General features: G+C 41.6%; 1 protein-coding gene across 4 annotated transcripts; it reads right to left on the reverse strand.

Moving 5' to 3' along the window:
• Nucleotides 1–46,393: 46,393 nt before the first annotated feature.
• On the reverse strand, nt 46,394–103,873 carry FCRL5 (Fc receptor like 5). Of its 4 annotated transcripts, none has more exons than XM_088835913.1 (15): nt 103,733–103,873; nt 86,174–86,194; nt 83,896–84,150; nt 82,447–82,626; nt 81,807–82,085; nt 72,329–72,607; nt 65,433–65,711; nt 60,596–60,874; nt 52,548–52,826; nt 51,989–52,105; nt 51,299–51,326; nt 49,457–49,539; nt 49,185–49,253; nt 46,907–46,938; nt 46,394–46,829 (listed from the first exon to the last, which is right to left on the reverse strand). In XM_088835913.1, the coding sequence occupies exons 1-15, from the start codon at nt 103,761–103,763 to the stop codon at nt 46,740–46,742; spliced, it is 2,301 nt and encodes a 766-aa protein (XP_088692039.1). In that variant the 5' UTR covers nt 103,764–103,873; the 3' UTR covers nt 46,394–46,739. The 4 variants fall into 4 exon arrangements, with proteins under 4 accessions (XP_088692039.1, XP_088692037.1, XP_088692038.1 ...); XM_088835911.1 differs by having other exon boundaries at nt 82,375–82,626; XM_088835912.1 differs by lacking the exons at nt 86,174–86,194; nt 103,733–103,873 and adding an exon at nt 85,697–85,849 and having other exon boundaries at nt 82,375–82,626.
• Nucleotides 103,874–144,179: the final 40,306 nt, after the last annotated feature.

Here is a 144,179-nt window from a genome sequence, read left to right on the forward strand (position 1 = left end):
TAATGAATCCTTCAAACCTAAAACAAAAGTAAAACTTTTAGTAAAGCACCAGTGTTCACTGAAGCAGCTCATGGGACAATAACTGGGATGCAGAGTGAGCATACTTCATATCTGCCTGAGAGGAGCAGATCCAGAGGGGCTCAGAAAAAAACAAAACAAGGCAACTGAGACACAGGGCTGGGTGGAACACACACAGTGGTGGAGGGTGGACAACACACACAGGCAGAAAGTGGAAAGGAGCGCTTGAGCTGGGACAAATTATTATTATTGGCAAATTCAGACTTAAATTGAAGAAAGTAGGGAAAACCACTAAAGACCAATGCAGGTATGACCTAAATCAAATCCCTATTGATTATACAGTGGAAGAGAGAAATAGATTTCAGGGACTAGATCTGATAGAGTGCCTGATGAACTATAGATGGAGACAGGTACAGGAGACAGGGAGCAAGACCATCCCCAAGAAAAAGAAATGCAAAAAGCAAAATGGCTGTCTGAGGAAGCCTTACAAATAGCTGTGAAAAGAAGAGAAACCAAAAGGAAAGGAGAAAAGGAAAGATATACCCATTTGAATGCAGAGTTCCAAAAAAATAGCAAGAAGAGATAAGAAAGTCTTCCTCAGATATCAGTGCAAAGATACAGTGGAAAAAAAACAAAAGAATGGGAAAGACTAGAGATCTCTTCAAGAAAATCAGAGATACCAAGAGAACATTTCATGCAAAGATGGACTCGATAAAGGACAGAAATGGTATGGACTTAACAGAGGCAGAAGATATTAAAAAGAGGTGGCAGGAATGCACAGAAGAATTCTATAAGAAAGATCTTCACAACCCAGATAACCACAATGGTGTGATCACTCGCCTAGAGCCAGATATCCTGGAATATGAAGTCAAGTGGGCCTTAGGAAGCTTCACTGTGAACAAAGCTGGTGGAGGTGACAGAATTCCTGTTGAACTATTTCAAATCCTAAAAGATGATGCTGTGAAGTACTGCACTCAATATGCCAGCAAATTTGGAAAACTCAGCAGTGGCCACAGGACTGGAAAAGGTCAGTTTTCATTCCAATCCCAAAGAAAGGCAATGGCAAAGAATGCTCAAACTACCAAACAATTGCGCTCATCTCAGTTCAGTTAGTTCAGTTCAGTTGCTCAGTCGTGTCCGACTCTTTGCGACCCCATGAACCACAGCACACCAGGCCTCCCTGGCCATCACCAACTCCCTGAGTTCACTCAAACTCATGTCCATCCAGTCGGTGATGCCATCCAGCCATCTCATTCTCTGTCGTCCCCATCTCCTACCCCCAATCCCTCCTAGCATCAGAGTCTTTTCCAGTGAGTCAACTCGTCGCATGAGGTGGCCAAAGTATTGGAGTTTCAGCTTTAGCATCAGTCCTTCCAATGAACACCCAGGATTGATCTCCTTTAGAATGGACTGGTTGGATCTCCTTGCAGTCCAAGGGACTCTCAAGAGTCTTCTCCAGCACCACAGTTCAAAAGCATCGATTCTTCGGTGATCAGCTTTCTTCACAGTCCAACTCTCACATCCATACATGACCACGGGAAAAAATATAGCCTTGACTAGACAGACCTTTGCTGGCAAAGTAATGTCTCTGCTTTTTAATGTACTATCTAGGTTGGTCATAACTTTCCTTCCAAGGAGCAAGCATCTTTTAATTTCATGGCTCCAATCAGCATCTGCAGTGATTTTGGAGCCCAAAAAAGTAAAGTCTGACACTGTTTCCACTGTTTCCCCACCTATTTCCCATGAAGTGATGGGACCAGATGCCATGATCTTCGTTTTCTGAATGTTGAGCTTCAAGCCAACCTTTTCACTCTCCTCTTTCACTTTCATCAAGAGGCCTTTGAGTTCCTCTTCACTTTCTGCCATAAGTGTGGTGTCATCTGCATATCTGAGGTTATTGATATTTCTCCCGGCAATCTTGATTTCAGCTTGTGCTTCTTCTAGCCCAGTGTTCCTCATGATGTACTCTGTAAATAAGTTAAATAAGCAGGGTGACAATATACAGCCTTGACGTACTCCTTTTCCTATTTGGAACCAGTCTGTTGTTCCATGTCCAGTTCCTACTGTTGCTTCCTTACCTGCATACAGGTTTCTCTAGTAATGTCATGCTCAAAATTCTCCAAGCCAGGCTTCAACAATGAACCATGAACTTCCAGAAGTTCAAGCTGGTTTTAGAAAAGTCAGAGGAACCAGAGATAAAATTGCCATCTGCTGGATCATCAAAAAAGCAAGAGAGTTCCAGATAAACATCTATTTCTGCTTTATTGACTATGCCAATCCTTTGACTGTGTGAATCACAAGAAACTGGAAAATTCTGAAAGAGATGGGAATATCAGACCACCTGACCTGCTTCTTGATAAATCTGTATTCAGGTCAAGAAGCAACAGTTAGAACTGGACATGGAACAACAGACTGGTTCCAAATAGGAAAAGGAGTATGTCAAGGCTGTATATTGTCACCCTGCTTATTTAACTTATTTGCAGAGACCATCATGCAAAACGCTGGGCTGGATGAAGCACAAGCTGGAATTAAGATTGCTGAGAGATACATCAATAACCTTAGATATGCAGATGACACCACCCTATGGCAGAAAGTGAAGAACTAAAGAGCCTCTTGATGAAAGTGAAAGAGGAGAGTGAAAAAGTTGCTTAAAGCTCTACATTCAGAAAACAATGATCACGGCATCCGATCCCATCACTTCATGCCAAATAGATGGAGAAACGGTGGAAATAGTGATAGATTTTATTTTGGTGAGTTCCAAAATCATTGCAGATGGTGACTGCAGCCGTTAAATTAAAGGACGCTTACTCCTTGGAAGAAAAGTTATGACCAACCTAGGCAGCATATTAAAAAGCAGAGACGTTACTTTGCCAACAAAGGTCCATCTAGTCAAGTCAATTGTTTTTCCAGTAGTCATGTATGGATGTGAAAGTTGGACTCTAAAGAAAGCTGAGCACTGAAGAATTGATGCTTTTAAACTGTCCGAGAAGACTTGAGAGTCTTCTTGAGAGTCCCTTGGACTGCAAGGAGATCCAAATAGTCCATCCTAAAGGAAATCAGTCCTGAATGTTCATTGGAAGGACTGATGTTGAAGTTGAAACTCCAATCCTTTGGCAACCTGATGCGAAGAGCTGATTCATTTGAAAAGACCCTGATGCTGGGAATGATTGAAGGTGGGAGGAGAAGGGGACAACAGAGGATGAGATGGTTGAATGTCATCACTGACTCAATGGACCTGAGTTTGATGGACAGGGAGGCCTGGCGTGCTTCAGTCCATGGGGTCACCAAGAGTCGGACATGACTGAGAGACTGAACTGATAGATACTTGCTCCTTGAAAGAAAAAGTATGACAAACCTAGACTGTGTATTAAAAAGCAAAGACATCACTTTGCAAACAGAGGTCTGTATAGATGAAGCTATGGTTTTTCCAGTAGTCATGTATGGATGTGAGAGTTGGATCATACAGGAGGTTGATTGCTGAAGAACTGTGGTGGTGAAGAAGATTCTTGAGAGTTCCTTGGACAGCAAGGAGATCAAACCAGTCAATCCCAAGGAAATCAACTCTGAATATTGGTTGGAAGGACTGATGCTGAAGCTGATGCTCCAATACTTTGGCCACCTGATGAGAAGAGCCGACTCACTGGAAAAGACCTTCATGCTGGGAAAGATGGAGAGCAGGGGGAGAAGGGTGCAACAGAGGATGAGATGGTTGGATGGCATCACTGATTCAGCGGACATAAGTTTGAGCAAACTCAGGAAGATAGTGAAGGACAGGTAAGCCTGGTATGCTGCAGTCCGTGGGGTCACAAAGAGTCAGCCACAACAGCAACAACAAGTTTAGACATGGGGAGTGGGGTGGGAGGAGAAGCTAAAAGAGCTGTGAGCAAAAAAAGAACTGCATGGAAGGGGTGAAATGTTGGGCATGTTTGAGATTAGACTTGGATGTTGTGCTCAGAGTTAAACTTAACCTTCTAAGTTGGCATTTTCCAAAGTATGTTATAACTTGACTCAGACACTAATTTAGTAAAGCTCAGGAAGGCTTTTGCTTAAAAAAAAATAAGAAGGAACGTGGAATCCCAAGGTTATGTATGTTGTGACATACCAGATTAAAGAATTTAAACTGATGTTCCCACAGGAGTAGGGATTGTGAATATCTCAGAAGGGACCAGTCTGTACATTTCCCAGAGTTTTCTGAATTTGTGCCCCGTCTCCTTTCTTGGGAAGTATTTCTCAGAACTGCTGGTCTGGAACACACTGACGGAGCACACTGGGAATTGCTGATGTAGGTAAACTGGATGCCAGATTGTGGTACGTGTGTGCAGGAGATAAGCTATGTTCTATTCTTCCCATGAGCCCTCACCTTCCTCTCTGCTTCCCACCTTCGGTAGCTCATCAGAAAGGTGATCCTTTCAACGAAACCCCATTTTATTGTCAGTAGCACAACCACATGTCTGCATGAAACATGAGCTGTTTGAGGTGGACCTGTCTGCCCCCACCACTGACCTCTTTCCGTGGTACACTGGTTCCTTTTACATATATTGATGAGCCCCTGTGCTGTGCTATACACAATCACTCAGTGATGTCAGATTCTGTGACCCCATGGACTGTAGCCCACCAGGCTTCTCTGTCCATGGGATTTTTCAGGCAAGAACACAGAGTGGGTTGCCACTTCCTCCTCCAGGGGATCTTCCTGACTCAGGGGTCGAACTCGCATCTCCTGCATCTTCTGCATTACAGGCAGATTCTTTACAACTGAGCTACTGGGGAGGTTCTCATGAGCCCCTATGGTGTACCAGTGCTCCAGATGCTTAGGATACATCCACGAATGAGTCCAAAAAACCCTCTACCCTCATCATTCCAATAGAAGAAGAAGGACACAACAGTCATGATAAATAAGGAAATAGTGTATAGCGTGTTAGGGGATAAGGCTTAGGAGAGTGATTTCAGTTTTACATCAGGAGGTCAGAACAGGCTTCATCAAAGAGAAGACCTTTGAGAAAAGACTGGGAGAAGGTGACGGAGTGGACATCTTAAGGAACAGTTTTCCTGGCAGAGGTGACAACTCTTGTATGGCCCTTGGGGGGACTGTGCCTGGTGTGTTCCAGAAACAGGAGGCCAGTGTGGCTGAGGCAAGAGCGGTAAGAGAGTCTGAGATCAGAGCAGAAACAGGGAGCCAGATCAGGTCCATCTAGACCTGGAATCCCGAGATACCCATGCCAGAAGGGGCCTCGAAGATTTGCATGATGATCCACCGCTTGCTGGTCAGATGAGAAAATGAGGTGGACAGGGTTGACGGGCACTGGAATAGACCCTGCTTCCTGTGCAGTTTCTCAAACCCAGCTCTTGCTAGTGAGGACCGTGCCTTGGTCCTGTGCAAGTCTGTGCCCTCCACTCTGATCAAACGTCCAGGAAAGACCACTCAGGTGGCCACAGCGGAGGGTCAGACTGGGTGGCTGCCCTTGCAGCACTGCCCACCAGGGGGCGCCGGCCCCGCGCGCGGCCTCTCCCTTCATCCCTGGAAACTCCCGGATCCCGGCTCCTCAGGACCGCCCCCACCTGGCTCTGACCCAGCTCCGGCCCACGCGGTGGTTCCTTCCCACCCAGGCTCTCCCGCTTTGTCTCAGCTAACCTCCGGGTCACTCCTTCCCTCTCTACGCCTTCCCCTGCCCCTCTTACCCCTGCCTGAAGAAGAGCTCAGAAAAGGGGACCCCCGCCAGGGCTTTGCGCCGCGGAGGGCGGGAGGTGCGGAGGGGCGGCTGGGGCGGGGTGGGGTGGGCACGGTCACCCGTGTCGCCTCCCCTGCTCCCCCGGGGTCGGCTCTTGCTCTTTCCCTGTTGTGTTTGCTGCTGAGGGGTCCCCGGGGGCTCATTTGGAGCCAGGGAACGGGGCAACCTGGGAGTAAGGGCTGAAGAGACATTCAGAGAGCAGAGCGGGGCCTCTCCCCGCCGGAGCCCCTGAGAAAGGAGGCTGCCTCTCCCCCTAACCTCACTCGCAGGGTTTATCCCCTTCCATCAGCCACAGGCCCGGAAGGGGAGGCACCAGAGAAAGGCTTCCAGGCACCTCCTTTCCTGCCTCTGGTTCCTGGAAGTGTCAGGCCTAGGACAAGCAGGGGGTGGACTCTGCCCGCACACCACTCTGCTCCGGGCCACCCAGGAGCCCACAGGGCTGGGGCGGCGGTGCTGCTGCCCCTTATCAAGGCTCTGTGCCCAGGCCACACCCGCCTGCACACACAACCAGCCCGGAGAAGAGAGACGGCCAGAGAGGACCCTCGCCACTGCCCCACAGGCTGGGGGGACCGAATCCAGGTTGGGGTGATGCGGGTCTCCCCCCACTGCCATCCAGTGCCTCCGACCGGTCCCCACCCTGACCTGGGGTTGCTCTCTGGGCCTCTGAGGCCTGAACCCCGAACCTGAAGAGTAGAGATCAGTGGAAGTCCCCAGGTGCCTCCCCTGTCTGAACTTTGGTCTGGCTGAATAGCTGGCCTGAGGCCAGGAGCAAGGTTCCAGTCTCCAAGGTCAGACTTCTTGCTGGCCAGAGGCCTAGCTTCCCCTGCACCACAGGGGCTCCCAGCGGCCAGGCCAGGGCAGGGAGCTGCTGGGCCCTCCCACAGCAGAGGGAGTGCCAGGCAGGGGGAGAGCTGAGGGCACTCGCGGTGGGGGGTGCAGGGGGGCAGTGCTGGGGCTGGGGCCTGCCAAGGACGGAGGACGGGGCGAGAGAGGAGCTGGGGAGACCGAGGAGCAGGGCCAGAAACCCAAGAGGGAGGGAGAGGGACCTCCTTCACCCTTCACTTCTGGGTATCAGGCTCTATCACTGTCTTCCCGCTCAGGGGAGAGGGTGAGGGCTGGGGGCACAGTGGAGGTGGGCAGCCAGGAGACATGGAGAGGTGGGTGCCTGGTTTTCCTGTCAGGACTAGGAGGAGGGGATCTGATCGTGTTGTGTGAGGGGTGGGAAACAGCTGGCCAGACCCACTTTCTCCCATAGGCTGGAACTTGGTGGTCTCGCCTGCCCCCACCCTTACCCCCACCACAGACAGTCTGCTGGGGCGAGGAAAATAGGAGAGGGGGAAAGGACAGTGTGAGAGTGAGGGCGTCTACGTGGCAGAAGGCAAAGTCCCACCCCAACCTCCCATTCCCCACCCAGGCACCCTCCCACCCAGCCCCAAACCCCCCTCAGGAGAGAAGGCAGCGCACAGGGCTGGTGCTGGGCGTTTCAGTGGTTATTCTTGTCCTGTTTCCCTAGAGATCTTGCCCCCTCACAACAGCTGTGGTGGGTTCCTCCTCCAGCTCATCCCTGCATACCAGGATTCCTCATCCCCACCACAATGGCCAGAAACCCTTTTCTGGGCTCTGATAGGTGGCTGCATAAGTGTTCTAAACACTGTGGTCTCCTGGGTGTGCCTCAGGTCTCCCATTGGTAACAAGTCCAGGATAGAGACCTTGACATCAGGTCACAAGTCAGTCCATGTGGAGAGGGGGTGGGGGAGCCATCGGTGGATTTTTACAGCTCCAAATCCTAATTAAAGGGTCCCTGTCTCTCTATCACCACCTGCCCAAAACTAACCTTATATTTTTCCTTTCCCCACTTTCTTCTCAAATCCAAGCCATTAGCCTCTCCCAACTTCTGGCTCTTGGCCAACTGGTCTACCCTTCTCCTACTCACTGAGGCTGGAAACCTGGTGTTATCTTGACTACGTCCTCCAACAGCCCAGATACAGGCTCACATCCAGTCCTGCCTTTTCCAGGACTCCAACCCAGGTCACTTCACCCCATCTCAAGTCAGCAAGCATTCTTGATCGCCTGCCAGGGCCTGACTGATGTCAGGTGCTGGTCCACAAAGGATGAGTCAGGCAGCGGCCCTGCCCTCACGGGCGTCACCGTGAGTTAGTCGCACTGCACTCAGTTCTGTACTGGAAGCCCTGAGAGCTTTGGCATCGGAGAGCTGCGTTTCCACTGGGGACATGAGGAAGGCAGCCTGGACTGCTTCTGTGCTTCCTTCATGGAGAGGACGAAGTTCTGCTCACCAGTGACTGGCTGGGGGACTTTCACAAGTTACTTCACCTCTGAGCCTTTGTTTCCACAACAACAATATGGGGATGATAAACTCTTGCAGGATTTGGGCGGATTAGCTGTAATGATAGCTAACATTTACTAACCCTTATTAGGTCCCAAGCCCTCTCCTAAGAGTTCTATAGGGACTTTTCCCTTCTGTGTTGGCAGTTGCCTAACCTGGGGTCCAAATGTTTCAAACTCTTCAAAGCCTCAGACCAAGACTCTGGGGCTGGGTTGATAGATTCAGAAACTGTGAAAGAGTTGTTAACCAAAACTTTATAAATGGAAATCTGATTGAAATAAAAAGGTATTTATCAGGGACTTGTTAGGACTGCAGCCCAGGAGACACAGATTCAAGAAGTACTTGAAACTGTTGTGCCCTTAACAGGTAGCCCAGGAAGGAGGACTTGGAGGAGGAAAGAGCAAGGAATGGATGAGGGGGAGGAAGAAGTGGAAAGACAGGGAAAATAAGAAGAGGAAGCAGCAAGTGAAGCAGAAAAAGAAAATGGGTACCTGCACACACCCTTATGTTCACAGCAGCACTATCCACAAAAGCCAAAACACGGAAACAACCTAAATGTCCATCAGCAGATGAGTGGATAAAAAATCTGGTGTATATATATATACCACTTTGCCATAATAAAGGATGAAATAATGCCACTTACAGCAACATGGATGGACCTAGAGATTATTATACTAAGTGAGCTAAGTCAGAAAGATAAATACTATATGATATCTCTTACATATGGAATCTTAAATATGACACAAATAAACTTATCTACAAAACAGAAACAAACAAACATAGAGAACAAATTTGTGGTTGCCAAAGGGTAGGGGCTGAGGGGAGGGATGGATTGGGAGTTTGGGACCGGCAGGAGCAATCTATTATATAGAGAAAGAATAAACAACCAGATCCTATCACAGGGAACAATATTCAATATCCTGAAGTAAACCATAATGCAAAAGAAAAAAATTATTTAAAGAAATATACACAAAAAGTACTTGAATTGTGTTCCATGGGACAACTAATGGGGGAGGTTTATGAAGTCAAAACCTTCAAGGTTATAGTTAGTTTCAAGCATTCTCAAGAATTATAATCAATTTGGCAAGAAGTAAGGGTGCTGGTTAGGTAAGGATTGATTGAGGTCTGAAAAGTTTGCATAGATACAAGGGGAGATCTTAAGACCTCCCCTTGGTAAAGTTGCAGTTGGCAGATATTCTGAATGCCCTGTTGGTGTCCTTGGGTCTGGTACAGTTCGAAGAAAGTTCAGGTTCTTAGTAGTGCAGAAACGTGTCTGAGACCAGATCCTCAAATGCCACCTAACTCCATTTTTGTGTGAATTGACTACTTCATTGTAGTTTCAACTTGTCATCAGAGTGGGAAGTGTCCCTAAGGGCACTGCCACACAACTCCCTAGCCCCATTCCCCATTTATGGTTATGGAACACAACATTGAGAAACCACAGTCCTTCCAGCTAAAGGTACCAGAGATCAGGGTTCAGGGCTGTCAGCACCTGGAAATTTAAAGGGGAAAAATATCTGGAAGCATGACAGTCTAAAAGGCATGAGATCCAAGTTACAAAATAAATTGTCTAGATCCTTGGGTGGCAGCTAGACATATAAGAAGGAGACCATAGAAAAGTAAGTATATAGCAGAGAAAAATCTGTTACTGACAGATAAAGATACAAAAAATTCAGACCTGTGAATCTTCTTTAAAAAAAAAAACTGAATTCATACCCCATTGTTGTACAGCTTGTTGGTAAAAAGCTGAAGCCAGATGAGCTTGAAGAACAGAGTCCAAATCTGGCAGAACAAGTGACAAAAATGAGAGATTACTGACAAGTAAGGAAGCCATTGATGAACAACTTCTGAAAATGAATAAATAATTTGAAAGACACTTCACTGAAGGGCAAATTGCAAAGAAGCACATGAAAGGTGGAAAAAGTGCTTGCATCATTAATTATTAGAGAAATGCAAATTAAAATCACACATTACACAACCCCATGTCTAACACAAGAAGACCAAAAATGCCAATTGTTGTAGAGGATTTGGAGCAACTAGAAGTTTTACACATTGCCGGAGGTACTGACGATGGCACGTCCACTCTGGGAATTTGGCAATTTCTTATCATTTTATTTATTTATTTTTTTAATACAGAACATTTTATTACATGGAAAAATACAAATTTATAAAATCATCCCAAAGTACATTTTTTTCTTTTTGTGTGTGTCTTTCTCGATTTTATTATTAATATTTTACAATATTGCATGATGTTTTGTGGGTAATCTTGTGTAATGAGATGCAGGAGTTGGGGGAAAACCTCTTGGAAGTTTTCTCTCTCTTTGCTTCCTTCTCCTCCCGTTCCCTATGCAGAAATAAATAAATAGAACCTACTAGAAATGCTAAGTGATTTCTTTCTTTTTTTTTTTTTTGATTTACAGTGTTGTGTTTATTTCTTCTGTATAGCAAAGTGGTTCAGTTATATACATACATATATACAAGTATATATATATATTTCATATTCCTTCCTATTATGGTTTGTCACAGTATACTGAATATAATTCCCTGTACTATGCATTTTTTTTTTCAATTTTATTTATTTATTTTTTTCAAGTTGAACAGACTAAATTTCTTTAAACAAACTTACTTATACTCCAGAGTCCTTTAAAAACTTAATAGCATTTATACATTGAAGGTATTTAATTTTCTTGTAACTAGCACTTCAAATGCAACAAGCATTTGACCCAACAAGTAAAACTTTCTACAGTTCATAACTTTTATAAATAAAATAAATTAAATGTACAGTGAATAAGTTCTCTGAAATATTTCAATATTTCTGCAGGTTTAGTAACATCATAAAATACATTTCAACTAAAATTCACAAATCTAAAAACCTGTTAGGCATTTTTAGGCGTTTTAAGTTGGAAATGAAGACCAATGTTACATCGTAATATGCCAATTACAAATAGTACTTCAAATAGCAAATACTACAGTTTGTCCCAAACTTTAAAAACTATTCATGAACTCAACACTGAACTATTGATGGCTATGAGAATTGTTTCCTAGCCTTTTTGAAAATTTCAACCCATTTACGTTTAAGGTAATTATTGATAAGTACGATCCCGTAGCCATTTTCTTTATTGCTTTGGGTTCAAGTTTATACACTCTTTCTGTGTTTCCTGTCTATAGAAGATCCTTTAGCATTTGTTGGAGAGCTGGTTTGGTGATGCTGAATTCCCTCAGCTTTTGCTTGTCTGTAAAGCTTTTGATTTCTCCTTCATATTTGAATGAGATCCTTGCTGGGTATAGTAATCTGGGCTGTAGGGTATTTTCTTTCATCACTTTAAGTATGTCTTGCCACTCCCTTCTGGCCTGAAGAGTTTCTGTTGAAAGATCAGCTGTTATCCTTATGGGAATCCCCTTATGTGTTATTTGCTGCTTTTCCCTTGCTGCTTTTAATATTTGTTCTTTGTGTTTGATCTTTGTTAATTTGATTAATATGTGTCTTGGAGTATTTCGCCTTGGGTTTATCCTGTTGGGGACTCTCTGGGTTTCTTGGACTTGGGTGATTATTTCTTTCCCCATTTTAGGAAAGTTTTCAACTATTATCTCCTCAATTATTCTCTCATGGTCTTTCTTTTTGTCTTCTTCTTCTGGGACTCCTATGATTCGAATGTTGGAGCATTTAACATTGTCCCAGAGGTCTCTAATATTGTCCTCATTTCTTTTAATTCGTTTTTCTTTTTTCCTCTCTGTTTCATTTATTTCTACAATTCTATCTTCTAGTTCGCTTATCCTGTCTTCTGCCTCTGTTATTCTACTGTTTGTTCCCTCCAGAGTGTTTCTGATCTCATCTATTGCATTATTCATTGTATATTGACTCTTTTTTATTTCTTCTAAGTCCTTATTAAATCTTTCTTCCATCTTCTCAATCCTTTTCTCCAGGTTATTTATCTGTAACTCCATTTTGCTTTCAAGATTTTGAATCATTTTCACCATCAAAATTTGAAATTCTTTATCAGGTAAATTCCCTATATCTTCTTCTTTTGTTTGTGTTGGTGGGCAATTATCTTGTTCCTTTACTTGCTGGGTATTTCTCTGCCTCTTCATCTTGTTTATATTGCTTTGCTTGGGGTGGCCTTTCCCTCTTCTTGCAGTTTGTGGAGTTCTCTTTATTACGTAGTTTCTTCGCTGTGTGTGGGGTTGGACGGGTGACTTGTCCGGGTTCCCTGGTTAGGGAAGCATGTGTCGGAGTTCTGGTGGGTGGAGCTGGATTTCTTCTCTCTCCTTTAGAAGACAATGGGCTGCTTTTCTGGGAGCCTGATGTCCTCTGCCAGTATTCAGAAGTTGTTTTGTGGACTTTACTCCGCGTTCAATGTTCTTTTGATGAATTTGTGGGGGAGAAAGTGGTCTTGCCATCTTATCCCTCCGCCATCTTGTTCCTTCCTCCCCAGAACACTGGATTCTTATATTCCACTTGGTCGTGGAGTATCTCTTCCCAGCTGCTCCAGCAAGGCGCAGCCACTATACCTTACCTTGGACGAGGGGTATCTCCTCAAGGCCGCGCCTCCTGCTTTGAATGTAGATCAGCTCCTCTCGGCCCTCTGGTGCCCAAGCAGCCACCGCCTCCTGGACGTGGTACAGCTCCTCTCGGCCACCGCCCCAACCCTGGGCGCGGGGTAGCTCATCTCAGCCACGAATCTGCACGTGGTCGGTTGCGCCGGAGCCAGGCGTCTCCCCAATTTCTTATCATTTTAAATGTACACTTATCATATAACTCACTGTTCTACTCAAATATTGACTCAACAGTCCTAAAAAATTAAAAGCAAGGATGAGATTAGGTAACACAATATAGGTACTCAGAAAGCAAAATTTAATTCCCAGGGTTGACTTGGGTGACCTGAGAGTTGGTATCTCCTTAAATTTTGTACCTTAGGTGTCTTCCTTGCCTCATCCTAGTCCTAGTTTTGAGAAAACACTTCTACACAAAGACAGGCATCTTCTTAGTGTCTTTATTGTGTTAGTTGTGTTAGCTGCTCTGTCATGTCTGACTCTTTGTGACCCTATGGGTTGCAGCATGCTAGGCTACTCTGCCCATGGAATTTCCCAATCAAGAATATTGGAGTGAGTTGCCATTTCCTCTTCCAGGAAATCTTCCTGACCTAGGGATTGAATCTGGGTCTCCTCCATTGCAGTCAGGAGCTTTACCCTCTAAGCCACCAGGGAAGCCCTACTGTCTTTATTGCTAACAGTCAAAATCTGGAAGCAACCCACATGTCCAACAGTTGGTAGATTGATAATCACATTGTGGTACATTCATACAATGGAATACTACACAGCAACAAAAAGAAATGAACAACCAATACACACAAAAACATGGTGGACTCTTCAACGCTTTATGCTAAATGAAAGAAGTCCGACACAAAAGACTACACACTGTTAAGATTCCATTTACATAAACTCTAAGAAAGGACAAAATTAGAGTGTCATAAAGTAGATCAGCGTGGCCTGGATCAAATGGGATCTAGAGGAAGGGGATTGATCGCAAAGGGATACAGGAAGTTTTGAAGTGATTGAAACAGCTTTATTGATTGTGGTAGTGGCTACCTCTTTGTATGTTGCTATGCTAAGTTGCTTCAGTCGTGTCCGACCCTGTGCGACCCCACAGACGGCAGCCCACCAGGCTCCGACCCCATAGACGGCAGCCCACCAGGCTCCCCCGTTCCTGGGATTCTCAAGGCGAGAACACTGGAGTGGGTTGCCATTTCCTCCTCCAATGCATGAAAGTGAAAAGTGAAAGTGCAGCCGCTCAGTCGTGTCCGACTCTTAGCGACCCCATGGACTGCAGCCTACCAGACTCCTCTGCCTATCAGATTTTCCAGGCAGGAGTACTGGAGTGGGGTGCCATTGCCTTCTCCTACTTCTTTGTATACATTTGAGTAAATGTGTGAATGAATACATCCATTGAAGGCAAACTGAATGGGTTGAATTCCCAAAGCAGGCTTAGAAGCCCTGAGTCTCAAAGACAAATACAGACTTCACTGGGAACTGACCCAAATGCCAGACCAGTATTTGTTCAGAGTCCTCTTCTTTTCACCTTCTAAGGACAGAGTGAGAGGTAGCGTACACCTGAAGGTAGAACCTCGTGGTAAAGAAAGACACACACCCATCCTTAATTACAAATAATACATGCTTCAAAGGCAAAGTAAAGGATGCCAGTGACCAGATCTAGTAGGATGAAGCTGGGATTTGCAAGAAAATGGAGGCTTAGGGGTAAGAAGGAGAAGGTTCGTTTCTCAGGGCTGACCCAGTCTTTCAGTTCAGTTTAGTCGCTCAGTCATGTTCGACTCTTTGCGACCCCATGAACCGCAGCACGCCAGGCTTTCCTGTCCATCATCAACTCCCGGAGTCCACCCAAACTCATGTCCGTTGTGTCGGTGACGCCATCCAGCCATCTCATCCTCTGTCGTCCCCTTCTCCTCCTGTCCTCAATCTTTCCCAGCCTCAGGGTCTTTTCAAATGAGTCAGCTCTTCACATCAGGTGGCCAAAGTATTGGAGTTTCAGCTTCAACATCAGTCCCTCCAATGAACACCAGGACTGATCTCCTTTAGAATGGACTGGTTGAATCTCCTTGCAGTCCAAGGGACTCTCAAGAGTCTTCTCCAGCACCACAGTTCAAAAGCATCAATTCTTCAGTGATCAGCTTTCTTCAGAGTCCAACTCTCACATTCATACATGATCACTGGAAAGACCATAGCCTTGACTAGACAGACCTTTATTGGCAAAGTAACATCTCTGTTTTTTAAGGTGTTGTCTAGGTTTGTCATAACTTTCCTTCCAAGGAGTAAGCATCTTTTAATTTCATGGCTGCAATCACCATCCGCAGTGATTTTGGAGCCCAGAAAAATACAGTCTGACACTGTTTCCACTGTTTCCCCATTTATCTGCCATGAAGAGATGGGACCGGATGCCATGATCTTAGTGTTCTAAATGTTGAGCTTTAAGCCAACTTTTTCACTCTCCTCTTTCACTTTCATCAAGAGGCTTTTTAGTTCTTCACTTTCTGCCGTAAGGGTGGTGTCATCTGCATATCTGAGGTTCTTGATATTTCTCCCAGCAATCTTGATTCCAGCTTGTGCTTCTTCCAGCCCAGCATTTCTCATGATGTACTCTGCATATAGGTTAAATAAACAGGGTGACAATATACGGACTTGACATACTCCTTTTCCTATTTGGAACCAGTCTATTGTTCCATGTCCAGTTCTAACTGTTGCTTCCTGACCTGTACACAGGTTTCTTAAGAGGCAGGTCAGGTGGTCTGATATTCCCATCTCTTTCAGAATTTTCCACAATATTGAGATGCAATTTACATACAGTGAAAATCACCGATTTTAAACATACAAGATTTTCTTGTGTTTCGTAGAGAAAAGTATTAACTTTTCTCCAACTGTGTGTTAGATCCACTCAGGTTTTTACCTCTTGGGTTGGAGTGGGGACATTTGGGTCTGGTATTTGCCTCCATATATTATGAGCAAGGCCTTGCCCCCTTTCTGTTTGGATCTCCCCCTTAGAACCTAAATGTTAGGGCCAGGTGGTGCTGTCTGCATAGCTACTCAGTTGCTGAAACAGGTGGGGTTAGACATGGGAACCATTCTCAGAGCTTAGTCTCTGTGGCTTTTCTCTGAATTTGCTAGAAACACTTGCATTTCAGGCCAGTACCCTGGGCTTTTTTGTGCTAAGTCGCTTCAGCCGTGTCTGACTCTTTGTGACCCTATGGACTGCAGCCCTCCAGGCTCCTCTATCCATGGGATTCTCCAGGCAAGAATACTGGAGTGGGCTGCCATGCCCTCCCCTAGGGGATCTTCCTGACCCAGGGGTCGAACACGTGGATTGGAACATGTCTCTTATGTCTCTTGTATTGGCAGGCAGGTTCTTTACCACCAGTGCCACCTGGGTTTATGAGTTGGTTCTATTTCCTGATGAGAGGAGTACCCCTTTGAGTTTTGTATGTGTGTGTGTTTCCATTTCCACATGACCCAACCACTCTGGTAGCCATCGTTACTAATATTTTTCTCTCTAGGAGCCAAGCTTGGAGAAAACAGTATGCTGGCAAATGTTGCTCATTGAAAACTCCCTTTGAGAGAAATTCTTGGGTAAGAATGAATAGCTTTGCAGAAGTTGCAACGTTTCTTTCTTTCTTTCTTTTTTTTTTCTTTACGGGATACAGTAGGCTATCTTGTCTGTTGCAGGACTGCTATTTGGGTTCACTTGGAATTAAGCAGTTTCTCACACTTGAGAAGTTCATCTGTGTTGGTGCAGACAAATTCCCAATGCAAAAGTTCGGCAAGAATGTTGAAGCTACAATGGGAAGTTGGGGAACTTTTTTCAACAGATGCTTGGACACATCCTCACATGTCTGATTGTGTACAGTAGCACCACAGGAAAGAACTAATAGCTCAGGTGAGCTGATGGGGCTACTCTCCTTATCCTTTAATTTTCAGAGACTGGGAGTGAGTGGACCCTTCTCATAGATTCCTAGCTTTTCAGTTGATTTCCCAGCATTTGATGCAGTTCTGCCCAGTCCCCTTTCAGACCCTGCCTCTGAAGGCCCAGAACTAAGGCTGTTGAGCCGAGCTGAGCCAAGCTAGGAGAGGAACCCAGATACTTGGCCTCACAGATAAGACCAGCTGCAGAGGCTTGTAGCTCTGGAGTCAGTGGTGTTTGAAGCAAAAGCTGGTGGAGGCAGCTATGTTGGGGCCTTGGGGCTAGAAGAACCTCCAGAGCAGGGGTGAAGCAGCATCTGCACATTGTGGGGTGGTCAGGAAGGATGGAGGGGATCTGGCAGTTTTTGCTGCTGACCAGCTCTCATTGGCTGAGAAGCACAAGGAAAATGTTAATAGTAATTATAACTGTTTGTATTTATATATAACTCTTTTAGGAGGATATTTCAAAAATAATTAGCATTATAATGAATTAAAACTGCAAGAGATTGTGTAGACTGGGATATGCGTACATTCAGTTAATGAGATTGAATTCTTCAAATTATTGGCTCATCAAAGAATGGGTTGATAGTTTAAAATGAGTAAATTTTTATATAAGCATTTTAAAGTGATTTCAATGATGATCCATCCTGTTTGTTCCCTAAAGTGTTACTTTCCCTCAGATGGCAAAAGGTCTGCCTGAAGCAAGACCTGGGTTGGATCCCTGGGTGGCGAAGATCCCTGGAGAAGGAAATGACAATCCACTCCAGTATTCTTGCCTAGAGAATCCCATGGATGGAGGAGCCTGGCAGGCTACAGCCCATGGGGTCACAAAGAGTCGGATACGACTGAGCGACTTCACTTTATCGTATTTGTAGACTCAAGTCCATAACCAGTAGATCCCCTAAAAGTGTGAATACACATTAGTCCAATTAAATTGGAAATTACCAACTTAGTTCTGACAGAATAACACTATCCACCACATTAAATTTATATTGTATTCTATTGCTCCATTTCTATTTTATACTTAAAATTTTTATTTTCATGAAGTATGGCATATAGATTTTTTATTTGTATACCTGTGAGTCATGTAGTAATGAAATACGTTTGTGAAAATTGCAGTTCAAAGTGTGCATGGTGACTTTTAAGAGATCTGATTCTCAGCCTAAGCACAAGTAATGTCTGTCAAGTGTAATGTCAGTGACACTTAGTGGCCTGAAGCAGAACTGCACATTCACTGATGATTTAAACAGCCTCCTCTTGAATAAGTTTTAGTATTTATCTGGTCTTGAAATGAGGTGACCACTAGTCCCTGTGGCTCTGCAGCTATTTGGAGCAACTATATGTGCTAGGAACAGGACGTGGAAACAAATGATGACTTTTAGAGTGAGGAAGTCTTCAGGAAGGCATTTCTAACATTACAGTGGTCTGACAATGAACACAGTTTGACTTGAAATTCTATTTGTTTTTTTCTTTTTGTATGTGTGGTGGCTGTAACGTTCCTTGAACTTGTGCCCTCTGGGTAATAAACTACCCACCACCCGAAGTGTTTAACCATCAGATAATGACCAGTTATGGATTCTATTGGGTTGGCCAAAAAAGTTCATTCAGAGTTTACCATAAGATGGTAAAAAAAACTCAGATGAACTTTTTGGCCAGCCAAGTATTAAAGTGTCCTTTGCATTGGACGAGGAGATGACTAGACAGCCCCTTGGTCCCTTTGTTGCCTTGAGGATCTTTGAACTCAGAACTGAATCTGATTCCCTTGAGTCTATGGCAGACAGAGATGAGAAAGAAGGGACTGCTTCAGAGCAGGTGGGCAGGACCCCTGGATCCAGGTTGTGGGCTCAGGCCCACTCTGCTTCATCCCCTTCTGAAATGTGTCCATTCAAGTCTCCACCATCACCATCTCCACATCACTGGAGCGCTTATTAGGGTCAGTTGAACAAAAAGTTGCCACTGTCCTCTCCCCTGGGGTATCCTAGAAGTCCCTTTGCCTCCCAGAGGACAGTGGTTCTCAGCCCCTGGACTGTCCTGAGCCAGACCTGAGGAGGTACTGCTCTGTCTTATGGGATGGGAGTCTTGCCAAATGAATGAGGTGATAACCCAGTCAGCTCAGGGCAGGTTGGGCTCAGAATCCTTGTCCTGGTGGTTTGGAATGGTCTCGCCTTCACTCAGGCAAAGTACAGGAGCACCGTGCAGCTTGAGACAGGACATGCTCTATGGATGGAAGCCAAGGAGGCCTTTCTCTGACCCTGTCTTGAGTGGCCCCAAGAGAAAAAGGAGAAAAGTGCAACATTTTACTTATAGTGAACAGTGGCTGAAAAATAAGACCTGTTGTTTACATGAGAAATCTTAATGATGTAAGGTTACAGATCACAGATGTGTCATTGCGTTAGTTTTATACCTGGTATTTGTGTGATGATGACAGCCCAAAATAGGTACAAGATTAACCAAAACACTAGGGACACTCCGCAAATCAATTTAATGGGGGACATACTCCAAAAGACAAAATATTATGTGGGAGATACGTGTTGAAGACTGCCCCACAGACTACTCTGACCTCCTGTTTGCCTCCCACATGGGTGTGACTCTTCTCGGCTCCCTGAAATTGAAGGTGCCCTGCCTGGATGAAGTAGGTTTCCTACCCAGAAGTAACGGAGCAGAGGCTGAAGGACCTCTTTGCAAGGACCAGAGATTCTCAAATGTTTTTGCCCCGACTCACAGTAAGAAATACATATTACATCACTGACCCTACGACATGTGATGAACTTTCATGGTGTCTATTGTTTTCTATTCTACTTCACTTTACCATTTTATGGCCCACTAATTTGCTTTTAGAACATTGGGACTTTGAGATTTTGCTTTTTAAATTAGTGTATCCTTAGCTGTAGAAGATGGCTTGGAATAACGTAAGTGCTTAATAAACACTGGTTAAATGATGGGGAATTAATATGGACTTATGACTTGTGCCAGGACACTTGTGGTTTGTGATGCCTTCAACAGTTTGTGACTTGTTGGTGTGTGTTTTAAAGTTACCTGTTGCATTTGATTGTTTTGTGCCTCATTAATTTTATTTGGAAAGTGTAACATTTTGTCTTTTTAAAAGGAGTTGCCTGTATGGAATTGATTTGGAGTGGGTGTGTGTCCCCAGTTATTTTTGTTTAATTGTGTGTATGTGAGTGTGAAAAAAGTGTATGTGTGTGTTTGACTGCCGTAGTCACAGAAGTACACAGATATAAAACTAAAGCAGTGACACACCCATAATTTGTAACTGATGTAATCAAAGTTTCACATGTGAAAACTGAATCTTATTCTTTGAGATGTTATTTACCACGTATACATAAGGTTCCACTTAGAAGACTCTTCCTGCATCTCTGACTCACAGGGCCTGGTAAAGGACGTCTCCTCTGCATCAGGACATGTTGGTACCTTTGGGCATGTGATGCCCCTGACTCTGGAGGCCAGTGGGTAAAAGACTATGTGACACTGTGACCCAGTGTGGAAGAGGCACATGTGCTGTACACCAAGTTTCTCTATTCCAGAGACAACGGTATTGCTTAAACCAGTGGTTCTGAGTGGGTCTCTGTACCAGCAGCATGGCCATCACCTGGAACTTACTGGAAATGCAAACTCGTGGGCTCTATGTCAGAACATTGTAAATTCTTTGAGTGGGGCCAGGCAGTCCATGGTCCAGTAGGCCCTCAGGTGAGTCTGATGCAGCCTGGAGTTTGAGAACCACTGTGCTAGAGGAAGATGCCTGAGCCTGGGGAAGGGTCTTTCTTTTTTGAGTATTAATTCTTGGCGTGTTTTTTTTTTATTTAACTTTATTAAAGTATACTTGATTTGCAACATTGTGTTAATTTCTGCTGTAGAACAAAGTGATTCAGTTATACGTATATATTCTTTTTCATATTCTTTTCCACTATGGTTTATCACAGGATATTGAATATAGTTCTCTGTGCTGTACAGTAGGACCTCTTGTTTATTCATCCTACACACAGGAGGTTCTTAAAGCTCTTTTTGAAAAGAGGAGCTGTGCTCCAAATTGTGAACACACCAAGGGAAAAGTTATGCTTTTGTCCCTGTGAAAGGGTCAAAGGTGGCCATGGGCTTAGTGTGTCCAGTGGAGGCCCAGGGGTCAGGGCAGTAGCCTGACCGAGTAATCCCAGTAAGAACAACAGGCTAGGGCACAAGCGTGAGGCCCATCAACTAACATGCCTTAACAAAGGCTAGGAAGGAGAATGACAACAGTATAAGGCTGTTTAAAACAAATGTGATAAATCTAGATAGGTCATGGACAGAGAGGTGTTACAAGGATATGAGACGTTCATAACAAGTGCTGCTGTGACTGAGGTCCTATTTACACAGGAGAGAATTACAGGGATCCTGAGATAAGCACTTGTGTTCTAAAGAAATGTTGAAAACAAAAAAGAACAAAGGAACTTCCAAGGTCCTTACAGACCCGGAGAGTGCGGGCAGCACAAGAGAATTCTCATTAAGTGAAAGAGGCTCCTATCAGTAAGAGGAGCGTGGTGGCCTTGTTGCTGCAGGCTCTCCAGAATTGGGAAGAGATCAGCTGCACACAGTTTCTGCATAGCCCTTCTCAGCAATGCCCTGAGGACTTCCCTTGGAATTGGGTTCCTGGCCATTGAGCCCTGTGCTGTAGGCCCTGGGTCTGTGCTGTTGGAGGGAAATGCTACGCACCCTGGAAGATCTACCTAACCTAAGCTCTGAGATCCACGTGTTATGCACGATGACCCGACCATCCCCTCCGTGATTGGTTTCTTACCTACAAACAACCAACTGTAGATTGTGTCTGACTTGACTGAGCATGACAAGAATTATCTCAGGATCAAGTGCCCTTTAGCCCTGGGAGACTTGGAGCTGAGCAGGACCCCTCCTCCAGACTCTCTGTTTTACCTCTCTCTGAAGTACCTAGATAACAGTACCTGGTGCAAATTTCCTGAGTTGTTTTACAGATGCTAAACTCCCACCAAAATGGAAGATATTAACTGCTTGATGACCATGAGCTTGTAGTGTCCAGACATACTGGAGCTTACGGATTGATACCGTTAACCCCTCGACACCATCCTGTTATCTCACCATCAATCAGTCAGACAATTGTGCATAAGCTGATCTCACATCCTGCAACTCCTCTCCCTCACCTTGTCTTTAAAAATGCCTCCCTGAAACCCACTGGGAAGTTCAGGCTTTTTGAGCATTAGCTGCTTGAACTACTTGTCTGGCTCAATAAACTCTTTGTCAGCCTACCATAAAGGCTGCACTTTCCTTCAGCACAACCCTGTGTCACTAGATTGGCTTTACTATTCCTGGGTTGGGTTCCATAACACATCGGGATTTTTCAGGGAGTCTGAACTTTGGGCTCACTTGGGAGCCCCTGGAAGCATGGGAGCATTGAGTGCAATCCTAGGGTTCCCATGTGGGGGCAGGATAGTCCCTATGGAGACATGAAGGGGGGTGTCTGATGTCCCACAAGGATTGGAGGTGGTTGTTTAGTCTGGGGATAAAGCACAGTTTTGTGGGTCCCATGTATTCTGGACCAACTGGTGACCATGCAGGCTCTACAGAAGCCCAGTTAGGTCACATCCTAACTGGGTGAGCTCAGGAAGGGTACTGAACTTCACTGAGTCTCTGTTTCCCTTTTCTCTAAAATGAGAACATGAATATATTAGTTGCACCTACCCCGTAGTGCTGGGCTTCCCTGGTGGCTCAGTTGGTAAAGAACCTGCCTGCAATGCAAGAGACCTGGCTTCAGTCCCTGGGTCAGGAAGATCTCCTGCAGAAGGGAATGGCAACCCACTCCAGTGTTCTTTCCTGGAGAATCCCATGGAAAGGTGAACCTGGTGGGCTACAGTCCATGGGGGATGCAAAGAGTTGGACCCGACTGAAGTGACTTAGTATGCATGCACTGCTTTAAGGAAGCTCTGACCCTTTTGACTCTTTTCACCATCATGGCTGACAAAGTAAGTGAACTAATAAATTCACTCTTCTCACCCCTTGCCCTGGCTGAGAGAAACACACATGCATGTCCCCTCTAGAAGGTACTGGGCACTGGTACACTTTCTTTCATCAGGTTGAATGTTTCTCAGTTCCTTTACATAGAGCACAAGGGCAAATCTTCTGGTATGTTTGTGGATGCCAGTCCAAAGACCAGGGAGCAGTTCAGGTGAGAAATTAAGCCACCTTACCTCCCCATTCTGCCATTGCCCTACTCAGAAGTTTTCTTTCTGGATGCTTCTGGCTTTGCTCTGTCTTTTTACAAGTCTCCTTTTCTCTTAATACAGGCATGCTCCTTTGCTGAGTGTTCATGGAAACGTTGTTAATAGCTCCACACGGTATAGCCTGTGTCTGTTTGTGTGATAAATTCTTCCATATGTGCTGGGGCAAGCTGATGTTCTTACGAACATTGATCACTGGTATTTATGTCCTAGTCAAGCATCTTCCCGCAGTATTACCAAGGGCCCTTTTGCAATTGTATGTAGATGACCAGACTGGAGTGATGGTCTGGTTGTGAGAGAGGGAAAGTATAAATTTCTCCATTGAGAAGCCACCAGCCCTTTAGCGGTTCTGTTGGTGCTATCCTGAGTTCATCTGTCAGGCTGAGACTGCTTCCCATCATTTTTCTTGAGGGTTTTTTTTTTTTTTTAACTATTTGTTTGAAAGAATTCGTTTTATTACTTGAATTGTCAGTCTTATAAAAATAGCTTTTCACAAAGAATAAAGTGTAGGTGTTTCACATATATATATATATGAAAGCCTTTTGCATCCAAGTGGGGAGTTTTTAAGGCTTCAGACAGTAAGTCACTGATTATCAAAAAGTTGACATTGCCCTTGAGAAAATGGTTACTGTCTACACATGACAGTAGCAAGCTTGCCCCAAAGGAATGCGTGAGAATTTGTGTTGTGCACCCTTACATAGCTGTGTCAAGGGCAGGGAAATGTTTCTTCAGGTTCACATGATAATATTTTACTGTCACATTTTTATTTATTTAGTTTGGGTTTCTGGCTTTTCTTTTTTAAATAGTCCTCTTACCAGAATGGGCAGAGGCAGGTGGAGGTGAGAGGTGAGAGGCCCTGGGGAAGGGGGAACCCATGAGAAGGGTGCTGCCGGCATATGTCAGGGATTCAGAGACCTGAAGCCCAGTTTTTAAATGATCGTTTGGATATTTTATGTATTTTCTTGATGTGCTTTTTTCCTCCGGCTTCCTCTCTTTCACTGAGTATTTCCTGTTTTGGAACATCTCGCTCTGATGCTTGAATGCTTGCTTGTTATCACTGACTCTTCTAGAAAACATGACAGACAATGAAGCTGTCTCTGGAGACCTGATACCCGCCTCACCCGCTGGCCACACAGCTGCCCCATGCCTCGTTTTTGGTCACCTGAGCCCTGCAGATGTTATGATTCTGTGCCCCCGTGCACCCACCACACAGGATTGGTGGTTTTCAAGGGCCTTAAAGGAAGGATGGAAACTGAAAATTCCTTCCATTTTGAGGCCAGTGACCTAATGAATGTGGCTCCCAGTCCTGCTGTTGATTGAGAGCCTGAGCAGTGTCTCTGATCTTGGCAGCCTTCCTGTCGGAATCCCAGATCTGCCTACACCCCCATCCCTTCCCTTCCACAGGGCCCAGGGCCTAATGTTTTTCTTTCCCTTTAAAACTTTCACCAGCCATTTTAACTGGACTTTTCTCTCCCCTTGACTCTGACTCTGGACTCAGCTCCCTTGTGCCTGCTTATTCCTGGACCTCTTTGATTTGGGGGTTTTATTAACACTTCGTTGTTGTTGTTCAGTCATTCAGTCTTGTCTGACTCTTCGCAGCCCCATGGCCTGCAGCACGCCAGGCTTCCCTGTCCTTCACCGTCTCCTGGAGATTGCTCAAATTCATGTCCATTGAGTTGGTGACACCGTCCAACCTTCTTATCCTCTGTCATCCCCTTCTCCTCCTGCTTTCAATCTTTCCCAGCATCAGGGTCTTTTCTAATGAGTTGGCTCTTCCCATCAGGTGGCCAAAGTATTGGAGTTTCAGCTTCAGCATCAGTCCTTCCAATGAATACTCAGGGTTGATTTCCTTTAGAATGGACTGGTTGGATCTCCTTGCAGTCCAAGGGACTCTCAAGAATCTTCTCCAACACCACAGTTCAAAAGCATCAATTCTTTTGTGCTCAGCCTTCTTTATGTTCCAATACCTTGCTCAGGGAATATAAGCTAGGGATACAAAGGTAGGCAAGGTATAAAGTTCAGTAACCTCTGAGACTTAATTGTAGTGTAACCTGAGGCTTAATAGCTGCTGAGAGCTTTTGTGAAAACATGGGTTTCAGGCCCCGGGACAACTGCAAATGTAAGGAAGGAGAGAATGGTTGGAAGTCATGTCCCCAAGTCTCAGGTGTATCTTTTTCATCCTTCGTGAGAGTTGGGAATAGGGCAGAGTTTGTTTGAGAAGTGGAAGATGGTAATTACCAAATCACTACAAAGTGATCACCAAATTACAAAATCATTACATTGGGTTTAGGTTTTAATTTTTAAAAGTTCAAAAATTGCTTAAAATTTTGTTGTTGGAAGAGAATAATGAAATCATTCCTTTGACACTACGACTATCTTTTCAGCATTCAAAATAAATCCTTGAATACTGTGTATTTTGGAATCTTGACAAGTTTATTGAATTGTTTGTATCGACCTATGAAAATTTTCAAATCACTTTTTATTCTTACCCTAATTATTTTTTATAACTTAACATCTAAAAGCATTTCCACACACTCATCTAAATGTGAGTAAAGCTCCTCCTGGTGGCGAGTCTGAGTATTGACGTCCCACCATCTTTTGTTCAAAGATTCCAGCAGTATATGACCCAGCTGCCTGAAGTGCAGTCTGTGCCAACATTTTGATGCTAAAGCTCTTATTTGCACTAACTCTGTGTGTGTGTGTGTGTGTGTGTGTGTGTGTTACGGGGTGGGTAGGCAGAATGTGCTCAGAGGCTGTGGAGAAAGAAAGCCCATGGGTTGTATTTAGTCAGGAGCTGAGAGCGAAGAATCAGGAGACCTACTTGTTCCTCTGCATCCCAGTACCCCTATCAGCAAGGCCGAATTCCTTGCTTCCGAAAGGACCCTCATTACGCAGGGGAGTTGTGTGCTCCCCACTATCTAACCTGAGGCTGCCCATGTCTGAGGCACTGCTGGCTATGCACAGAATGCCAGCTCCTGCCGCTGGCAAAACCACTGGCCGCCAGCCGCTACCTCCCTCTGTCCTTCCCAGTCCAAGCCCTGAGATTGTTACTGGGGACTCTGCTCCCAGACCTGGCACCAGCCCCGAAAACAGTGACATCTAGTGGTCACTCGTTAGAACTGCGGTTTTACTTTGAATTTTCAATTTGCCGGTAACAACTACTTGGATACACCTCCATGATAAACAAACATATTCGTGTGCAAAAAATACATGTTCGTGAACTTATGGTTTCCAGGGGGGAAAGAATGGGAGGAAGAGATAGCTAGGGAGTTTGGGATGGACAGGTACACACTGCTATATTTTAAAAGGCTAACCAACAAGGACCTATTATATAGCACAGGGAACTTTGCTCATTTATGGGGCAGCCTGGATGGGAGGGGAGTTTGGGAGAGTAGGGATACATGTATATGTATAGCTCGGTTCCTTTGCAGTCCACCTGAAACTATCACAACATTGTTAATCGGCTAACTTTAATATAAAATAAAAAGTTAAAAAAATACATGTTCATGATTAAAACTAGAACAATAAAGATATTCAATTAAAAAAAAGCTAAGGTTTCTCTTCCTTATTGCCCCATATTTACTCCTGCAATGAGCAATTTCTGTTTTGAGTCATCTGGATATTAGTACACAAATGTAAATAATGCAATAATATGTAAATTCTTGATTTATCAACTTTAAGTAATATCTGTTAACTACCTTGAAGAAAAGATAAGGAATTTAGGGCATTAGAAGGGCTTCCTTTCTCTCTGCCCCCTCTACTTGCTGGTTTTGATCTGTAAGGTTATTAGGTTTTCCAGTGGTTATGTGTGTGTTAGTAGCTCTGTTGTGTCTCTTTGAGACCCCATGAACTGGAGCCCGTCAGAGTCCTGTGTCCATGGAATTCTCCAGGCAAGGGTACTGGAGTGAGTTTCCATTTCCTTCCCCAGGGGATCTTCCCCACCCAGGGATCGAACCCATGTCTCCCACATTGTAGGCAGATTCTTTACCGTCTGAGACTTCTGTTTCTTGGTGTGTCATTGCTGGACAAAATCTACTGATTTTCCATTCCACAAAACAAGGAAATCAGTTCATGTATATGTCCCTCTGCTCTCCTCCTCCACATTTCTGTCAGCCATACTATCATTTTTATATTGAGCATGTTTATGGTAGCTAAATGCTGAAGTAACTATAATTAAGTGTTCTATGTTTTAGATTGATTCTGAAAATTGAAAACCCTTAAATAGTATTTAAGGCATTATGATTCTGTAAACATTATTCATTGCAGAACCAAGTGCTGTGATTAGCCCACAAAAAAAGAAAAGTAACATGTAATTAAACCTTGGGCACTCAAAGGAGAATGTTCTATGAATAAAATCCTCTTTTCTTCCATTCTGTCATTTTTTCAATTGTCCCACACTTTAGTTTGCACCAAATTTGAACCATGACTTTCTTTTCTTTAACTAATTACTTTAATTGGAGGCTAATTACAATATTGTGGTGGTTTTGCCATATGTTGATACAAATCAGCCATGGGTGTACATCTGTCCCCTATCATGAACTGCCCTCCCACCTCCCTCTCCATCCGTTCCTCAGGGCTGTCCCGGTGCACCAGCTTTGAGTGACCTGTCTCACGCATTGAAGCTGACTGGTGAGCTATTTCACATATGGTAATATACATGTTTCAAAGCTATTCTTTCAAATCATCCCATCCTTGCCTTCTCCCACAGAGTCCAAAAGTCTGTTCTTTACTTCTGTGTCTCTTTTGCTGTCTCACATATAGGGTCATTGTTACCATCTTTCTAAATTCCATATATATGTGCTAATATACTGTAATGGTGTTTTTCTTTCTGACTTAACTTCACTCTGTATAATAGGCTCCAGTTTCATCCACCTCATTAGAACTGATTCATATGTGTTCTTTTTAATAGCTGAGTAATATCCCATTCTGTGTATGTACCTCAGCTTTCTTATCCATTCATCTGCCGATGGACATCTAGGTTGCTTCCATGACCTGGCTACTGTAAACAGTGCTGCGATAAATATTGGGGGTACATGTGTCTATTTCAATTCTGGTTTCCTTGGTGTGTATGCCCAGCAGTGGGATTGCTGGGTCGTATGGCAGTTCTATTTCCAGTTTTTTAAGGAATCGCCACACTGTTCTCCATAGTGGCTGTACTAGTTTGCATTCCCACCAACAGTAAGAGGGTTCCATTTTCTCCACACCCTCTCTGGTGTTTATTGTTTGTAGACTTTTGGATAGCAGCCATTCTGACTGGCGTGAGATGGTACCCCATTGTGGTTTTGATCTGCATTCTCTGATAATGAGTGATGTTGAGCATCTTTTCATGTGTTTGTTAGATACTGTATGTCTTCTTTGAAAGAAATCAAAGATGACAGAAATAGATGGAGAAATATATGATGTTCATGGATCAGAAGAATCAATATAGTGAAAATGAGTATACTACTCAAAGCAATCTATAGATTCGATGCAATCCCTATGAAGCTACCAACAGTATTTTTCACAGAACTAGAACAAATAATTTCACAATTTGTATGGAAATACAAAAAACCTCGAATAGCCAAAGCTATCTTGAGAAAGAAGAATGGAACTGGAGGAATCAATCTGCCTGACTTGACTATACTACAAAGCCACAGACATCAAGACAGTATGGCACTGGCACAAAGACAGAAATACAGATCATTGGAACAAAGTAGAAAGCTCAGAGATAAATCCACAAACCTACGGACACCTTATCTTTGACAAAGGAGGAAAGAATATTCTATGGAGAAAAGACAAACTCTTTAACAAGTGGTGCTGGGAAAACTGGTCAACCACCTGTAAAATAATGAAACTAGAACACTTTCTAACACCATACACAAAAATATACTCAAAATGGATTAAAGATCTAAATGTAAGACCAGATACTATAAAACTCGTAGAAGAAAAGATAGGCAAAACACTCTCCGACATAAATCACAGCAGGATCCTCTATGACCCACCTCCCAGAGTAATGGAAATAGAAGCAAAAATAAACAAATGGGACATAATTAAACTTAAAAGCTTTTTCACAACGAAAGAAACTCTAAACAAGGTGAAAAGACAGCCTTCAGAATAGGAGAAAATAGCGAATGAAGCAACAGACAAAGAATTAATATAAAAAATTTTTATATGGGAGAGGGTGAAGGTGGGATGATTGGGGAGAACGGCATTGTAGCATGTATATTATCATAAGTGACCAGTCCAGGTTCGACACATGATGCAGGATGCCTGGGGCTGGTGCACGGGAATGACATGGAGGGAGGATATGGGGAGGAGGGAGGTGGGAGGGGGGTTCGGGAGGGAGAGCACATGTACACCCGGGGCGGATTCATGTCAATGTATGGCAAAACCAACCAATATATTAATGTAAGGTAATTTGCCTCCAATAAAATAAATTAAAAGAAAAAAAAATACAAGCAGCTCATGCAGCTCAATACCAGAAAAATAAACGACCCCATCAAAAAATGGGCCAAAGAACTAGACAGACATTTCTCCATAGAACCATGACTTTGTTATACTGCATTTTCCCCAAGGTTCCTAATGGTCATTTTAGTTGTTGTTATTGGAGAATCATATAAGATGAAGATATGATTCTTCATCTTATCTTTTAGAATTAACTCAGACCTGCCTAGGATCTTTATTTTGAGTTATTATTCATATAATTTGTACAGTAGAGGTGACTTGCTTTCTGAATACAATCTTCACAGAGCCCTCTGTCTTTGGACCAATTGCTTTCTAGTGCTGCTATGCTGTTGTCAGCTTCAGATGTTTCTCATTGCACACCCAAATCTCATGTTTTCTTGGATCTTGGATTGCTTTTCTGCTTTGAATTTATTTTTATTGCCAAAGTTTAGATTTCCTCCCATAACATAGCAGTTAAAATTTGGCTTCCTGAGTTTGAAACCTGGCTTCATCATTTAGTCATTCTGTGGTTTTAGACAACTGTGTGTGCAGGGCTTTGGTATCATCATCTATAAAATGGGCACAATTCGGCTCCCTCACCGGTTATTTAAGGATGGGCTAAGATAATACAACGTTCTGGTTTTTCTAGTAGTCATGTATAGATGTGAGAGTTGGACTGTAAAGAAAGCTGAGGGCCTAAGAATTGATGCTTTTGAACTGTGGTGTTGGAGAGGACTCTTGAGAGTCTCTTGAACTGCAAGGAGATCCAACCAGTCCATCCTAAAGGAGATCAGTCCTGGGTGTTCATTGGAAGGACTGATGTTGAAGCTGAAGCTCCAATACTTTGGCCACCTGATGTGAAGAACTGACTCATTGGAAAAGACCCTGATGCTGGGAAAGATTGAAGGCAGGAGGAGAAGGGGACGACAGAGGATGAGATGGTTGGATGGCATCACCAACTCGATGCACATGAGTTTGAATAAGCTCTGGGAGCTAGTGATAGACAGGGAAGCCTGGAATGCTGCAGTCCATGGGGTTGCAAAGAGTTGGACATGACTGAATGACTGAACTGAAGATAATACATGCAAACGGTTAGGACAGTCACCAATAAATGATAAAATGAATATTTTGGTGGATTTAGAGAGAGAGAGGAGTAAATTGTTGTGCTCATTGACCATTTGACCATCCTAAAACATGGCAGGCCACCAAAGTGAATTTCTGAAGTGGTCATGAAGGACCTCCCTGCCACTGGGCACTCCCTTGATGGGCTTGTGCTATCTTTATGCCAATGACTTCCACACGCAGGTCTCCAGACCTCTCTTTCCAGCCCAGACTTCCATCCCTGACTGTCTATTTGACATCTCCACTTACACATCTAATACATATCTCAAATGCAACTTGTTCAAGGAAGGACACTACACAATGATCAAAGGATCAATCCAAGAAGAAGATATAACAATTATAAACATATATTCACCCAACATAGAAGCACCGCAATATGTAAGACAAATGCTAACAAGTATGAAAGGGGAAATTAACAATAACACAAAACTAAACTCCTGATCTTTTCCCTCAAACTTGTTTCACTTCCACCATTCTCCAGCTCAGGACTGAGTTGTCATCCTTCTTGTTGCTCAGATCAACTATTTCAGAGTCATGTTGATTTTTTTTTCTCTTTCATATTATACACTGTCAGGAAATCTTGTGCACTGTGTCCAAAATATATCCAGTATCCCACTCTTTCTCATCACCCTCCTTGTCTGAGCCATCATGCCATCATCACTTCTCACATGGACCATGCAGTAGCCTCATAACTGGTCTCCCCACCTCCACCACTGTTCCCTGTCATCTATTCTCAAACTTGTCAGATATAATACTGCCTGGCAGCCTATGCCTTCTCCCCAGTATCCTCCTCCCTTGAAGGCCTATTGGCTGTCCAGTGAACCTATCCTGCCTTTGTTCAGATGTGATCTTTTCAGTGGGGACTTCCTTGACCACCCTACTTAAAACTGCAGCCTGCTGGCCACTGCTGATCCTCCTTTCTCTGCGCTACATGTTCATTCTCCATGGCACATGTCACCCTCTACATTACTACATCTGTTACTTATTATCATGTTTATTGTTTCATATCTTTTCCTCAGCTAGGTTGTCAGCTTCTTGAAGGCAGAGTCTTGATCTATTGTGTTCACTGATGTAGTCCAAGTGCCTAGTGTGCTGCCAGACTCAGTTGTAGGCACAAAGTAAAATTTGATGAACTAGTGAAAGAACGGCAGAGAGGAGAACTGGGGTTCCCCCACACTGGTGTACTCCACCAGCCCACTGTTTGAAGGTGACCCCTGGAGGAAGCAATCAAGTGAATAAGTCCAAGGAGCAGAATTTCCTTAACGCTGACAGTTACAGGGAAGTGGCTTCCAGAGTGCAAAGTTAACAGGCAGCACGAGGATTTTCCACCACAACATTCACTGGTCTGCTGCTGCTGCTGCTAAGTCGCGTCAGTCATGTCCGACTCTGTGCGACCCCAGAGATGACAGCCCACCAGGCTCCCCCATTCCTGGGATTCTCCTCCCTCCAGCTCCAACCTTCTGTAATTTCAGACCATGTGAAGTGCTGAGCTTCCTGTACCTTGATATATTCCATCATAGGCTGGATGGTGTCTCAGGAAGGATAATGTGGAGGGAATTAAGCATGAGAAAAGTATTAATAGTGGATGACCTTTGAGTTCTCCTCTAAAAATAAGATTTGATCATTAGACTGACCTCCCCCTGGTTTCTCACATCCCTCAAATTCTGAGTCACAGCCCTGGAATCCCTGGTCCTGCTGGGTCCCCCGAGGTATTCCTGGACCTTCTCCACACCCCTGTTACTACATGGTTATGGGCACAGAAGTTCTCCTCCTCCTGCCGCTACACATAGAACTTATTCTATTTTTGCCAAGGCACTGTAAAGTGTCCTTGATGGAGAGAGGGTAGCCTGGACCAATAGAAGGAGGGGAGGTGAGGGATATCTTCCTCTCAACCTTATTCTTTCATTTCTTCTTCTAATTCTCACCCAGTCTCATTGACATGGCCACGTGGCCAGCTCTGGGCCAGACCTGTCCATTGGGTTTGCACTGTGATTCTCCACCTGAAGACTTAGGTGGACATTCAGGTTCAGAAGAGTGGAACAAGCACCGGAGAGATGCGAATGGAGAGATGGTAGCGGTCGGGCAGAAAGGGAAGCTGAGGGCTGGAGCATGGAGTAAAAGCCTTGAAATACCCATCACCCCAAGCACTGTCATTTTCTCTTTCATATCAGCCTTTGATCTCTTCAGCTACCTGGTACCAGCAAACCTAGAGCTACAGGGTATTCTGGGCCCAGGCCCAAGGAATTAGAATTTATTCAAAACTCTTTTGTGAGCAAACAACATGATCTTTTGTCAATAAGAGACCTGCGAGAGTATATCTAGCAAAATCACCCCTTTGCTTTTATTTCTCTGCTAAATGATCAGATAAAACCCAAATTACATAGGTCAGTCCCTGAAATACTAAAGGTACCTATTCTGATGTCTCCCATCTAATTATCCCATTCCTTTCACATTAAAAGGGCTAACAAATTATTTTCCACTCTCTTTTTCTGGAGCATCTTTTTTGCACTTCAGCAGCTGCTTCACTGTAACGATGGAGTAGGGACCAATAACAGCAAACTGATAGCAACATAAACTTTGTAACGAGCACAGGTACCTCACCACCTGCTCTGAGAACACCTGCACGATGTTTATACAAACATTATCTCTTTCAATAAATAACGCAGCCAAGCAGCTGCTGTTATTTTTTCTGTTTTACAGGTGAGGGAAGCAGAGCTTGGAGAGGCTGGATAGTTAGCAGTAGGAGGCCATACAAGAGCCAGGCCTCCAACTCCAGGTGGCATGTGCTCTTCTGCTTCTGCATGAATGTCTCTCTCAAGATAGAACTACAAATTCATGAAGCCCTCTAAAGACCCAGACCAGGAACTGACTGTGGCTCAGATCATGAACTCCTTATTGCCAAATTCAGAATGAAATTGAAGAAAGTAGGGAAACCATTAGACCATTCACTTATGACCAAAATCAAATTCCTTATGATTATACAGTGGAAGTGAGAAATAGATTTAAGGGACTAGATCTGATAGATAGAGTGCCTGATGAACTCTGGACGGAGGTCCGTGACATTGTACAGGAGACAGGGACCAAGACCATTCCCATGGAAAAGAAATGCAAAAAAGCAAAATGGCTGTCTGAGGAGGCCTTAGAAATAGCTGTGAAAAGAAGAGAAACCAAAAGGAAAGGAGAAAAGGAAAGATATACCCATTTGAATGCAGAGTTCCAAAAAATAGCAAGAAGAGATAGGAAAGTCTTCCTCAGTGATCAGTGCAAAGAAATAGAGGAAAACAACAGAATAGGAAAAACAAGAGATCTCTTCAAGAAAATTAGAGATTCCAAGGGAACATTTCATGCAAAGATGGGCTCGATAAAGGACAGAAATGGTATGGACCTAACAGAAGCAGAAGATATTAAGAAGAGGTGGCAAGAATACACAGAGGAACTGTAAAAAAAAGATTTTCACGACCAAGATAATCACGATGGTGTGATCACTGACCTAGAGCCAGACATCTTGGAATGTGAAGTCAAGTGGGCCTTAGAAAGCATCACTACGAACAAAGCTAGTGGAGGTGATGGAATTCCAGTTGAGCTATTTCAAATCTTGAAAGATGATGCTCTGAAAGTGCAGCACTCAATATGCCAGCAAATTTGGAAAACTCAGCAGTGGCCACAGGACTGGAATAGGTCAGTCTTCATTCCAATCCCGAAGAAAGGCAATGCCAAAGAATGCTTAAACTACCACACAATTGCACTCATGTCACACACTAGTAAAGTCATGCTCAAAATTCTCCAAGCCAGGCTTCAGCAATATGTGAACCGTGAACTCCCAAATGTTCAAGCAGGTTTTAGAAAAGGCAGAGGAACCAGAGATCAAATTGCCAACATCCGCTGGATCATGGAGAAAGCAAGAGGGTTCCATTAAAAACATCTATTTCTGCTTCATTGACTATGCCAAAGCCTTTGACTCTGTAGATCACAATAAACTTTGGAAAATTCTTAAAGAGATGGGAATACCAGACCACCTGACCTGCCTCTTGAGAAACCTGTATGCAGGTCAAGAAGCAACAGTCAAAACTGTACATAGAACGACAGACTGTTTCCAAATAGGAAAAGGAGTGCGTCAAGGCTCTGTATTGTCACCTTGCTTATTTAACTTATGTACAGAGTACATCATGAGGAACGCTGGGCTGGAAGAAGCACAAGCTGAAATCAAGATCGCTGGGAGAAATATCAATAATATCAGATATGCAGATGACTCCACCCTCATGGCAGAAAGTGAAGAGGAACTAAAGAGCCTCTTGATGAAAGTGAAAGAGGAGAGTGAAAAGTTGGCTTGAAGCTCAACATTCAGAAAACGAAGATCATGGCATCTGGTCCCATCACTTCATGGGAAATAGATAGGGAAACAGTGGAAACAGTGTTAGACTTTATTTTTGGGGGGCTCCAAAATCACTGCGGATTCTGATTGCAGCCAGGAAATTAAAAGATGCTTACTCCTTGGAAGGAAAGTTATGACCAACCTAGACAGCATATTAAAAAGCAGAGACATTACTTTGCCAACCAAGGTCCGTCTAGTCAAGGCTATGGTTTTTCCAGTGGTCATGTATGGTTGTGGGAGTTGGACTGTGAAGAAAGCTGATCGCCAAAGAATTGATGCTTTTGCACTGTGGTGCTGGAGAAGACTATTGAGAGTCCCTTGGACTGCAAGGATATCCAACCAGTCCATTCTAAAGGAGATCAGTCTTGGGTGTTCATTGGAAGGACTGATGCTAAAGCTGAAACTGCAATAATTTGGCCACCTCATGCGACGAGTTGACTCACTGGAAAAGACTCTGATGCTGGGAAGGATTGGGGGAGGAAGGAAAAGGGGGTGACAAAGAATGAGATGGCTGGATGGCATCACCGACTCTATGGACATGAGTTTGAGTGAACTCCGGGAGTTGGTGATGGACAGGGAGGCCTGGCGTGCTGTGATTCATGGGGTCACAAAGAGTTGGTTACGACTGAGCACTGAACTGAACTGAACTAAACTCTAAGGACCCTCAGTGAATAGGCAAAGAGTATGGACTGAAGAGTATGAAGCTGCTAGCTCCAACTTATTGGTGCATGCTCTTTTCTTTTTATGGCTAAAATGTATTTATCTATTTATTTATTTTAAAAATATAATTGAAGTATAGTTGATTTACAATGTTGTGTTAGTCTCAGGTGTACAGCAAAGTGATTCAGTTATGTAATATATATGTTTGTGTATATAGGTATATATTCAGTTATATATTATATGTAAGGGGCTTCCCACGTGGCGCTAGTGGTAAAGAATCTGCCCACAATGCAGGAGACATAAGCAATGCAGGTTCGATCCTTGGGTTGGGAAGATCCCCTGGAGGAGGGCATGGAAACTCACTCCAGTATTCATGCCTGGAGAATCCATTTAGTCATACATATATATTCTTTTTCAGATTGTTTTCCCTTATAGCTCAGTACAAAATATTGAACATGCTTTCCTGTGCTGTATATAGATCCTTGTTGGTCATCTATTTTATATATAGTAGTATGTATATGTTTATTCCAGTTTCCTAATTTATCCTTCCCCCATACCCTTTCCCCTTTGGTAACTATAAGTTTGTTTTCTATGTCTGTGCATCTATTTCTGTTTTGTACATAATTTCATTTGTGTCATTTTTTTTTAGATTCTACATTAGCATGATATCATATATTTGTCTTTGTCTGACTTCACTTAGAATGATAATCTCTAGGACCATTCATATTACTGTAAATGACATTATTTCATCCTTTTCATGTCTGACTAGTTTTCCATTGTATATATGTAACTCATGTTTATCCATGGACATCTAGGTTGCTTCCATATCTAGCATAATGCCTAGCATGCTGCCTTATATTTATTAATTCTTCAATAAATAGCAACTATTCTTATCAGTTAGATCTCTGCTGAGTGGGTAGTATTAATCAGAGGAGATTAGAGGAAGGGAAAGACAGCAAGGTTGTCTAGTCGACATAGAAGTTAAATCAGGAGATTTTGTGTGAGTCAGCCAGATGTCAAAGAGAAAGATGGACCTCGAGGAAGGACAAAGGACAAAAACAAAAAGAGAAAGCCAGTGTATCTTTGAAACACTTAGCATTCTTTTAATCACCAAGGTGAGAGAGGCCAGGCAGGTACCTCTCCTCTTTGAGGATATCCCCACTCCCCACCCCCAAAGAAACACTACTCTTCCCTGTCAGAGTTCTGAACCAATTAAGAAGAAAACCAAAACATACATTGGAGCTATTGACCACTTTTATGTTGATGATGATAAATTTTATATACAACTTGATTGAGCCATATGGTGCCTAAACAGTTGTACAAATACTATTCTAGGTATGTCTGTGAAGGTGTTTTTGAATGAGATTAGCATTCGAATTGGCCAACTGAGTAAAGCAAACTGCCCTTCTTAATATGGGTGGACCTCATCAATCAGTTGAAAGCTGGAAAAAACACAAAAAGGCTGGCCCTCTTCCAAGTGAAAGAGAATTTCTCCTTCCTGACTAGCAAGGACATCCACTTTTTTCCAATTTTGGACTCAAACTGAAATATTGGCTCTTCCTAGGTCTCTAACCTTTTGACATTGGGACTGGAATTACACCATCAGCTCTTCTGGTTCCCCAGATTTGTATTTAGCAAACTGGGAACTTGTCAGCCTCCATAATTGCATGAGCCAATTCCTTATAATAAGTCAATCCCTCTTCCAGATAGATAGTAAATAGATCAACTACTGACTCTGTTTCTCTGGAGAATCTTAATGCAATTATTAATAAAGCTGAAGCATGAGAACCAAATTGGGTGGCTAACTACCTCTCCCCAGGCTGGAACTTGAGACAGGCCACCTGAAGGAAAGTTTCAGCCTTCAGAGAAGACACACTTATCTAGATTACAGGCTCACACTGGACCTGGGTAGAGAGAAAGAAAACAGGGAACAAATCCCATGCCCAGAATTTGGATAGAATAGATCTGTCAGTGAAGACATGTGGACAAATGGCCATCATCCACTAACTGGGGAAGAATAGGGAGTGTTTAGAGAAAATCTTAAAGCTCCCTAGATTTTTGTTCAGCTCACTATTGTTATCTATTAAGCCTGTGGTCAGTTACAGGTGTGGGCAACAGAAAAAATATCTGCTGATCCCATCTATGTGAGACTGTATCCCCAAACCGAATATTCCATCTCTGTGTAGCCTCCTGGGAACAGAGCTGGGAAGCTGGGGTTTTATAGAGAGCTCCACAATGGGTCAGAGCAGTGACTAACGAAAGTCCACTCCAGTTCACGGTGCACCTGAAGCTGAGAGCTTCTTCTCTGTCACCCATCACTAGTTATTTCATCCGTATTTCCTAACCGTCTATCAGAGGTTCCGCAGTGAGGTCTGATGATATTTACTTCAATCATAACATGCCAACACAAAGACACTCTGATGTTGAAAACAAACTCTATTCCGTTAGGAAATGTTCAGGAAAGAAAGGCAGTTCAAAAATTAAATTCTCAAGGATTCTAAAGTAAACTATTTTAAATGAAAAGCCTGAGTCATGGTCCCTGGTGTCCTATGTGGCTTTATCCTGGGCCAAGGTGTCTCAGTGCCTGAGCCAAACAGGATTCTCATGACCCCAGTAGTGGGAAATGATGGCACACAGGGTTGGGGGAGTTCTTTCAGCACTTCAGGGCACCTATCAGTTTGATGCCAAGTGTCTGAGGTGCTTCTCCCATACCTGATTTATTTTAAAAGTTTTCAAACCTCAGAAAAGCTGGAAAAGAGAACAGTACGATGAAAATCTGTATGCCCTCCCTGCATTCACTAATTAAGATTTTTGCCACATTTTTGCTCTTTCTTTTTTTCACATGAATCATTTGAAAGCATTCAAAATATTTATACAATAATATTAGGTTATTGATTCAATATTATCAATAATATATAATCCATATTCAATTTTCCCTAATTTCTCCTACGGCTTTTTTTGGGATCCAGAATCCGATTAAGGTTCCTATGAGGTTGTCATGTCTCTTCAGTCTCCCTTGGTCTCACTGCCTTTTGTTTTCATCTTTTGTGACACTGGCAGTTTTGAGGAATCTCTCTCATAATGGCCCACATTCTGAATTTGTCTCCTCACATAGGTTCTTGGTCAGCTTCTTTGATAACAGCTCTGTGAAAGGGAGACTGGACTTGCCACTGCACCACATTAGAGGTCACCCAGAGTCAGTGTCCCCCATTACTAGTGATGCACATTTGATCACTTAGTGAAGACTGGCCCTGCCAGATCTCTCCATTGCAAAGGTACATTTCCCCTCTTGATTAGCAAGTACTGTGGGTGGAGATAAATTGAGATCATGTGGATCTCTTTTTTCTTAGCAACCTGTCATCCAATAATTTTAACATCCATGGATGATCCTTGCTGAGTCTATTGTTACCATGGGATTGCAAAGAGGTGCTTTCCTAATGTCAGCATTTCTTCTACATTTATTACGTGTTGTCTTCTGTAAATAAGAGCTTTTGCCTGCTCTATTTTTCCCTTGAGAATAATTATCTCATACATTCTTTAAAGCTTAGTGTGTTATCACTTATTACTACTAATATTATTTTTCATGCTCCAATTATCCAAAGGTAAACTCATAGATTATGTACCTTACAATTTGCTATATACTGAATGCTTGTGACCCCTCCAAATTTATATGTTGAAACCTAATCCTCAATATAATAGCATTAGGAGGTGAGGGCCTTTGGTTGGTGAGTAGGTCATACAGGCAGAGACCCTCATGAAGGGGATTAATGCCCTTATGAAAAGACCCCAGGGATCTCTTTTTACCCTTTCTGCTATGTGAAGACACATTTAAGTACCAAAAAGCAAATACTACCAGATACTAAATCTGCCAGCACCTTGATTGTGGATTTCACAGATTTTAGCACTCTAAGAAATAAATTTCTGCTGTTCATAAGCTACTGAGTCTATGGTATTTTTGTTATAGCAGCCAGAGTGGACAAATACACTATTTTAAAAAATCCAGAGAGTTAATAGGACATGTCAGAATATCATAGCACTGACCCTAAACTTACTGACTTTAGAAAAGAAGCTAATATCAAAGGTCCTAAACATTTATCCCAACATAATTGGGTCCCAAGAGTCTAGCTTTTAGCATTGCCAAAAAGACTGGTGTCTGAATTATGGAGGGTAGATGGAAAAGATTCACCAGAATTAAATCTTTATAAAGTTTAGAGTCTATAATTTGTGACCTACCACAAAAATAAAATGGAAGAAATCTTAAGGTTTGTTTGCAACTATGAATTCACCATCCTGGGAAGGAGAAATCTTTCTTTTCCACTGAAGAAATTTAAAATTTCCTTTCCAGAGCATGGTAGCACTACCTTCTCAGAGCTGCACTGAGTGTGAACATTGTTGGGTCTGTGACCCCAAAATCAGAGACAATGAGCAGATCTTTTCCTTTAGTCCTGAGTTGTTCTTGCTGTTGTCATCTCTCAGTTTGAAGTTCGGTCTAAAACCCTGGCTCCCAGGGATGCATTCCCCTTGTTCTGTCAATTAGTTGAAGTTCTGTAGTGGAGACAAACGTCCTCCCTTGTACTCTGTAAGGCAGCACAGGGCTGCAGTTAAGGCTCATGTCTCTGGTGTTTGGTGTCATTGTCAAAATGTTAATCTGCGGTTGGGTCAGCAGGCCCAGCCCTGCCTATCTCGGCAAGGCCTTAATGTTGAACAGCTTGCAAAGCTCTGTGACACACATGGAAATAGCTGTTATTGCACTGAAAGCAGAAAAGACTGCCCTGGCTTTCAATACACCAAAGGCCTTGAATGAAAATATTCTGTATTATGACTGAAGCTTGGCCACAGCCATAGCTGTACAGAAAAACCATTCGGTTGAAGGAAAAATGAGCCCCTTTTCCAAGCTGCTAGTTTTGCTGGGACCCTTGACTTTCATCTAGAAGATAGCCTGAAGCAGAAGCTCGTGAACTAACACACTATGGTTGAGTATAATCTCAGGGAAGCAGGAGTGAGAGGGGATAGGAGAGAGGCTGGGAAAGAACACATTTAAGATTGTGTAGCCAATGGCAACCCACTCCAGTACTCTTACCCATGGACGGAGGAGCCTGGGAGGCTTCAGTTCATGGGGTTGCTAAGAGTCAGACACGACTGAGCGACTTCACTTTCACTTTTCACTTTCATGCATTGGAGAAGGAAATGGCAACCCACCCCAGTATTCTTGCCTGGAGAATCCCAAGGACGGGGGAGCCTTGTGGCTGCCGTCTATGGGGTCACACAGAGTCAGAAACGACTGAAGCGGCTTAGCAGAAGCAGCAACAACATCCCTAAGTTGGGATTTCCAGGTGGTACTAGTGGTTAAAAACAAAAAACAACTAAAAAACAAAACCTGCTTGTCAATTCAGGAGACCTAAGAGACAGGTTCGATCCTTAGGTTGGGAAGATCCCCTAGAGAAGGGCATGGCAACCCACTTTAGTATTCTTGCCTGGAGAATCCCATAGACAGAGGAGCCTAGCTGGCTACAGTCCATAGGGTGGCAGAGAATTGGACACGACTGAAGCAGCTTGGCATGCATGCACCACAAACCTGCCACAGTTTTGCAACAAATCAATTGCTTGTTCACTCAGGGAGCCCTCAAAAAAGTTATGTAAATAAAGCTTTGCATCTCTGAATGGTGCATTTAGGCAGGGGACTGTGGAGAGGAGAAAAGGAGCAAAATCTTTCCATTGCTTCCAATATCCCATTGTCAGAATCAACTTCTTTGCACATTTGCATTTCAGCCTGATTGGGAGCCCTAGCCTATAGAGGGAAGGTTCATGGCATGTGTATGAGAGAGGTTCTGCCCCCAAGTGCCAGAAGGAACTGGAACCTTTGACCAGCAGAAGCAGCTGCCTGAATTCACAACCACAGGAATAGTGAAAGCTATATCTGGGGCCACTGCAACCAGAAGTCTGTGCACTTGCTCACCATAGCTTAATGATCATTGTGCGCATCCTCAGGCCTACAGCCCTTGGTCAAAACTTTGCCCAAGTTCTAGTGACCTGCAACCAAACAACACAGTCTGAGGCTTAGAGCTCCTCTCTCGAGTTCAGCCCCCGAAAGCCAACTCAGCTCCAAAAATTGTCATTAAAAAAAAAAAAAAACACAGTAAAAAAACCCCACATGGTCTATATCTGGTAAACACCACCAAAGTCTAGAGCTGTCTGCCCTGCCTGGAACAGAAACCTCTGTCTCTTGCTGTGCATTTGGCTCCCCTGAATTCTCTGTTTTGCTTTTCAAGGTTTGAAGCCTCCTGTGCCAAAAACTGAGGTCAGGGTTATGCCTGTGAAACTGTCAGTATCCCATTGTAGAGGCAGACCCTTTAGAATTTAGAACAGAGAGGAACATGCAATACTGTGGGTTGCTGTGAAAAAAGAGGGGCTGGACTATACTCTCATTCTAAAGCCACTGGAGGCTAGAAGTGTGATGCTAATAGAACTCTCTTCCCAAGAGAGGAAACTGCAAGAGTGGGGAATAAAGTGTGCTCTCTAACATCCCCAAGCCTCAGGGCACTCATGTGAAGATCTCTTAAACGCTCTCTCACTGGGCTCTGCTCTCTGTCTGAGGATCAACAATTCTCCTTGAGTGGTGAGGTGAGGGGTGGAGTCCTGCCTTCTCCTGGCTGGAGCAGGGAGGGAAAGTAAAATGCCCATTGCTCCTCGCCAACCGGCATCTCCTCCACCATCACCCATTTCAACGAACTCTGACCAACAGCTGATAGAGGAGGTGTGAGAAGCCAGGGAGGTGCTCAAGAGTCAGGCAGCCACTTCCGAGTCAATCCTGTGGTATTGTGTCAAAAGTTCCTCTGCAGCACATGTGAGTTGCTATCAACTTTTGAGCTCAGCTTTGAGGCTTTAGGAGTTATTCTGAGGAAAATAGGGAAAGTATATTTAATACTGCTGCACATTCATTTAATCACTATAAATTGAGTCTCTATGACTCACCAGGCCCTGTGTTGTGTGCTGGGGCTGATGTGAAGATGGGAGGGGTATAAACTAGAACTAGCTGTAACACTCAAATCTAGGTCAGCTTTAAGTAGTGTGGGGAAAGAAGTATGTGTGCGTGCATGCGTGTGCATACAGACACACACACACACTTTTGTAAGAACTATAAGACGCATAGATGGCAAAGGTTATGGAAACCCATTGAGAGAAAGGAGGCCTCACTGAGTGGTGACATTTGAATTAGGTGTTGAAGGATGAGTGAGTTTGATAGAAAAAAAAAAAGGGAAAAAAGTCATGGCTACTTGGAAGAAGGTGGTGTGTGTAGGAAAAGGAAAGAAGTTTGTGTGGCAGGAATACATGGTATGTGTTCTTGTCTGTTAAAGGAGATATTGGGAGGTAGAGCCGTAAATGTAAGTTGGATCTGGGTCAGGAAGAGTCTTATACCCCATGATGGAGCCTGAACTCTGAATAACTGAAGGATTTCAAGCAGAGTAATAAGTGGAGCTGGGTTTTAGAAAGATCATAATAGCAACTCTGTTGGGAGGGCATCCTGGCACATCTGTTGGGAGTGGCTGTGCAAGGAGGGAATCTGGAAGTGGAAAAAGCAATTGTGAGACTACTATGTAGTCCTGGTGGTAGGTGACAAGGGCATGTACTAAGGCAGTGGGGGTGGACACTAAAAGGAAGATGTGATTTGGGAGATATTTCAAAAATAAAGTTGACTAGGAATTCCACGGTGGTCCATGCTTCTATTGCACGGCCCCCTGGATTTGATTCCTCATTGGGGGCCTAGGATCATGCATGCTGTGTGGTGTGTCCAGGGAAAGAAAGTTGACTGAAGTGGCTTGGGTGACCAATTCAATGTAGAGACTCAGAGATGGCTATGCATCTTCTGTCTTGGGTGACTAGATAGAGTGCTATCTACAACTAGGAAAATAAGAAGATGGAAAACACAGAGAGAGGGGGGCAGAGAGAAGACAAAGAAAAAGCAGATGAAGAAGGGGGAAGGGAGGAGAAGAAGAAGGGAAAGGGAGGAGAGGGGAGGAAGAGACAGGGAAGGAGAGAAGGAAGAAAAGGAAGAGAGGAGGGAAGGAAGGAAGAAAGAGAACACGGGAAGGAGAGCAGGTTTCATGGGGACAACAGACTGGGTTTCATGTCATGTTTGAGATACCTGGAGGTCACCCAGGTTTTGAACAAAACACAGGGTTCATCTCAAACTGATAGACAGATCTCATCAGAGATCAGATCAGATCAGTTGCTCAGTCGTGTCCGACTCTCCGCGACCCCATGAATCACAGCACGCCTCCCCAGGCCTCCCTGTCCATCACCAACTCCCGGAGTACACTCAAACTCATGTCCACAGAGTCGGTGATGCCATCCAGCCATCTCATTCTCTGTCGTCCCCTTCTCCTCCCACCCCCAACCTTTCCCAGCATCAGAGTCTTTTCCAGTGAGTCAACTCGTCGCATGAGGTGGCCAAAGTATTGCAGTTTCAGCTTTAGCATCAGTCCCTCCAATGAATGTCCAGGATTGATCTCCTTTAGAATGGACTGGTTGGATCTCCTTGCAGTATAAGGGACTCTCAAGTGTCTTCTCCAACACCACAGTTCAAAAGCATTGATTCTTCGGCAATCAGCCTTCTTCACAGTCCAACTCTCACATCCATACATGACCACGGGAAAAACCATTGCCTTGACTAGACGGACCTTGGTTGGCAAAGTAATGTCTCTGCTTTTTAATATACTATCAAGGTTGGTCTCATAACAATGATTTTTACTGAGATTATGTTAAAAAAAAAAAGAAAAGCTCTGAGATTGAAGGATATGTATGCACTTCTCTGGGGTACAGATGAATTTGTGGAGGTGATGTTTATTTGTCAGGGCATTTGATAGACAACCATTCATTGGGCATCAGTTGAATACCAGGCAGCATGCTGGCCACCTGGGTTTTACTTTTAAGGAACTCAGTCTTTTTGATGACACAAAAATGCACATGTCTTTGTAGCAGAGGAACCATATAGAGGAAAGAGCATTCTCCTGGGTTTAGTTTAGTTTAGTGCATGCTTTGCCACTAACTGGTTGCTTAATTTTCAGCTAGTTACACTTCCTCTCTGGTTCTCAACTTCCAACCACAAAGTTAGAGAAGTGGTTTAGATTAAATTAAGTTCCCTCCAAACATCAACCACTAGTGATTCCAAGTCTTACTGTATAAAAGTGCTATGGGTTCTCTGAGTCATAGAGCAAATCCCTATTGGCTGTCTCACATATGCTACTATAAATTTCCATGTTACCGTCTCCATGCATCTCACGTTCTTCCTCCTCCCCTCCTGCTATGTCTTGAGGTCACTTTTCTATGTCTGTTTCTCCATTGCTGCCCTGAAAATAAATTCATCAGTACCATCTTTCTAGATTCCATGTATGTGCATCAGTATATGATACTTATATTTCTCTTTCTGACTTACCTCACTCTGTATAATAGGCTCTGGGTATGACTCAGGGGACTCAAACAGGGGCTCTGTGACAATCCAGAAGTGTGGGATGGGGAGGCAGAAGGGAGGGAGGTTCAGGAGGGAGGGGAGATGGGTGTACCTATGACTGATTCTTGTTGATGTATGACAGAAAACCACGAAATTCTGTGAAGCAACTATCATTCAGTTAAAAAAACAAAGTGGAAAAAAAAAAAGTGCTATGAGATCCCAAAGAAAGATCAATCCTAGGAAGGGCTGACATTTGACTTGGAGCTTGGTGAATGAACAGGATTCCAGGATATGCAAATGACAGGAAAGCCCTTCTATGGAGGAAGTACAAAGAGTCTATATTAGAAAATGGGGAAGATCACCCTGTGACTGAGAATAGGGTGTGGAGTACAACTGTGGGAAAGCATGGAGAGGGAAGTGGGCAGCTCTGGATGGAGAAAGATCATGAACTCCTTGTGAAGGGTTTTATTCTAGGCAATGGGGCTTGGAAATGATCCCCTCTGTACAGTCCACTGGAGGGTGGAGAACAAGATAAGGTGTGATGGGCATCATAAAAATAGAACAAAACATCCCATGGCTCAGAGGTGAGACAGATCAACTTTGAATGGAAAAAGCTAAGGGATGTATTTATTGAGTGTATTCAATCCCTTTATGGGAAAAATATGAGGCCCGAGGTGAGGAAGCAAAGACAGTGGTAGCTACTTTGTCCCGCACCCAGGGTGACTGATGCACCCCAGCGTGTAGAAGAGAAGTTCTTTTAGCAGCAGCAGCTGATGGTGTTCTGGTGGAAGAACAGTGCAGGAGTCATGTGAGCTGTGTCAGTGACCCCCATAGAGTTGGGCAATGGACCGACAGAGCCCTCACTGCTTCTCTATGAACCTCTGCCAAAACCTACAGGGTCTGGGTACTTGGTAGACTCCTAGGGTTAGTAGACTCTTAGGATCAGTAGCATCAGCATCACATGGGAGCTTGTGATAGATACAGGATCTTAGCCTCCACCCAGACCCACTGAATAAGAATCTGCAATCCCCAGGTGACCCATAAGTGCTTTGAAGTTTGAGAAGCCTTCTTGCTTCCTGAACAGACCTCTCCTCACTCAAACTCCTTCTCTGAATTTATTTCCTATTTCCTGGATTTCCTAGGAAGCGTACTGTATCAGATGCCAGTTTGAGGGTAAGAATATGTCATAATGATCCATAATACCATCCTCATTTATTCATTCATTCATTCAAATAGTAATAAAGCACCTCCTACATTTCAATATGTATTCTATCTGCATCTCTGGTCCTCCTGGCCATGACTGTGCTGGGTTCCTTCTGGCAGGATGGGAAGGATCTAAGTCCTAGTGTGTGAAATCCACTTTCTTGGACAGGTAGATATTGTTACATGGGCAGGAGAGAAGTTATCCTGGTGTCAGATGCTGAGCTTAGAGTTTCAGACACGCAGGGGAGTATGGAATGCAGTGCCACCATGGCGAGGTCTGTAACAAACCCAGTGTACAGATCTCCAGGGTGTGTGCTATCCCATTCGGCAGAGCCCACCATAGCCATACCAGACTGATGACAACTGAGGAGAGCATTGACTGAGAGCAGGTTGTATTCACGGCAGAGCTCGGGTGTTGTCCTCATGGAGGAATAGTGGGGATATGTCTGAAGTTAAAGCACAATAAGGAAGCCAGGCAACATCATGGGCCCTGGGTTGGGAACAATATGCTATTTGGGATATGTGGCAGGTTTGTCAGTTTGGAAGTAGACAAGAGTCACTTGGAGTGTTTCATTCAGACAAAGGTGTGGGCACTGGGGCACTGGCTGCTGGGTGTGGCCTGGTGTGGCTTAAATCTTCCCACTTTGATGTCCCTTCCCCCACCCCCCAAGAATGGCTCTGGAGTGCAGAGGTTGAGGCAGCAGTCTGGAGCTATGTGGACTCATCTGTGAGGAGTGAATGGATCCAAGAACTGGGGCTTAGAGGCTGCGGTGGAAGCCCCCTTCACCTGGGAGTAGATGACACAGGAATCCTGGGAGAAAGAGCACACAGGTGAGGGCCAGAGCCAGTGGGCCTGAGATGGGCGGGTGCACAGGTCATGGGACTCACCGTGTTCTTGAAAAACTCTGGTTCAGAGGCCGCTGTGGAAAGAAGGGAAGCATTCAACTGTGAACTCAGTTACCCACTTGTATCCAAGCCATCAGCCCAGCCACAGCCTTCTCCATGGGGCCCGCACAGCCACTGAGCATTTTCTAAGACCCTCAGCCTCACAACTTCCACCAGCTCTCTCTGCAGCATCACTACACTTTGTTCCCCATGCAGAGCTCTCCCAGGGGATCTCAAAATTAAGAAATCTACTTTTATCTTGTTTATGCTTTGATCATGGATTAATAGTGGGTATTATGGAGAGGGGCTTCCCATGTGGCTCAGTGGTAAAGAAGCCACCTGCCAGCGAGATGTGGGTTTGATCCCTGGGTTGGTAAGATCCCCTGGAGGAGGAAATGGCAACCCACTCCAGTATTCTTGCCATGAGAACCCCATGGACAGAGGAGCCTGGTGAGTTACAGACCATGGGATCACTAAGTCAGACATGACTAAACATGCATGCACATTATGGAGAAGTAGCTGGCTTGGAGTACATTCCAGATCCAGACCACCTAAACTGAGCTCCAGGACAGCCGTACCACCTCTGTGGCCTTGGACAAGTCACTCAGTATCTCTTGCTTTAGTTCTCTCATCTGTCTGATGGGAATAATATCCATCTATAGGGTTGTGTGTGATTTCTAATATCTGTTATACATTGAGCAATTCCAATGTGAGGGTACAATTCCGAAGGCTATTAACAAACTATAAATATCTACGTATATATTTAGGGCATATACATTTTAACATTTATTTATAGTACTCAGAACTATCAGGCACATAAGAACTGCTCAACACATGTTGATATGATACTAGAAGTTGCTATTATTATGACTACCTTTTCTTAAAACTGGAATGAAATATGGCATTCATCAAGCAGGACTTTGTCTTTTAGATTGGAGTGAATTCTAAGGCTCCCTGGAACTGTCCTGAGAAGCAGAGCTTGGCCCAACTCTTGGATTCTGGAGACAAACTGTTCTGTGACTTCAGGCTGGTCATTTAAGGTCTCTTTGCCTCCATTCCCTCATCTGAGAAGTGGGGATAATAGCAATACTCTCATCAAAGGGATTAAAAGTGTGAATGAGTTCATTCATATTAGGGGTCAAGAGGCCACTGAACCAAGAATAGAACAAAATACAGTTCATTTGTCATTTGATTTTATATAAGAGGGATCAAAAAAAAGGGGGGAGGGGCAAGCAGAATAGCTAAAATCATGTGGCAAATTTTTTCAGAATAGAATTAGAACAGCCCCAAAGGTTCTTCTTTCCTTTGCCTGCAGGAGGAAGCCAGGCTGGGATTGTTCACTGCAGACTGTCTACCAGGAGGGAGAAATAATGACGCAGCCAGACAACCAGCATAGGCTCATCACAAAAGGTGCTCAGATTCTGTTGCTGTTATAGCATCTCTACATCTGCTTCCTCATCTGGTCCTCACAATAACCCTATGAGAGAGTGCGGTTAGCTAAATAATGTCTCCCACAAAGACGTCCATTATGGATCCCTAGAACCTGTGAATATGTGACCCTAGATGGAGAAAGGGATTTTTGCAGATGTGATTAAGATTAAGCACTTTGAAATGGAGAGATTTTCCTAGATTATCCAGGTGGGACTTTAAGGAGAACTTTAAAATCTGAGAACATTTCCTGGCTATGATCAGAGGGAGCACTGACTATGGAAGGAATGGTTAGAGAGATGCCACATTGCTGGCTTTAAAGACAGAGGGATGGGACCATGAGCCATGGAAAGAGGTATCCTTTAGAAGCTGGAAAAGGCAAGGAAATATATTCTTCCCTGGAGCTTTCAGGAAAGAACTCTGTGGACACTTACTTTAGCCCCATGAGACCTGAGTTAGATGTCTGATTTACAGTAAGATAATTAACTGGTATTGCTTAAGCCCTTGTGGTTGTTTGCCACAGCAGCAGTAAAAAAAAATAGATGCAGGCACTGAAGACAGTCCTGTCTCATTTCACAGACGGGACACGGAAGCTCTGAGGGATTAAGTGACTGCCCAGGGCAATGGCTTCATTACTCAGATGATGCTGGGGCCATCCATAGAGAATGGAGAAAGCAGTTCTGCACCATAAACTTGAATTAATCCCAGTAATATAGCTGGGCATAACTCAAGAAGTCCAGTGATCCAGCACAAGGGGCATCTCTATGTCTGGTTGGCTCAGACACACTGATGGGGTGGAGACTGAGCCACACAAAGCAATCAACCACCAAAATCAAGGGTCCTTGGGTCTTACCTGTGAGTTTGTTCTCCTTCTTCACACTCCAGACTTCCGAGTACACCACCTCTCCTCTGTTAGGATTTACTTGGAGAAAAGTTGACACTTGAGAGGACTCTAAGATTCTTGCCCCCTTGTCTTGCTACTTCTTTGTCCCCCAGTCGTAGCTTATTCTCTAGAGGGAGCAGAGCCCTCTGAGCCTCTGCACTGCCCCTTCCTCATTTCCTGTCCCACCCCTTCCAAGACCCACCCTGGGGTCCCTGCCCAAATGGAGGGTCCTCAGTCCTCACCATTGCTGTATACTGGTTGCAGTTCTATCCAGTCTGGTACATTGTAGTAGGTGGACTCTTGGGGATCTGGGGCTGAAGGATTCCTATGAGAAAGAAACATTGATGTTTCCCAGAAATCCTGAAAAAGTAGTTCTAAGGATCATTCCCTGTTAGTAAGTCTTTATCACAAGATAGTTGCCAAGCCTGGAAACATAGATGAGTGTATAATAAACAGTCTATTGTTCAGTTCAGTTCAGTTTAGTCGCTCAGTCATGTCCGACTCTTTGCGACCCCATGAATCACAGCACGCCAGGCCTCCCTGTCCATCACCAACTCCTGGAGTTCACTCAAACTCACCTCCATCGAGTCGGTGATGCCATCCAGCCATCTCATTCTCTGGGACTATTAAATTATAAATCATAATATTAATCCAGACTTTATGGTATGTACCTGGTATGTACCAAGCACTGTGCTAGTACCTATAACAAAATTAAGTTGATTCTGTTTATTTCTCTATTTTATAGATGGGAAAAATGGAGGTTCTAACAGATGACTTGCTGAAGACTATATAACTAGAAAAGGAAAGAGCCAAGATTCAAATCTGGCTCCAAAGTCTATACTGTCAGAAAGGTTGGTATCTCAGAGAAATCCTTAATTAGAAAGGCTCAGAGGAACTCAGGATGGTTTGGATGTTGCTACCATGAGCTTGCCCAGGAATAGTTGTGGTGTGGCTCCTAAAGTCAACCTTGGGAATACAAGATGGCAGCCCCTTCTTCACAGGCCCCACCTCCTATTAGCAGAGAGGTGTCTCTGGATGGCCAAGTTGTGTGACTTCATCTTCTTGGCTGTCATCACAACAGATATTGGTTAGGCTGGACTGCTGCTGCTGCTAAGTCACTTCAGTCGTGTCCGACTCTGTGTGACCCCATAGAGAGCAGCCCACCAGGCTCCCACATCCCTGGGATTCTCCAGGCAAGAACACTGGAGTGGGTTGCCATTTCCTTCTCCAATGTGTGAAAGTGAAAAGTGAAAGTGAAGTCGCTCAGTCATGTCTGACTCGTAGTGACCCCATGGACTGCAGCCTACCAGGCTCCTCCGTCCATGGGATTTTCTAGGCAAGAGTACTGGAGTGGCTTGCCATTGCCTGGCCATGACCTAATCAGAGCTTTCCAGGCTTATTAACCTTAGAGCATGTTAGGAAATGGATGGATTCTGTGGTCATGGTGATCACTCATACACACTAGGCAACAGTGGACCAAGGATGTAAGTTTATAAATAAAAAGCAATTACTTATTGAAAGAAGAAAAATGAAGAAGGAAATGGCAGTATTCTTGCCTGGAGAAGTCCATGGACAGAGGAGCCTGGAGGGTTACAGTCCATGGGGTTGCAAAGAGTCAGACGCGACTGAGCATACAGGCATGGAAAAAAAAAATGGCCTGTTTAGCTAAGTTGGTGGGTGAGAAAGTCCGGAGAATTGCCTTGAGATAACCCAAGGGAGGTGGCAACGTGGAACTGGCATAACCAATTTCAGTGACATGAAGCAGTGACTGTGCTCTCAGCAGTGAAAATGAAAGTGTTAGTCCCTCAGTTGTGTCCCATTCTTTAAGACCCCATGGACTGTAGCATGCCAGGCTCCTCTGTCCTTGGAATTCTCCAGGCAAGAATACTGGAGTGGGTAGCTATTTCCTTCTCCAGGGGATCTTCCCAACCCAGGGATGAAATCCAGGTCTCCCACGTTGAGAGCAGATCCTTTACCATCTTAGCCACCAGGGAATCCCTGTTCTTAGCAGTAGCCAGATTCAACTTCATTTTTATACCCAGTGGGCATTTCATTAATCATATGGGAATACAGCCAGGCATTACCTGGAGGAGTCAAATGTAGGCTTTCCTCCTGAAAGAAAAGCAGAGAAGCATTGAGTCCAGGAAAAGGAAGACTTCACAAATCTTCCTATGAGCAGAGCTCATAGGAGGCTCATCTAGAACCTGCCAGAAGTCACTGTCACTAAAATGTGAACCCCTGCTTTTTTATTCTCAATGGAAGTGGCAGATTGGGCAAAAACTACTGATCCTGGCTTCCAGAAGTTTATAGCTACAATGCAAAAGGTAGCTCACAATCCATAATTGTTTAACCTGGAGTTTGTGAAGAACAACGGGCAAAAGCAGAATGTGGGAAAAGAGACTTATCTACCATGAAAGTACCATACATTTACAAAATTAACAAGTTATCAAAATTTCATATGATTTCTGTTCTTGCTCATATTTCTCAGAGTTTTTCATCTTCTATTCCTGTTCCTAGGGAGATACACTGCAATTTGTCACGCTGAATAAACTACATCTTGTAAAAGCAACTTCCACCCAAAAGGGCTGTTTTGGCAACTTGGCATTTGAAGAAGACAAATTCTGGAGGATCTAGAGGAGAAGGTAGGAGCTGTGGAATTGTGCAGAAAGGAGCTGCTGAGAGCTTGGGGGTGGTTCCAAAGGCAACATGAGCCTAAAGGAGCAGAGGTGGGAAGGACAGGGACTCAAGCGAAGGTTAGCCAGGGAATCACCCACCTGCTTTTCTCAGGAACCAGCAGTAGAACAGCAGTGCCACGGCAGCAATGGCCATCATGCTGAGCAGCCCCCCGGTGACACTGGTGGCAATAAGGTTGCTTTTACTCCCTGTCAGCCCTGAGGGGGAGAACACAGGCATGAGCCAGAGGGAGAGGCTTGTGGTCTTGAACTGCCTGACCCCTGAAGCTGATGCCTGGGAGAGAGGATGGACCAAGGAGAGCAGGACTCTTGAGATTAAGCATGTATAGATGTGGCACAGGAAATGGCTCTTCTCTTTGTGGGGAAGATTTTATCTGTGGCTGATGCGAGGGTTGAGGGTCAGGATGGATGATACTAACTGATGAGCATTAAATTCAATGGTCCTCTTTGGCTCTCCTTTCCCATCCAAAATATATGCTCTCAGAGACACTTCTGAAAATAACAACTTGGAATGCTTCCAGCTTTGTGCACTTGTTCCTGAGAGGCACCACCCTGGTCAAGTATTGAAAGGGCACTCAGAGCATCCTTGGAGGACATTTTTTGTCCTCCATGCCCTGTGGTCTGGGCATGGAAAACTTACCCATGACTGAAAGTGTCACTGCCTCACTGCGCTGGGGACCCAGGCCATTGTCAGCCTCACAGGAGTAGGTCCCAGAATGATCTGCAGTCAGCGAGAGGTTTAAGGACACGCCTTGTCCAGAGTGAGACATGCTGGTCTCCAGGGTGACATTATTGTGATAAAACCAGTACAGGATCGGGGGAGAGCCTCTCTGGGCCTCACAGTGAAGTTCTAATACATCTCCCACAACAACCTGGGCCCTGGCGGTCCTGAGGGTGAGGACAGGGTCAGACACTGGAACTGGGGGAAAACAAAAAGTCAATAGAAGGTCTTATTGCCAACCAACTTATAAAGGAATGAAAAATAATGTAAACAAATAATAAAAGTCAGTTTGAAACCTAGGAAAATGGGTTGAAAACATGTATGACAAACAAAGCTAGTGACGTGAATCCACAAACAGCTTTCAATGCACAAAAATATTCAACAGGAAAGTGTGAAAAGGCTATGAGCCACTAGAAACTTCAAATAGCCAATAAATATATATTATCTTCCTCATTACTGATTAACTGTTTACAAACAAAATACCCATCAGATTGGCAAAGATTAATACAGGCAGATAATTATGATGGAGTTGTGTATTAATAGGCACCTTGATAGGCTCTTGGTGGGAACGTGTATTTGAGACACTTTCTTGAATGGAGATTTGGCAGTATTTACCAAATTGAAAATGCACTTAAATTTTGATCCAGAAAATCTATGTATAAGACTATTTTCTTTAGGGCTACTAACATGACTAACATGGGAGAACAAGATGGCGGAGGAGTAGGTGGACGTGGAGTACATCTCTCCATGGATACATCAGGAATACACCTTCAAACACAGAAGTACACGCAGAACACCAGCTGAGAGAGGACCAGCAGAAATACCTGACCAGCAGAAAAGGATATATAGAACCACGTAAAACTCAGTAGGATGAAGGAACTAGGGGGGAAAACAGGAGTGTTACTAGGACTGGACCTGCCCTCCTAGGTGGGGGAACTGAAACAGCGGTCTGATCCCCACATTGGGGCAATGTCTGAGTTGGAGGAGAAACATTTAAGGCTGAGAGGGAAACAGCTGATCTGTGACAGCCTAAATGGAATGAGAATCAGACAGTCCTTGCCACAGCCATATATACCCTGGACAGGGACACAGGTTCCCTGGAAGGCACAGTAGCTGGGAGCTGAGTGTAGGGGTTGTGGAGCAATCCCAGGGCAAGGGCTGCTGTTGACTGTGGAAATACCGATCGAGGGGATATGAGGGAGGAGGTTGTGGTGGGAAATGCCTGTGGAGGAAAGCCAGGCAGCCATGGAAGCAAGAAGATACTGTTGAGTCACACTTAGGGGGTGGAGTCATCACCATACACTTTCTCTCCCTACATGCCAGCATCTGCAGCTAAACAGTAGAGAGGCTGGCCCATCAAGTGCCTGAGGAACTGAACTACAGAGTAGGACCCCATCCAGGGTGCCCCTTAAAATACCTGATGCACTGACCTACAGAGTAGGAACCCAGTCAAGGGGGGGCGCTCTATGTGCCAGCCACACCAAACAACAGAGAAGGACCCTAGGTAAGGCAGCCCTCTAAGTGCCTAAACAGGCGGAGCTATGGAGAAAGACTAGTCAAAGAGGTCTTCTGACCGCCAGCCACAAGAGGTCTAAAAAAAGACTCTGATAGGGCCATAACTCATGTGGTGGAGGCAATCCATGTCCCCTGCACACTTGGTGCCACCAGGGTCCCCACAAGTCAAGCAGCTGCACTCGACCCTCACTGGGGCAGAACTGTCATAGGCAAACAAACAAAAAAACTTGCATCTATGCACGCAGGGTTGCTTCAGTTGTGTCCAACTCTTTTCTGTCAGGGGGTTCTCCAGGCAAGAATACTGGAGCGTATCGGCCAATGCTGGTTGCCGTACCTTTCTAGAGCACTATATTTCCTGCTGCCATAGCTTCCAACTCCCCTGAGTACCTGGTGCTGCCAGAACCCCTGAAACCCAAGCAACTGCACCACCTCCACACCTAGCCCTCACTGGGGCAGGTCCAAGTCCTCCAGGGTAGCCTCAGGAACAAACCCCAGTGGATGACCCACATCAAAAGTGGAAATAAAGCCACAATTGAAACCCAGGGGCAGTGTGGCTAAGGAAGAAGACCCAAAACCTTCCCACCAGCTGTACAAGCTGCAGATTAAATCCATATGATCAACTAGGCAGACTCTGTGTCTATGGAATATATAAAAGGACATTGAGAGCACCCACAAAAGAAAACGCACTAGTTCTGATAGGTGTGGACATTGGAGGCAATAAAACACAGGAGTAGGACCATATTAGAATCCGAGCTGCCCCCACAACAGGTCCAGAGACCAGAACAGTGTTGGAGGGCATCCTAGGGAGGTGAGAAGAAAAAGATCTACAAAATCAACCTCAAACAATTAATAAAATAGCAATAGGAACATATATATCAATAATTACTTTAAATGTAAATGGATTAAATGTTCCCACCAAAAGACACAGACTGGCTGAATGGATTAAAAAAACAAGACCCATATAAATGCTGTCTACAAGAAATCCACCTCAGACCTAAAGACACTTGCAGACTGAAAGTGAAAAGATGGGAAAATATACTCCATGCAAATGGGAAGCAAAAGAAAGCTGGAGTAGCAAGACTCATATCAGAAAAAATAGAGTTTAAGATAAAGAAGATTACAAGAGATAAGAAAGGACACCACTTAATGATCAAGGGATCAATCCAAGAGGAAGACATAACAATTGTAAATATCTGTGCACAAAAATATAGGAGCACCTCAATACACAAGACAAACGCTAACATACATAAAAGGAGAAATTGACAGTAACACAATAATACTAGTAGATTTTAACACACACCTCACACCAATGGACAGATCATCAAAACATAAAATTAATAAGGAAACACAAGTCTTAAATGATACATTAGATGAGATGGGTCTCACAGATATCTTCAACACATTCCATCCAAATGCAGAATACACGTTCTTCTCAAATGCACATGGAACATTCTCCAGGATAGATCACATCTTGGGTCACAAATCAAACTTCAGTAAATTAAAGAAAATTGAAATCGTATCAAGTATCTTCTCTGACCACAGCACTATGAGACTAGGTCTCAATTACAAGAAAAAAAAAAAAAACTAAAAAACACAAACACATGGAGATTAAACAATACATTTCTAAATAACCAACAGGTTACTGAAGAAATAAAAAGGGAAATAAAAAAAATTCTAGAAATGAATGACAATGAAAACACGACAACTCAAAACGTATGGGATGCAGCAAAAGCTGTTCTAAGAGGGAAGTTTATAGCAATACAATCCTACCTCAGGAAACAAGAAAAACATCGAATAGACCACCTAACTTTATACCGAGTCAGACACGACTGAGCGACTGAACTGGGCTGAACTGAACTTTACACCTAAAATAACTGGAAAATGAAGAACAAAGAAACCCAAAGTTAGTAGAAGGAAAGAAATCATAAAGATCTGAGCAGAAATAAATGAAAAAGAAATGAAAGAAACAATAGTAAAGATTAATAAAACTAAAAGCTGGTTCTTTGAGAAGATAAACAAATTGACAAACCTTTAGCCAGACTAATCAAGAAAAAAGAGAGAAGAATCAAATCAACAAAATTAGAAATGAAAAAATAGAAGTTACAACAGAGAATGCAGAAATACAAAGGATTATAAGAGACAATTATGAACAACCATATGGCAGTAAAATGGATAGCCTGGGAGAAATGGACATATTCTTAGAAAAGTTCAATCTTCCAAGACTGAGCCAGGAAGAAATAGAAATTATGAACAATCCAATTACAAGTATTGAAATTGAAGCTGTGATCAAAAATCTCCCAAAAGCCTAGGACCAGGTAGCTTCACAGGAGAATTCTATCAAACATTTAGAAAAGAGCTAATGTTTATCCTTCTAAAACTCTTTCAAAATCTTGTAGAGGAAGGAACCCTTCCAAGATCATTCTGTGAGGCCACCATCACCCTGATGCCAAAACCAGACAAAGACAACACAGAGAAAGAAAACTACAGGCCAATATCACTGATGAACACAGATGCAAAAATCCTCAACAGAATTTTTGCAAACAGAATGCTGGGACACATCCAAAAGCTAACACACCACTATCAAGTTGGGTTTACTCCACGGATGCAAGGATTCTTCAATTTATGCAAATCAATCAATGTGATACACCATATTAACAAACTGAAAGATAAAAACCATATGATAATCTCAATAGAGGCAAAAAAAGCCTTTCACAAAATTCAGCATCTGTTTATGATTAAAATTCTTCAAAAACTGGCATAGAAAAAACCTACCTCAGTAAAGGCTATTTATGATAAGCCTACAGCAAACATTACTGTCAATGGTGAAAAACTGAAAGCATTCTCCCTAGATCAGGAACAAGACAAGAGTGTTCACTTTCACCACTATTATTCAACATAGTTCTGGAAGTCCTAGCTACAGCAATCAGAGAAGAAAAAGAAATAAAAGGAATCTAGATCAGAAAAGAAGAAGTAAAGCTCTCAATGTTTGCAGATGACATGATACTGTACATAGAAAACCTTAAGGACAGTATCAGAAAATTACTAGAGCTAATCAGTAAATTTTGCAAAGTTTCAGGATACAAAATCAATACACTGAAATCACTTGCGTTTCTATATACTAACAATGAAAAATTCAGAAAGAGAAATTAAGGAATCAATCCCATTCACCATTGCAACAAAAAGAATTAAATATCTAGGAATAAACTTACCTAAGGAGACAAATAACTGTACACAGAAAACTATAAGACACTAATGAAAGAAATCAAATATGGCATAAATAGATGGAGAGATAGTCCATGTACCTGGGTAGGAAGAATCAATATTGTGAAAATGACTATACTACCAAATGCAATCTACAGATTCAATGAGATCCCTATTAAAATGTCAATGGCATTTTTCACAGAACTAGAACAAAAAATTTCACAATTCATATGGAAACACAAAAGACCCCAAATAGTCAAAATAGTCTCAAGAACGAATGGAGCTGGTGGAATCAACCTTCCTGACTTTGGATTATACAACAAAGCTACAGTCATCAAGATAATACGGTACTGGCACAAAAAAATATACAGACTAATGGAACAAGATAGAAAGCCTAGACATAAACCCATGCACCTATGGGTACCTTATTTTTGACAAAGGAGGCAAGAATATACAATGGGGCAAAGACAGCCCCATTCAATAAATGGTGCTGGGAAAACTGGACAGCTACATGTAAAGGAATGAAACGAGAGCACTTCCTAACACCATACACAAAGATAAACTCAAAATGGATTACAGACATAAATGTAAGACCAGAAACTATAAAACTCTGAGAGAAAAACATAGAACACTTGGTGACATAAATCAAAGCAAGATCCTCTATAACCCACCTCCTAGAGTAATGGAAATAAAAATAAAAGTAAACAAGTGGGACTTGATTAAACTTAAAAGTTTTGCACAGCAAAGGAAGCTATAAGCAAGGTGAAAAGACAACCTTCAGAATGGGAGAAAATAATGACAAATGAAACAACTGAGAAGGGATTAATTTCCAAAATATAAAAGCAGTTCATACAATTCAATACCAGAAAAACAACCAACCCAATTAAAAAGTGGGAAAAAGACCTAAACAGACATTTTCCCAAAGACATACAGATGGCTAACAAACACATGAAAAGATGTTTAGTATTCCTCACTATTAGAGAAATGCAAATCAAAACTACAGTGAGATATCACCGCAAACCAGTCAGAATGGCTGTCGTCCAAAAGTTTACAAACAATGAATGCTGGAGAGGCTGTGGAGAAAAGGGAATGCTGTTGCACTGTTGGTGGGAATGTAAACTGATACAGCTGCTGTGGAAGACGGTATGGAGATTCCTTAAAAAACTAGGAATAAAACAACTGCATGACCCAGCAATCCCACTCCTATGCATATACTCTGAGGAAATCAAAAATTGAAAAAGACACATGTATCCCATTGTTCATTGCAGCACTATTTACAATAGCTAGAACATGGAAGCAATCTAGATGTCCATGGACAGATGAATGGATAAAAAAGTTGTGGTACATATACACAATGGACTATTACTCAGTCATAAAAAGGAATGCATTTGAGTCATTTCTAATGAGGTGGATGAACCTAGAACCTATTAAACAGAGTGAAGTAAGTCAGACAGAGAAAGATAAATATTGTATTCTAATGCATATATACATAATCTAGAAAAATGGTACTGAGTAATTTATTTACAGGGCAGCAGTGGAGAAACAGACATAGAGAACAGACTTAGGGGCGTGGGGAGAGGGGAGGAGAGGGTGAGATGAATGGAAAGAATAACATGGAAACTCACATTACCATATGCAAAATAGATCGCCAACAGGAATTTGCTGTATGGCTCAGGAAATTCAAACTGGGGCTCTGTATCAACTTAGAGGGGTGGGATGGGGAGGGAGATGGGAGGGAGGTTCAAAAGGGAGGGGATATATGTGTACCTATGGCTGATTCATGTTGAGGTTTGACAGAAAACAACAAAATTCTGTAAAGCAATTATTCTTCAATCAATCAGTCAATAATTTTTTTTAAAAAGCACAACTAACACATCATTGTAAAATAACTATAGTTTAGAAAAGGAGAGATTCCTTGGTGATGACAGTGGTTGAGAATCTATCTGCTAACATAGAGGATACGGGTTTGATCCCTGGTTGGGAAAGGTTACACATGCCATGGAGTGAGTGAGCCCGTGCACCACAACTCCTGAAGCCTGCGTGCTCTAGAGCCTGTGCTCTGCAACAGAACAGGTCACCACAATGAGAGCCCCCACACAGCAACTAGAGAGTAGCCCTTGTTTGCTGCAACTAGAGCCCACACACAGCAACAAAGACCCAGCACAGCCAAAGATACATAAATAAACAAGTAATTTTACAAAAGGATTTGCAAATATAGCTGCACAAATATTTCTGTTGTAGATTTTTTGTAATTGCTAAAAACTAGAGACAATCTAATCAACTCACTTATAAAACATGAAAGATATCCAAAATAAATTTTTAAGTAAAAAATGCAAGCTGCATAACTATACATGTAGTATGATTCTACTTGTAAAATTTCTATGCCTTTATATTTTAATATTTCTAGAAAAAAATACACCAGCAAGTACTGACAGTGGTTATGTCTTGGAAGCATGTAGGTATGAAAGTGTGTGCATGCAGTTAGAAAGAGAACTTTACTTTTCATATTGTCCCTTTTGTACAATTTGATTTCTTTTTATCATGAAGGTTTATGTATTCTTTCAAATAATAAATTATTAAAAAGTCGTGTTAAAACATGAGATCTCATCAAAGAATGAGAGGTGTCATAATGTAGATTTACATTAAGAGTTGGATAGGCTCGTTTTTCAACCTGGCTTTACATTGTTAACTGTGACTGTAAGCTAATTACTTCCCCTCTCTAAGCTTCAGTTTCCTCTCCTGTAAACTGAAGATAAAAAATGATCTCGTTTATAATTCAGTTCTTCATCTTAAAGATTAAAGGAGATGTGTGAGGCATATTTATCCCTGGTAGTGAAAGAAGCTCAAGAGTAGAGGCTCGTTGGGAGTCAATGAAAGAAAAACCTGGCCCAACATTTTTGGAGCAGAGAAACCTATACTTAGAATTCTTCAGTTTCCCTTTTGTATCATATTTGTAGATCAAAATGCAGTCTATGTTCTTAAAAACCTTCTTTGCATTTTTACTGAGGTTTTTTTTTTGTTTATTTTTTTAATCGCATTCAAGAAGGCTTCTTTAACGGTGCTGCTGGGAAAGCCGAGGCTCCTAAACAGTAACCACAGTAAGGAGCCCAGACTTCAGTTAGAGGTTCTGTGGGCAGGAAGTGCGGTGGGCTGTTGCCCAGCAAACAGTAGTCCTGGAGCTCCGTTTCGGAGGCCGGGGAGAGAAGACAGACAGTCCTTGGTTGTGGTGCTTGTGGGCAGGACCAACTCACCTCTGACGTTGAGAGACACTGCCTCACTACGCTGGACCCCCAAGCCGTTGTCAGCCTCACAGGAGTAGTTTCCAGAATTTTCTGCGGTCAGGGAGAGGTTGAAGGATGTTCCTCCTCCAGAGAGGCTCGAGCAGCTCCCCAGGGCGACATCCTCAATATAAAACTTGTACTGGATGGGAGGAGAGCCTCTCTGTGTCTCACAGTGAATTTCCAGTACGTCCCCCACCACAGCCTGGACCCTGGGAGTCCTGAGGGTGAGGACAGGGCGAGACACTGGAGCTGAGGGAAGAAAAAGGGTTAACCATCATTTCCTATTGTTTAGATGTGTTCCACCATAGAAAAGACATCTCAAACAGAAAAATAAAATATCTGTCTCAGTTTTTAATAACCTGTGCTATCACTAAGAACTGAGTTATAATTTCTTCAAATCTGAAGAAATAGTATCACTTGGGTAGTGTTTTTACATATATATATATATATATATGGTGTTATATAGTTTGGAATACTTAATCAGTTCAGTTCAGTCACTCAGTTGTGTCCAACTCTTTGCTACCCTGTGGACTGCAGCACGCCAGGCCTCCCTGTCCATCACCAACACCTGGAGTTCACTCAAACTCATGTCCATCGAGTCAGTGATGCCATCCAACCATCTCATCCTCTGTCATCCCCTTCTCCTGCCTTCAATCTTTCCCAGCATCAGGGTCTTTTCTAATGAGTCAGTTCTTCACGTCAGGTGGCCAAAGCATTAGAGCTTGAGCCTCAGCATCAGTCCTTCCAATTCAGGACTAATCTCCCTTAGGATGGACTGGTTGAATCTCCTCGCAGTCCAAGGGACTCTCAAGAATCTCCTCCAACATCATAGTTCAAAAACATCAATTTTTCAGTGCTCAGCTTTCTTTATAGTCCAACTCTCACATCCATACATGAATGCTGGAAACACTATAACTTTGACTAGACAGACCTTTGTTGGCAAAGTAATGTCTCTGTTTTTTAATATGCTGTCTAGGTTTGTCATAGTTTTTCTTCCAAGGAGCAAGTGTCTTTTAATTTCATGGCTGCAGTCACCATCTTCAGTGATATTGGAGCCTGAGAAAATAAAGTCTCTCACTGTTTCCATTGTTTCCCCATCTATTTGCCATGAAGTGATGGGACCAGATACCATGATCTTAGTTTTCTGAATGTTGAGTTTTAAGCCAGCTTTTTCACTCTCCTCTTTCACTTTCATCAAGGGGCTCTTTAGTTCCTCTTCACTTTCTTCCATAAGGGTGGTGTCATCTGCATATCTAAGGTTATTGGTATTTCACACTGATCATAGCAAACACCCTCTTCCAACAATACAAGAGACAACTCTATACATGGACACCACTAGATGGTCAATACTGAAATCAGGTTGATTATATTCTTTGCACCTGAAGATGAAGAAGCTCTCTACAGTCAGCAGAAACAAGACCAGGAGCAGACTGTGCCTCAAATCATGAACTCCTTATTGCAAAATTCAAAGTTAAATTGAAGAAAGTAAAGGAAAACCACTAGACCATTTATATATGACCTAAATCAAATCCCTTACGATTACATAGTGGAAGTGACAAATAGATTCAAGGGATTAGATCTGATAGACAGAGTGCCTGAAGAACTATGAATGAAGGTTTGTAACATTGTACAGGAGGCGGTGATCAAAAGCATTTCCAAGAAAAAGAAATGAAAAAGGCAAAATGATTGTGTGAGGAGACCTTACAAATAGCTGAGAAAAGAAGAGAAGTGAAAGGCAAGGATAAAAGGAAAGATATATCCAGCTGAATGCAGGCTTCCAAAGAATAGCAGGGAGTATTTAATAAACAATCTCAAAAATGTTTGAGGAATCTGAAAACAAAGATTAAATTGAAACTCAAGTATCAGAGTAGGCAAAAGAAGTAATCAGTTCAATAGAAAATGAGGAACAAGGAAGATTGTTGCTTACATAGCCAGGGATGTAATTGAGCCTTAGCTGCATCAAAAATAAGGCCCAAAAGAGAATAGATATTGATCAAATTATTGGCTCATTTTTATATTTATTCATCTATCAGAAATTAATTAAGCAATTAATAAGTCTTAGGAACTGGACAGTATGTTGGGGATTCAATAGTTAGAAAGACACAGGCCCTCCTCTCATGAAGACTACAATCTGGATGAGATGTTAAGGAGCAATTAAATAAAAATACAAATATAGAACATTAATATAAAGAATAGGATGCTATGAAATGTATAGTACTGGGGCTTGATCTAGTATGGGTTAGTCAGGGAATACTTCCTCACAAAGTGACATTTGGATTAATCAGGTGAAGAAGGGAATGAAGATTGCAGATGTGGGGAAACTGTATGGGCAAAGGTCCTGAGATGGTAAAAATGTTGGAGCTTTGTGTTATTGAAGCAAGGTAACAGCAGCATTATGGGAAGCATTTGAAGAGTGCCAAGAAATAGGAGGCTGAAGAGCTAGGCAGAGCTTCACAAGCCTTGGTATGGATTTTGATCCTTCTTCACAGAGCGATGGGAAGTCTCAAGTGTCTCTCTACAGAGGCATGTGATGATCAAACCTGTCTTTAAAAAAAAAAAAAAAGACAATTCTGATCTCAGTGTGTAAAATAGATCATAATGGCACAAAATTGGAGTGGAAAGGTTATTAGAAGTGGAGTGGAGTAGTGGCATTGCAGTAATTGAAATGACGGTCGATAGAACTATGACAGTAGCAGTAAAGATAGAAAATAAAAGATCTGAGAAATATTTAGAAAAAATAAAAGCAACTGGACTTAATGATTCACTGGCTATGGAGAGCAAGGGAGAGAAACATCAAGGAAGACTCCTGGATTTTTGCCTTGTGTATCTGAATAAATGGAGGTATCTTTCACAGAAGTGGGGATACTTGAAGGAGGACCAGGCCTAGGGGGAGTTCCATGCCTTTTAGAGGTGTTCCAGGTCATGAACTTTTAAGAGATATGGCATAAGCATGTACTCACGTGGGAGGTTTTGTAGTTAAAAGTTTAAAAATCACTTATATAGATGACATTCCCAGGATCATCCAGAGAAAAAACGTATTAATATATAAGACAAGAGGATACATGGCAGACAAAGTTCTGGAACACACCAACGCTTAGTTCATCTATAAGGTGAGGAGCTAGTGAAGGAGACTGAGAAGGAGTGGCAGAGAGAGGAGATCCAGGAGACAGTGAAGTCGTTGAAGACAAGGAAGGGATGGTTTCCAGAAGAATAAAAAGATAAATAACATGGACTATTTCTGAGAGATCAAGTAAGGTGAGGATTGGAAAATGGCCATTGGATTTAAAGACATGGAGGTCATTGGTGACCTTTGTAAGAATAATTTTGCTATAAAGTTCAGAAGAAACCAAGGTTTAATCCTAGTGGATAATAAGGAAATGGAGGCAAACTGTGCAATTGATCCTTCTTTTGGAAATTTAGTCATAAGAGAACAGTCGCTGGAGGGATGTGTACTCGGTTGCTCAGCCGTGTCCTGCTCTGTGGTCCCATGGACTGTAGCCTGCCAGGCTCCTCTGTACATAGAATTTCCCAGGCAAGAATGCTGGAATGGGTTGCTATTTCCTACTATAGAGGATCTTCCTGACCCAGGGACCAAACTCACGTCTTTCATGTCTCTTGCATCAGCAGGCAGATTCTTTACCACCTGGGAAGCCCAACTGGAGGCATAAATGAGATCAAATGGGTTTTCCCCCCCTTAGACATGGGGGAGATATAGCATGTTAAACTCAATAGGAAGGATCCTATAGAGCAACTGTTAAGGGATGTAAGAGAGAAAGTTGTTCAAATTGTCTGAGAATGCAAGCAAGGATGGAATCTATTATAGAAATGAGATGGTGATTTTCACCTTTTATAGGAAGCAGTCTTCTATTCTGTACCTTAGGAAGAGGAAGGATAAGTTACTGGATGGATACAAAGACAAACACCCAATAGGGTGGTTGGGAGCCAAGGGTGTGAGTGTCTGGGAAGAAGTAAAGGTGTTAATGAACTGGGAGTTCTGCTAAGGTCTGAGGACAATAGTGATTAGAGGAGTTGAAGAAACAAGCAGAAGGATAGAAGGCTGTGGTCAGGCAATTGGAGTAGTGTGTGTACAGGGGAGTGGATGAGAGCTGTGGAGGGGATGACAAACCATGGTTTTGAGTGGGTCATCCATGCGGACATTACGGTCATAGAACGATGGCAGAGCGTGTAGTGGAAGTCTGTGAGAATGGTGTCAAGCTTGCACTGAAAGTGGGCGTGACTAGGAGGTCAGCCCATGATGGCCACGTGGGAGAGAGTGCTACTGCTGAATGACAGGTAAGAGAGAATTCAGGAGAATGATGTTGAGAAGCCTTTTAGCAGGACGTCAGGGTGGGGATCTGAGTTGTCCTGGGACAGTAGCAGGAGAGGATAGAGCAAAATTCATGAGCCCATGAAAGAGAGAGTTACCCTTTATATTGATTGACAGATAGAGGAAACCCCAACTAAATCTCTTCTGAGACAGGTTGAACTTTATAACTTCTTTTAAACTTTTTTTGCTGATCATTGTTGGCCAGGATACAACTTGCATTTTAAAAGCCTTTATTCCTACGTTAGGATACTTTGGGTCACAATGGCTTCAGTGTTGCTACCAGGAGAGGCAAAGAAAGCAAAGGGAAGGCTCAAGTTCCTAAAAATGTAGAATACAGAACTCTCAGATGGAGGCTGTGTAGACAGCAGGCTAGCAATGATGTCCCGCAGCAAATGGCCCTGGGGGACCTTCAGTCTCGGCTACTAGGAAAGGTGGGGGAGATGGTCTGTCTCTGGTTGTGCTGTAGTTGGGTCCACTTACCTCTGACACTGAGTAACACTGTGTCACTGCGCTGGACCCCCTGGCCATTGTTGGCCTCACAGGAGTAGTTCCCAGAATGCTCTGTCTTCAGAATGAGGTTGAAGGAAGCACCCCCTCCAGAGGGACTTGAGCTGCTCCCGAAGGTGACATCCTCATGATAAAACTGGTACAGGATCGGGGGAGAGCCTCTCTGGGCCTCACAGTGAAGCTCCACCGTGTCCCCCACCACAGCCTGGCCCCTGGGAGCCCTGAGCGTGAGAACAGGGCGAGATACTGGAACTGAAAGCAAAGATGAGTTAGCTGATGTCAGGGTCTTTTCCCATTTCCTCTATTTTTGTTTTCCAGAGGCTACCTCTGCTGATAATTTGGTGACACTTTCTAGACCTTTTCTATGTGTAAGAACACTCAGCCTTATCAACACAAATAAATGCATAAAAAACCCACGTATATGTATGGGAGCACAAGACACATACTGGTCTGCAAGCTGATTTTCCCAATTAGCAAAATATCACGACCACCATTCTATCTCACTCACTTAAAAAATCAGTTTTATTGAGGTATAACTGACATGCATAAAAAGCAACTCTTTTAAATTTAAAATTTGATATTTTAAGTAAATATTTCTTGGTTATTTGTGTGAATTTACTGTAACACACTTAAGCAATTCCCCATCATGGAACTTTAGGTTGTTATCGTTTTCTAATTCTGAATAAGGCTCCATACACAATTCTGTATATATATCATTGTGCTTTGTCAATACATTTCTTAGGATGAATTCTTACAAGTGGGATTTCTGGAACGGAGATATAAGCATTCAAATAATGATATATAATGCTACATTGTTCCTCAAAAAGTTTCAACCAATTTGCGCTTACACTTATGGTTTATAAGAGTCTCCTTCCCCCACTCTGTGACCAATTACAGTCACATAAACACAGACTTATTTTCCTTATTATTTCTATTTTCTTAGTCTTAAACTTTACAGTTGTTTGTCTGAAGAATTTACTTATTCTGTCCTATGGGAACCTTATACTTTACTGATTTTTTATGGACTGCTAGTGAACTATAATCCATTAATGATAAGTTGCAGTCTATAAAAGTATTCAGAAATTATTTGCAAAATGAAAACTTTTAAATCTGTCATTAATTTTTCTAAATTACCAAATGAAGTTTTGTCCTCCATTATGAAATAAGAAGAAAATTGGTTTTTTTCTTTCCTCTATTCCCTCTGACTGATTTTTCTTTGTTACATGTATTTTTAACTGTTTTCAGTTCAGGTAAGTTCAGTCACTCAGTTGTGTCCAATTCTTTGTGACCCCATGGACTGCAGCACACCAGGCCTCCCTGTCCATCACCAACTCCCAGAGCTCGTTAAACCCATGTCCATCGAGTCAGTGATGCCATCCAACCATCCCATCCTCTGTTGTCCCCTTCTCCTCCTGCCTTCAATCTTTCCCAGCATCAGGGTCTTTTCCAATGGAGTCAGTTCTTCTCATCAAGTGGCCAAATTTCTAGAGTTTCAGCTTCAGAGTCAGTCCTTCCAATGAATGTTCAGGACTGATCTCCTTTAGGATGGACTGGTTGGATCTCCTTACAGTCCAAGGGACTCTCAAAAGTTTTCTCCAACACCACAGTTCAAAAGCATCAATTCTTTGGTGCTCAGCTTTCATTATGGTCCAACTCTCACATTCATACACAACTACTGGATAAAACAGCTTTGACTAGATTGACCTTTGTCACCTTTTATTGTTTTAACACTTATAATATTGCTTTCTATTCTGTAGCCATAACTCTCATATTGCCTAGCCTTTGTTTTTATGTCTGAATCAGTGATTTTCAACATTGTACAATATTTTCAACTGAGGATTTGTGTTATTTTTTTAAAAAAAAAGAATTATGAGGCCTCATCTGAAAGATTCTGAACTAAATTGGTCTGGAGAGAACTTAGTAAAATATCTTTATAAATATTCCTAGGTGACTCTTTTTAAATTTAATTTTTAATTGGAGGATAATTACTTTATAATTGGAGGATATTTACTTTATAAGAACTTTGATCGTTCTTCCATACATCAACATCAGGCTAATACTCAGCCAAGGCTGAGACCTACTGATGTGAATAGATCCAGTATTCACTTTTCACATCACAGTTTCTTCATTTTGAGTCTTTTATATTGATTCTTATCTCTGCTGGGCTAGAGTTTGCCATCAAATAATTTTTCAAGAGGGGTTAATGGGTACTAAGTTCTTTGAATCCTTGTACATTTGAAAATGTCTTTTGATCTGATATAAAATTCTCAATTCTCATTTCTTCTCTGAAACTGTGTCTGAACATTGTTTCTCTCTTTTAGTACTGACTTCTATGTAAAGTCTAAGACCACTTAATATTTTTCTTTCTGAGATGACTGGGTTTTTGTTTTGTTTTTTGCCATGATCACACACACACACATACTCGTGCATGTGTATATTTTTAGCCTTGAAAAGCAATAACCTCATCAGGATATGTCTTTTAATCTATATATTCCAGTTTTCTTCAAGTCAAGAAATTTTTAAATTAAATCTTTGAGTTTTGTTTCTCTCTTTAGACAACAAATGTTCGTCTAGTCAAGGCCATGGTTTTTCCAGTGGTCATGTATGGATGTGAGAGTTAGACTGTGAAGAAAGCTGAGCACTGAAGAATTGATGCTTTTGAACTGTGGTGTTGGAGAAGACTCTTGAGAGTCCCTTGGACTGCAAGGAGATCCAACCAGTCCATCCTAAAGGAGACAAGTCCTGGGTGTTCACTGGAAGGACTGATGCTGAGGCTGAAACTCCAATACTTTGGCCACCTCATGTGAAGAGTTGACTCATTTGAAAAGACCCTGATGCTGGGAGGGATTGGGGGCAGGAGGAGAAGGGGACAACAGAGGATGAGATGGCTGGATGGCATCACTGACTCGATGGACATGAGTTTGGGTGAACTCTGGGAGTTGGTGATGGACAGGGAGGCCTGGTGTGCTGCGATTCATGGAGTCACAAAGAGTCGGACATGACTGAGTGACTGAACTGTACTGAACTGAACTTAGACACTTAATTATCCACACTTGTGGTCTTCATTGTCTGATCTCCATATTTTAATTTCTTCTTTATTTTGCCTTTTTCTGTGTCTTTCTACCTTGGGTTCCATATAATTTTCTCATACCAACTCCATTCTATTAACAGATTTCAGAAGTATGCATTCTATTCTTATTCCTTCAGCTTTGGATTTTATTTCTAAAATAGCTTTACCTTGCTTATAGTTTCCTTTGCTGTGCAGAAGCTTTTAATTTTAATTAGGTCCCATTTGTTTATTTTTGCTTTTATTTCCAATATTCTGGGAAGTGGGTCATGGAAGATCCTGCTGTGATTTATGTCGGACAGTGTTTTGCCTATGTTCTCCTCTAGGAGTTTTATAGTTCTGGTCTTATGTTTTCTTTGGTTTTACTCCTGAGCTCTGATATATATATATATATATATATTTGTTTTTCTTTTCTGTTATCTTATCATCTCTTCTTTAACCTCATTAACTTCCCCATTGTACTTTTCTCCCACTGGAGTCCATAAGTCCATATTTTCTTTAATTGTATTAAGAATATCCAGAAAATTTTATTTCCTAAAGCAATTCTTCTTCTTAAAGGTAGTAGGAATTTTGTGCCTTTTCTCTCCCTTTTATAGTTTTAAATGCATCGAAGCAAAATTTCCCATTTTAGGCTTCTTTTGTTTATGGTTTATACTTCAATGAATAAAGTTATATTCAGACTCTTGTATTTGCTTGAGAATGCTCTGTGTATGTGTTTGTGAGTATGTGTGTATTTTTTAACAGCTTCAAAATGGGCATATCGTATTAGTTTATATTCCCACAAAATTTCCATGTCTTCTCTTTGGGGTATATTCCCTCAAAAAGAAACACACACACACACACACTAAACAAATTATTTTGTCAGAAAGTCTGCATGGCTCACAGTAACACTTCTCAATTTGTGTGTTAATTTAAGGCTCATTTATTTCTGTTCAGTTAGTATAAGTAGATGTGAAGACCAGTGTTTTCTCCCTAATCTTTTCTTCCTCATTTCAGCTGAAAGACATTTTGTTCAGGAATAACAAATGCTCACTGAAGACCTACTTTGTGCCAGACACCGAGTAGGCATAGGGATGCAGAGCAGACCAAAACTAAAAAGCTTCCATTTTCATGAAGCTTATACTCTGGTATTGAGGAAGACACATGAAACAAGAAATAAAAGGGTTTTGATAACATTAAATTTGAGAAGAAAATAAAACATGATCATGAGAAATAGGATGTCTTTAGGACTTGGGACTTTCCTAGATAGCTCAGCTTCTAGCATTTGAATCTCAGAGCATTTACATTTCATTAATAATCTCTTTACTCAACAATTTATATAGGGGCAGTGTCTTCCTTTGGTCATATTTCACTATGATCTGAAACAAGAACTGTCAAGGAGCAAGAGATCTTTCAGACTGATCAGTTTCAAGATAGGACCACGGTAATAAGGACTCCAGATGGACTCATGAGTTCCTAAGACCACAGACCATAACAGGAATTTGCCTAATTTAAAGTTCTGACCAGACCACACTTGCAATTACCGTCATACTCTGACTAATTCCTGCTTCTCAAACCCTAAAACTGACTCCCCTAACTCTCCCCACAACCCTGAAGGATGATGAGACTCTGTCAAAGTGATGCTTTCCTTTGCTTTTCCAGGTAAAAAAAGGGACACCCACGGACCCTCACCTCATTTCTTCCAGAGAATCATGAATTCATTACTTTTGGGTTCTTATTCCAACTCGAATCACAGAATTTTGGGGCTTTAAGGGACACTAATTACTGTCTTATATAACCTTCAAGAGAAAGTGAAAACAGTAAGACAAAGAAAATTTTAAAATTTTGCCAAAATTATGAACTAGCTATTTTCACAACTAGGGCTAGAATTTGGATGTTCTTATCCACACTGATATCACACAACGCAAGCAAGATGTTTTGCCTGTACACTGGTTCTTTCTAGGAAACCTCGGAGGTCCTGCTGTGTATATCATTCCTAGAAAAAGTATTTTCTTCAATATAGTTCACTATATGTCATGTTGTCCCAACTGATCCTGCTCCCTCTGCCATCACTTGGTGAACTGGAGGTGGGCAGTTGGTTTAAGAACATTTCATGTATAGACTTGCCTGTGGCTTGTGAAGTGTCTTAGAGTTAGGGTGCTTGGCTAATTAGACTTATTAGAAGCACTGCTTTGGTAGCAAGCCATGCAGCATTGGCAGTTGGGGCAGACGAAATACAGAGCTGGATGTCCTATTCCAGTCTAAGACAGTCAGTGATGAAATCTGCAGGAACTTTGAAGCAAGATAAGTCATAAGATAGAGTCTCAAGAATGAGAGTGGAAAGCACTTAGGAGAAATAAGAAAAATGGGGCAGAAGGACAGAGAAAGGAAACAGATGGCAGGGTTAGGAGTAGATAATAATGAAAGCATCTAGCTCATCAAGCCTCAATATAACCTGTTTTTGAGAAATAAGTTGAATTCTGAGAAATTTCTCAGTTCTTATTCCATGAATCTGAATATGTTGTCTTCCTTTTTTTTTTTTTTCCGCTTATTCCCTGGATTTACTTAGCAAACCCTCACCCCCCAGAGACATCAAGGTCTTTTTATTTCTTATCTTTCACTCTCTTCTACACGAAAATTCCAAGAGTAAACAGAAGCAATTTGGCTTCTAAAATGGCACTTTTTCACGGTACTATGGGCAACCATGAACTGTACACTGATTATTCGTATACATTTACAAATGTATGTCATACTGCAACAAAACTGTAAAAAACATAATACAAAGAAATGACACATGTTTTATTACTGGGTTAAGTCAAACGATCCAGAAACCAGTGAATTGGCTTTCAGGAAGTCATTTCCTCCCTTCCTTTCACTTTCAGCCCTCTTTAAACCTACTGTAAGAGTCTAAACTAGAGAAGGCAACGGCACCCCACTCCAGTACTCCTGCCTGGAAAATTCTATAGATAAAAGAGCCTGGTAGACTACAGTCCACAGGGTCGCTAAGAGTCAGACACGACTGGGCAACTTCACTTTCACTTTTCACTTTCATGCATTGGAGAAGGAAATGGCAACCCACTCCAGTGTTCTTGCCTGGAGAATCCCAGGGACAGGACAGCCTGGTGGGCTGCCGTCTATGGGGTCACACAGAGTCAGATGCGACTGACACAACTTAGCACCACCAGCAGCAAGAGTCTGATCAGAACCCTTTGGAGAAAGTAAGCTCTTGCCCCCTTATATGTCCATATACCTGAGCTTGTAGCTAAATTAACATGCAGGTATTAGTGGGGAGATATGAGATGCTTCTGTGCATCCAGTTAAGAGAAATTGACTTGGAGATGGAACATGCAGGGCCTGAAAAAATAATTTGAGAACATAAAAGTGTTAGTCTCTCAGTCATGTAAAACTCTTTGTGATCACATGTCCTGTAACCAGCCAGACTCCTCTGTCCATGGAATTTTCCAGACAAGAATACTGGAGTGGGTTGCCATTTCCTACTCCAGGGGATCTTCCTGACCCAGGGCTAGAAACTGGGTCTTGTGCATTGCAGGCATATTCTTTACCATCTGAGCCACCAGGAACTTTGGAAAAATAAATTCATTTGGTAAAAGTGGGAGAAGGTGTTGAGCTATCTGAGGGGCCTGGTTGAGTGAGGGCTGAATGAGGACTGAAACCCACAGATAGATGGTTCTTTGAGAAGGGAAAAAAGACGGGCATTAGGTTGATGGGGTAGGAAACTGGAATATCCATGGAAATCTCTGAAAGGATGACATGACAAGGATATGGGTCAGGGATGGGTCACTAGCAGGAATCCAGAACTTACCAATGACAGAGAGGTTAATTGTCTCACTGCTCTGAGGGCCAAAGCCATTGTCAGCTGTGCAGTAGTAGTTCCCAGAATGCTCTGCAGTCACAGAGAAGCTATAGGACTTTGTTCTCCATGAAGTAGCTTCTATCCTTGTGAGCAACACATCTTCATGAAAAAACTGGTACCAGATGGGCAAAGACCCTCTCCGAACTTCACACCGAAGTCTCACCTCATTTCCCACAAGAGTCTGGGTTCCAGGAGGGCTGAGGGTGAGGACAGGTTGAGACACGGGCACTGAGGGAGAGAAAAACTTAGTCAGCAGTTGCTTCTGCCACTGCCTGGAGCTATTAATCAATGACTAGTGAAATATCCAGTCTTATGTCCACTGGCCCTCAGGACAGCATGAATCACAGTTCAGTTCAGTTCAGTTGCTCAGTCATGTTCGACTATTTGCGACCCCATGAATCGCAGCATGCCAGGCCTCCCTGTCCATTACCAACTCCCAGAGTTCACTCAAACTCATGTCCATCGAGTTGGTGATGCCATCCAGCCATCTCATCCTCTGTTGTCCACTTCTCCTCTGGCCCCCAGTCCCTCCCAGCATCAGGGTCTTTTCCGGTGAGTCAACTCTTCACATGAGGTGGCCAAAGTATTGGAGTTTCAACTTTAGCATAAGTCCTTCCAATGAACACCTAGGACTGATCTTCCTCAGCAATCAATGCAAAGAAATAGAGGAAAACAACAGAATAGGAAAGACTAGAGATCTCTTCAAGAAAATTAGGGATACCAAGGGAACATTTCATGCAAAGATGGGCTTGATAAAGGACAGAAATTTTATGGACCTAACAGAAGTAGAAGATATTAAGAAGAGGTGGCAAGAATACACAGAAGAACTGTACAAAAAATATCTTCACGACCAAGATAATCATGATGGTGTGATAGCTCACCTAGAGCCAGACATCCTGTAATGTGAAGTCAAGTGGGCCTTAGAAAGCATCACTACGAACAAAGCTAGTGGAGATGATGGAATTCCAGCATGAATCACACTGCCCCCTAAAATTTGGCTTGGAGTTTGGCCACACATAGATGGCAAAAAAAAGGACCCTGAGATTCAAGGCTCAACAGAAACCATTTTAACTTCATACTGAGCTGACGGTCACCTTCATGGACTTTGGGACATTAAGCCAAGCAAGCAGAGGTGAATTCCTCGTGATCCAGAGTGGATGCCCTTTGCCTGCTTCCAGCCCCTCCACTCTGTGTCCTCTCACACTGCTGCTTAACCAACTCTAACAGTGCTGACTCAAGAAGGACATCTTTGGTATGACTATGATCCTGCTCCCTGTCTGTATCTTTTATGGTTTTGTATCTGTAAATGATCAGCGCTTACATGCTCAGTTGCTCAGTCATGCCCAACTCTTTGTGACCACAAGGACTGTAGCTTACCAGGCTCCTCTGTCCATGGAATATTTTCAGGCAAGAATACTGGAGAGGGTTTCCATTTCCTACTCCAGACTATCTTCCCAACCCAGGAGTCAAAACAGCATCTCCTGTATCTCCTGCTTTGGCAGGCAGATTCTTTACCACTGAACCATCTAGGAATATCTGATAGGAAAGGGACAACTGACAACTCAACGACCCTGGGAACTGATTTTGTAGCTCTGGGGAACAATGTAATTAAAGAAAATCAGAAATCGGTGGATTAGTAGGGCAAGAAGACAGAAAGAGAGAAGCATTTGGCTCCTCAGAGTTGGGGTTCAGGAGAGAGAGCTGCTCTGCAGGAAAACAGGGGTGTGATAACATCTGAATTGTTCACAGTACAAGGCTCAAAAGCATCAGACAACTGTCTCAAGAGAACCTGGATATTGAGAATGACATAGGTTTGGCCAGAGGAAGAAGCAAGGGAAACCTGAAGGTGGGAACACATTTCTGGAGGAATCAAGGATACAGACCAGCCTTCTTTTGTGGCTTAGCTGGTAAAGAATCTGCCTGCAATGTGGAAGACCTGGGTTTGATCCCTGGGTTGGGAAGATACCCCGGAGAAGGGAAAGGCTACCCATTCCAGTATTCTGGCCTGGAGAATTCCATGGACTGTATAGCCCATGGGGTCACAAATAGTTGGACATGACCGAGCGACTTTCACTTTCACAAGGATAGAGGCCAGGGATGAGTCACTAACAGAACCTAGGGCTTACCAGTGACAGAGAGGTTCATGGCCTCACTTCTCTGAGGGCCAAAGGCATTGTCAGCTGTGCAGTAGTAGGTCCTAGAACGCTCTGCGATCAGAGAGAAGCTATAGGATGCTGTTATCCATGAAATGAGCATTCTTTGGCATTGCCTTTCTTCGGGATTGGAATGAAGACTGACCTTTTCCAGTCCTGTGGCCACTGCTGAGTTTTCCAAATTTGCTGGCATATTGAGTGCAGCACTTTCACAGCATCATCTTTCAGGATTTGAAATAGCTCAACTGGAATTCCATCACTTTCACTCGCTTTGTTCATAGTGATGGTTTCTAAGGCCCACTTGACTTCACATTCCAAGATGTCTGGCTCTAGGTCAGTGATCATGTTATCGTGACTATCTTCATCGTGAAGATCTTTTTTGTACAGTTCTGTGTATTCTTGCCACCTCTTCTTAATATCTTCTGCTTCTGTTAGGTCCACACCATTTCTGTCCTTTATCAAGCCCATCTTTGCATGAAATGTTCCCTTGCTATCTCTAATTTTCTTGAAGAGATCTCTTGTTTTTTCCTATTCTGTTGTTTTCCTCTATTTCTTTGCATTGATCACTGAGGAAGGCTTTCTTATCTCCCCTTGCTATTCTTTGGAACTCTGCATTCAGATGCTTATATCTTTCCTTTTCTCCTTTGCTTTTCGCTTCTCTTATTTTCACAGCTATTTGTAAGGCCTCCTCAGACAGCCATTTTGCTTTTTTGCATTTCTTTTCCATGGGGATGGTCTTGGTCCCTGTCTCCTGTACAATGTTACAAACCTCCGTCCAGAGTTCATCAGGCACTCTATCTATCAGATCTAGTCCCTTAAATCTATTTCTCACTTCCACTGTATAATCACAATTGCACTCATCTCACACACTAGTAAAGTCATGCTCAAGCCAGGCTTCAGCAATATGTGAACCGTGAACTCCCAGATGTTCAAGCAGGTTTTAGAAAAGGCAGAGGCACCAGAGATCAAATTGCCAACATCCGCTGGATCATGGGGAAAGCAAGAGAGTTCCAGAAAAATATCTATTTCTGCTTCATTGACTATGCCAAAGCCTTTGACTGTGTGGATCACAATAAACTGTGGAACATTCTGAAAGAGATGGGAGTGCCAGACCACCTGACCTGCCTGTTGAGAAACCTGTATGCAGGTCAGGAAGCCACAGTCAGAACTGTACATGGAACAACAGACTGGTTCCAAATAGGAAAAGGAGTACGTCAAGGCTGTATATTGTCACCTTGCTTATTTAACTTCTATGTAGAGTACATCATGAGGAACGCTGGGCTGGAAGAAGCACAAGCTGGAATCAAGATTGCCAGGAGAAATATCAATAACCTCAGATATGCAGATGACACCACCCTTATGGCAGAAAGTGAAGAGGAACTCAAAGGCCTCTTGATGAAAGTGAAAGAGGAGAGTCAAAAGGTTGGCTTGAAGCTCAACATTCAGAAAATAAAGATCATGGCATCTGGTCCCATCACTTCATGGGAAATAGATGGGGAAACAGTGGAAACAGTGTCAGATTTTATTTTTTTGGGCTCCAAAATCACTGCAGATGCTGATTGCAGCCATGAAATTAAAAGACGCTTACTCCTTGGAAGGAAAGTTATGACCAACCTTGATAGCATATTAAAAAGCAGAGACATTACTTTGCCAACAAAGGTCCATCTAGTCAAGTCTGTGGTTTTTTCCAGTGTTCATGTATGGATGTGAGAGCTGGACTGTGAAGAAAGCTGAGTACCAAAGAATTGATGCTTTTGAACTGTGGTGCTGGAGAAGACTCTTGAGAGTACCTTGGACTGCAAGGAGATCCAACCAGTCCATTCTAAAGGACATCAATCCTGGGTGTTCATTGGAAGGACTGATGCTAAAGCTGAAACTGCAATACTTTGGTTACCTTATATGACGAGTTGACTCATTGGAAAAGACCCTGATGCTGGGAGGGATTGGCGGCAGGAGAAAGGGATGACAGAGGATGAGATGGCTGGATGACATCACCGACTCGATGGACATGAGTTTGGGTAAACTTCAGGAGTTGGTGATGGACAGGGAGGCCTGGCGTGCTGAGATTCATGGGGTCGCAAAGAGTCGAACATGACTGAGAGTCTGAACTGAACTGAACTGAACTGATGACTGATTGAAAACTCAAGCATATGGGGATTCAATGGATAAAGAAAGTAAAGAGAAAAATGGCGAGTGCTATAGATGCTGGGGATCAAGAAAGGGGAGAGAGAGATGTTGCAGACATATCAAGGGGATGACAGTATCTGAACTGGTTGAAGGATGAGGCCCACAAGATAGAGACACTTATTCAAAACCAATGAAGATGGTGTTATGAAGTGAACTGTGTCCCTCTTTAACACATATATTGAAGTCATAACCTCCAATATGACTGTATTTGGAGATAGAGCCTTTAAGGAAATAATTAAAGTTAAATGATTGACTATATTCTTGGCAGCTGAAGATGGAAAAGCTCTATACAGTGAGCAAAAACAAGACCTTGAGCTTACCATGGTTCAGATCATGAGCTCCTTATTGCAAAATTCAGACTTAAATTGAAGAAAGTAGGGGAAACCACTAGGCCATTCGGGTATGACCTAAATCAAATCCCTCACGGTTATACAGTGAAGGTGATGAATAGATCTCGTAGCCAGAGTGCCTGAAGAATGATGGATGGAAGTTGACACCACTGTAGAGGAGACAGTGACCAAAACCATCCCCAAGAAAAAGAAACACAAGAAGGCAAAGTGGTTGTCTGAGGAGGGTTTACAAATAGTTGAGAAAAGAAGAGAAGAAAAAGGTGAGCAAGAAAGGGAAAGATACACCCAATTGAATGCAGAGTTACAGAGAACAGCAAGGGGAGATAAGGCCTTCTTAAACGAACAGTGTGAAGAAATAGAGGAAAACAATAGAAAGGGAAAGACTAGAGAGCTCTTCAAGAAAGTTGGAGATACCAAGGGAGCATGTCATGCAAGGATAGGCACAATAAAGGACAGAAATGGTATGGACCTAACAGAAGCAGACAAGATTAAGAAGAGGTGGCAAGAATACACAGAAGAACTATACAAAAGAGGTCTTAATGACTGGGATAATCACAATGGTGTGGTCACTCACCTAAAGCCAGAAATCCTGGAGTGTGAAGTCAAGTGGGCCTTAGGAAGCAATCCTATGAACAAAGCTAGTGGAGATGATGGAATTCCAGCTGACCTATTTCAAATCCTAAAAGATGGTGCTGTCAAAGTGCTTCCCTCAACATTTCAGCAAATTTAGAAGACAGCAGTGGCCACAGGACTGGAAAAAGTCAGTTTTCATTCCAATCCCAAAGAAAGGCAATGCCAAAGAATGTTCCAACTACCAAACAGTTGTGCTCATTTCATGCACTAGCAAGGTTATGTTCAAAATCCTTCAATCTAGTCTTCAGCAGTATGTGAACTGAGAACTTCCAGATGTACAAGATGGATTTAGAAAAGTCAGAGGAATCAGAGATTAAATAGGCAACATTTGTTCGCTCATAGAGAAAGCAAAGGAATTCCAGTAAAACATCTGCTTCTGACTATGCTCAAGACTTTGACTGTGTGGATCACAACAAAATGTGGAAAATTCTTAAAGAAATAGGAATACCAGATTTCACTGATGGTCCAGTGGCTAAGAATCTGCCTTGCAGTGCAGGGGATACAGATTTGATCCCTGGTCCAGGAAGATTCCCACATGCCATGGAGCAACTAGGCCTGTTTGCCACAACTACTGAGCCCGAGCACCTAGATCCCATTCTTCATAACCAAAGAAGCCACTGCAATGAGAAGCCTGCTCACTGCAAGAGTAGCCCTCACTTCAATGAAGAGTAGCCCCTACCACACTAGAGAAAGCTCAGGTGCAGCAATAAAGACCCAGTGCAGCCATAAATAAATAAAACTTTTTTTTTTTTAAGAAAGAGACAGGAATACCAGACCACCTTACTTGTCTCCTGAGGGACCTGTATGCAGGTCAAGAAGCAACAGTTAGAACCAGACATGGAATGATGGACTGGTTCAAAATTGGGAAGAGTACAACAAGATTGTATATTGTCACCCTGCTTATTTAACTTATATGCAGAGCACATCATGTGAAATGCGAGACTAGATGAATTACAAGTGGAAATCAAGATTGCCAGGAGAAGTATCAACAATTTTAGATATGCAGATGACACCACTTTAATGGAAGAAAGTAAAGAGGCACTAAAGAGCCTCTTGATGAGGGTGAAAGAGGAGCATGAAAAAGCTGGCTTGAAATTCAACAATCAATAAACGAAGATCATGGCATCTGGCTCCATCACTTCATGGCAAATAGAAGGGGAAAAAAGTGGAAGCAGTGACAGATTTTCTTTTCTTGGGCTCCAAAATCACTGCAGATGGTAACTGCAGCCATGAAATTAAAACACACTTATTCCTTGGAAGGAAAGCTATGACAAAGCTAAAAGACAGCATATTAAACAGCAGAAATATCACTTTACTGACAAAGGTCCGTATAGTCATCAAAGATATAGCTTTTCCAGTAGTCAGTCAGGTATGGATGTGAGAACTTGACCACAAAGAAGACTGAGTGCTGAAGAATTGATGCTTTCAAATTGTGGTGCTGGAGAAGACTCTTGAGAGTCCTTTGGACTGCAAGGAGATCAAACCAGTCAACCCTAAAGGAAATCAACCCTGAATATCATTGGAAGGACTGATGCTGAAGCTGAATCTCCAATAATTTGGCCACCTGATGTGAAGAGCCAACTCATCGGAAAAGACCCCGATGCTGGGAAAGAGTGTGGGCAAGAGGAGAAGGAGGTGGCAGGGGATGAGATGGTTAGATAGCATCGCTGACTCTATAGACATAAATTTGAGCTAACTGTGAAAGATAGTGAAGCATAGGGGAACCTGGCGTGCTGCAGTCCATGGGGTTGCAAAGAGTAGGACACAACTTAGATACTGAACAACAGCAAAGGTTAAGTGAGGTCATAAGAGGAGATTGATCCCCTTAATCACATAGGAGATTAAGGCGTCCGTACAGGAGAGGAAGATACCAGAGACCTCTCTCTCTTCAAGGACAGAGAGGAAAGATTATGTGAGGACAGAGAGAAGGTGACCTACTACAAAAGAAAGAGGGCCCTCCTATCAAAAGACGTGGCCCCAGATCATTCCATCTCTAAAATTCTATTTGTTCAGGAACCATTGCATTTAAAAAGAAAATTTTAAATATGAAGATCCCACACATATGCCAATCATTGAATACTTTCTCTATCCTCTAGGAGTTTCCAAAAGCTCCCACAACCCATTCTACCCCTAAATCCCCCTGCTGTTAGTCTAACTGCTGGTAGATTATTCATAGCAGTAAATTATTGGCAACAATCAACACCCACTCCCACTCAACCACCTCATGATCTTTACAAAGTTTGAAAAGCCATTCTGCCAATGATACTTGCAGACCCACCAGGAAGCATTTATTCCACAAGGAATAAAACGCCCACCCTCTCCTCATGACCTACCTGACAGAGCATGAGCCAGTCATCCTGAAAATTACACCTGGTACCCAACATTGAAGTGGTGGGGATGGCAAAGGACAGGAAGACTTGGCACTGGAGGGACTTGTTCTGAAGCTGTGACAACTTCGGTGCTTTGTTGGAAATCAATCGTTGACATATACGGCAAGCTTGCCCTGGAGTAAGCGCTTCTTAACACCTCTGCCTGTCAGTTAGATTGTCAGAGGAGGTGGACCTGTGACAGTCCTCCTAAAATAGGAAAATGTGGGAGGAAAGTGTTCTACACTCCAGGTGGTTATGGTTTTACACTAGGATACTGGTTAAGGGTAAGGCCTTTTTGAGTCATCCTGGAGGCTTGAAGAATAAGGGAAGATACCTGGGAACAGACAAGGAGTAGGATTTGGAGTCTGGGCTCCATCAGTAACAGGAAGAGAGGTCCTATGCTAGAAATCACTGTGTTGCAACTGTTGAGTAACACCCTCTCCACTGCCTCTCAATTGTCCAGTCCAAATCATATACCTAAGAAAAAAAGGTTGCCTATGACTGGAAAACAAAGATTAATAATATCTAGACAGTTTCAAGGGCTTCCCTGGTGGCTCAGATGGTAAAGAATCTGCCTGCAATGTGGGAGACCTGGGTTTGATCCCTGGGTTGAGAGGATCCCCTGGAGAAGGGAATGACTACCCACTCCAGTATTCTTGCTTGGGGAATTCCATGGAAGAGGAGCCTGGTGGGCTCTAGTCCATAATGTCACAAAGAGTTGTACAGGACTGAGCAACTAACACTTTCGATTTCAGACAGTTTGGAAGAAACATGGAACCATCTCTTTTGCTTTTGGTGAAATGCTAACCACTTTCACTACTTCCTCACTCAGGAGAGCATGCACCCCAGCTCTGCATCCTTCCTAATGCTCTTATGAGATATCAATAGGTCGAAATAAATCAGAAGAAGCACTTGACCGTTGATTGGCATTCATGCTTGAGGACCTATACAGTTTCAGAGAGTTAGGAAAAAGCAATAGTGGGTACAAAGTGAAGGTGAAAGTCACTCAGTTGTGTCCGACTCTTTGTGACCCCATGGACTATACAGTCCATGGACTTCTCCAGACCAGAATACTAGAGTGGACAGCTTTTCCCTTCTCCAGGTTATCTTCCCAACCCAGGGATCAAACACATGTCTTCCGCATTGCAGGCAGATTCTTTACCATCTGATCCACAAGGGATGCCCAGTGGGAACAACATCATCCCTAAAAACATCCAGTTAGAAATATTTGCTCCCCAAGCTCTTGTCCTTTAGTTTTCTTATTCTTAAGTGCTCAGCTCCAGGCATCTAGCCTTCTAAGAATCTGTCCATCTGGCTGAGCAGAGTCCATCTAGATCAGTCAGAGGGCTCTGTGGTAGCATCTGGTTTATGCCTACAGTGTATGTGTGTGTGCTCAGTTGCTTCAGTCGTGTCCAACTGCATGTGACTCTGTGGACTATAGCCCGCCAGGCTCCTCTGTCCATGGGATTCTCCGGGCAAGAATACTGGAATGGGTTGCCATGCCCTCCTCCAAGGGATCTTCCACACCCAGGGATCGAACCTGGGGCTCTTATGTCTCCTGCATTGGTAGGCAGGTTCTTTACCACTAGCACCACCTGGGAAGTCCATGCCTATAGGCCCACTAGGGAAAAAAAAAAATGATGTCAAGGAAGCCAAACTTCAGAAGAAAAAGAACAAGTTGTGTCTCATAGTACTGAAAGAAAAACAAACTGTTGTGTCATTCTGCCCAGCTCACCTTGTACCCGTATCTGTAATGCCTGGCTCTGTTTCTGCACAAGGGAATTCACTCTCTGTGCCTCACACCAGTAAAACCCTGAGTTTTCTCCCCGTATGGAAGAGAACTGGAATTCTGGGGAGTTTTTCCATTTTGATCTCACGGATGGCTTGATGAAGCGGAACAGGAGCTGGCCTTCTGGCCTCTGTAGAGAGAGCTGGGTCTCACAGGTCAAGGTCACTGCATCCCCCTCAGTGGGCTGGGTGGAGCTGGCTCTCAGCACAGGACTTGGAAACAGCTCTAGAGAGAAGGATCACAATATTTCTCAGGGAACTGAGGCTTGGAACTGCTTTGGAGAAAAACACAGTTCATCCTCAGCACCCATAAGCAGAACATACAAGAGCAGGCAGAAAAGATGCCGCCTTTGATTACTAATATCCTTCAGCCCAAAGCACAGTAGTACTTTCTCTGTTCCTTGTAGGAATGCTCCCTGAGAGTCAGTAGTATTTCAGTCCGCCCTTTTTATCCTATACGATCTCAGGAGTCCTCATTTTAACTAACCTATTTCACAAAATAAAGAACGCTTTACCTTGGACTACGATTTTAATTTTGTTTGAAGAAATCGAGTGATTATCTTTAACTCCACTACAGTAATATTCACCATTGTCCTTCATACTTGCTTGATGAATATGGAAGTCAGAAGTTGTTTCAAGGATTTTCAGGATTTTTCCATTCTTATACAATTTCATGTCATTTAGTACTATGTTTGCCTTTGCTTGGCATCTCAGAACCACAGAGTCGTCTTCAAACACATCAAATGGAGCCTGCAGGATCAGGTTGGCTGTAGGAAACACAAGGGCAGTTGTTTGTTTCTTCTGATTGTTTCTCCCTTCTTTTCGCTATTATTCTAAAAGATTTTATAAGACTGGGGACTAGGAAAAAGGATTTTTAAAGTAATCATTTCTTTTTTTCTGATTTTATCTAATTATTTACTTTTGGCCATGTCACATGTCTTGTGGGATCTTAGTTCCCCAACCAGGGATCAAATCCATGCTCCCTGAAATGAAAGCACAGAGTCCTAACCACTGGACCACCAGGGAAATCCCTTTTTTTTCCTGGTTTTATTTTTTTTTTCTAAGTCTTTTTTTTTAAATTTATTTATTTTAATTGGAGGCTAATTACTTTACATTATTGTATTGGTTTTGCCATACATTTACATGAATCTACCCCGGGTGTACATGTGTTCCCCATCTTGAACTCTCCTCCCACCTCCCTCCCCATCCCATCCCTCTGGTTCATCCCAGTACACCAGCCTGAAGGAACACATATGCTTGAGAAAATGCTTAAAACAGAAATGCAAATTAATCTTATCAACTCACCACCCAGATTTTGGCATATATTTTTCCAGTTCTTTTATCTATGTGCATGTATATAAGAGTCTGTATGTATTTCTTTTTATGAAATTAAACTATTTATCCACTTGATAACTTGCTTTTCACTTACCTTACTATGAATACTTTCCCATGTCATCAATATCATTCCTTAACCTGGTTTTCAATGACCACAGCATTTTCCTTCAATGGCAGTAAGATAATTTATTTAATGAATTTTCTCTTCTTGACCATTTAAGATTCTTCAATTTTGGTTGTATATATCTATGACTATTTCAGTGGGTAAATTCTTAAGAGAAGAATTGTCAGGTCAAAGAGGCTAAGCATTTTCTTAGCTCTTTGCTACTATACTGTTCCTTGTTCACTAAATTCAAGAACATTATATTATAACTAGAAAGATACTGCCTCAAATTCATTTAAAATAGATGGTTTTAGGACAGAAATGGAAATTACTCTGTCTCTATCTTCTATCTACCTATCTATGAAATATTAACAAATCCTCACATAGATTTTTATTCTAAATAAATTTTATAAGCCTCAAACTAAACATAGATTCAGAAACCATTCAAATAAATTGCTTCTCAAATTTTCTTTTACCTGAGCAGCTTGGAAAATATATAAATTCTTGGGCCCTATTTCTATAGCTTCTGAATTAGTAAATGCAGCTGGGTTTTGAGTCACTTTATTATTCTCTGTTTTTCCTTTCATTTCTTTCCCACCTGCAGAAAAGAGCAAGTCCACACGATCACTTGAGTGTGAGTCCTGGGCCTGGCATTTGTACCCTCCAGATTCACGGACCTCATAGGTGTTCTCTGTGGTCTCATGATGTATTTCTCCAGGAAGATACCAACGGTACCATTTTATTTTCTGTGGTGCATTGAACTTAAATGCTTTGCAAGTCAGTGTCACAGTCTCTCCTTGGAAGAGAGTGGTCCATGGAGGATGGAGGGAAATTACAGATTTTATTTCAGTTGCTGTGGAGGAAAAAGAAACAATCTGAGGTACAGTGGCCTACAGTTCCCATCACAGTGGTTTGTGAGACACAGTGCAGAGGCCTTGACTTTGGAGGATCCCTGAGAAATCCCCTGGGGAAGGTTACTGTTCAAGGCTTTGTTTCAACCAGAGCTCTCACCCAGGAGAAAGTGACTGCTGAGGAGATGGCAGTGAGCAAAGAGGTTTCAAGATTGCAATACCAGCAAGATTCACTGCCAAATGTCAATAGGAGAAATGGTTGGTTAGTCTGTTATGGAATTGGATTCTGGGAAAAGTCATCCTCTGCCACTTTATCATGTTCATAAACTCATAAGAACTTCCTGAGGAGTTGTTAAAATCACAGTTTTGCACTTTGCACAAAAAAAGGGATAAATAATATTAAGATTTTGGCACTGACAAAAGCTTGAGAGATTAACTTGCTTAACACTTTCATTTTATAGATGATATACAGAAAAAGATAAAGATAAGACCACATATTTCTCATTCTCAAAGTCAAGAAAGCCTTCCTGACTAGAAAGTTCCTTGGAAGTCAAAAGAGAGTGATGATCCTAGTAGGGGACTATAGATAGAGAAGGAAACTTAGGAAACTTTGGGAGGCCTTTGCAAGTTAATGATAGCCCAAGAAAGCTATTGGAACATTGTTCAATGAAGCAAGCTTGCTTAATTAAAAAACCATAAACAAAATCACAAGATATGCCCCAGGACATTAGATGGAAGAACTGTCACCACACTTCCACTAATATGATAATCCTGGTTTGACCTCATAGAGTCAGACAGTTTTCTGTCTAATATGAAGGAGGAGCTAATGATGTATGCCTTATGTCTGCATCTATACGTACTTGAAGAAAAAGGTCTTCTCCCCTCATATTTTTTCTGTTATAGAATTGTAGCCCACTCAGTCCTCGGGACAGAGCTCCCTCACCTGTTTATTTGCATCTCTTACAAGCATCTTATATTAATAAATTTATTTCTTGCCTATCAAAAAAAAAAAAAAGAGTGATGCTCAATCTACACATAGGTTTCTTCACCAGAATCCATCTTAGCTAAGAGATGTGTACATACACATGGGAGGATCCTTAGATATACCAAATACAGACTCAGGACCAGGCAAATCAAAATGATTGGCCAAAGGGAACCAGGAAGAAATGCCCCATGTAAGTGATTTAAATTACCATGATGGAGCGATTGTCTCTCTGAGTCTGCCTGTATATCTATCCACATGCATTGTACCCTTTTTCCTCCTAATAAACACTCAACTGTTTCACTATCAAAAAAAAAAAAAAAGTCCTTCATAGCTAATTATGGTAAAGCAAGGAATGCACAAGGTGTTAGCTAGAATCCAGAGATGATCTAGATAAGGATGAAACACTGATGCATCTGATTTTGGACAGGATAGAGGTTGTAGACAGTTCTTGCTATTCATGGGTCTTCAAATATCCAAGATACCCTCTGATCCAAACGAATGTCAATGAACAGTCAGAACTCTAAGATACAGACAGCTTATCTTCTACCCCAATCTCCTCTTACTTTGCATTTCTTCTTTTAAGGGCCCATTTGTTGGATGCTATATTCTCCACACATTTCCTGGAGAGAAAACTGTAGAGAATGAAACGTTCCCACTGTGATGTTTTCAGAGCAGTTTTTTGGATTTGATGACTGGAGAACATCTTATCCCAAGTACTAAACATTTGACATGGAGTTAAGATGTCCTGCCTTGTGATCTGAGGTTCGTTTGCAATAGGAGTAAGTGCAGGGCCCAGTGCAGGCCAGTAGCTGCTTGAGCATTTGCTACTTCTTCCAGGGAAGGTCTGAGGATGACTATGTAGCTATCCAGGCTGTAGGGCAATGCCAGTAAACCGGGTAACACTTTCACATCCTTGTCAATGTCAGCAAGAGAAACAGGAGATACTAGAAACCCTCAGACAATTGTCACAAATATTTCATATTTATTAGAGAGACACTCTTATCCAGTGACACTGAAGAACATAAGAAAAGGGAACTCACCAAACTGTCCACCGACAGGAGCTGTAAAAATATAAAGAGCAAGAGATGAGCACAGAGCAGAGATTCCTTGGCTTTTCAAAAGTAATGCTTGTTTCCCATTCATTTATTATTTCTTTATTAAACTTTATTTTTAAAATATAACAGTCATTTATCAAATGTCTATATATACTTGTCATTGTGCTTGGACTATTAAGATGAATTAAAAGAAATAGTATCTGATAGCAAGAAGTTAATTTTGGGGGGCTGGTAAACAGAAACCTGAAGAAAGTATTATAATACAGGGTGTAAATACTAAAAATACACATGGGGCATCATAAAGGCAGAAGGGTCACCCATCCCAATATGTGGGTCTGTGTGTGGGAGTGAGTGTGTAGCAAAGGAAGTGATGCTTGAGGAAACTGAATGAGAACACAGGAGTCCGCCAGGGAAAGGTGTTTCTGTGTGGCAAGAGATGAAGGGGAGCGTAGTCGAGACAGGAAGGCCCCAGATGTGAAGAGATAGCACTGGTGTTAAGCTGGGTTGGAGAGTGGTTCTGGAAGGGAGAGAATTTAAGGGAAATCAGATCGGACAAGCAGACAGGGTCTAAGTTATGAGTGGTAAGCAGCTATGGTTTCACCATAAAAGTAACAGGGAACCATGGAAGCGTTTCAAGCAGAGGAGTGACAAGATTAAAAGTTGTAACTTAGTTGGAGCACTCTGGAAGAGGTAAAGCAGAAAGACTAGAGCAGGCAGAGCAAGAGACAATGATACTTAATTTTCTTCAGAGTATTTATCTGAAATTATCTTGTTTGTTTGTTTACTTTCCCTTCTCTACAATAGAATCTGTATGACAGCAGGGACTTCTTATTTTCACCATACATCACCAAGAATTTATAATAGTGCCCAACTCATCAGACATGTTCCATAAATGATTACTGAACAATGAATTAATTGGAAGTACTAGATCAGTAAGTATCTCTACTTGAGAGGATATGGGTTTTTGTAGTTATTTATTTTAATTGAAGGATAACTACTTTACCATATTGTGATGGTTTTTGCCATACATCAACATGAATTGGCCACAGGTACTCATCGTCCCCGCATCCTGAAACCCCCTCCCACCTCTCTCCCTTCCCTATCCCTCTGGGTTGTCCCAGAGCACTGCCTTTGGGTGCCCTGCTTCATGCATCAAACTTGCACTGGTCATCTATTTTACATATGGTAATGTAGATGTTTCAGTGTTATTCTCTCAAATCATCCCACCCTCACCTTCTCCCACTGAATCCAAAAATCTGTTCTCCTTTGTTCTCCATCTGTACCTCCTTTGTTGCCCTGCATGGAGTATTTATTGTTGGTACTATCTTTCTAAGTTCCATACACATGCATTAAAATACAGTATTTGTCTTTCTCTTTCTGACTTACTTCACTCTGTATAATAAGCTCTAGTTTCATCCACTTCATTAGAACTGACTCAAAGGTGTTCCTTTTTATAGCTGAGTAATATTCCATTGTGCATATGTACCACAACTTCCTTATCCATGCATCTGCTGATGGACATCTAGGTTGCCTCCATGTCCTAGGTATTGTAAACAGTGCTGCAATTAACACTGGGGTACACGTGTCTCTTTCAATTCTGGTTTGAGAAGATACAGGTTTGAGAAAGGGGTAATCAAGAGGCAAAGAAGGCAAAACTGACAGGTTTGTACATTGATTACACATTCCAATGAGGAACAGACTTGAGTCATTCATTCAACAGGAATTTGTGGAATTTATCTCACTGTATCTAGGAACTGGACAAGGCAATGGAAATCCAGCAGTGAGCAAAAGGGAAATTATCTCTGTCCACATGGGCCTGATGGAGAAGTAATCCAAACCTAAGTGGTATAATCAGAACAATGCATTATTTCCTATTTTCTGAAAATCTCAACACCATAGATTTTGTATTCTTCTATTAGTAGCGATCATTTTTCTGAGTGTATTCTATATGGTAGATATTCAACCTTTATCATTCCATGTAATCTATTCACTATCCCTATGATGATTATCCTCATTTTACAAACAAGAAACTGTTTAGGCTGGCAGAGACATCACTACACCAACAAAGGTCCATCTAGTCAAAGCATGGATATAAGTTTGAATAAACTGTGGGAGACAGTGGAGGACAGAGGAGCCTGGTGTGCTACTGTCCCTGGGGCCACAAAAGTTGAATGCGACTTAGCAAATGAATGACAAACAACAGCAACAAGTATTTTCTGAGTGTATTGTATACGGCAGACATTCACCTGTGCCATTTCATGTAATCTTGTCACTACCTCTATGAGGAAATTCCTATGATTATCCCCATTTTACAGATGAGAAATACTTTCTGAGTGTATTGTATACGGCAGATATTCACCTGTGTTATTTCACGTAATCTTGTCACTACCTCTATGAGGAAATTCCTATGATTATCCCCATTTTACAGACGAGAAATACTTTCTGAGTGTATTATATACGGCAGATATTCACCTGTGCCATTTCATGTAATCTTGTCACTACCTCTATGAGGAAATTCCTATGATTATCCCCGTTTTACAGACGAGAAATACTTTTCTGAGTGTATTGTATACGGCAGATATTCACCTGTGTTATTTCATGTAATCTTGTCACTACCTCTATGAGGAAATTTCTATGATTATCCCCATTTTACAGACGAGAAACTGTTTGAAAGCTGGTAGGGGCAGAAGACTCTACACATGGACACCACCAAATGGTCAATACCAAAATCAGATTGATTATATTCTTTTCAGCTAAAGATGGAGAATCTCTATACAGCTAGCAAAAATAAGATCAGGAGCTTACTGTGCCTCAAATCATGAACTCCTTATTGCCAAATTCAGACTTAAATTGAAGAAACTAGGGAAAACCACTAGACCATGGAGGTATGACCTAAATCAAATCCCTGACAATTATACAGTGGAAGTGACAAATAGGTTCAAGGGATTTGATCTGATAGAGTGCCTGAAGAACTAAGGATGGAGATTTGTGACATTGTACAGGAGACAGTGATCAAGACTATCCCCAAGAAAGAGAAATGCAAAAAGGCAAAAATGGCTGTCTGAGGAAGCCTTACAAATAGCTGTGAAAAGAAGAGAAGTGAAAGACAAAGGAGAAAAGTAAACATATACCCAACTGAGTTCAGAGTTTCAAAGAATAGCAAGGAGAGATGAGAAAGTCTTTCTAAGTGATCAATGCAAAGAAATAGAGAAAACAATAGAAAGGGAAAGACTAGAGATCTCTTCAAGAAAATTAGAGATACCAAGGGAATACATTTCCAAACCCAAATAAAGACAATGCCAAAGAATGCTCAAACTACCACACAATTGCACTCATCTCACACACTAGTAAAGTCATGCTCAAAATTCTCCAAGCCAGGCTTCAACAACATGTGAACCATGAACTCCCAGATGTTCAAGCAGGTTTTAGAAAAGGCAGAGGCACTAGAGATCAAATTGCCAACATCTCCTGGATCATGGGGAAAGCAAGAGAATTCCAGAAAAACATCTATTTCTGCTTCATTGACTATGCCAAAGCCTCTGACTGTGTGGATCACAATAAACTGTGGAAAATTCTGAAAGAGATGGGAATCCCAGACCACCTGACCTGCCTCTTGAGAAACCTGTATGCAGGTCAGGAAGCAACAGTCAGAACTGGACATGGAACAACAGACTGGTTCCAAATAGGAAAAGGAGTATGTCAAGGTTGTATATTGTCACCCTGCTTATTTAACTTATATGCAGACTACATCATGAGAAACGTTGTGCTGGAGGACGCACAAGCTGGGATCAAGATTGCCAGGAGAAATATCAATAACCTCAGATATGCAGATAACACCACCCTTATGGCAGAAAGTGAAGAGGAACTCAAAAGCCTCTTGATGAAAGTGAAAGAGGAAAGTGAAAAGGTTGGCTTGAAGCTCAACATTCAGAAAACAAAGATCATGGCATCTGGTCCCATCACTTCATGGGAAATAGATGGGGAAACAGTGGAAACAGTGTCAGACTTTATTTTGGGGGGCTCCAAAATTGCTGTGGATGCTGATTGCAGCCATGAAATTAAAAGACACTTACTCCTTGGAAGGAAAGTTATGACCAACCGAGATAAAATATTAAAAAGCAGAGACATTACTTTGTCAACAAAGGTCCGTTTAGTCAAGGTTATGGTTTTTCCCATGGTCATGTATGGATGTGAGAGTTAGCCTGTGAAGAAAGCTGATTGCCGAAGAATTGATGCTTTTCAACTGTGGTGCTGGAGAAAACTCTTGAGGTCCCTTGGACTGCAAAGAGATCCAACCAGTCCACTCTAAAGGAGATCAATTCTGGGTGTTCATTGGAAGGACTGATGCTAAAGCTGAAACTCCAATACTTTGGCCACCTCATGTGACGAGTTGACTCACTGGAAAATACTCTGATTCTGGGAAGAATTGGGGGTGGGAGGAGAAGGGGATGACAGAGAATGAGAAGGCTGGATGGCATCACCGATTCGATGGACATGAGTTTGAGTGAACTCCGGGAATTGGTGGTGGACAGGGAGGCCTGGCGTGCTGTGATTCATGGGGTCGCAAAGAGTCGGACATGACTGAGTGACTGAACTGAACTGAACTGAACTGAAGGGAATACATCATGCAAAGACAGTCACAATAAAGGACAGAAATGGTATGGACCTAACAGAAGAAGAAGAGATTAAGAAAAGGTGGCAAGCAGACACAGAAGAACTATACAAAAAAGATCATCACAACCCAATAATCATGATGGTGTGATCACTCACCTAGAACCACACATCCTGGAATGTGAAGTCAAGTGGGTCTTAGGAAGCATCACTATGAACAAAGCTAGTGGAGGTGATGCAATTCTAGTTGAGCTATTTCAAATCCTAAAAGATGCTGCTGCTAAAGTGCTGCACTCAATATACAAGCACATTTTCAAAACTCAGCAGTGGCCACAGGACTGGAAAAACTCAGTTTTCATTCCAATCCCAAAGAAAGTCAATGCCAAAGAATGTTCAAACTACCGCACAATTGCTCTCATCTCACACGCTAGCAAAATGCAAAATTCTCCAAGCCAGGCTTCAACAGTATGTGAACTGTGAACTTCTAGATGTTCAAGCTGGATTTAGAAAAGGCAGAGGAACCAGAGATCAAATTGCCAACATCCACTGTATCATCAAAAAAGCAAGAGAGTTCCAGAAAAATACATCTACTTCTGCTTTATTGACTACACCAAAGCCTTTGACTGTGTGGATCACAATAAACTGTGGAAAATTCTTCAAGAGATGGGATAACCAGACCACCTGACCTGACTCTTGAGAAACCTGTATGCAGGTCAAGAAGCAACAGTTAGAACCAGACATGAAACTACAGACTGGTTTCAAATTCCGTTCCGTTCCGTTCAGTTGCTCAGTCGTGTCCGACTCTTTGCGACCCCGTGGACTGTAGCCTACCAGACTTCTCCGTCCATGGGATTCTCCAGGCAAGAATACTGGAGTGGGTTACCATTTCCTTCTCCAGGGGATCTTCCCAACCCAGGGATCGAACCCAGGTCTCCCGTATTGGAGGCAGACGCTTTAACCTCTGAGCCACCGGGGAAGCGGGAGAACACCAAGCCTGTATATTGTCACCCTGCTTATTTAACTAATATGCAGAGTACATGATGAGAAATGCTGGACTGGATGAAGCACGAACTGGAATCAAGATTGCTGGGAGAAATATCAATAACCTCAGATATGCAGATGACACCACCCTTATGGCAGAAAGAGAAGAAGAACTAAAGAGCCTCTTGATGAAAGTAAAATAAAAGAATGAAAAAGTTGGCTTAAAGCTCAACATTCAGAAAACTGAGATCATGGCATCTGGTCCTATAACTTCACGGCAAATAGATGGGGAAACAGAGAGAGACTTTATCTGGGGTGGGGGTGGGGGATCCAAAAATCACTTCAGATGGTGACTGCAACCATGAAATTAAAAGATACTTGCTCCTTGGAAGAAAAGTTATGACCAACTTCAACAGCATATTAAAAAGCAGAGACATTACTCTGCCAGCAAAGGTCCATCTAGTCAAAGCTATAGTTTTTCCAATAATCATGTATGGATGTGAAAGTTGGACACAAAGAAAGCTGAGCAGTGAAGAATTGATGCTTTTGAACTGTGGTGTTGGAGAAGACTCTTGAGAGTCTTTGGACAGCAAGGAGATCCAACCAGTCCATCCTAAAGAAAATCAATCCTGTATATTCATTGAAAGGACTGATGTTGAAGTGAAACTCCAATAGTTTGGCCACCTGATAAGAGGAACTGACTTATTTGAAAAGACCCTGATGCTGGGAAAGATTGAAGGCAGCAAGAGAAGGGGACAACAGAGGATGAGATGGTTGGATGGCAAACTCCGGGAACTGGTGATGGACAGGGAGGCCTGGCATGCTGCAGTACACGGGATCACAAAGAGTCAGACATAACTGAGCAACTTAACTGAACTGAACTGGGGGGAAGAATATAGTTTTTAACCCATTTATTTGAACCCATCTTGTTTGATCCCAACGCATATGCTCCTGGCCATTACCCTATCCTGCTCCCCCTCCAGCTCTTACTGTCCCTCTGTTTCATGAAGTCATTACCAACGACTTGGCATATAGCTCACTATCCACTTTTACCATCATTGGTAACTTTCGCTTGAACAATTATTTAAATGAGAACTTGTTGCATAGATATACCTAGTACATTGTCCTTGTTGAATGAAGACCCTTCTATATGGTGAGCTTCCTAAGTACAAAAATGCTCTTTCCCATGTCTTCTCAATGTAAACACTGTGAGCAAGCATACAGATACCACAGTTCTCTTCGATTCCATGAAAGGAGTCACACTGGAGAGAAATCCCATGTAAACAATGTAAAAAAGCTTTTTGCAGTCATAAAAGCTTTCAATCATCACATGAAAGATTTCACACCAGCGAGAAACCCTATCAATGTAAACACTGTGAGAAAGCATTCAGAAACCGCAAGTCTCTTTGAATCCATGAAAGGACTCAAAAGAGGGTCAAAGCTCATGAAGAACCCATATCTGAGAAGAACCCTCAGTTGCAGCTTGTGAACTCTTATCTGTGGCATGTGGGATCTCATTCTTTGACCAGGTATTGAACCCGGACCCCCTGCATTGGGAGTTCAGAGTCTTAGCTGTGGGAGCACCAGGAAAGTCTCAGGTGTACAGTTTCTGTTGTTTTTTTTGTTTGTTTATTTGTTTGTTTTTTTTTGAGGGTTGTGTTTTTGTTTGCTTGTTTGTTTTGGTAGTTACTTTTCACTTTTCATATTACAGTAGTAACAGTCTCACAAAATCAGTGTGAAGTATTGTCTCCTTTGAGAAGACTTTGTGAGCAACAGTAATATATACTGTTGAAAACTTTTGGAGAACTTTGTCTAGAAGTCATCTAGTCAGAGGCACGGCCTAAGTTTATTTATGGGTGTTTTCTACTTTACTAATTCAGACATCTCCCCTTTTAAAATGTGCTCATATACTTATTTGGCTGCATCAGGTATCAGTTGTGGTGCACAGGCTTGGTTGCCCTGAGGCACTGGTATCACACTTCCCCAAATAGGGGTCCAAGCCCTATCCCCTGCACTGGAATAGGGATTCTTAACCACTAGACCACCGGGGAAGTCTCTCAAGCATTTCACTTTTTCTAGTTCTGTTTTGATTTTGGGATTTTTGGTTTATTTATTTTTGTTTTATTTTCATAGTTTCAATAATTCATTTCCTTGGGGGAAATTATGTGTCTCATGTAAGTCGTCTTAGATTTTGGCATACAGTTGTTCATTGAATTCTTTCATAGTCCTTTTTATTTCTGCAATGTCCATAGTAATACCCTCTCATTCTTCCTGACTGTATAAATTTGAATATTCCCTCTTTTTCCTAGATCAACCTTGCTTAAGATTTGTCAATTTTGCTAATTTTTCAATAGAACTCACTTTTGATTTCACTGGTTTTTCTCTATGATTTCTCCACTCCCCATTTCATTAATCTCTACTTTAATTTTTATTCTTTCTTTTTCTCCTCGAATCAGGTTTGGTGAGTCATCTTTAAAGTCTGTTAAGGTCAATAAACGTGTTACTGAATTTCAGTTTCCCTCATTTGCTAGCAGAGGCATTAAAGGCTACATCTTTTTTTCTAGGTTTCACTTCGGATACAAGCCATAACATTTGAGATTTGGGGAATGATACAATATCCCTCAATATCTCTATTAATATTTTTTGTTTTCAAGTCCATTTTGCACAATGTTTATACAACCCCTTTTCATGTTAGTGTCATTCACAGGTATATCTATCACACACTTGGACTTTCACTCTTAGTATCTTTCATTTAAAGTGTGCTTTCTAGACTTCCCTAGTGGCCTAGTGGTTAACAATCTGCCTGACAAAGCACAGGACACAGATTCAATCCCTGGTCCAGGAAGATTCCACATGCCTCAGGGCAACTAAGGACAAGCTACGCAACTAATGAGCCAGCACTCTAGAGCCTGTGCTCCACAACAGGAGAAGCCACTGCAAGTGAGAAGACCAAGCATCATGATTAGAAAAGGCCCATGCTCAGCAATAAAGAGCCAGCACAGCTGAAAATAAATAAATAAAATTTAAAATATAATTAAAAATACAGTCTGCTTCTTCTACATAGTACATACTTAGAACAGGGTTTGTTTATTTCATATGAGGTGAAACTCTCTTCCTCCTGTTTGGACCATATCATTCATTCACTCTTAGTATTATTGACATAGATGCAATACACCTGGCATTTACCTTTTGTGTTTTACAGTTCTTAAATTTTTAATTCTTCCAGAAGGTAAAGAATCTGCCTGCAATACAGTAAACCCAGGTTCAATCCCTGGGTCGGGAAGATCCCCTGGAGAAGGGGATGGCTACCCAATCCAGTATTCTTGCCTGGAGAAACCCATGGACAGAGGAGCCTGGTGGGCATTGTCCATGGGGTTGCAAAGAGTTGGACATGACTGAGCAACTAACACTTTTAATTCTTCAGTTCAGTTCAGTTTAGTCGCTCAGTCATGTCCAACTCTTTGCGACCCCATGAATCAACAGCACGCCAGGCCTCCCTGTCCATCACGAACTCCCGGAACTCACTCAAACTCATGTCCATCGAGTCGGTGATGCCATCCAGCCATCTCATTCTCTGTCGTCCCCGTCTCCTCCCACCCCCAATCCCTCCTAGCATCAGACTCTTTTCTAGTGAGTCAACTCGTCGCATGAGGTGGCCAAAGTATTGGAGTTTCAGCTTTAGCATCAGTCCTTCCAATGAACACCCAGGATTGATCTCCTCTAGAATTGACTGGTTGGATATCCTTGCAGTCCAAGGGACTCTCAAGAGTTTTCTCCAACACCACAGTTCAAAAGCATCAATTCTTAGGCGATCAGCTTTCTTCACAGTCCAACTCTCACATCCATACATGACCACGGGAAAAACCACAGCCTTGACTAAATGGACCTTGGTTGGCAAAGTAATGTCTGTGCTTTTCAATATGCTATCTAGGCTGGTCATAACTTTCCTTCCAAGGAGTAAGCGTCTTTTAATTTCCTGACTGCAATCAGCATCTTCAGTGATTTTGGAGCCCCCAAAAATAAAGTCTGACACTATTTCCACTGTTTCCCCATCTATTTCCCATGAAGTGATGGGACCAGATGCCATGATTAATACCCTTATAAAAGAGGCCAAAGAGAGTCCTCTTACGCTTCTTACATGTTAGATTATAGTGAGAAGGTGGCTGTCTATGATGAAGTGGACTATGCCAGAGAGAGTCAGTCAGTGTTACTAGCCTCCAGAACTTTGAGAAATAAATTTCTGTTGTTTATAGGTTACCCAGTACAGCACTTTTGTCATAACAAATTGTATAGACTAAGACACAGTATTTAGCATACTCTGAATTTGATTATATTAACCTTCCTCAATTCATGATGGGGTTATGTCCTAATAAATTCATTATAAGCAGAAAATATCATAAATCTAAAATGCATTTAATACCCCCAGCCTATCAAATATTATAGCCTAACGTAGACTGCTTTAAATGTGCTCAGAACACTACCTTAGCCTGTAGTTGGGTAAAATCAGCTAATGCAAAGCCTATTTTATAATAGAGTGTTGAACAGTTCATGTAATTACTGAATACTGCACTGAAAGTGAAAAATACAATGACTGCATAGATACAGAATTGCTGTAAGTGTGTCTGTTGTTTACCCCTGTGATTATGTGGCTGACTGGGGGGCACTGGTACACTGCTGCTGCCCAGCATCACAAGAGAGTATCATGCTGTGTGTTGCTGGCCCAGGAAAAGATCAAAATTCAAAGTCTGGCTTCTACTAAATGCATATTGCTTTTGCACCATCACAAAGTTGAAAAATCATAGGTCAGACCATCTGTATATTCACCTTTACTAGTGAGTTTTACAACTTCATGTGTTTTCAAGTTGCTAGTGGTCTTTAATTTCAACTTGTAGAACTTCTCATGTGTGTATATATATGTGTATGTGTGTGTGTATGAAAGTCGTTTAGTCGTATCTGACTCTGTGACCATGTGGACTGTAACCCACCAGGCTCCTCTGCCCATGAAATTCTCCAGGCAACAATACTGGAGGGGGTAGCCATTCCCTTTCTCTGGAGGATCTTTTCAACCCAGGGATCAAACCCAGTTACCCTGCTTTCAGGAAGATTCTTTACTGTGTGTGCTGCCAGGGAAACCCCATATATAAGGATACACATAAGATTTACTCTTAGTCTGTGACTTGCCTTTGGATCTGGCTCACAGAAGTGCTTCAGTAACAGAACTCAGTCTGAGGTTGGTCGGCCTGCTACCAGGGGAATGGATGAGCAGGTGGTAGGAACATAGACAAGTAAGGCTAGAGTTGAGTCCACAGGAGAATGGGGCAGCTTTCAGTCTGTAGCTGGGATGGTAGTCAGTGAGTCACCTCCTAGGGCATGTGCATACCTTTTCAAAGTGGCCCTTCTTTGGTATTGGGCTCCAGTGGGGTTTCACAAATCTCCCATCTAGATCTCAAAGCTATCAGCTTTTGTTTATAGTAGGCTGCCAAAAATTTGCTTCTATAAGGGAAAGACTGCTGCTGCTGCTAAGTCACTTCAGTCGTGTCCGACTCTGTGCGACCCCATAGATGGCAGCCCACCAGGCTTTACCCTCCCTGGGATTCTCCAGGCAAAAACACTGGAGTGGGTTGCCATTTCCTTCTCCAAAGGGAAAGACTTGAGACCTCCTATTCTACCATCTTATTTTTGTCACTCCCAGCAAATGACATTCTCATTGTGTCTGTGGGCAGGTGTTAAGTCTATCAATTCACATGTATCAACTGGTTGGCTTTTTAACCAAAGTTGAAAATATTAGAATAAAATATATTTATTCATTTGTTTAACAAATTATTCAGTAACATTAATACACAGCATTATGTTAGGTGCTAAGAATGATGAGAAGACATGAAAATGAAGGACACTCAGTCATGTCCGACTCTTTGCAACCCCAAGTACTATACAGTCCATGGAATTCTCCAGGCCAGAATACTGGAGTGGGTAGCCTTTCCCTTCTCCAGGGGATCTTCCCCACCAGGGATAGAACCTAGGTCTCCTGCATTGCAGGTGGGTTTCTTTACCAGTTGAGCCACCAGGGAAGCAGACCATAATCTGCTGCTGCTGCTGCTAAGTTGCTTCAGTCATGTCCGACTCTGTGCAACCCCTAGACAGCAGTCCACCAGGCTCCCCTGTCCCTGGGATTCTCCAGGCAAGAGTCCTGGAGTGGGATGCAGTTGCCTTCTCTGAGATCATAATCTGCATATCCATAATTCAATACACTAACTCTGTCTTCTCAAAACGTGGGGATCAAGCTTCATTAAAATAATGCTGGATCATTACTCACATTCTCCACCAAAAAACAAACAAAAAACTGATAATGCTGGTACTCATTATAACAAAGTCCATAAGAAATATGTCCAGTACCCAGAGTACCTGCATTATATTGCCTAAAATATCTAGTTTATAATGGAAATATTAGACATACATAGAAACAGGAGTTGGAACAGTATAGTGGGAATAAAGGGCATTTGAAAAATTACCAGTAAAATTACCCTAGTAAAATTAGATGATATCTCAGGAAAAAAAAAGGGAGGTCAAAAGGCAGAGGGAAACATGTAAGGTGTGCTAAGAAAAAAATCTATCAACCAAGAATTCCATCTTGACCAAAACTACCTTCTGAAAGATAGAGACAAAACAAAGATGCTCTCAAATCAATAACAACTGAAAAAATATATTAATAGACAATTGCCTCACAGGAATTGTAGGAGGAGTTCTTCAGCTTGAATACTAGGGATTCCAGAAAGTAGTTCATATTAACATCAACAAAGAAAAACACTTGTCTATCTAATGCCATAAAAATAAAAGGCAGATGTAATACAATTTTCTTTTAATTGATGTCACAGGAACTATGTAAAACCCTACGTATGTCCTGTGTTAGTACACTACAATATACAGCAGTGTGATACCCGTGTTAGTTCATTTGCCATTCAAAAGCACAAGTGTGAGAGTAAACTGTACTGAGCAAAGGAAATGACCACAGACGTTACATAAGTGTACCAAAATATTTGAGGGGGTTATATCATTAATATAATCTGCATGACAATAATAAAAAAGGAAAAGAATAAAGCTTTATATGAATGCTTTCTTGTATCCCTGGGATTAAGCTATGATAGTATGTAATCAATACATATATTTTTAAAGAGGAACCTCTGAAATTTTTTAAAAATATCTAATGGAGAAGCCATTTAGAAATGAAAGTACTAGAATATATTCATTTAATGAAAAATAAATTTATAAAGGACTAAGAATTAAATGCAGAGTACATCATGAGGAACGCTGGGCTGGAAGAAGCACAAGATGGAATCAAGATTGCCGGGAGAAATAGCAATAACCTCAGATATGCAGATGACACCACCCTTATGGCAGAAAGTGAAGAGGAACTAAAAAGCCTCTTGAAAGTGAAAGAGGAGAGTGAAAAGTTTGGCTTGAAGCTCAACATTCAGAAAACAAAGATCATGGTATCTGGTCCCATCAGTTCATGGGAAACAGATGGGGAAACAGTGGAAACAGTGTCTGACTTTATTTTTTTGGGCTCCAAAGTCACTGCAGATGCTGATTGCAGCCAGGAAATTAAAAGACGCTTACTCCTTGGAAGGAAAGTTATGACCAACTTAGATAGCATATTAAAAAGCAGAGACATCACTTTGCCAACCAAGGTCCGTCTAGTCAAGGCTATGGTTTTTCCTGTGGTCATGTATGGATGCGAGAGTTGGACTGTGAAGAAAGCTGCTCACTGAAGGATAGATGCTTTTGAACTGTGGTGTTGGAGAAGACTCTTGAGAGTCCCTTGGACTGCAAGGATATCCAACCAGTCCATTCTAAAGGACATCAATCCTGGGTGTTCATTGGAAGGACTGATGCTAAAGCTGAAACTCCAATACTTTGGCCACCTCATGCGACGAGTTGACTCACTAGAAAAGAGTCTGATGCTAGGAGGGATTGGGGGTGGGAGGAGATGGGGACGACAGAGAATGAGATGGCTGGATGGCATCACCGACTCGATGGACATGAGTTTGAATGAGTTCCGGGAGTTGGTGATGGACAGGGAGGCCTGGCGTGCTGTGATTCATGGAGTCGCAGAGAGTCGGACACGACTGAGTGACTGAACTGAACTGAACTGAATCTCTTTTATGATGGTTGTATCCTCATGACATAATCATCTCCCAAAGGCACCTCCATCTCCTAATACTATCACCTTCAGTGTCAAAATTTTAATATATGAAGTTTGAGGGGAAGTTGTACTCCGGGAGTTGGTGATGGACAGGGAGGCCTGGCGTGCTGTGATTCATGGGGTCGCGGAGAGTCGGACACGAGTGAACGACTGAACTGAACTGAACTGAAACGTTCATAAAATCCTTTATAGTGGTATGTAAAACACTTTTAACTCTAGCAAAAGTATTTAAAAGACAAAAGGACTAAAAATTAACTATAGCTACAATAATTTGTTAATGTATACACAATGTAAAAGTATGTAAATTGTGATATCTATAATGAAAGGGAAGATAATTAAAGGATAGAGTTTTAATACTTGATTTAAATAAATTTCTTAATTTAAATTCTTTTATTTTATACAGGTCCCATAGCAATCACAAAGAAAAAAAATCTGAAGGACCCCCCAAAAGTCAAAGGACCCCCAAAAGTCAAAACTATCTTGAGCCAAAAGAACAAAACTAGGAAAAAACATAATTTCTGACTTCTAACTATTACAAAGCTGTGGTAATAATCAAAACTATTCATGTTGATATATGGAAGAGGCCAACACAATATTATAGAACAATTATTTTCCAATGAAAAACAATCAAATGTAGCATAAAAATAGACATATAGATCAATGGATCAGAACAGAGCCTAGAAATGAATCCATACTTTTATAGTCAATGGATCTTCAAAATAAACTGTGGAAAATTCTTTAAGAGATGGGAATATCAGACCACCTGACCTGCCTCTTGATAAGCCTGTATGCAGGTCAGGAAGCAACAGTTAGAACTGGAAATGAAACAACAGACTGGTTCCAAATAGGAAAAGGAGTATGTCAAGGCTGTATACTGTCACCCTGATTATTTAACTTATATTCAGAGCACATCATGAGAAATGCTGGGTTGGAGGAAACACAAGCTGGAATCAAGACTGCCAAGAGAAATATCAATAACCTCAGATATGCAGATGACACCACCCTTATGGCAGAAAGCAAAGAAGAACTAAAGAGCCTCCTGATGAAAGTGAAAGAGGAGAGTGAAAAATTTGGCTTAAAGCTCAACATTCAGAAAACTAAGATCATGGCATCCGGTCCCATCACTTCATGGCAAATAGATGAGGAAACAGTGGAAACAGTGGCTGACTTTATTTTTTGGATTCCAAAATCACTGCAGATGCTGATTGTAGCCATGAAATTAAAAGATGCTTACCCCTTGAAAGGAAAGTTATGACCAACATAAACAGCATATTAAAAAACAAAGACCTTACTTTGTCACAAAGGTCCGTCTGGTCAAGGCTATGATTTTTCCAGTAGTCATGTATTGATGTGAGAGTTGGACTATAAAGAAAGCTGAGTGCCAAAGAATTGATACTTTTGAACTGTACTGTTGGAGAAGACTCTTGAGTGTTTCTTGGACTGCAAGGAGATTCAACCAGTCCATCCTAAAGCAAACCAGTCCTGGGTGTTCATTGGAAGGACTGATGCTGAAGCTGAAACTCCAATATTTTGTCCACCTGATGCGAAGAGCTGACTCATTTGAAAAGACCCGGATGTTGGGAAAGATTGAAGGCAGGAGGAGAAGGGGATGACAGAGGATGAGATGGTTGGATGGCATCACCGACTCAATGGACATGAGTTTGGGTAAACTCTGGGAGTTGGTGATAGACAGGGAGGCCTGGTGTGCTGCAGTTCACGGGCAAAGAGTCAGACATGACTGAGCGACTGAACTAACTGAAGTGAACTGATCTTCAAATTCTGTACCAAAAACACATAAAGGGGAAAGAACAGTTCCTTCTATAAATCACTCTGTGAAAACTGAATTTTCACATGAAAACAAATAAAATTGGATTCTTGTATCTCATCATATACAAAAGTCAACTTGAAATAGATGACTTAAATGTGTGACTGGAAACTGTAAAACTGCTAAAAGGGAACACAGGGAGAAAGCTTCTTGGCATTGACCTGGGACATGAGTTTTGGATATGGCTCCAAAAGCATAGGCAACAAAAATAAGAACAAATGGGATTGCATCAAAAATAAGAACTTTTGCAAACAAAGGAAATAGCCAACAATATAAAGAGTAACCTATGAAATGGGGGAAAAAGAAAACCAATATAAAAGAAAATCCAAAATAAAAGAAAATCCAATAAGAGATTAAAATGTCTAAGGAACTTTAACAAATAAACAGCAAAATACAAATAGCCTGATTAAAAAACAGTTAAGAATATGAATAGATATTCTCAATAGAAGATGTACACATCTCCAAAAGTTTATAAAAAGATGCTCAAACATTAGTAAGAATCAGGGAAACACAAAACCAGGGGATAGCACCTCACACTAATTAGATTGGCTATTATCAAATAGATAAAAGATAACAAGTGTTGATAAAGAAACCTTGTACATTGTTGGAAAGAATATAATTCACACAGTCATAAAGCAGAAACAGTTTGGAAGTTCCTAAAAACTTAAAAGTAAAACTATCATATGATCCAGTAATCCCACTTCTGGATATATATGAAGGAAATGAAATTAGTATCTCAATGAGATTCCTGCACTCCCATATTCATTACCACAATATTCACAGTAGCTAGAATATTGAAACAATCTAAACGGCTGTCTTGTTGGATGGATAAGCAAAAAGTGGTATGTGTATACACACACACACAAATATGCAATGGAATATTATTCAGCTTTTAAAGAAAGAAAGAAATCCTGACATTGTGACAATATGGATAAACCTGGAGGACATTATGCTGAGTGAAATAAGCCAGACAGAGAAAGATGAATACTACATGATCTCAGTTACATGTGCAATCTGAAAAACTCACAATAGCAGAGACTAAAATGGTGTTTGCCAGCAGTGAGTACGCTGTAGAACTGAGGACACGTTGGTCAAAGGAATAAACTTTCAGTTGTAAGATGAAGAAGTACTGGAGATCTAATGTAGAGTACGGTGGCTAGTTAATGTTAAGTTGAAATTTGCTAAGAGAGTTGATCCCGAGTGTTCTTACTGCACACACAAGGTGACTAACTATGTGAAGTGAGAGGAATGTTAACTAGCTAACTGTGGTAATTATTGCATAATATATGTGTAACAAGACATCTTACACATCCTAAATACAAATAATTTTGATTTGTCAATTATGCTTCAATAAACCTGAAGGGGAAAAGAAAAATTTCAAGCATCTTAGGTTTTTCCCTTGCCTTGCCCACTTCCCTCTGTGAGTCCCTGTCTTCATTTCCCCTTCTTTGGGCTCTTTAACTGCCAATCACTGATATCGTTTGCATTTGTGTGCAAAAGAAGGAGACATCTTTTGTCTTAGAAAACTTGCCTTCCCATGACCAGCACCACAGTCTGGGATTGTCACATAAGAAACTAACACTCCTCCTTTGCAGACAGAAAGGTAAGGTCTTCTCTGAATGAGACCATATGAACAAGCAAACAGAATACACTTGCTGCACTTCATGATGCAGTATTTTTTTGTAGAAAAAAATGAATAATCCCTTAAGTGATGTGGTCACTGTGGTTTCCTTCTCTGTAAAGTTGAAGCTCTGACCACTCTTGCAGCCTCAAAAGAATCTCTGAGCTATATGATGAAGTCAGAGAACATGATCTCTTGAGGCAGGAATCTTTGAGCAGGGACTGAGCCCCCCAAAAAAGCCAGGTCTGTGGTAGAGAGATTCTGTCCTAACCCCACCCAGGGCCCATGTTGAGCTGTTCTACTTACCCAGGATCAGCAGTGATACCCACAGCAGCATGAAGACTTGGTCTGCCCAGGGCTGAGGCCAAAAGAGAAGCTTTCTCAACAATAGCGCATTTGTCCTTGATCTCACAATTGTACACTGTCACCCTAGCCCTAAGAAAGTCATCTGTGAAATAGCTTTCTCAAAGAGCAGGATGCATTAGTAAACTAGAAAAAAGGAAGTGGGAGTACCCATCTTTAACTACTAATCAAAGTTTCCTGCCCTGTGATCAAAGTGATAAAAATAAATGTTAGGGTTTTTGACACCACATTTCTATTGCTGGAAAAATGCCTTAAGGAAAGCATGGAAGATAGCTCTAAAATAATGTTTATTATGACATTATTCATAATAGCTAAACACTGGAAGAAACATTATAGGACTGAATAAACATGGTGGTGGTTTAGTCACTAAGTTGTGTCTGACTCTTATGACCCCATGTACTGTAGCCTACCAGGCTCCTCTGTCCCTGGGATTCTCCAGGCAGGAATACTGGAGTGGGTTGCCATTTCCTTCTCCAAAATAAACATAAGACCACTTAAGAATATTCTGATACATCTAAATAATGATACACCATGAAGACATTACGAATGAGATAAGCTTGCACATGTAAGAAAGCAAGATAGCCTTGATCAATGTGAAGAGAAAAAAGTGGGGAATAGATTGGTATTTATACTAATATTACATTGGAGTAAATGTAAAAGATAAAATACATGTATAAATAAATTGATATAAGAATCCTTTCTTATTTCCTGGGAAATAAACCTAAAATAGTGGTTATATTTTCAGAACTGTGGAATGGAAAGAGATATTTTATGTCTTTCTGAGAATCCCTTGGACAGAGGAGCCTGGTGGGCCGCTGTCCATGGGGTCGCACAGAGTTGGACACGAATGAAGTGACTCAGTATGCCTGCATGCACTGGAGAAGGAAATGGCAACCCACTCCAGTATTCTTGCCTGGAGAATCCCAGGGAAAGTGGAGCCTGGTGGGCTGCCGTCTACCGGGTCGCACAGAGTCGGACACGACTGAAGCGACTTAGCAGCAGCAGCAGAAATATACATGCTATATGCTTAGTTGCTCAGTTGTGTCTGACTCTTTGTGACCCCATGGACATTAGTCCACCAGGCTCCTCTGTCCCTGGGATTTTCAAGGCAAGAATACTGGAGAGGGTTGCCATTTCCTTCTCCAATGTCTTTCTATACAGTTTTTTTTTTTTTTTCAAATTTCTGTATATGTGAATTGCTTCGATAACTTTTTAAAAGTCAGGCTTTCATGCTGGTATACTGACATTACCTGCCATGAGGAATGCCAGTTTCTTATTTTCAAATAGTTTTCCCCACCTTTTCTTTCTGGGTCTGTATCCGAAAGTGAAAGTGGCTCAGTCATGTCTTCATGTCTAACTCTTTGCAATCCCACTGACTGTAACCTGCCAGACTCCTCTGTCCATGGAATTCTCCAGACAAGAAAACTGTGAGTGAGTGAGTGTGAAGTCACTCAGTCGTGTCCGACTCTTTGCGACCCCATGGACTGTAGCCCACCAGGTTCCTCTGGCCACAGAATTTTTCAGGCAAAACTACTGGAGTGGTTTGCCATTTCCTCCTCCAGAGAAAACTGTAGTGGATGGCTGGTCCCTTCTCAGGGGATCTTCCCAACCCAGGGATGGAACCCAGGTCTCCCTTATTGCAGGAGGATTCTTTACCATCTGAGCCACCAAGGAATCCCTTAAGGGACCATTTAATTTCATATCTACAAATGCACATCACGTACATAGATTATGTTATATCCTACCTACTTCACTCTGAGATAAGGAAAGCATATAATGGTAAATAGAGATTAATCCATCTCAGTTCATCAGGAAGACCTCAAGGCAACAAAGAGCTTTAATTTGATTTTGAAGCTAATACAAATAACTCCACCTATTCTTGTATAGGTCTCCTGGGACATGTGGGCTTGCATTTCTGTTGTGTATATACCTGGGAATAGAATTCCTGGCTTATAACATTATTTTAGAAAGCTCAGTTTAGAAGGTACTTCTAAATTATTTTTGAAAGTGGTTGTGCTATTTCCAACCTTATCAACTCGTGTGAGAGTTTTTGTTACTGTAAAATACCTACTGATATTAGTATTACAATCTTGTAAATTTTAGCCAGTATACTAGGATTTTCTTAATGAAGTTTTAATTTTCCCCTCCTTGGTGAATTACGCAATTGAACATCTCTTCATGTTCAAATTTTTACTCATTGTGTTGCACACTAGAAACCACTGTAATATTGTAAGTCAAATATATTTTAATAAAAAAGAACCTATACCATTGTCTGAAGCCCCAGCTTTTGCCACTGCAACCTGGAGTACATAATCAGATAACCTGGCTAGTGGGACTTATGTTCAAGTTCCTGCAAAGCTGTATGTATTTGCATACTTTAAAAAGATGCTGCCTGAATTCTGTCTTCCAAACAGCCTGAAGCAAGGTACTGAGATACACCTCTTAGGAACGCTGAGAGATCTAGGCACATTCTCAAATACTAGGAGCATTTAAAAATATAATAGGCTGTTTGAAGATGCACAAAGATTAGAGAGTTGGAGCAGAGTTGAATAATAAGTTTTGTCTTCTACCTGAAGCCACTCTTCAATGTTGGGGGAGGCTGCTAAAACATCTACAGTATAGAAATCAAAACAGAGTCAAGCAAAATAAAGAAAGCTGAGAAGTATATTCCAAATAAAAGAATCAGATAAAACCTTGAAATAAAAAAACTTCATGAAAGAGAGGTAAGTAATTTACCTGATAAAATGTTCAAAGCTATGGTCATAAGAATGCTCACTGACCTGGGGAGAAGACTAAATACAGAAAAATGTCAACAAGAAGTTGGAAAATATGAGAAAGTGACAAATAGAAATTACTGCTGATTTTGGTTTTCTATCTGCTGCCCATAGCAAAAGAAACCCAAGGATATTTATATTTGAAAACTGGGGACTGTTTACATACCATTACTTCCCAGGTGCCTGTGAGATTTTCCAGGTAATGCCAGCTGAGAGATGTGAGCTAGAGAAGACAATGACCGAATGCATTCAACTGTGGACTCAGAGGATCAGTATAAGCTGAAAACAATTGTGAAGACATTGTAACGGCCACAGATTCATGGACATTAACTAACAGTCCTAGTGAAAGCTTATGCACAGGGTATCATTAAGACTATATTACAGGTCATTTTTAAGTAAAGATATTGCATTGAAAGAATGAATACAGTAACAAATAAAGGAAATTTACTTTTGCCTTTATCATATCATGTCTTACTCCCATATAGTAAAGATTATTGCATTACATACATTAAGATATTTCTTAGACCATTATGACATATATAACATGTGACATTATGACATAGGGTTGGATGCAATCTGAATAGAATTTCAATTGAAGTGCTTCTTCAATTTCATAGAAATAAAGAAAAAGAAATTACTGCTAAAGAATACAAAAACTGAACTGAAAAATACACTAGGCATATTCAACAGCAGACTGGATGAGACAGAAGAAAGCAGCAGTCCACTTTAAGACAAGGCAGTAGGACTCACCCAGTTAGAGCAATAAAAAATAAATGAAGTAAAGAGAGCTTAAGGAGCTTATAAGACAAAACTCAGTGGACACACATTCAACTTATGGGGGTCCCAGAAGGAAAGGCGAGAGAGAAAATGGCCAAGGTCTTGAAAAAGCAATGGATGACAAATTCCCTAACTTGGGTAAAGAAATAGATATCCAGATCCAGGAAGTTCAGGGTTTAATTAAGATGAACCCAAGGAGATCTACACCAAGACACATTATAATTAAAATGGCAGAAGTTAACGATGAAGAGAAAATATTAAAAGCATCTAGAGGAAGCATTTTGTTACGTTCAAGGGAATATTCATAAGATTATCAATAATTATATAGCAGAAGCTTTGCAGGCCAGAAGGGAGTGAAGTGATATATTCAAAGTGCTGAAACAGAAGAGTTTTTAAAACTCCAACCAATAATACTCTACCCAGAAAAGTTAACATCTAGAACAGAAGGATAGAGAAGTACAGGCTAAAGGAATTTTCACCACTAAACTGTTTTACAAGCAGTGTAAAAAAGGACTTATTTAAACAGAAAAGAAAGTTTAATTTCTAACATATATATATATATATATATGAAAGGAAATATTTCAATAAAAAGGTAAATATATAGTAAGCCAGTCAATCAGTTCAGTTGCTCAGTCATGTCTCACTCTTTGCAATACCATGGACTATGGCACACCAGGCTTCCCTGGCCACCACCAACTCTTGGAGCTTGCTCAAAGTCATGTGCACCAAGTTGGTGATACCATCCAACCATCTCACCCTCTGTCGACCCCTTCTCCTCCTGCCTTCAGTCTTGCCCAGCATCAGGATCTTTTCCAATGAATCAGCTCTTCACATCAGGTAGCCAAAGTATTGGAGTTTCAGCTTCAGCATCAGTCCTTCCAATGAATATTCAGGATTTATTTCCTTTAGGATTGACTCGTTCAATCTCCTTGCAGTCCAAGTGACCCTCAAGAGTCTTCTCCAACACCACAGTTCAAAAGCATCAATTCTTTGGCACTCAGCTTTCTTTATGGCCCAACACTATCATCCATACATGACTATTGGAAAAGTCATAGCTTTGACTAGACAGGCCTTTGTTGGCAAAGTAATGTCTCTGCTTTTTAGTGTGGTGTCTAGGTTGGATATAGCTTTCTTCCAAGGAGCAAGTGTCTTTTAATTTAATGGCTGCAGTCACCATCTGCAGTGATTTTGGAGCCCAAAAAAATAAATTCTGTCATGGTTTCCATTGCTTCCCTGTCCATCTATTTGCCATGAAGTGATGGGACCACATGCCATGATATCAGTTTTTTGAGTGTTGAGTTTTAAGCCAGCTTTTTCACTCTCCTCTTTCACTTTCATCAAAAGGCTCTTCAATTCCTCTTCACTTTCTGCCATAAGGATGGTGTCATCTGCATATCTGAGGCTATTGATATTTCTCCTCCCAATCTTGATTCCAGCTTGTGCTTCATCCAGCCCAGCATTTTGTATGATGTAGTCTGCATATAAGTTAAATAAGCAGGGTGACAATATACAGACTTGACACACTCCTTTCCCAATATGGAACCAGTCTATCGTTCCACATCTGGTTCTAACTGTTGCTTCTTGACCTGCATACAGATTTCTCAGGAGGCAGGTCAGGTATTCCCATCTCTTGAAGAATTTTCCACAGTTTGTTGTGATCCACACAGTCAAAAGCTTGGTGTAGTCAATAAAGCAGAAGTAGATGTTTTTCTGCAACTCTCTTGCTTTTTGTATGATCTAACGGATGCTGGTTCTTTTGATCTCTGGTTCCTCTGCCTTTCTAAAACCAGCTTGAACATCTGGAAATTCATGGTTCATGTACTGTTGAAGCCTGGCTTGGAGAATTTTAAGCATTACTTTGCTAGCATGTGAGATGAGTGCAATTGTGCAGTAGTTTGAACATTCTTTGGCATTACCTTTTCTTAGGATTGGAATGAAAATACCTTTTCCAGTCCTGTGGCCACTACTGAGTTTTCCATATTTGCTGACATATTGAGTGCAACATTTTAACAGCAATATCTTTTAGGATTTGAAATAGCTTAATTGGAATTTCATCATCTCCACTAGCTTTGTTCGTGGTGATGTTTCCTAAGGTGAAGGGCAAAGTAACTGAAAGGCAAAGCCTGGCCACCCTGCCATGGGGATACAGGGTGGGAAAGAGTTGGGGGTGAATGGGTAATAATGGAAGTGATAAGGCTCATCTTAGGTTTCCAGTCCTAGGAGGAGGTTGGAAAGGACCAAAAAAAAAAAAACAAAAAACAAAAAAACGGGGGAGTGCTGGGAAGTAGGGGAAGAGCATCTTAGCTTTTTTACTCTGTCGCCTTAAATTTGTTGTGTAAGGAGCATATTATGATCTTTGTCCCAACTGTGCTTCATGGGAGAATTAAGGAATCCCCAGTTACAAGGAAAAATGGTGTCCAGGCTTAGGCTCCAAATAGGTTTGATTCAAGAGTAGCTATGTGTCCAGTCTCTGGGACTGTGCTATGAGGTCTGAAATAAGCAAGACCCTAGGGAAGGTAAAGATGGCAGAGTAGAAAGATGTGTGCTCACCTTCTCCTGTGAAAACTCCAAAACTGCAGCTCACTGCTGAAAAACCATCAAAAGGAGAATGTTGAATCCCATTTAAAAAAGATACCCCACATCCAAGGGCAAAGGAGAAACCTCAACAAGACAGTAGGTGGGGCAAAATCGTGTTTAGAATCAAACCCCATATCCACCAGGGACGCTTGGAGGGCTCAAACAAAATCTTGTGTGTGCCAGGACCCATTGACCCTGCAGAGACTGAGCCAGAACTGCCTTTGAGTGTTTGAGTGTCCCCTGCAGAGCCCTGGGTCAGCAGTGGCTTGCCATGGGGATAGGGGCTGTCAGCGCAGCAGACCTGGGTCACGCAACATGGGGCATAAGCCCTGTTGGAGGAGGTATCCATTAGCCCCACCATAGAGCCCCTGAGCAGATGACCCCCAAATTGTAGAACAAATGTACCAAGAAATTCTCATACTGTTAAGAAAGTTCTAGGACCCACAACAGATTTCCCAACCTGGAGATCCAGCAAAGGGACAAAGAACCCCCAGGGAATTTGACTTTGGAGGCAAATGGGATTTGATTACAGAATTTCCACAGGACTGGGGAAACAGGCTCTTGGAGGGCACAAACAAAATCTTGTGCAAGAGAGCCAGAAGCTAGGAGAAAGGAACAGTGTCCTGACAAGAGACTAAACCAGACTTGCCTGTGAATGTCCAGGAGTCTCCGGTGGAGGCATGGGTTGACAGTGGCCTGCTGCAGGGTCATGGGCCCTGGACACAGAATACAAATATATAGTAAAGGTAGTGGTTAAATCACTTATAAAGCTAGTATAAAAATTAAAATATAAAAGTAGTTAAAATAACTATTATATTCACTACTTAAGGGATACACAAGATATAAAGATATAAACTATGATGAGGAAAATAAAAATGTTGAGTTTTAGGGATCAAACTTATCTTCTTACCAACTTAAAATAGAGTGCTGTGTTATTATATAAAAGCCTCCTGGTAACCATGAAGCTATCCTATAGTAAATACTAAAGCAAACAAATAACTCAGAATGAGAGAAAGAGAAAGTAACATAAATATAACAGTTAAAAAAAGAAGAAAGAAAAAGTCATGAAACCACAAGGAAGCTAGCAAATTCAGTAAGTGGTGCTGGGAAACCAGACAGTTATATGTAAAAGGATGAAATTAGTATAATTTCTCAAAACATATACCAAAAAAAACTTAAAATGGATTAAGATCTGAAAAAATTCTTAGGAGAGAACACAGGCAGAACACTCTTTGACATCAACTATAGCAATATTTTTATGGATCAATTGCCTAAGAGAAAAGAAACAAAGGCAAAAATAAGCAAAGTGAAAGTGAAGTCGCTCAGTTGTGTCCGACTCTTTGCGACCCCGTGGACTGTAGCCCACCAGGATCCTCCGTCCAAAAGATTCTCCAGGCAAGAATACTGGAGTGTGTTGCCATATCCTTCTCCAGGGGATCTTCCTGACCCAGGGATCGAACCCAGGTCTCCCGCATTGCAGGAAGACACTTTAACCTTTGAGCCACCAGGGAAGCCTAGAGAAAAAAATAAACAAATAAACAAATGGGACCTAATGAAAAGCTTTTGCATGTCAAAGGAGAAAATATTTGCAAATAATACAACCAATAAGGGGTTAATTTTTGATAAGCTCATACAACTCAACAGCAAAAAAGCAGAAAAAATAAAACAGATTTTTAAATGGGCAGAAGAATTAAATAGACATTTTTCAAAAGAGGAAACGCAGATGGCCAACAGGTACGTCACTAATTATCAGGAAAATGAAAATCCAAGCCACAATGAGATATCACCTCACACATACCTGAATGGTTATCATAAAAAAAAAAAAAAAAACCCCACAAATAACAAATGTTAGCAAGGATATGGAGGAAAAGAAACCCTTGTACATGGTTGGTTCAGTTCAGTTAAATACAGTCCCTCAGTTTTGTCCGACTGTTTGCAACCACATGAACCGCAGCATGCCAGGCCTCCCTGTCCACCACCAACTCCCAAGGTGTATCCAAACCTATGTCCATCGAGTTGGTAATGCCAACCAACCATCTCATCCTCTGTCATACCCTTCTCCTGCCCTGAATCTTTCCCAGCATCAGGGTCTTTTCAAATAAGTCAGCTCTTCTCATCAAGTGGCCAAAGTATTGTAGTTTCAGCTTCAACAACAATCCTTCCAATGAACACCCAGGACTGGTCTCCTTTAGAATGGACTGGTTGGATCTCCTTACAGTCCAAGGGACTCTAAAGAGTCTTCTCCAACACCACAGTTCAAAAGCATCAATTCTTCAGCGATCAGCTTTCTTTATAGTCCAACTCTAACATCTATACATGACCACTGGAAAAACCATAGCCTTGACTAGACAGACTTTTGTTGGCAAAGTAATGTCTCTGCTTTTTAATATGCTATCTAGGTTGATCATAACGTTCCTTCCAAGGAGTAAGTGTCTTTTAATTTCATGGCTTCAATCACCATCTGCAGTGATTTTGGAGCCCCCCAAATAAAGTCAGCCACTGTTTCCATTGTTTCCCCATCTATTTGCCATGAAGTGATGGGACCAGATGCCATGATCTTTGTTTTCTGAATGTTGAGCTTTAAGCCAACCTTTTCACTCTCCTCTTTCATTTTCATCAAGAGGCTCTTTGGTTCTTCTTTCTGCCATAAGAGTGGTGTCATCTGCATATCTGAGGTTATTGATATTTCTCTCAGCAATTTTGATTCCAGCTTGTGCTTCCTCCAGTCCAGCATTTCTTATGATGTACTCTGCATAGAAGTTAAATAAGCAGAGTGACAATATACAGCCTTGACATACTCCTTTTCCTATTTGGAACCAGCCTGCTGTTCCATGTCCAGTTCTAACTGGTGCTTCCTGACCTGTAAACAAGTTTCTCAAGAGGCAGGTCAGGTGGTCTGGTATTCCCATCTCTTTCAGAATTTTCCACAGTTTCTTGTGATCCAGACAGCCAAAGGCTTTGGCATAGTCAATAAAGCAGAAATAGATTGTTTTTTGGAACGCTCTTGCTTTTTCGATGATCCAGCAGATGTTGACAATTTGACCTCTGGTTCCTCTGCCTTTTCTAAAACCAGCTTGAACATCTGGAATTTCACGATTCATGTATTGCTGAAGCCTGGCTTGGAGAATTTTAAGCATTACTTTACTAGCATGTAAGATGAGTGCATCGGAACCTGGAATGTTAGGTCCATGAATCAAGACAAATTGGAAATGGTCAAACAGGAGATGGCAAGAGTGAACATAGACATTCTAGGAATCAGTAAACTAAAATGGACTGGAATGGGTGAATTTAACTCAGATGACCATTATATCTACTACTGTGGGCAGGAATCCCTTAGAAGAAATGGAGTAGCCAACATGGTCAACAAAAGAGTCCGAAATGCAGTACTTGGATGCAATCTTAAAAATGACAGAATGATTTCTGTTCGTTTCCAAGGCAAACCATTCAATATTACAGTAATCCAGGCCTATGCCCCAACAAGTAATGCTGAGGAAGCCAAAGTTGAACCGTTCTATGAAGACATACAAGACTTTTTAGAACTAACACCCAAGAAAGATGTCCTTTTCATTGTAGGGGACTAGAATGCAAAAGAAGGAAGTCAAGAAACACCTGCAGTAACAGGCAAATTTGGCCTTGGAGTACGGAATGAAGCAGGGCAAAGGCTAAAAGAGTTTTGTCAAGAGAACGCACTGGTCATCGCAAACACCCTCTTCCAAAAACACAAGAGAAGACTCTACACATGGACATCACCAGATGGTCAACACCGAAATCAGATTGATTATATTCTTTGCAGCCAAAGATGGAGAAGCTCTATACAGTTAGCAAAAACAAGACCTGGAGCTGCCTGTGGCTCAGATCATGAAGTCCTTATTGCCAAATTCAGACTTAAATTGAAGAAAGTAGAGAAAACCACTAGACCATCCAAATATGACCCAAATCAAATCCCTTATGATTATACAGTGGAAGTGAGAAATAGATTTAAGGGACTAGATCTGATAGAGTGCCTGATGAACTCTGGACAGAAGTTCGTGACATTGTACAGGAAACAGGGACCAAGACCATCCCCGTGGAAAAGAAATGTAAAAAAGCAAAATGGCTGTCTGAGGAGGCCTTACAAATAGCTGTGAAAAGAAGAGAAGTGAAAAGCAAAGGAGAAAAGGAAAGATATAAGCATCTGAATGCAGAGTTCCAAAGAATAGCAAGGAGACATAAGAAAGCCTTCCTCAACGATCAATGCAAAGAAATAGAGGAAAACAACAGAATAGGAAAAACAAGAGATCTCTTCAAGAAAATTAGAGATTCCAAGGGAACATTTCATGCAAAGATGGGCTCGATAAAGGACAGAAATGGTATGGACCTAACAGAAGTAGAATATACTAAGAAGAGGTGGCAAGAATACACAGAAGAACTGTACAAAAAAGATCTTCATGAACAAGATAGTCACGATACATGATCACTGACCTAGAGCCAGACATCTTGGAATGTGAAGTCAAGTGGGCCTTAGAAAGCATCACTACTAACAAAGCTAGTGGAGGTGATGGAATTCCAGTTGAGCTGTTTCAAATCTTGAAAGATGATGCTGTGAAAGTGCAGCACTCAATATACCAGCAAATTTGGAAAACTCAGCAGTGGCCACAGGACTGGAAAAGGTCAGTCTTCATTCCAATCCCAAAGAAAGAGAATGCCAAAGAATGCTCAAATTACCGCACAATTGCACTCATCTCACACGCTAGTAAAATCATGCTCAAAATTCTCCAAGCCAGGCTTCAGCAATATGTGAACCATGAACTCCCAGATGTTCAAGCAGGTTTTAGAAAAGGCAGAGGCACCAGAGATCAAATTGCCAACATCCGCTGGATCATGGGGAAAGCAAGAGTGTTCCAGAAAAACATCTATTTCTGCTTCATTGACTATGCCAAAGCCTTTTGCTGTGTGGATCACAATAGACTGTGGAACATTCTGATAGAGGTGGGAATCCCAGACCACCTGACCTGCTTCTTGAGAAACCTGTATGCAGGTCAGGAAGCCACAGTCAGAACTGTACATGGAACAACAGACTGGTTCCAAATAGGAAAAGGAGTATGTCAAGGCTGTATATTGTCACCTGGCTTCTTTAACTTATATGCAGAGTAGATCATGAGGGGAACGCTGGGCTGGAAGAAGCACAAGCTGGAATCCAGATTGCCGGGAGAAATATCAAAAACGTCAGATATGCAGATGACACCACCCTTATGGCAGAAAGTGAAGAGGAACTCAAAGGCCTCTTGATGAAAGTGAAAGAGGAGAGTGAAAAGTTTGGCTTGAAGCTCAACATTCAGAAAACAAAGATCATGGCATCTGGTCCCATCAGTTCATGGGAAACAGATGAGGAAACAGTAGAAACAGTGTCAGACTTTATTTTTTTGGGCTCCAAAATCACTGCAGATGCTGATTGCACCCATGAAATTAAAAGACGCTTACTCCTTGAAAGGAAAGTTATGGCCAACCTTGATAGTATATTAAAAAGCAGAGACATTACTTTGCCAACAAAGGTCCGTCTAGTCAAGGCTATGGTTTTTCCCGTGGTCATGTATGGATGTGAGAGTTGGGCTGTGAAGAAAGCTGATTGCCGAACCATTGATGCTTTTGAACTGTGGTGTTGGAGAAGACTCTTGAGAGTCCCTTGTACTGAAAGGAGATCCAACCAGTCCATTCTAAAGGAGATCAATCCTGGGTGTTCATTGGAAGGACTGATGCTAAAGCTGAAACTGCAATATTTTGGCCACCTCATGCGACAAGTTGCCTCACTGGAAAAGACTCTGATGCTGGGAAAGGTAGGGGGCGGGAGGAGAAGGGGATGACAGAGAATGAGATGGCTGGATGGCATCACCGACTCTATGGACATGAGTTTGAGTGAACTCTGGGAGTTGGTGATGGACAGGGAGGCCTGGCGTGCTGTGATTCATGGGGTTGTGGAGAGTTGGACACGACTGAGCGATTGAACTGAACTGAACTGAACTGAAGATGAGTGCAATTGTGGGGTAATTTGAGCATTCTTTGGCATTGCCTTTCTTTGGGATTAGAATGAAAACTGACCTTTCCCAGTCCTGTGGCCACTGCTGAGTTTTCCAAATTTGCTGGCTATTGCGTGCAGCACTTTCACAGTGTCATTTTTCCGGATTTGAAATAGCTCAACTGGAATTCCATCACCTTCACCAGCTTTGTTCGTAGTGATGCTTTCTAAGGCCCACTTGACTCTACAATCCAACACGTCTGGCTATAGGTGAATGATCACACCATCATGAATATCTGGGTCATGAAGATTTTATATATATATATATATATTTCTTCTGTGTATTCTTGCCACCTCTTCTTAGTATCTTCTGCTTCTTTAGGTCTCTACCATTTCTGTCCTTTTCGAGCCATCTTTGCATGAAACGTTCCCTTTGTATCTCTAATTTTCTTGAAGAGATCTCTAGGTTTTCCCATTCTTTTCTTTTCCTATATTTCTTTGCATTGATCACTGAGTAAGGCTTTCTTATCTCTCCTTACTATTCTTTGGAACTCTACATTCAAATGGGTATATCTTTCCTTTTCTCCTTTGTTTTCACTTCCTTTCTTTTCACATGGTTGGTAGGAATGCAAATTGGTGCAGCCACTATGGAAAACAGTATGCAGGCTTCTCAAAAAACTATAGCTTGAACTACCATATGATCCAATAATTCCACTCCTGGGTATACATCCAAAAAAGAAAAAAAAATGCTAATTAAAAAAAATACATGTACCACAATGTTCATAACAGTATTATTTATAATAGGCAAGCTATGAAAGCAACCTATGAATGAAAAATGATGATATATTTGTTATAATTGTTAGGTAGTTAGAATAGGAAAAAAAGAGTCCAAAATAGCAGTGGCTAAAAGGCAAGCAACAGTTAGAACTGGACATGGAACAACAGACTGGTTCCAAATAAGAAAAGGTGTACGTCAAGGTTGTATATTGTCACCTTGCTTATTTAACTTATATGCAGAGTACATCATGAGGAACGCTGGGCTGGAAGAAGCACAAGCTGGAATCAAGATTGCCGGGAGAAATATCAATAACCTCGGATATGCAGATGACACTACCCTTATGGCAGAAAGTGAAGAGGAACTCAAAAGCCTCTTGATGAAAGTGAAAGAGGAGAGTGAAAAGGTTGGCTTGAAGCTCAACATTCAGAAAACAAAGATCATGGCATCTGGTCCCATCACTTCATGGGAAATAGATGGAAAAACAGTGGAAACAGTGTCAGACTTTGTTTTTTTGGTCTCCAAAATCACTGCAGATGCTGATTGCAGCCATGAAATTAAAAGACGCTTGCTCCTTGGAAGGAAAGTTATGACCAACCTAGACAGCATATTAAAAAGCAGAGACATTACTTTGCCAACCAAGGTCCGTCTAGTCAAGGCAATGGTTTTTCCCGTGGTCATGTATGGATGTGAGAGTTGGACTGTGAAGAAGGCTGACCGCCGAAGAATCGATGCTTTTGAACTGTGGTGTTGGAGAAGACTCTTGAGAGTCCCTTATACTACAAGGAGATCCAACCAGTCCATTCTAGAGGAGATCAATCCTGGATGTTCATTGGAGGGACTGATGCTAAAGCTGAAACTGCAATACTTTGGCCACCTCATGCGACAAGTTGACTCACTGGAAAAGACTCTGATGCTGGGAAAGGTTGGGGGCGGGAGGAGAAGGGGACGATGGAGAATGAGATGGCTGGATGGCATCACCGACTCTGTGGACATGAGTTTGAGTGAACTCCGGGAGTTGGTGATGGACAGGGAGGCCTGGCGTGCTGCGATTCATGGGGTCGCGGAGAGTCAGACACGACTGAGCGGCTGAACTGAACTGAACTGAAAAGACAAGAAGGGGAAAGCCCGCAAAAATAAAATAAAAGAAGGTCTGAGGACTGGAGTGAGAACCTAAGGTGAAGCAAATAGCCCTCCTGGCTAGCCCAACTTACATAGGGCAGATTCAGGGGAATGAGAAAAAACATACAAAAACAGGAGCCATATTGAGCTTTTTCTCCTCTCTTCTCCCTCTCTTCTCTGCACTTCTTTTAGGTCGGCCTGCCCTCATGCCTTGAGGATGCATTTTCCTTTGCTTGCCAAATAGAACTGAGCTGTAATACCGAGCTGTAACACTGGTCCATCTGTTTCTTCAAATTTTTGCAGCGGCAAGACAGAAACAAGGAAATTATAAACTCTCCTGACATAATGGTACTTCCCTGGTGGCTCAGACAATAAAACATCTACCTACAATGCGGGAGATCCAGGTTCAGTCCCTGGGTTCGGAAGATCCTCTGGAGAAGGAAGTGGCAACCCACTCCAGTACTCTTGTCTGGAAAATCCCATGGACAGAGGAGCATGGTAGGCTACAGTCCATGGGGTCGCAAAGAGTTGGACACAACTGAGTGACTTCACTTTCATTTCACTTTCATTTCACTTTGACATAATGGAATGTTACTCAAACAAAAAAACAAAAATGAAATTCTGCCATTTGCAGAAACACGGATGGACCTAGAGCTTACTATACTTAGTGAAATAAGTCAAACAGAGAAAGATAAATCCTGTATCTCATCACTTATATGCAGAATCTAAAAAATAAAACAAACTTAAAAATAACAAAACAGGAAAAAACTCATAGGTATAGAGAACAAAGAAGTGGTTACTAGTAGGGAGAGGGAAGGGAGATGGGCAAGATAGGGATAATAAAGTAAGATATAAACTATTTATTCATTATAAATAAATAATTTTATTGTATGGCATAGGAAAATGTAGCCATTGTTTTGAAGTAGCTATAAAGGGAGCATAATCTATAAAAATATTGAATTAGTATGCTGTATACCAGAAACTAATGTAATATTGTAAATCAGCTAAACGTCAATTAAAACTAATTATAATTTAAGCTGGTACACTCTTACAGAGAGACCAAAGGTGATTTTGAAACTAATCTGAAAAATAACATTTAGATTTCTTAAAAAATTATAAAGATTGCTTAGGATAAAAAGCTTACTCTTGTAAATTTGGCATGATAAGCTTACAAGAGCCAACCTGCTTGGAAACACATAAATGATTGTAATTTAATTTTGTTGAACATATAAATTCACTCGCTGGTATATTTAAATTTTGCTTATAAAGTAATTATTCACTTTAAGAGTAAAAATGATATAGAATTGGAATAGTCTATTAAAAAAGAAAAGCTCATAATAATAAAAAGTGAACTATAGAAGAACTACAGAAAACAACTAGGAATGGATTAGCAAAGTGGCAATATGTACATATCTATCAATAATTATTTTAAATTCAAAAGTACTAAATGCTCCAACCAAAATGCATAGAATGACTGACTGATAAGAAAATAAGACCCATATATATATAATGCCTACAGGAGAGTTATTTCAGATGTAAGGACAGGCACACACAGACTCAAAATTAAGGGAAGATAGTCTACACAAATGAAACCAAAAGAAAGTTGGAATAGTTGTACTTATATCAGAGAAAATAGACGTTAAAAACAAATAGTGCAATAGGAGACAAAGATAGACATTACATAATGATAACGGAGTCAATCCAACAAGAAAATATAACATTTGTAAATATTTGTGCATCCAACATTCAGTTCAGTTCAGTCACTCAGTCGTGTCCGATTCTTTGCAACCCCATGAACCGCAGCACACCAGGCCTCCCTGTCCATCACCAACTCACGGAGTCTACTCAAACTCATGTCCACCGAGTCGGTGATGCCATCCAGCCATATCATCCTCTGTCATCCCCTTCTCCTCCTGCCCCCAATCACTCCCAGCATCAGGGTCTTTTCAAATGAGTCAACTCTTCGCATGAGGTGGCCAAAGTACTGGAGTTTCAGCTTTTGCATCAGTCCTTCCAATGAACACCCAGGACTGATCTCCTTTAGAATGGACTGGTTGGATTTCCTTGCAGTCCAAGGAACTCTCAAAAGTCTTCTCCAACACCACAGTGCAAAAGCATCAATTCTTCAGCACTCAGCTTTCTGCAGAGTCCAACTCTCACATCCATACATGACCACTGGAAAAACCATAGCCTTGACTAGACGGACATTTGTTGGCAAAGTAATGTCTCTGCTTTTTAATATTCTATCTAGGTTGGTCATAACTTTCCTCCCAAGGAGTAAATGTCTTTTAATTTCGTGGCTGCAATCAGCATCTGCAGTGATTTTGGAGCCCCCAAAAATGAAGTCTGACACTGTTTCTCCATCTATTTGCCATGAAGTGATGGGGCCAGATGCCATGATCTTAGTTTTCTGAATGCTGAGCTTTAAGCCAACTTTTTCACTCTCCTCTTTCACTTTCATCAAGAGGCTTCTTAGTTCCTCTTCACTTAGTTCATCTGCATATCTGAAGTTATTGATATTTCTTCTGGCAATCTTGATTCCAGCTTGTGCTTCTTCCAGCCCAGGTGGTCTTGTATTCCCACATAGGAGAACATAAATGTATAAAGCAAATTTAAACAGATTTAAAGGATGAAATAAATAATAATAGTAGTAGGAGATTTTAATGCTACACTTACATGAATGAATAGATCATCCAGGGAGAAAATTAATAATGAGATACTAGCCTTAAAGGACATGTTATCTAGATGGACTTAACATATATATTAGAGATACCAAAGGAACATTTCATGCAAAGATGGGCACAATAAAGGACAGAAATGGTATGGGCCTAACATAAGCAGAAGATATTAAGAAAAAGTGGCAAGAATACTAGAAAAACTATACAAAATAAGATCTTAATGACCCAGATAAATACAATGCTGTGATCACTCACCTAGACCCAGATATCTGGGAGTCCAAAGTCAAGTGGGACTTAGGAAACATCACTATGAATACAGCTAGTGGAGGTGATGGAATTCCAGTTGAGCTATTTCAAATCCTAAAAGATGATGCTTCACTCAATATGCCAGCAAATTTGGAAAATCCAGCAGAGGCCACAGGAGTGGAAAAGGTCAGTTTTCATTCTAATCCCAAAGAAAGGCAATGCCAAAAAATATTCAAGCTAATGCACAACTGCAGTCATCTCACATGCCAGTAAAGTAATGCTCAAAATCCTCCAAGCCAAGCTTCAACAGTACATGACCAATGAACTTCCAGTTGTTCAAGCTGGATTTAGAAAAGGCAGAGGAACCAGAGATCAAATTGCCAACATCCACTGTATCACCAAAAAAGCAAGAGAGTTCCAGAAAAAAACATCTGCTTTATTGACTACACCAAAGCCTTTGACTGTGTGGATCACAAGAAACTGTGGAAAATTCTTCAAGAGATGGGAATACCAGACCACCTGACCTGCCTCCTGAGAAATCTGTACAGGTCAAAAAGCAACAGTTAGAACCAGACATGTTACAACAGGCTGGTTCCAAATTAGGAAAGGAGTAGGTCAAGGCTGTATACTGTCACCCTGCTTATTTAACTTATATGCAGAGTACATCATAAGAAACACTGGGCTGGAGTAAGCTCAAGCTGGAATCAAGATTGATGGGAGAAATATCAATAACCTCAGATATACAGATGACACGACCCTTATGGCAGAAAGTGAAGAAGAACTAAAGAGCCTCTTGATGAAAGTGAAAGAGGAGAGTGAAAAAGCTGGCTTAAAGCTCAACATTCAGAAAACTAAGATCATGGCACCTGGTCCCCTTACTTCATGGCAAATAGATGGACAGGGAAGCAATGGAAACTATGACATACTTTATTTTCTTAGGCTCCAAAATCACTGCAGATGGTTACTGCAGCCATTAAATTAAAAGACACTTGTTCCTTGGAAGAAAAGCTATGTCCAACCTAGACAGCATACTAAAAAGCAGAGACATTACTTTGCCAACAAAGGCCTGTCTAGTCAAAGCTATGACTTTTCCAATAGTCATGTATGGATGAGAATGTTGGACCATAAAGAAAGCTGAGTGCTTAAGAATTAATGCTTTTGAACTCTGGTGTTGGAGAAGGATCTTGAGAGTTCCTTGGACTGCAAGGAGATTGAACAAGTCCATCCTAAAGGAAATCAGTCCTGAATATTCATTGGAAGGACTGATGCTGAAGCTGAAACTCCAATACTTTGACCACCTGATGGGAAGAACTGACTTATTTGAAAAGACCCTGATGTTGGGAAAGATTGAAGGCAGGGAGAGAAGGGAATGACATAGAATGAGATAGTTGGATGGCATCATTGACTCAACGGACATGAGTTTGAGCAAAGTCCAGGAGATAGTAAAGGGCAAGGAAGCCTGTCATGCTGCTGTACATGGGGGTCACAAAGAGTCATGACTGAATGACTGAAAAACAAGACCTTTCTGTATTATTAACAATATCTAAGATATGAAAACAATTCAACTGTCCATTGATGGATGAATAGATGAAGAAGCCGTGGTACATACACACAGTGGAGCATTATCCACGCAGCCCATGTGGTTGAAAAGAGTCAGACATGACTAAGCAACTGAACTGAATTAAATTCAGCTCTTAAAAAGATGAAATCTTGCCATTTGTGACAACATGTGTGGACCTCAAAGACATTATACTCAGTGACAGAGAAAGACAAAATACCACATGATCTCTCTTACATGTGGATCTGAAAGCAGCAGGGGGTCTAGGGCAGGAGAAACCGACGAAGGGAATGAAAAGAAAACAAGGAAAATGATGTACAAATCCTTTTGTCAGTAGCCTTTGGCAGGAAAGAGTTTTTGCAGGATGCCCCTTTTGTCTGTCTTGTCGCAAACCTTAAAGCAGGCACCTCCATGCTCTATTCATCCCTAGCCGTAGCATATCTTTCAAATTTTTTGATCAAATAATACTTTGTTGACCTATTGATTCTTTCTGTAGATAAAAGAACTAGAAATAAAAAATAAATGAAGCAGATGACCAGATCTCTTCCCTAACTCCCCCTTCAGTAACCTCATGAACAAACTTTATGAACATGATGGCATCAAAAGAAATATTGCAAGAAGTTGACACGCCTACACAATAAGTCTGTATGTAGTAGGAGATGTCAATGACTCTGACTTCACAGCTCAATGATTAACTGAGATTACTTTTGCTTTTCCCTTTAAAACTTTCATGACTGAGCAGAATGTTCAGTTCAGTTCAGTTCAGTCACTCAGTCCTGTCCAGCTCTTTGCAACCCCCTGATTCACAGCGCACCAGGCCTCCCTGTCCATCACCAACTCCCGGAGTTCACTCAAACTCATGTCCATCCAGTCGGTGATGCCATCCAGCCATCTCATTCTCTGTCGTCCCCTCCTCCTCCTGCCACCAATCCTTCCCAGCATCAGAGTCTTTTCCAGTGAGTCAACTCATCGCATGAGGTGGCCAAAGTATTGGAGTTTCAGCTTTAGCATCAGTCCTTCCAATGAACACCCAGGATTGATCTCCTTTAGAATGGACTGGGATCTCCTTGCAGTCCAAGGGACTCTCAAGAGTCTTCTCCAGCACCACAGTTCAAAAGCATCAATTCTTCGGCGATCAGCTTTCTTCACAGCCCAACTCCCACATCCATACATGACCACTGGAAAAACCATAGCCTTGACTAGACGGACCTTTGTTGGCAAAGTAATGTCTCTGCTTTTTAATATGCTGTCTAGGTTGGTCATAACTTTCCTTCCAAGGAGTAAGCGTCTTTTTATTTTATGGCTGCAATCAGCATCTGCAGTGATTTGGAGCCAAAAAAAATAAAGTCTGACACTGTTTCCACTGTTTACCCATCTATTTCCCATGAAGTGATGGGACCAGATGCCATGATCTTTGTTTTCTGAATGTGGAGCTTCAAGCCAACCTTTTCACTCTCCTCTTTCACTTTCATCAAGAGGCTTTTGAGTTACTCTTCACTTTCTGCCATAGGGGTGGTGTCATCTGCATATCTGAGGTTATTGATATTTCTCCCGGCAATCGTGATTCCAGCTGGTGCTTCTTCCAGCCCAGCATTCCTCATGATGTACTCTTCATATAAGTTAAATAAGCAGGGTGACAATATACAACCTTGACATACTCCTTTTCCTATTTGGAACCAGTCCGTTGTTCCATGTCCAGTTCTGACTGTTGCTTCCTGACCTGCATACGATTTCTCAAGAGGCAGGTCAGGTGGTCTGGGATTCCTATCTTTTTCAGAATTTTCCACAGTTTATTGTGATCCACACAGTCAAAGGCTTTGGCATAGTCAATGAAGCAGAAATAGATGTTTTTCTGGAACTCTCTTGCTTTCCCCATGATCCAGCGGATGTTGGCAATTTGATCTCTGGTGCCTCTGCCTTTTCTAAAACCTGCTTGAACATCTGGGAGTTCATGGTTCACATATTGCTGAAGCCTGGCTTGGAGAATTTTGAGCATGATTTTACTAGCGTGGGAGATGAGTGCAATTGTGCAGTAATTTGAGCATTCTTTGGCATTGACTTTCTTTGGGATTGGAATGAAGACTGACCTATTCCAGTCCTGTGGCCACTGCTGAGTTTTCCAAATTTGCTGGCATACTGAGTGCAGCACTTTCACAGCATCATCTTTCAAGATTTGAAATAGCTCAACTGGAATTCCATCACCTCCACTAGCTTTGTTCGTAGTGACGCTTTCTAAGCCCCACTTGCCTTCACATTCCAAGATGTCTGGCTCTAGGTCAGTGATCACATTATCATTATTATCTTGGTCATGAAGATCTTTTTTGTACAGTTCTTCTAGGAGATGGTTTTTGGGGGACATTGAGTCTACCATCATGAACTACTTATTGCAAGATTCAGATTGAAATTGAAAAAAGTAGGGAAAACCACTAGACCATTCAGATATGACCTAAATCAAATCCCTTACGATTATACTGAAGGGATTAGATCTGAGAGACAGAGTGCCTGAAGAACTGTGGATGGAGCTTCATGATACTGTATAGGAGGCAGTGGTCAAGACCATCCCCAAGGGGAAAAAAAATGCAAAAAGGCAAAATGGTTTTCTGACGAAGGCTTACAAATAATTGAGAAAAGAAGAGAAGCAAAAGGCAAAGGAGAAAAGGAAACCTACACCCATTTGAATGCAGAGTTCCAAAGAATAGCAAGGACAGATGAGAAAGGCTTCCTCGGTGATCAGTGCAAAGCAATAGAGGAAAACAATAGAATGGGGAAAACTAGAGATCTCGTCAAGAAAATTAGGGATACCAAGGAAATACTTCATGCAAAGATGGGCAAAATAAAGGACAGAATGGTATGGACCTAACAGAAGCCAAATAATTAAGAAGAGCTGGCAACAATACACAGAATAACTATACAAAAAAGATCTCAATGAGCCAGATAAACATGATGGAGTGATTACTCACCTAGAGCCAGACATCCTGGAATGTGAAGTCAAGTGGACCTTAGGAAGTATCACTATGAACAAAGCTAGTGGAGGTGATGAAATTCTAGCTGAGCTATTTCAAATCCTAAAAGATGATGCTGCACTCAATATACCAGCAAATTTGGAAAACTCAGCAGTGGCCACCAGACAAGAAAAGGTCAGATTTCATTCCAGTCCCAAAGAAAGGCAATACCAAAGAATATTGAAACTACTGCACAATTGCAGTCATCTCACACGCTAGGAAAGTAATGCTCAAAATTCTCCAAGCCAAGCTTCAACAGTACATGAACCGTGAACTTCCAGATGTTCAAGCTGGATGTAGAAAAGGCAGAGGAACCAGAAACCAAACTGCCAACATCTGTTGGATCATCAAAAGAATAAGAAAGTTTCAGAAAAACATCTGCTTCTCCTTTATTGACTACACCAAAGCATTTGACTATGTGTGGATCACAACAAACTGTGGGAAATTCTTCAAGAAATGGGAATACCAGACCACCTGACCTGCCTCCTGAGAAATCTGTATGCAGATCAAGAAACAACAGTTAGAACTGGACATGGAACAACAGATTGGTTCCAAATTGTGAAAGAAGTATGCTAAGGCTGTATATTGTCACCCTGCTTATTTAACTTATATGCAGACTACATCATGAGAAATGCTGGGCTGGATGAAGCACATGCTGGAATCAAGATTGATGGGAGAAATATCAAAAACCTCAGATATGCAGATGACACGACCTTATGGCAGAAAGTGAAGAAGAACTAAAGAGCCTTTTGATGAAAGTGAAAGAAGAAAGTGAAAAATCTGGCTTAAAACTCAACATTCAAAACACTGATATCATGGCATGTGGTCCCATAACTTCATGGCAAATAGATGGATGGGGATGCAATGGAAACAGTGACAGATTTTTTTTTTTTTTGGGGGGGGAGAGTGGCTCCAAAATCACTTCAGATGGTGACTGCAGCCATGAAATTAAGACACTTGTTCCTTGGAAGAAAAGCTATGTCCAACCTAGACAGCATACTAAAAAGCAGAGACATTACTTTGCCAACAAAGGTCTATCTAGTCAAAGCTATAGTTTTTCCAGTAGTCATGTATGGATGTGAGAGTTAGACTGTAAAGAAAGCTGAGAACTGAAGAATTGATTCTTTTGAACTGTAGAGTTGGAGAAGACTCTTGAGAATCCCTTGGAGTGCAAGGAGATCCAGCCAGTCCATCCTAAAGAAAATCCGTCCTGAATATTCATTGGAAGGACTGATGCTGAAGTGAAACTCCAATACTTTGGCCACCTGATGAGAAGAACTGACTCCTTGGAAAAGACCCTGATGCTGGGAAATATTGAAGGTGGGAAGAGAAGGGGATGCCAGAGGATGAGATGATTGGAAGGCATCACCAACTTTATGGACATGAGTTTGAGGAAGCTCCAGGAATTGGTGATGGACAAGGAAGTCTGGCGTGCTGCAGTTCATGGGGTCTCAAAGTGTCAGACACGACTGAGAGACTGAACTGAACTGAACTGAACTGAGTCTACCATCTCCCAGATTGCTGACATTCTGATTAAAAGCAACTTTCCATTCTATGCACATTTGCTTCTCTTGAGTAATGATTTTTGAGCATTTGGACCTCATTCAGTAGTATTTTAAGAAAATTACAAAATTTATTGACATTAAAAAGCTAGAAAAGTGGAGAGTTGCATCATTTTTGTGGAGGGCAACGCAATGACCTTAAATCTTACCAAATTAATATACAAATTTAAGATGAAAAAAAGAAGTAATAGAAGTTTAAGGAGGATGACAGGGAGTGACCTGGATACTCAATAACTCTTCTCCAGAAACATCCTGCTAAGTTAAGCATAAATGAATCAGAAAAAGATGGATTTCTTTTTTCTCCTTGAAATACACATGAGTTAATTTTACGTAAGTTTAAATACCAAGGCAAAATATGCTTGGAAAAATTGTTTCCTTAAAGCCTTCCCCCTCCCCCAAAAAAAGGTTCACTCAAGGTAGAGTTTTTTTAAAACTCTTTTTATCATTTGTGGTTTGTCTCAGAAAGTAAAATGTGGTAGATATGCTCTTATTCTGAACTAACAGTGATGGTTTTCCTGATAGTATTTTGGATGCTTACTATAATACAACATCACACCAGGTACTATGTATATATTATCTTATTTAATGCTTGCATCAACACTAAAAGAGTTAAATAGTGAAATAACAGAGGCAATATTCTGTCAGGTCGGTATTATCATCTTCATTTTATATATCAGGAAAACTGAAGCTCAAAGAAATTATGTACCTTAATTTCAAGTACCTTGTAAGCCTGAAGACCCTTAAGCAGTAGTGAAGCAGGCTTTCATCCCAGATCTGTCTGAGATTGAACCTAACCAATTCAATAAAGAGATTCAACAGGCATTAACATTTGAATAGGAATCTAGATACAACATTGACCTTGTTGGAGAAGACTCTTGAGAGTCCCTTGGATTGCAAGGAGATCCAACAAGTTCATCCTAAAGGAGATCAGTCCTGGGTGTTCATTGGAAGGCCTGATGTTGAAGCTGAAATTCCAACATTTTGGCCACCTCATGTGAAGAGCTGACTCATTTGAAAAGACCCTGATGCTGGGAAAGTTTGAGGGCAGGAGGAGAAGGGGACGACAGAGGATAGGATGGTTGGATGACATCACCGACTCAATGGACATGGGTTTGGGTGGACTCCAGGAGTTGGTGATGGACAGGGAGGCCGGGCGTGCTGCGGTTCATGGGGTCGCAAAGAGTCGGACACGACTGAGCGACTGAACTGAACTGAAAGCCAATTCAACACTTGAATGGGTGCAACACTTGAGCCAGTGCAACAATTGTAGCAGCAACACTTTCCATGGTCAAATGATTATATCTCAAAGACAATTACTAAGGACCTATTCTGGGTCCCTGGTGGCAGGAAATGGAAACTTGGTTTTATGAAGTCTCTAAATAAATGTACACTCTATAACAGTACAGGTTAAAGCTAGAAGTTTTTGGAGGACAAAGGAAGAGACATATTTAAAGTAAGATGTGAAGAATTAACCACAGTAATCTCATGATCATTGGATAAACCATGTGGCTCAAGGGCTCTGTCAATCATTGTGGAAAAGGGTTGGAACCTCTCCATTCTCTGGCTATCAACAGCTGGAGGGAAAATCTCAGATGCTGTGATGAAAGAGGATTGATAGAGATGAAGAAGGAGTGCTGGCAGCATAAACAAATCTAGACAAAGGTAGAATTTACTTTAAATGTTACCATCAGGTCATTTTCCAGAGGGAAAATCTAACAGGCAATGGTTCTGCGGTGACAGAGAGGTAACGAAGCACAGGTCCTGTTACCAGAAAGATTCAGAGCGTTTCCACTTACAAGAGGGATGACCTCAAGCACGTTTTCAAAATTGACCTCAGGCTTTTTCATCTTTATAAAGGAGACAACACCACCCTTCTAGGTATGTTGGTACCAACCTATTCAAAACTCAGATCTGTATGAAACCAAAATCTGTTGTTTTAAATATGCACTTTCTACTCTACAACATTTTTAAACAAATTGCCTTTATTTGTGGTGATGAACACGTACTGAAAATCACTGGATGAATCTATATATATTTAACAACTCTACTGAAGTATAATTTTCAATGATATAATCCACTTGCTTTATCACCACAATCTAACTTTTTTAAAAATTTCCACCACCCCAAATAGAAACTTGGCACCCATTTGTACTCTCCATTCTCACCCACAGCCCAGGCAACAGATTACTAATTTACTTTCTTTCTCTGTAGATTTACCTATTGTGAGCATGGAAATTGATTCTACAATACGTGGTTTTTTGTGTCTGGCTTCTTTCACTCACTATGTTTCCAATTCTCATTCATGTTTTAGCATTCATGAGTATTTCTGTGAATGTGTATTTTGTTGTTTGAATCTTATTGGATAGGATAACAAGATTTATTAATAATACACTTGAATATTTCACAATTTACATGAAGGTACTGTCAACATCAACCTGAATCTAACAAGAGCGATAGTCAGAGATAACAGAAGAAATAGAGAAGGAAAGGGCAGCCCACTCCAGTATTCTTGCCTGGAGAATCCCATGGACAGAGGAGCCTGGCAGGCTACAGTCCATTGGGTCACAAGAGTCAGATATGACTTAACAACTAGATCATCATCAGAGATAACAAAGAAAGAACATGTCTGATATCTACCACTGAATTTTGTAGGGTTCTGAGGGGAGGTACCCATCCCTAGGGGTCAATTTGCATATTTGCTACCATTTTCCTGACATGTCCAGAAAAGACATAAGGTCAGATTCAGTTCAGTTCAGTTCAGTTGCTCAGTCGTGTCTGACTCTTTGTGACCCCGTGAATCACAGCACGCCAGGCCTCCCTGTCCATCACCATCTCCCAGAGTTCACTTAAACTCATGTCCGTAGAGTCGGTGATGACATCCAGCCATCTCATTCTCTGTTGTCCCTTTCTCCTCCTGCCCCCAATTCCTCCCAGCATCAGAGTCTTTTCCAGTGAGTCAACTCGTCGCATGAGGTGACCAAAGTATTGGAATTTCAGCTTTAGCATCAATCCTTCCAATGAACACCCAGGACTGATCTCCTTTAGAATGGACTGGTTGGATCTCCTTGCAGTCCAAGGGACTCTCAAGAGTCTTCTCCAACACCACAGTTCAAAAGCATCAGTTCTTCAGCACTCAGCTTTCTTCACAGTCAAACTCTCACATTCATACATGACCACTGGAAAAACAATAGCCTTGACTAGACAAACCTTTTTTGGCAAAATAATGTCTCTGCTTTTTAATATGTTATCTAGGTTGGTCATAACTTTCCTTCAAAGGAGTAAGCGTCTTTTAATTTCATGGCTGCAATCTCCATCTGCAGTGATTTTGGGCCCCCAAAAATAGTCTGACACTGTTTCCACTGTTTCTCCATCTATTTCCCATGAAGTGATGGGACCAGATGCCATGATCTTAGTTTTCTGAATGTTGAGCTTCAAGCCAACTTTTTCACTCTCCTCTTTCACTTTCATCAAGAGGTCAGATTAGGCTGCCCTTAACCTCTGTCTTGAAATACTGGACATTCTTTTCGTGTGCTGTGGCTAACAAAAGCTCCCAGCCTTCGAACTTTTCATTAATTCTCTAATCTATGTCCTTTTCCTTCACCTACTTCAATATCTGAATATGTGCTATACTTCATTTTCTATTGATCTTTATTTCTTATTAATTTATCTACCTGATTACATTTTAAAAGGTAATCCAAAGAGGCACCCTTCACTGGGATGGTCAAGCAAATCTCTCCCCATCTGAAAATACTTGCTGGACCTGCCAAGGTGAACCTCACTTACAATCTGTGCAAAGACTCCTCTCTGTGTTTTTCTTTTTTCCAACTTGGCCATCTCAATATACCACCTGCCTTGTATAAACTGATAATTGGCCAGAGAGGAAGCTTGGTGTATGGGGAGAACATTGGTATTCAAACTGGATGGACATGAAACTGACTTTTTGGCTATCAGTTCCCCTCTGGGTGACTTTTGGCAAAGGCAGGATTTTGAGCCCCAGTATTCTCATTTATAGGACTTCCCACATAGTTCAGTTGGTGAAGCATCTGCCTGCAATGCAGGAGACCTGGGTTCAACTCCTGGGTCGGGAAGATCCCCTGGAGAAGAAACTGGCAACCCACTCCAGTATTCTTGCCTGGAGAATCTCATGGACAGAGAAGATTTTGAGCCCCAGTTTTCTCATTTATAAAGCTGGTATTAATTATATTTGCCTTCTAGTTATTGTTAACATTAAATAGATGTTTGCAAAGTATATATCATAAGCATACAGTAGATGCTGCATAAATGGCAGTTATGAAGTTTATTAACCTGTCACACTGAACTCAGCTCTTTTTTTTCATCTATGAAACTAACCAGGAGCCTCTGGGGCTTACCCAAAACAGACCCCTCCCCCGTACCCTCAGCTTTAGCTTCTCTCTGAAGTACCCAGATATTAGTATCTCATGCGTATTTCCTGAGTTTTCCAGATGCTAAAAACCACCACCAAATGTAAGAAATTAACTTCTCATGATCATGAGAATATAGCACCCAGATCTACTGACACACAAAGACTGATAAAATTAACGACCCTGTTACTTCAACATCAACCATTCAGAGAACTGTGCACAAGCTGATCACATAACCTGTCACCCCCTCCCTCACCTGGCTTTTAAAATGCTTTGCTGAAAGCCTTTGAGGAGTTTGAGCTTGGGAGGAGGGGGCATGAGCCACCCATCTTCTTTCATGGTCCTGCAATAGATCTTTCTCTGCTCCAAACTCTGACGTTTCAGTTTTTTTGGCCTCACTGCTCGTGGAGCACGTGAACTTGTGTTTGGTAATGTTCACACAATGACTCTTTCACCAAGGCTGCCCTCAGCCCAAGGTTTTCAGATCCAATTGCCTTCTAATACCAGCACTAGCATGATCACAAATTCCAATGATGGGTTAAAATAGTTAGAAAGAATTTAGAAAAAGAGAATTAGAACTTGTGTTGGGCCTGTTTGATTCTGGAAGGTCCATTGGAGAAGACCTCTGACTAGCCACTTATGACTTGCTGGAAGCATCAAAACTATATCCGGTTTCGTGAGCTTACGACCTGTGCAGTTACACAGGGTCCTGCACTATAAAGGCCCTGAGCTTGGTTTAATGCTCTGCTGTTGCCATCTTGAAATTTCTAACACCTTTATGTTTAAATTTGTGCTTTGTAAATGAAGCTTGATGGGACAGTGGAGTCAGCACATGAGCAGAGAAGATACTTACCATAGGTGCATCCACTTTCCTTGAGGCATAAATGCAAATAGCACTCAAATACCCCATGAACATAGAATTCCAGTTGGATCCCCCATGCTCAGGGAGACTCAGAGGTAGTACAAACTAAACATTACATCAATAACTAATGGCTCCCAAAAGCCACACTTTCGATTTGAACCAGAACTTGATTCAAACACAGGAAGTTGTGTTCTAAGAAACTTGAACAACCAAGAAATCCTATTGTATCCTTTCTTATGGTACTTCCCTATATCAGTTAATCATGTATGCTGAAAATAACATAGAAAGAAAAGGAAAGATAAGACGATCTCAATATTACAGTCTTTCCTTACTTGTCAGTAATCCACAAGTAGAAAGTATCGGCATAATGTGCTTATATTAAGAAATGAAATTTTAAGTTGAGAGGTTGTTTATTTTTTCAGAATTTCCACTCGTCTTGTAAGAACAAAATGCATACGCATGAATGAGCTGTGAAATACAAATTGCCTAATTTCTGTGGTTCTACATATGAGTCGGACACGACTGAGCGACTGAATTGAACTGAACATATAAGTGAAATACTCTCATATTTCCAGTTAAAGCTGGCATTGCAAAATATAAAGGTGAACCATAAAATTCATGCTAATGATATAAAATTTTGTTTCTTTTCCTATGATGACCTTAAGTAGCAAATAAAAAACATCATGACAAGAGGAGGGAGAAACCACGGAAAAAAGAGAAAACAAGTTTTATATATTAGTACTTTTAGCATCACTTTTTTTCTCTTGGTTTTTGAAAAAGGGGTCTTCCATTTTCACTTTTCACTGGGTCATAAAAGTTATATAATATCCTGAATCTAACTCTGCCCTCTTCTTCATGACCCTGAATAGCTTCTTGGGGAGAACTTGGACTTCCTGTGTTCTCAGGGAATGAGGCCCTGTGCAAATGAGCTGATTTCCTTTCATAATGAAAATTCTATTTTTCTTTTTCTAGCTAGAAAATAATAGAAGCCAACTGGTTTGAGGTTTTCCCCTTGCCCCTCCAGCTTATGTAAATTTTTGAGGTGTTATTTTTCCATGCCTCTGGCAAGTCTGAAGACATAATACAATTTTGCATAAACATAAATGATATATTTATCTTGGGGTTCCTCTTTCTGAGACTCTTGAGCTGACATTTGGGTAGGGGCTGTTTTTACATCTTATCTCAAGGCCATGCTTAGCTTTAGAGATTTTATTAAATATAATAAACAAGAAGCTGGGATGGTGCTAATGAGACCAAAGGCTGGTGGCAAGCACAGTGGAATCATTAAATATACAAGATGTAAGTATCATAGTGATTATCTAGGCAAACTTTCTAATAACTCGAGAGTGAAGACAATGAATCAAATTCTTAAAGAAAAAGAAAAAGACTAGGCCACAAAGTGATTGGCCAGGAGGAGAGAAAAGTGATGTGACTCTCAAATTTTCCACAAGGTTTTTGGCAAGTAAAGTCCTGGCACATAAAACGCAACACTGAGCACAACTGGGTGAGGCTGCAGTTTTGCCAAGAAGGCTTTGAATTACGCTCCAGTTGATCTCCGTCTGTGGCATCAGAGTTCCCCGGGCAGCCTAAGCCAAATTCCTGGGAGCTGTCCTCGATGCCTTCCTTCATTTCCAATCAATCAATTACTTTTACTGAGTTTCTTACAAAATACGTTTTGGGCCCCTCCCTAGACTACAGTGACAGTACCTAAGCACTCTCCCTGTCACCAGGCTCACTCACCATGAAGCTGTCTATGACACAGCCACCAGAAAAATCTCTCTGAAGGACACAAATCTGAGACATGCTGTTAGACTAAATCATCCGTGGTTCCTGATGATTACAAGATAAATCTCTTTATGGTGCCAAGGTGACTGGGATAGCTACATTTCCAGGCTGACATAATTTTCCAGTAAGCAGAATTTTACTCTGTACATATACTAATCTGCTTATAAGTTCCTGAACACTTTTTTTTTTTCTGTTTTATGCCTGAGCACAGTTATCTACGTCTATCTTAAGCCCTTTGCTTCATTTCCTAGCCCATTCTTTCTGTGTCTAGTTTTCTAATTCAATTTCCTTTTCCTCTCCTTACTGTTCCTTCGTTTTTCCTCCTCCTGACAGCTAACATTTCTTATTAATAAATGTTTACTGTGTCTTAAGTTTTATGCTTAAGACTCCACACATTTAATCCTCACAGCAAGTTTATGAATTAGGTTCTATTGCTACTTTCATTTTTAATCTCTAAGGAGATATTTGAGTAACTTAACAGTCAATCCTACAGGAAATCAACACTGAATATTTATTGTAAGGACTGATGCTGAAGCGCCAATACTTTGCTCACCTGATGCAAAGAGCCAACTCAATGGAAAAGATCCTGATTCTGGGAAAGATAGAAGGCAGGAGGAGAAAGGGACGAGAGGATGAGCTGGTTGGATGGCATCACTGAGTCAATGGACGTGAGTTTGAGCAGACTCCAGGAGCTGGTGATGAACAAGTCCACGGGTCACAAAGAGCTGGTCACAACTTTGCAACTGAACAACAACAACTAAGGTTACATAGATATGAACTGTGACCTGGATCTAAACTCAGATCTGGTTGGTTGCTACATGTTAATACTCTCTTGCTCACTGTGTGCCGTCTCTTCCAGAAAAAAATTTCCCTGAGAATTTCACTTGGTTGAGTCAGGCAGTGACTAGCTGGGGTGTCCACAAGATCTGTGTCCTCTGATTTCCAGGCCTCAGCTGGATTCCTATTCCCACCCCTGAGTTAGGTAGGGAAACTGTGGCTAAGTTCTGGTCAGTGGCCTGTGGGAGCAATGAAAGGTATTCCACTTTCAGGACTGGGCCCTAAAGTCTCTTGGCTGACCTTCCATCCTCTCCCCTTTTGCAGAGGAACTGGAAGCACTGAAGATGGCAGTGTCACGAGATGTAAGCAACCTACGTTCCTGAATGGCTGGGTGGAGTGCAGCCTTGCCCTTCACCCTGAGAGCAACTGATGATTTGTTTGGAAAGTTCCTGAGTCTTCTGGGTTCACCTGTTACAGCCGTTAATGTTACTTTCCCTAACACATGGGCTAAGTGCGCCATCTAATCGTACTTTCCCATTATACAGGAATTATCTCTTTATGTATCTATCTCTTCCAGTATGTTACTTTGGAAAGCTCTTTTAAATTTTATTTTTAATTGAAGAATAATTGCTTTACAATATTGTGTTGGTTTCTGCCACACATCTATATGAATCAGCCATAGGCGTACATATATCTCCTTCTTCATGAACCTTCCTCCCACCCCCCACCCTTTTCCACTCCTCTAGGTTATCACAGAGCCCTGATTTGAGGTCCCTGAATCATACAGCAAATTCCCACTGGCTGTCTATTTTACATTTGGTAGTGTAAATGTTTCCATGCTGCTCTCCCCATTTGTCCCACCCTCTCGTTCCCCTTCCCTTGTGTCCACAAGTCTGTTCTCTACTGGAAACTTCTTAAGAGAAACATTTTTTTCCTAATCTATCTTTATGTTTGGTATACTAAGTGCAAATAAATATTTTTTGACCTAGGAAGTAAATCAGTGACTTACTAAATACTGGCAATTAATATGTATTGAATGTTTATATGCAAAAGGCACATTATCAGACACTTACATTAATTGCTTTATATAATTCTCATAATTCATAAATGTTAACTAAGTGCTTACCATGTGTTGGGCTCTGAAAGAGGCACTGATACATTGTTAAACAAAACAAATAAAATTCTTGTTTACATAGAGCATAAATTATGCTTTGGGTAATAAGATAATAAACAAATAAAAATTTAGAATGTCAGAAGACAAAAGTGCTTTGGATAAATATGAAGTAGCATAAGAAGAGGAGTTAATGAAGATTAGGTGATGTGTCTATCATAAACAGGTAATAAGGGAAGACTTTATGGAGATTACAACATTTGAGTAAACTCTAAAGGATGAGAGGAAATAATTAGTGGTTATCAGGAGGAAAGGCATTACAGACAGAGAGAACAGCAAGGACAAAAGCCTTGATTAGGGATGTATTCACAATGGCCATACAAGGTATATGCCTGAATGCTAAGTCGCTTCGGTTGTGTCAGAGCCTGCTACCCTTTGGACTGTCGCCCACCAGGCCCCTCTCTCCATGGGGTTCTCCTGGCAAGAATACTGAAGTGGGTTGCCATGTCCACCTCCAGGAGAGCTTTCTGACCCAGGGATCAAAACCGTGTCTCTTATGTCTCCTGCATTGGCAGGTGGGTTCTGAGAGAGTCAATCCTTAGGCAGGTTGATAAGAAGTTCAGGGTCCCCAAGGAGGAGAAAGGGGTCTGGAGCTCTCAAGGAGGAGATAGGGGTCTGGAATTCTCAAGGAGGAGGAAAGGACAAAGGTTTATTTCTATATTCCTTAGTAAGGATTATATAACTATAATGTATCCTGCTTGAAGACATTCTTTTTCCTGAAAACCTTCTGACTAATCCTGTTATCTTAAAATGTATATTATGGGAGTGGGTCTAGTAAGATCTTTACAACCTTGAGACATCCTTTTGATTTATTGTAATAACCAATTAAAAAGTATATAACTCCCTTGCTAAGACTAAGGATGGGGGCACTCTCTGACCCCCTCCTGATGTCTATGTCAGAAGCTTTCTCTGTTTTTTTTTCACTTTAATAAAACTCTGCTACACAAAAGAGTGATTGAGACTGATGCCTGGTCCCAAAGCTAAATCTTCGGAGACCACGAATCCAACATCGTTCACCATAAGCTATCAGTTCTTACCACCTGGGAAGCCCATGAGGTATCTTCATTTTGCATAGAGGGAAATTAGACTCAAAAAATTTATGTAACTTATCTAAGAAATTATAAGTGGCAAATTCAAGTCTTGAACTCAAATCTTTTGGATTTAAAACCCATATTCATTCTGATACACTGCTTTTACTAGCTACACTAAAAGTACAGACACACACACACACCCCATTCTAAAAGAACTGTCCTGGCAGATCTTTGAGAATGAAATAGGCAATTCAGGTATTTAAAAATATTTATTAAGCATCTACAATATATCAAGCATAGTTCTAGGTGCTTGGGATATATCAGTGAAAGAAAAAGACAAAGGTTGTTGCCCTTAATTTACTTTCTAGAGGACGGACATACAATAAGCATAGTACATAAGCAAATTGTATAATATATTTTAAAGTGATAAGTGCTATGGAGAATAAAAGTAAAGCAGAGTAAGGGAGATCGGGAGTGCTTAACATTTTTCCCAACTTTTTATTTTGTATTGGAGTATAGCCAATATTAATGCATATTATATCTTCAGCTAGACAGTAAAGGGACTCAGCAACACATATACTTGTATCGGTTCTCCCCCCAAACTCCCCTTCCATCCAGGCAGCCACATAACATTGAGCAGAGTTTCTTGGGATATATACAGTAGGACATTGTCGGCTGTACATTTTATTTTATTTTTTTTGTAATAAATTCAATAAAGACTTTATTTATTTATTAGGCAGAAAAGTCAGACATGTTTATTTAAAAGAGTAAAAAAGTATAAGCCACTCTAATTTTCTTTAATGAAAGAAAGTAAAACTTTTTTTGGCATATTCTTTTTTTTTCCACTTAAAAATGGTTTATTTTTATTTTTTTTAATTGGAGGCTAATTATTTTACAATATTATATTGGTTGGTTTTGCCATACATTGACATGAATCCACGCTGGGTGTACATGAGTTCCCCTTCCTGAACCCCCCTCCCACCTCCCTCCTCCCCTTATCCTCCCTCTGGGTCATCCCCGTACAACAGCCCCGAGCATCCTGCATCATGCGTCAAACCTGGACTGGTGATTTGTATCACATATGATAATATACATGTTTCAATGCCATTCGCCCAAATCATTCCACCCTCGCCCTCTCCCACAGAGTCCCAAAGACTGTTCTATACATCTGTGTCTCTTTTGTGTCATGTCAAAGAGTCGGACACGACTGAGAGACTGAACTGAACTGATACAGGGTTATCATTACCATCTTTCTAAATTCCATATATATGAGTTAGTATACTGTATTGGTGTTTTTCTTTCTGGCTTACTTCACTCTGTATAATAGGCTCCAGTTTCATCCACCTCATTAGAGCTGATTCAAGTGCATTCTTTTTAATGGCTGAGTAATAGTCCATTGTGTATATGTACCAAAGCTTTCTTATCCATTGTCTGCAGATGGACATCTAGGTTGCTTCCAGGTCCTGGCTATTATAAACAGTGCTGCAATGAACATTGGAGTACATGTGTCTCTTTCAATTCTGGTTTCCTCGGTGTGTATGCCCAGGAGTGCGATTGCTGGATCATATGGCAGTTCTATTTCCAGTTTTTAAGGACTCTCCACACTGTTCTCCATAGTAGCTGTACTAGTTTACATTCCCACCAACAGTGAAAGAGAGTTCCCTTCTCTCCACACCCACTCCAGCATTTATTGCATGTAGACTTTTGGATAGCAGCCATTCTGACTGGTGTGAAATGGTATCTCATTGTGGTTTTGATTTGCATTTCTCTGATTATGAGGGATGTTGAGCATTTTTTCATGTGTTTGTTAGCCATCTTCATGTCTTCTTTAGAGAAATGTCTGTTTAATTTTTGGCCCATTTTTTGATTGGGTCGTTTATTTTTCTGGAATTGAGCTGAAGGAGCTGTTTGTATATTTTGGAGATTAATTTTTTGTTAGTTGTTTCATTTGCTATTATTTTCTCCCATTCTGCAGGCTGTCTTTTCACCTTGCTTATAGTTTCCTTTGCTGTGCAGAAGCTTTTAATTTTAATTAGGTCCCATTTGTTTATTTTTGCTTTTATTTCCAATATTCTGGGAGGTGGGTCTTGGAGGATCCTGCTGTGATTTATGTAAGAGAGTGTTTTGCCTATGTTCTCCTCTAGGAGTTTTATAGTTTCTGGTCTTACATTTAGATCTTTAATCCATTTTGAGTTTATTTTGGTGTATGGTGTTAGGAAGTATTCTAATTTCATTCTTTTACAAGTGGCTGACCAGGTTTCCCAGCACCACTTGTTAAAGAGACTGTCTTTTCTCCATTTTATATTGTTGCCTCCTTTGTCAAAGATAAGGTGTCCATAAGTGTGTGGATTTATCCCTGGGCTTTCCGTTTTGTTCCATTGATCTATATTTCTGTCTTTATGCCAGTACCATACTGTCTTGATGACTGTGGCTTTGTAGTAGAGCCTGAAGTCTGGCAGGTTGATTACCCTGTTCTATTCTTCTTCCTCAAGATTGCTTTGGCTATTCGAGGTTTTTTGTATTTCCATTCCAATTGTGAGATTATTTGTTCTACCTCTGTGAAAAATATCGTTGGTAGCTTGATAGGGATTGCATTGAATGTATAAATTACTTTGTGTAGTATACTCATTTTGACAATATTTATTCTTCCAATCCACAAACACGGTGTATTTCTCCATCTATTAGTGTCCTCTTTGATTACTTTCACCAGCGTTTTATAGTTTTCTATATACAGGTCTTTTGTTTCCTTAGGTAGATATATTCCTAAGTATTTAATTCTTTTTGTTGCAACAGTGAGTGGAATAGTTTCCTTAATTTCTCTTTCTATTTTCTCATTATTAGTTTATAGGAATGCAAGTGATTTCTGTGTGTTGATTTTATATCCTGCAACTTTACTGTATTCATTGATTAGCTCTAGTAGTTTTCTGGTAGAATCTTTAGGGTTTTATGTGTAGAGGATCATGTCATCAGCAAACAGTGAATGTTTTATTTCGTCTTTTCCAATTTGGATTCTTTTTATTTCTTTTTCTGCTATGACTGATGTAGCCAAGACTTCCAGAACTATGCTGAATAGTAGTGGTGAGAGTGGGCACCCTTGTCTTGTTCCTGACTTTAGGGGAAATGCTTTCAGTTTTTCACCTTTGAGGATAATGTTTGCTGTGGGTTTGTCATATATAGCTTTCACTATGTTGAGGTATGTTCCTTCTATTTCCACCTTCTGGAGGGTTTTTATCATAGATGGATGTGGAATTTTGTCGAAGGCTTTCTCTGCATCTATTAAGATAATCATATGATTTTTATTTTTCAGTTTGTTAATGTGGTATATTAGATTGATTCATTTGCAGATATTGAAGAATCCTTGCATCCCTGGGATAAAGGCCACTTGGTCACGATGTAGGATCTTAATGTGTTGTTGGATTCTGATTGCTAGAATTTTGTTAAGGATTTTTGCATCTATGTTCACCAGTGATATTGGCCAGTTCAGTTCAGTTCAGTTCAGTTGCTCAGTCGTGTCCAACTCTTTGCGACCTCATAAATCACAGCACACCAGGCCTCCTTGTCCATCACCAACTCCCGGAGTTCACTCAAACTCATGTCCATCCAGTCGGTGATGCCATCCAGCCATCTCATTCTCTGTCGTCCCCGTCTCCTCCCACCAAAAATCCCTCCCAGAATCAGACTCTTTTCCAGTGAGTCAACTCATCGCATGAGGTGATCAAAGTATTGGAGTTTCAGCTTTAGCATCAGTCCTTTCAATGAACACCCAGGATTGATCTGCTTTAGAAGGGATTGGTTGGATCTCCTTGCAGTCCAAGGGACTCTCAAGAGTCTTCTCCAACACCACAGTTCAAAAGCATCAATTCTTCGGCAATCAGCTTTCTTCACAGTCCAACTCTCACATCAATACATGACCACGGGAAAAACCATAGCCTTGACTAGACGGACCTGTGTTGGCAAAGTAATGTCTCTGCTTTTTAATATGCTATCTAGGTTGGTCATAACTTTCCTTCCAAGGAGTAAGTGTCTTTTAATTTCATGGCTGCAATCAGCATCTGCAGTGATTTTGGAGCCCAAAAAAATAAAATCTGTTTCCACTGTTTCCCCATCTATTTCCCATGAAGTGATGGGACCAGATGCCAGGATCTTTGTTTTCTGAATGTGGAGCTTCAAGCCAACCTTTTCACTCTCCTCTTTCACTTTCATCAAGAGGCTTTTGAGTTCCTCTTCACTTTCTGCCATAAGGGTGGTGTCATCTGCATATCTGGGGTTATTAATATTTCTCCCATCAATCTTCATTCCAGCTTGTGCTTCTTCCAGCCCAGCGTTCCTCATGATGTACTCTGCATAGAAGTTAAATAAACAGGGTGACAATATACAACCTTGACGTACTTCTTTTCCTATTTGGAACCAGTCTGTTGTTCCATGTCCAGTTCTAACTGTTGCTTCCTGACCTGCATACAGGTTTCTCAAGAGGCAGGTCAGGTGGTGTTGTATTCCCATCTCTTTCAGAATTTTCCACAGTTTATTGTGATCCGCACAGTCAAAGGCTTTGGCATAGTCAATGAAGCAGAAATAGATGTTTTTCTGGAACTCTCTTGCTTTCTCCATGATCCAGCGGATGTTGGCAATTTGATCTCTGGTGCCTCTGCCTTTTCTAAAACCTGCTTGAACATCTGGGAGTTCACGGTTCACATATTGCTGAAGCCTGGCTTGGAAAATTTTGAGCATGACTTTACTAGCGTGTGAGATGAGTGCAATTGTGCGATAGTTTGAGCATTCTTTGGCATTTCCTTTCTTTGGGATTAGAATGAAGACTGACCTTTTCCAGTCCTGTGGCCACTGCTGAGTTTTCCACGTTTGCTGGCATATTGAGTGCCGCACTTTCACAGCATCATCTTTCAGGATTTGAAATAGCTCAATTGGAATTCCATCACCTCCATTAGCTTTGTTCGTAGTGATGCTCTCTAAGGCCCACTTGACTTCACATTCCAAGATGTCTGGCTCTAGGTCAGTGATCACGTTATCGTGACTATCTTGGTAGTGAAGATCTTTTTTGTCTAGTTCTTCTGTGTATTCTTGCCACCTCTTCTTAATATCTTCTGCTTTTGTTAGGTCCATACCATTTCTGTCCTTTATCGAGCCCATCTTTGCATGAAATGTTCCCTTGGTATCTCTTAGTTTCTTGAAAAGATCTCTTGTTTTTCCTATTCTGTTGTTTTCCTCTATTTCTTTGCATTGATTGCTGAGGAAGGCTTTCTTATCTCTCCTTGCTATTCTTTGGAACTCTGCATTCAGATGCTTATATCTTTCCTTTCCTCCTTTGCTTTTCGCTTCTCTTCTTTTCACAGCTATTTGTAAGGCCTCCTCAGACAGCCATTTTGCTTTTTTGCTTTTCTTTTCCATGGGGATGGTCTTGGTCCCTGTCTCCTGTACAATGTCACAAACCTCTGTCCAGAGCTCATCAGGCATTTTATCAGATCTAGTCCGTTAAATCTACTTCTTACTTTCACTGTATAGTCATAAGGGATTTGATTTAGGTCATATCTGAATGGTCTAGTGGTTTTCTCTACTTTCTTCAATTTAAGTCTGAATTTGACAATAAGGAGTTCATGATCTGAGCCACAGTCAGCTCCAGGGCTTGTTTTTGCTAACCGTATAGAGCTTCTCCATCTTTGGCTGCAAAGAATATAATCAATCTGATTTCGGTGTTGACCATCTGGTGATGTCTATGTGTAGAGTCTTCTTTTGTGTTGTTGGAAGAGGGTGTTTGCTATGACCAGTGCGTTCTCTTGGCAAAACTCTATTAGCCTTTGCCCTGCTTCATTTTGTGCTCCAAGGCCAAATTTGCCTGTTACTCCAGGTGTTTCTTGACTTCCTTCTTTTGCACTCTAGTCCCCTATAATGAAAAGGACATCTTTCTTGGGTGTTAGTTCTAAAAGGTCTTGTAGGTCTTCATAGAACCATTCAACTTCAGCTTCTTCAGCATTACCTGTTGGGGCATAGGATTGGATTACTGTAATATTGAATGGTTTGCCTTGGAAACGAACAGAAATCATTCTGTCATTTTTAAGATTGCATCCAAGTCCTGCATTTCGGACTCTTTTGTTGACCATGATGGCTACTCCATTTCCTTTAAGGGATCCCTGCCCACAATAGTAGATATAATGGTCATCTGAGTTAACTTCACCCATTCCAGTCCATTTTAGTTCACTGATTCCTAGAATATTGACGTTCACTCTTGTCATCTCCTGTTTGACCACTTCCAATTTGCCTTGATTCATGGACCTAACATTCAAGGTTCCTATGCAATATTGCTCTTTACAGCATCGGACCTTGCTTCTATCACCAGTCACATCCACAAGTGGGTATTTGTTTCGCTTTGGCTCCATCCATTCATTTTTTCTGGTGTTATTTCTCCCCTGATCTCCAGTAGCATACTGGGCACCTACCGACCTGGGGAATCTGGCGGCGCAGACATTGGCCTGTAGTTTTCTTTCTTTTGTTTTTTTTGTAGGATCTTTACCAGGTTTGGGGATTAGAGTGATGGTGGCCTCATAGAATGAGTTTGGAAGTTTCCCTTCCTCAGCAATTTTCTGAAAGAGTTTGAGTAGAATAGGTGTTAGCTGTTCTCTAAATTTTTGGTAGAATTCAGCTGTGAAGCTGTCTGGACCTTGGCTTTTGTTTGCTGGAAGATTTTTTTATTACAGCTTCTATTTCCGTGCTTGTGATGGGTCTGTTCAGATTTTCTATTTCTACCTGGTTCAGTTTTGGAAAGTTTTACTTCTCTAAGAATTTGTCCATTTCTTCCAAGTTGTCCATTTTATTGCCATATAATTGCTGATAGTATTCTTTTTGTATTTCTGTGTTGTCAGTTGTGATCTCTCCATTTTCATTTCTAATTTTATTGATTTGGTTCTTCTCCCTTTGTTTCTTGATGAGTCTGGCTAGTGATTTGTCAATTTTATTTACCCTCTCAAAGAACCAGCTTTTGGCTTTGTTGATTTTTGCTATGGTCTCTTGTTTCTTTTGCATTTATTTCTGCCCTAATTTTTAAGATTTCTTTCCTTCTACTAACCCTGGACTTCTTCATTTCTTCCTTTTCTAGTTACTTTAGGTGTGCTGCTACTGCTGCTAAGTCACTTCAGTCGTGTCCAACTCTGTGTGACCCCATAGACAGAAGTTCACCAGGCTCCCCCATCCCTGGGATTCTCCAGGCAAGAACACTGGAATGGGTTGCCATTTCCTTCTCCAATGTGTGAAAGTGAAAAGTGAAAGTGAAGTCGCTCAGTCGTGTCCGACCCTTAGCGACTCCATGGACT

This window comes from Moschus berezovskii, chromosome 4, assembly GCF_049115385.1.
Source record: "Moschus berezovskii isolate FMDL1 chromosome 4, NW_MosBer_1.0, whole genome shotgun sequence".
Taxonomy (NCBI): domain Eukaryota; kingdom Metazoa; phylum Chordata; class Mammalia; order Artiodactyla; family Moschidae; genus Moschus; species Moschus berezovskii.

Bases quoted from the DNA above. Each gene is read 5' to 3' on its own strand.
- FCRL5 (XM_088835911.1), bottom strand. From the start codon at position 103,763: ATGCTGCTGTGGGTATCACTGCTGATCCTGG. The intron at 82,086-82,374 runs GTAAAGCGTTCT...CCTTCTCTCTAG, and splicing joins AATTAAAATCGTAGTCCAAG to AGCTGTTTCCAAGTCCTGTG. The intron at 52,106-52,547 runs GTAAGTTTTCCA...TCTCCCCCTCAG, and splicing joins AGTGACACTTTCAGTCATGG to GGCTGACAGGGAGTAAAAGC.